Here is a 142889-nt window from a genome sequence, read left to right on the forward strand (position 1 = left end):
ACATGCTGTTCTTCAATGGTCACAAAAGCTCCTTAGAACAGGCAGCCCTACTATCAGGAAAAACCACACAACCAATTCAGATTACAAAGTTGGGGTCCTTGAAAGGGCAACAAGTTATTACTTATCTATCATTTTGTTGATATAGCTGTGCTGCCTGGAATGGGAAGAAGTGCTTATGGGATTTTCTGCTTTATATGCTAAAAATAATTTTCAATGAAAACACAAGCTCATGTCACAAACTCAGTCCAAATCCCAAACTCAGTCTGGGAAATGTGTACAAGTACATTTCAATTAATGGAATATGTAGATATATTCTTGAACTTTACTTCTTTAACTGGAACCTTAGTACCAGAGGTAGAAATAATACTTAAAAAATAAAAATAGATTCCCGCACCACAAAAAATGTCTGTTCAACATATTTCTTTATTTTCTCATAGATCAAAGGAATCCATACAATTTGTAAAGCCAACACAGCCAAAGGTTTGTAGTTTGGTGAGGCATTGACACTTTTTGGCACATAACACTAAGGGCCTTATGAAGGTACAACTCCTATGATTCCATACTATTGAGCCATGGCAATTAAAGGGATACCAAACTGCATTAACTCTACATTGTAGATGCACCCTAGTAAGATACACTTCCATAACTGATAGCAAACACACTACAGGAAAATTCTGAAAACTTGACAGCCACCCATTAATTTCTCTTTTTCTAACACTTGATCCAAAATGGTTTTAACATGTCAAGTCCTACTCCTGTATTACTATGCCACTGCTTGGTCCTTGCCTAGCTTTCTTGTGCAGGCATGTTTGTGCATTAGAGTTTATCTGGAGTTGTGTGAGTATATTAGAGTTAATATATCCATGATATTACCAAGTTTCTGTTTTGGGATCTGGCAAACCAAAATGGTGAATATTTTGAAGATTATATTGGCGTGACACTGGAACAGAGGATGTTAGTGGTCATACTTTTATGAGTCCAGGTTGGAGGGGGGCGGGGAAGTGGGATAGTTCTTTGGAAATATTTAGATTTCCTCAAGGTCTTCTCAAGATCCGTCTGCGCAGCTCCGAGCGTAACAGGTTGCGTTCTTTCCTGATCCCTTGCAGGACACTCTGGTTCTCCTGAGCACGGCGGATCAGATATGGGATCACCTCTTCCACCGATCCATAAGGGATGGATTTGTAGATGGCATAGCCTGCCTGACCTAGGTGTGCACAAAGGAGTGATTAAAGGGGAAAGAGAATAAAAAGAAAGGATGTGAGCATACTGTAAGAAGAATGAAAAAGGGAAATTGGTAGAGGGGAGGAATAACACTCACCAAGTGCCAAGGACACCTGGTCACACATGCCCAGAAGCTGTCCAAAGCTAACGGGTCCAGCAGCTTTGTCGATACCCATCTCTGCCATCCTTAAAACAAGCACAGGCTGCTAATGGGTATGGATGAAGTGCAGAAGTAAAAAGCATAAGCTTGAAGGCATGGGGTAACATTTCAGCTCAGCCATTAATTCATTTGGACAAGCCACTTTCCACTCCAGCTCAGAGTTTCAATTACTTGCATTAATACTATGCAGATAAAAATACTGGCCTATACAACAGTCTCTGATATTAGACAGAGGGGCAGCAGCTGTCTCAATTAGCAAATCAGGGGGAATTTTGTATTACTTATTTATTTAATTTGTTCTTATTGGAAAATAACTGCACCCAATCTCTGGGCACATATTCTTTTGGCAAATGTGAATCTCCATGAATATGTGAGACCACCTTTTCAAAATCGCTAGTCAAGAAAAGCATGGCCTTGTTAGAAGTCAACTCTTTGAACAAGTGATATTCATATTAATGTAACGGCACACAGGTAGCTCAGCTGTTATACTAAAAAACCATATCTTTGAACTGCCAAGGCCAAAGACATGGCACTATAAAAATATATTTGGCTAGCAGAGGATGGTTGTTTCTTGAAATTGAAATGTTGAAATTGCAGTTGTAATTGCCCAAAACATATACACTCTCTTGAAACCCCTTAGTTTAAAATATGCCCTCAGAGATTAAAAAAAGGCTTCTTTGAAAAATAACATATCTTGTTTACTCATGAATACAGTAGAGTCTCACTTATCCAACACTCACTTATCCAACATTCTGGATAATCCAACGCATTTTTGTAGTCAATGTTTTCAATACGTCGTGATATTTTGGTGCTAAATTTGTAAATACAGTAATTACTACATAGCATTATTGCGTATTGAACTGCTTTTTCTGTCAAATTTATTGTATAACATTATGTTTTGGTGCTTAATTTATAATTTGATGTTTAATAGGTTTTTCCACAATCCCTCCTCATTATCCAACATATTCGCTTATCCAATGTTCTGCCGGCCCGTTTATGTTGCATAAGTGAGACTCTACTGTATCTTGTATTAATCCACCATACAGGCACATTTCTTATTTAAGTTCAGTTATAGATAGGATATAGCTTCTCTGAGTACACAGGGTATCATTCTTAATCAATAGTCATGTGCATTCAGGACTTACCTTGTTCTGTTTCAGGTCCCAGCTTTCGTCAAGGCCCTGATCCATTTTCGTCTGACCTCCCAAAATCAGGAGGTCAGATATTTTTTTTTGTTTTGTTTTGGGGGGGGGGGGGGGAGGCACCGGCCAAGGCCACAGCATCAGCCAAGGCCACTCAAATGCTTAGTAAGGAGTGGGGCAAAGGGGGGAGGGGAGTCACAGGATGACCCAGCCACCTCCAATTCCCCCCCCCCCCCCAGGTGATCCTTACTCAGCAATCAGCTATAGGCCCTGCGAGGCCTGGGTGCGTAGGCCCAAAGCCTGCATCCATAGGCCCAGGAGCTTTGGGTCTGAGTGCAGGCTTTGGGCCTACACACCCAGGCCTCACAGGGCCTACAACTGATCGATCCAAAAGGCAGGCTTGGAGCCGATATAGCTCCCGCCTGCCTTTCGTTTCGAGTCAGTTTTTGTTTCGTTGGGGGTCTTTCTGGTTCGTTCCATCCGAATGGACCATACGAAATGGAAACATGAATGAAACAAATAGGACAAATACCGTGCACATCTCTATTAATCAATAGTCATTAGTTTTTAAGTATACAGTAGAGTCTCACTTATCCAACACTCGCTTACCCAATGTTCTGGATTATCCAATGCATTTTTGTAGTCAATGTTTTCAATACATCGTGATATTTTGGTGCTAAATTCGTAAATACAGTAATTACTGCGTATTGAACTACTTTTTCTGTCAAATTTGTTGTATAATATGATGTTTTGGTGCTTAATTTGTACAATCATAACCTAATTTGATGTTTAATAGGCTTTTCCTTAATCCCTCCTTATTATCCAACATATTCACTTAACCAACGTTCTGCCAGCCTATTTATGTTGGATAAGTGAGACTCTACTGATTTCAGTGAAATCCATAAGCATACTTCTATATTGAAGTTCAAACAGCAACATACATACATCCACCTCCACTGAGGTCTGATGCAAAAGACAATACAAAATGGAGTCCTGAGTCTGAACATGCTCAGTACTATCATATGTCTATAGTCCCTTCCACACCAAAGATTTAAAGTCAATTTGGCAAATCAACATACACATAGAATACAGATTAGCAAATATATACATTAACAAAGAAATAGTGAGAGGCTTGGGAAGTAGCTATTTTCAACAGTTCTTACTATATTTTTACTTCTAAAGTTGTGGAGAAGGACTTATTTTTCCATCTTATGTGCCGAATAACCCAAGTGGTTTTGTGCATCTTTGTGGGCAGGGGGGATTTCTATATGTTGATCTGTGTTAGACAACCAAATTATTTCAACTCACTCTGATCTGCTGGAAAGAAAAAAAACAGTGCAAGTTCAAAGAACTAGTAAGAACTATGTGCTCACCTCTATTCATCAGTGATGGCTGTGAGCATGTAGGTGTAAGTGGTACACATGGGTTTTTTTTTTAAATAATATGATCCTCGAGATTCATGGGTCATGTCAAAATCCACAATCTCGGCCGCAAGATCTGTCCTCAACTTGTCCATAAGATTGACTTATAAGTGAGTATATATGGTAGACAGGCAGCTCCCTTCTCTGCCTCCTTTTCATACCTCTGGACAGCATGCATCACTGAGGCTTCGTTATGCGTTGCCACAATCAGCTCAAAGCTCCCCCTGGCTTTAGACACTTGATCCAAACTGAAATCCAAACAGCGTTGGTAACTGTATCACAAGGAAAAAAGGAAACAGGCATCAAAAAGGGAAGAAAGACTCCCAACAGGAAGTTCAGAAAGAAAATGTCATCCATTCCAGATTCTCCACTGGAACCACATCTGTTTTCTTTCCCCAGAGATTCCCACTGAATCTCAATTTGTGAACCTCAATATTACATAATCTTTTCCTCTGTTTGAACACCTATCAGCATTGGAACCTTCTCCGCCTTCTCCTTGTTTAGCTGCTTCAATTTATTACCCCTTTCCCTCTGTTTTTTCTTTGCCCTACGAATAAATTTGTTCACATTTCATGCCATCGAGTTATCATTGGGCTGTTTTGGAGCTTCACTCCTCTTGCCATATCTATTTTTCTTGAGAGCTTTCATACCCCTGAAAAACTCAGTTGTTTTGTATTTCCTCTCTATTGTGTGGCTGTGGTTTAGTCTTGGCTCCGTAAGCACATGCGTGTGAAGACTGAATCAGCATGAGGAAGATGAAACTTTCCATTCCTCACAGTCAATGACTATATAGTTGAGGAGCAGGTCTATGGGCAAAGTCCTTACCTATCATTGGTAGCCTCCCAGTTGGGTTGCACAGGGTCAGGGTACCCCGTTTCCTTTGCCAATTTCCGCTCCTTCTCCAGATATGCACCCCGTACCAGCTTCACTCCAAAACAGACACCCAGGTGTTCAGTGAGAGACGCATCTTGAGTCAACCGATCTAGTGTGTCCTGAATAAAGATAGAACTGGTCAAAAGCAAAATGGTCATGTACAACAGAGAAAAGCAGAGTCTATTATTTCACTCGGGTGGCAGAGTTGCAGTGGGTTATTTTTTTATGCTTCTATGATGTGCTGGGGTAGAAGGAAAAATGGGCACCTGAGTAAAGAGGATTATGGGGACCCACCTTGAGATATGCCTGATATGTGTTCCAGATCCATGAATGCTGTGTGTTCCAGGTAGCCATCATTGCCAATGTAACAAGTGTCACGGCAGGGTTCACATAGGTATATTCTGCATCCACCAGAACACGCACTCCTTTTTCCACAGCATACTAGAGCAGGAGATATGATTGCAATGAAATAGTCAGCCTTCCACATTTGTGGGTTTAATCTTGTGAATTTGATTGTTTGTGGATTTAATTAATATGCTATATCTAGTAATTGTCAGAAATATTAAAAATTAACTACGTATTTTTCATTGCAAAAATGTGAGTAAATCACTGAAAGGGTTGGATGGATGCAATGGCTCAGCAAAAGTTGCAGTTCAGTATAAGCAGGTGTGCCTGCAGCTTAGTCAGCCTCAGTGTGAGGGAGCCCTCAGTGTGAGAAGCTTTGATGAGAGAAGCCGCAGGTTGAAGGCCTCATGTATGAAGCTCCAGTGTGAAGGCTGCTGTGTGTAAAGCTACTGTGTGAAGCTTCTGTGTAAGTTTGGTGAGATGAGGCTCTGTGAGAGCGAAGCTGTTTATCTGCATGAGAAAGAAGCCCAGCGAGGAAGCAAAGAAGGAAATATAAAGAACTTTATTTGTGTTATGGAAACCTTGTTTTTGTAAATAGTTCAGCCATATTATTTTGCTACAAAGAAAACCTCCAAAGGAAGAGATAACATTGGTCTGTGTGTTTTTGTTCTTTTTATCACTTTTGGCTACTGGTGCTGGGTCACGCTGCTACTAATAAGTTTCTCCACTGTGCATTTATGGGGAGGGTCTTTTTTGTTAATAAGATCACTCACCCCACATGTATCATTAGCTCATCCAGTGCAACACTATGATCAACTTCCACTGGAAGGCAACTGTAGGTACTCCAGCATGATTTTATGATCAATTTTTGGCAGAAGTTGACTATAGGGTCATAGTGGAGGAGCTAGAGATTCCTAGAGATATTATAATAGTAGCATTTTTCTAATTTTTGAACAGGGCAGTTGGAAAAAGTATTTTTGGTTTGCATTGGGTCGAGAGTAGTCAACTACCTAAGGTTATCTCTAGTTACCTCTCTTCCTCAGAAAATTACTTCTGAATTTGTTTCATGTATTTATTTTCCAACCTTTTAATTGCTTACAGTATTTGTGTTCTTAACAGTATCTTAGGGCCCTTCCACACAGCCCTATATCCCAGAATATCAAGGCAGAAATTCCCACAATATCTGCTTTGAACTGGGTTATCTGTGTCCACACTGCCATGTATTCCAGTTCAAAACAGAAAATGTGGGATTTTATTCAGCTGTATTGAAGGGACCTTAGACTTCAGAAACCAGTAAGTGGAACTGTTCACTGTACAAATCCTATTTACCTGCTGTAAGAAGCCTATGTCAATTTGAATTCTAGAACAGCTGAACATCTACTCAAAGTAAAGTTCCATGTAATTTAATCTGACTTGCTCTCAAGTATAAATTGGACATCAGATCTAAATGCAAAATCTTCTTCCCAGCTTAGCCATGTCTATCACGACCCAGCAAGATGTAAACCTCAGATGTCAATCTGTTATTTTCCTAATACCCGTGCTACAGAATTGAGTCGATGCAAAGATCTTTGGAAATGCTGGTTCTCTTCTTGGGTCAGGCAGTCAAAATTGAGGTCCTGGAGGTAAAAGGGGGGAAAAGACATATTTTAAATTATATTTAATTATCCAATTATAAAAGAAATCTTGGAAGTCAAGACAAATGAAGGAATAGGAGAGCAGAGGGGGAAAAGAGACTCACTTCTCCTTTCATGGCAGACACCACTCTCTCTAAGCTCAGATCTGACTTTCCACTTTGTTCTTGTAGATGTAAAGTAATGGTTTTCTGCAGAGAGAAAAAAATAAAAGTGAAGGCAAACCATTTTACCACGCCATTGTATATAATGGGACTTGAGCATCTATGGGCTTTGGTATCCATGGGATCCTTTAACTAAACCCTATCAGATACCAAGAGTCAATTACAGTAGAGTCTCACTTATCCAAGTTAAACGGGCCGGCAGAACCTTGGATAAGTGAATATCTTGGATAATGAGGGATTAAGGAAAAGCCTATTAAACGTCAAGTTAGGTTATGATTTTACAAATTAAGCACCAAAACATCATGTTATACAACAAATTTTACAGAAAAAGTAGTTCAATACGCAGTAATGTTATGTTGTAATTACTGTATTTACGAATTTAGCACCAAAATATCATGATGTATTGAAAACATTGACTAGAAAAATGCCTTGGATAATCCAGAACCTTGGATAAGCGAGGCTTGGATAAGTGAGACTCTACTGCATAGCTATTTTCTGATTTTCAATCCTGCATATGTTGTCAATTTTTATTGTTCCTTATGTTTTAAAACTTGGCAATACTGTGTCCCATTCCTACTTATCGTTCAACATTTCCTCTCTCCAGCCATACAATTTCAGTGGTCCTTCTCCCTTCTGTCAAAAATACTTACACACAGCTCAGCCGCCATCAATGCTGTCACCCTGAGCTGCATCATGGGATTTGTAGTACCCCCCACCGACAGATCCAGGCAGGTCAGCATGGCGTGGGTATTCTTCTCATACCACTCTTCTCTGGTTAAGACATAGCAAGAGAGTTTCCATCACTCTGTAGTCTCTCCCAAGCACTCAGCAGGAACCATACATGGACAGCAATGTCTTCCAACTTTTCTGATGTTCAGCAGGCATCAAAATCTGATTTTATATTCCACCTACACCTTTTACTAACCCTAGCCAGGCACTAGCAATGAGAGAAGTTTCTCCTGTCAAGGTTCATCAAAGGTGACTTCCATTGGAGGTTAATCTCCCTAGGATTTTAATTTTAAGGAGCTTCCCAAGAACTTACGTATTTGCAGTTTGATTTATCCATGTTCAACTGGTATTTTTGGTCTCAAAATCCTTCATTTCAATAGGTTTCACTATTATCCACAGTTTTTTGTGTCCATGCAAAATCTGGAAATGCATTTTCCACAGATATGTACACAGTGCTTGATTCATGCATAAATCATAGACTTCTTCATATGGTATTTCTTCTCTTCTAAGGTGACATTGATCATAAGATGCACACTAATTTCAGTACTATCACTACCACCCCAAAAATATATAAGACACACCCATGATTTTAAGGCGTACCGTATTATTAGAGATGTCTATATCAGGGGGTGAGGAGAGTGCAATCTTAGAATGAAAAAAAATACTATATAAGAAAGTAAAACAAAACAAATTATTTTAGAACAATGGACTTATTCCAATAATGCTATTGGGTCCCAACTTTGACATAGTCTCATCATGTCTAATAGTAGCTCTGCATATGAACCTGAATGTAAAGTGCTTTCAAATAAGTCCATGTTTCATGCTGCAATCATAACTGGTTTCCAACACACTGCTTGAGAGTGTGAAAAATCACCCTTAATACTTGATGATTATCTGGATCACCCCTTCCTGAGAGCAAAACCTCAGATGAGAAGGCAGCTTTGTGCAGATTATAGGGAACTACCAGCAGAAGTGTATAAATCACATTTCCTCTGTTAACACGCACATTTCTCTTCCACATACCACATCTCCTAGAATACCATAAATATGTAGCCTGGCTATTGAAAACCTCTGTTATCATTATACAATCTCTAGACCACTAGCTGCTCTTGTCAACCAATAAATAAAGTCCAGTATACAGTACTCACAACTAGTAAGAGGGGAAACCACACAAATAAGTGCATCAGTGATTGTGGAGAGGGAGATAAAATCTGGAAGCTGACTCCCTTTAAACCCATGGTATGCTGATTTATCAAGACTAGAACTCCCATCATCCCCATCTGGCATGCTTGCAGGATGATGGCATTGTAAGATCTCTTCTCAAATGAGCCTGCTTGAAATCCAAGCTCTTCATTAGAGACCCTGCTGCGTGTCCCATCATCCTGTGAGCCTACATTGATGGTGGGTGCATGTAACAGAGCTTTCTCCATAGAAGGAACCCAATGGGGAACTTTCTTTTGAAGGAGGTCAGCGTGGCTCCACATCTTCAAGATTTCAATGAAGTCTGTGCTTTTTTAGTTGGACTCTTGCTCTTAAAATTAGGGGTATTTGCTTTGGTTGTTTTGAGATTTAGACATTTATCTTTTAAAGCAGGGGTCCTCAAATCTTTTGAGCATAGGGCTGGTCCACAATCTTTCAAACTGTTGAGGGGCCGAATTATCATTTGAAGAAAAAGATGAACAAATTCCTATGCACACTGCACATGTCTTATTTGTAGTGCAAAAACAACAACAACAGCAGCAACAACAATGAAAGAACAATACAATATTTAAAAATGAAAACAATTTTAACCAACATAAACCTATCTGGATTTCAAAGGGAAGTGTGGGCCTGCTTCTGGCCAATGAGATAATCAAGTTAATTAATATTGTCATTGTTGTTGTGTGCCTTCAAGTCATTTCAGACTTTGGTTGTGCCTAAGTCTAAAACTGAGGGCGGGGGCCAGGTCAATGACCTTGGAGGGATGCATCTGGCCCTGTTTTCAATGGTTATTCCCTCTCCCCCTTCCCATTTCATAAACAATAGTTGTTTCCATGATGGGGACATGGGTGGAGGGAATAACAGGAAAACGGGGAAATGCTTTATCTCCTTCAACTCAACCCCTGCTAAAATGGGCTATACTTCTTTGTCTAGAGCCCCCCTATGGCCTCCGTCCAGATAATTCAGTAGTTCCCAACCTTTTTTGTGACCAGGGGCCACTTGACCAGGGACCACTCTCCAACATTAGTACCAAAGGGGCTACGAATCAGTTTTTGGTCAACTTTAGATTCAGTTTGGTTATTTGGGGTGCTGATTTAGAAAAATGCATTGGACAGACCACATCAGCTCTAGTTTCTGACACAGAACATATGCCATCCAGTAGTCGCCATCTGCTCACCCACAGAAAACCATATTTAATAATCTAGAGCGGGTGTGGTCTATCCAATGCAATTTTCTGAATCAGCACCCCAAATAACCTTAGGGACAGGGCTAAAAACAAGGAGACCATAGTGCCCCCACTTCCAGGCTTCACATGGAACAGCTCCGCTCAAGGGCAGGAAGGAGGAGGAGAAGCAGCAATCAGGAGGCTCATTTTTGCGCCTTTCATGGTCAGCCTCTCCCCTCCTGATATCCCCGTCGCCACAGCACTATAAGAGGGTTTTGTGAGACCAGCTGCTCTCATTACAAAGATAGAGTAACGGTGAGGCTTTATACCATATTTTAGTTCTTAGGGACCACTGGTGGTCCACGGATCACAGGTTGGAACAGTACCCAACATTTTAAGGAACCCCGGTGGTGAAGTGTGTTAAAACACTGAGCTGCTGAACTTGCAGACCGAAAGGTCCCAGGTTCAAATTCCGGGAGCGGAGTGAGCGCCCGCTGTTGCTCCAGCTTCTGCCAACCTAGCAGTTTGAAAACATGCCAATGTGAGTAAATCCTCCGACGGGAAGGTAGCGGCGCTCCATACAGTCATGCCAGCCACATGACCTTGGAGGTGTCTATGGACAACGCTGGCTCTTCAGCTTAGAAATAGAGATGAGCACCAACCCCAAGAGTCAGACATGACTCAGAGTCAGGGGAAACCTTTACCGTTACCTACCCAACATTTTATACTAATTTTAGGTATTTGTTTAATATTTTTCTGTTACTTACTATGAAACCAGTGCTGTGGTTTCGTTTGCCTGTATCTGACAAAATATGCCCTTGCTAGGAATTTTCAAGATCCTCCAGGCAATTTTATGGAATGCTTCCACCAGAGGTTACCGTAAGTGTCCACTAGAGGGCTTAGAACATTCCTAGAGAGGATACTAAGAATTTTCTATCTCCTCCAGAATGAATCCATGGTAACCTTCACAAAAGTTGCTCATCTCTATACAGTTTCTTATTATCTACAGTTTTCTGTTAGCACCATAAATTCGGGAAAGTATCCCCGGCAGATACAAAGATCATAATCAAATAATCCAAGACAGATTGACTTGGTTTGGATAAAGGTACACTAGTCACATCTACTAATTCATCCCAAATTAACCAATTATTTTCCCGTTGTTGTTGTTGTTGTTGTTGTTGTTGTTGTTGTTGTTGTTGTTGTTGTTGTTGTTGCTGCTGCTGCTGCTGCTGCTGCTGCTGCTGTTGTTGTTTGCATTCAAACTGATTCCAATTTATGGCTGTCCTAAAGTGAAGCTACCATATGGGTTCACTCAATACTCACCCATCCCTTGTCTGCCCCACATCTTCCTCTATAGGGACTGCAAGGAGAGGGCGGACCCCCAAACCCTGGAGCCATTGCAATGTTTCCTTGATCTCTCCGTGAGTCTCGCCAGCTACAAACTGTCCATACAGTGTGAGACGAAGGAATGAGCTCCATAGCCGTTGGCCCAGAATCCGTCGGGAGATGGAAAGAAGCTTGGAGGGGCAGAGAGAAATACACAGTGAGAAGAAGAAAATCCTAGAACCGTATCCGTGTTCATCCATTATGAAGTCAGAGGGAGAAATCCTATTTTAGACTATAACTTCCAGAACCCACGAGGCAACGTGACCACTGCTCAAGGTGGTTGGAGGATTCAAGAAGCTGTAGCATGAAAAACGCAATGGCAAAGATTGTATATAATTAGGCATATGATATATACCAGGCATGGGCATGAACTTCCACAATTTCTAACGGTTGGTAGGCTGTTAGGAATTGTGGTGTTGAAGTCCAAAATACTTGCAGGGTCAAAGTTTGCCCACACCTGAGATATATGCTTGCATAAGTTGATCTCATGTATAAGTCGAGCGTAGGATTTTGGTATTCCTATCATTTTCAAGGCTGAACAGACTAAGTCTAGCATGACCGTTCAGACTGGAAAGATCAAGTCTGACATCTGCCAATTGTGACACTCATAATCAATTGATGCAAAAACAACTAGCCCACAAAATGCCTCAATACCCATCTTTCTGTAATATTTGCACTTGATAAATTACAGGTATCCTTTATTACAGGTAAATTACAGGTATCCTTTGAAAAATTTTCTGTTGCTGGTTTGAAAGTGTTATTTCCTGTTTAATTGTGCGGTACTCACTTTGAATGTAGTTATTATACATTTGTTTTTGTGGCTGCCACAAACTATGTTGAATTGATCGAGACTCTATGAAATATTCATCAAAAACTATAGAAAAATGTGCTGAAGAATGTCCTGCAAAAACAAAGTTTTTACAGTTTCATTTTAAAAAATCCATGTTTTTACGATAGAACCAATTAGGAAATGACATTTATAACCCAGGAATAAAACTCATGTTACATAGTGTGAAAGCTCCATGTCAGTGTGTTCCTTCCAGTTGCCTGTGGACTTACAGCCACCCCATGAAATCCACAAAGCATTCTTAGGCAAAGAATAGAGGTGGTTTTACCAGATCCTATATCTTAAATATAATCTACATTATCTGACATTCATTGGAAGTCTCTTATCTTCCAATATCAGATGGGATCTGGTGGCATTAGAGTATGTAAAATCAATGACAGTGTTTATTTAACACACTTTCGATTGCCAATTCATGAGCAGGTTCAAATACATAGAGCCTTGATTTGGCCAGATCATTGGGTGGGCAGGGGATCTAGTCTCAGGGGAGCTTGAATATCTCTGTTCATATTACCATCTATGGAAGGCTGCTCCATAACGAAGAATCTAACATTGTCTAAGAACACAATCCAGTCTGCCCCAAAAGATAGCTATGGAGCACCTTAGGCTACAGGGGATGATGAAGAATTGTGTGGATGGGATATGGGTCAGATTTCAAAGTCTCCGTCTCTCACCATGGGTGCTTTCTGAACCAGCCTTGGAGAAGAGCAGAGCAGAAACACCAGCAATCCACGGGCCAGTTCCCAATTGCTTTTGAGGCGGAAAACCTTCCCATCATCCAAATTTAGCGATAGATATGGAGGCGTGGGGGTCTTTGTAACAGCTTTGGGGGCCGTCCTGAGAAGTGAAGATTTCCAGGCAGCAGGTTGAGGAGTCCCAAGGGCTATTGCCCAACGGTGCAAGAAGCAGGGGGCCCATTTCAGCATACCGCCAGCTCTGTCTGAAGGGCAGAGTGACACGTCTGAAAATGCCACATCTGGTGCCTATCCCATAGTGTTTGGCGTGGAGGGGGGAGCATCCAATGAAAACCAGGAGGGCAAAGGGATGAGTACATTACCAGTCCAACTAGGTGCCGCTTCAGCAGGTTTGGGAGCCAGGAATCGGCTTGGTACAGGAGGGAACTTGCTGAGATGTCACTTATTAACAACAGGACTCCAGGTTGTTTCATCTTCTCGCTCTATCCCATCAATTTCCTTCGAAGAGAGCTCTTTATGCTTTTGATATCTATATGTTCCATATTCTTGGTTCTCTCTGCAGTGCGTCAACTTCCAGACATACCCTGGATTCTTCAATCAATCAATTTATTAATGCTCCGACCAATGGTCATATGCATTTACAGAAACAACATCAAACTAACATCTATACAAAACACTGTAAAATCCAACAGTTAAAAGTAGGATGCAAGCAGGATAAAACAGAGCATGCAAAATATACATTGTGAGGTGCAGCAGCACAAGTGCAACATGTGCTGGGAACTGCACAATTACTGGTAAAATGCCAATATATAAGATCAGTCATACCCTGGATTCTTTTGATTCTCACTTGTCCACTTTGCACTATTAATGGGCACTTCCAGATTTATAGAAAAGATGACAAAGTCCCAAAATTTGTTTCTGTTCTTCCAATTTTTATTCTAGAGTTCCATACACATCTTCTTTATTTCACAATATTATTTAGATGACATATTCGTGTGAAATCTTGCTTAGACCTTTTTGCAATACATAATCAGGATTAATCCCATTTTCTCTTCCGAGACACATCTACATCCTTCATGACTATCCTTGGATTTTGGTGAGGTAATTAGAATTTTCTGAGAACAATGGTGCTTTTGTTTGAGCCACAGTTCTGAGATTACAAAGGACCTCAACAGATGTTATGATAAAAGTTTCAGACTGTTGTATGTGAGTTCAGGGACCATGCACACTACAGAATTATAGTTTGACACTGCTATAACTGCCATAGATCCATCCTATTGAATCCTGTGATTTGTAGCTCGTCATAGCTCTGACAGAGCTTATAAAACTACACATTCCAGAATGCCACAGCAATTAATGTGGTGCCAAACTGCTATAATTCCACACTGTGATGTAGCCAGTGTCTATCTCTTCCTCCTTAACTCTGTCAAACTTGACCTAAACAATTTCCTATGAAAACAGAATAAGAAGTCTGAAATGTCTCACCTAAGAGCTCTCTTTCTTTCCCTATAATGTTTTTGCTGCATGAGTAGATATGTGAAGTTAATAAATCAGCTCTATTTAAATAGTGCTTGGCTGTCTCTCTTGTGGTAAAGACTTAAGAACCAAGGAGTTTGCCCTCAGAACTAAAGTCCTCTGGTGATACTCAATGAAGTGCTAAATCTGATTGTGTCCTTCCCTCTATGTGACGCTGTCTGGTCTAATGCTTACATTTTAATTTATTTTTAAAATTGTGCCAATGCACCCAATCTTGCTTCATACATTAGCCTGCCCCAGCTGTGAGTAGAAGCTTTCACTTCCTAAGGACAACAACAGTGAAGAGGTAATATTATGCAGGTCCTTTTCCTAGTCATTCACTTCTGGCCAATACTGACGCCTAATATCTACATTCTCTTGTTGTGGCAACGTTGTCAGGGCTGCCTCAAAATGTTTTGCAGCTTGAGATTAAAAAAGAAATAAATCATGTAGCTTTCCCCATGCTATATGACCTACACAACCTGTGGCTAGGGCAGGCATGGGCAAACTTTGGCTGTCTAGATGTTTTGGACTTCAACTTCCACAATTACTAACAGGGATTTCTGAGAGTTGAAGTCCAAAACACATTGAGGACCAAAGTTTGCCCATGCTTGGGCTAGGGCTTCTGGAAGTTGGGAGTCCCAAACACCTGGAGAGCCACAGGTAGTGCAGTATGTATAAAAGTAGTTGAACTTTTTTTAACGACAGGTGATGGGAGACACAACCGCCTCATGAAAGGCACAGACTAGCTTGTAGGAATGGACACAGGGCAGGCTGTGCCCAACAAAACCTTGCTGTCCCTCTTCCCCAGCTTCTGCTTCATGAGATCTATGCAACAGTTGCTGGGCCCTGGTGTCTGCTTCTTAAGAGATTGAACAAGAACCTTCATTTAGTATCTCCATCTTTATGAGTGGGAGATCTTCCAGCCTCCACATGTTTCAGGATGACTACTCTTATCAAACCACAACAGTGATCAAACTGGATGGGAATCTGAATATCTGTGGCATTTAAAATACCACAATTTCCCTAATGCCCTTTCATCTTGAGGTATATTCCCTCTCCCTTTTCAAAGCTAATGGCAAAAAGCTGATGACTACAGATTCAATAAGCCCACTTAGGTCTGCAAATCTTTCCCTGATAGATTCAGTGCTCTTTCCTAAGCCTCTCCTTGGAACTCCCAAGAATACGACACTGTGTCTCCTTTCAAACCAATACTTTATTTGATGTGTTTTAAACATGGAAATTGGAATACAATATTTGGAATTTCTTTTGTAGGGGGGAGAGGGCCTATCAGTAGTTACTTTGTCGTTCTTGCTGCCGATAGCCTCCACGCCGCATGTAGCCTCCTTCATTTTTACGGTAGCCATCCTTTTGATCTGTGAGAGACAGAAATTTATGAGGAACATGGCCAGCAAAATACACCAGAAATGCATTTTGTTAGGTAGATTATGGGTGAAATTGGATAGGGACACAGAAAGCAATTGAATGCTGATGCTTTTGCTATAGCAGTTGATAATTTTTGCAGCGAAAGCCACTCATCAGACATCACAAAAATTGGGGACAGGAGAAGAGATTATCTAATGCTAGGTCATATGGAGGGAGAAATGTTTGAACTAAAGAAGATTTTAATCCGGTAAATGAAATGATGAAAGCAGTTTCAACTTCCTGACAGCTAGAAGCATCATCTGATTAAAGGAAATTGCTGAGAAGATTTTCAGATTGTGTTCCAGTCATGAAAAGCACTTTCCCCATTTTAACAGAAATGTAAACTTATGGATTTATTTCTCAAGCAGCAGCCATACCTGCTTCTCTCCAAGTCTGCCTATCTATATATATATAAATAAATGTTATGTTCATTTCATTTTGGAGTAAACAACAAAGCCACTGAACCCAATCACACCAAATTTGGACACAAAAGACATAATCATCCAAAATATGTCTTTCCATCAAAAAAAACCATAAAAATATAAACAGGAAATAATTTAAAATCCCCAAAAACCAAAATGACACTACAGCTTGCTCTGTATATTTCCTCTTTCAGCCTCCTTTGCGTCTCTATCCAGGCGATGAGGAAAGGCCAGCACTTCAGGTCATCTCTCTCTTCCCGAGGCATGGACCCAGCCACCCCGAAACCCAGGGGAAGGAGGTGGAGCGGCGGCGGCTCTTCCTCATTAAAGGTCCCCGGCCTCTGGTTTGCGGGAGGGAGAACCAGGGTGCATCTACAACAGGTATGGGCAAACTTGGGCCCTCCAGGTGTTTTGGACTTCACCTCCCACAATTCCTAACAGTCTCAGGCCCAGGGGGGAAAGGCAGGGGCGTGAGGCTGGTAGGAACTGTGGGAGTTGAAGTCCAAAACACCTAGAGGACCCAAAATGGGAATTACAGACAAGAAACAATCAGAGCCAGCTAACATCTCCCAATAAAGGATTCCTCCAGGTAGTAAGTAGCCAGACCTCGAAGCTGCAAGGGTATTCAATGCTAATCAAGGAGATCGATTTCAACATTCACATCTGCCTCAAGCACACAAGAGTTCTTTCCCCCACACTGGACATTCCACAGATATATAAACCCCTTTGTTGCCAGCTTGATTAATACCGAAAGCCTTGCAGATTCAAAGCCAGGCTGCTTCCTATGCCACAGCAACGCTGCTTAGAACTGGATTATCTTGAGTTCACACTGCCATATAATCCAGTTCAGTGTGGATTTTATACAGCTGTGTAGAAGGGGCCTCATAGAATCCAGATCTAAGCAGATAATATAAGATTATAAATATAATATATAATAATTACTGTGGTATACTAATACAGAATATAATCTCTAAAATCAGGATAGGAAATAAAGAGCAACACTCTGAAAACAGGGAATTCCAGAAAGGAAACAACCAGGGCCAGCTAACATCTCCCAACAAAGGATTACCCCAGCCAGGAAGCAGCCAGGCTTTGAAACTGCAAGGCCATTAAATGCTAATCAAGGTGACTAATTGCAGCATTTATACTTGCCACACCAAGACTATACATTACTATTCAACCTGGCCAACCAAGAATTCCACAAGGTAGAAAGCAGCCAGGCTTGCAAGCAGCAAGGCTATTCAGTGCTGTTCATGATTCCCATAAGCCACAGCAATGCGTGGCTGGGCACAGCTAGTATATTCTAAATGACAGAATGAAGGGTGCAAGTGAGCAAGGAACTAATATCTGGAGTGGCCTCTCACCTCGGAAATAGCCTCCATAGGTGCCTTGTTTCTGGTCAAAGACCCTCTCATTGTTCTCCACAAGACTGCCCAGCTTCTCAGCCAACTGCAATGCCAGGTTCTGGAGGGACGTAGGCTCAGTCCGATGCATCACAACGGTCTGAGTTGGCTGGTCTAAGGAGGCCTGGGGAAGAGAGATTGAGAAGATCTGATAAACCCTGCAAGGAAGACTCGGCTATGCATGTTCCAACCACCCAGAATGGGCCAGCACAATATGCAGCCCTCAGATGTTTGGGACTCCACCTCCCAGAAGCCCTAGCCAGATTGTCCCCTTGTCAGAAATTCTGGGAACTGAAGTCCAAAACACCTGGGAGGCCACAGGTTGTGCAGGTCTGACCTAGAAGAACAAAATCCCTTTTTTTATTCATGCCAAAACGTCTCTGAACTTTTTCTTAAAATGTTTAATCAAACTCAAGTCTCCCTAACCTTTCCACTGACCATTTGTTCTGAAGTTTCAAAAACATAATAGTGATGATCATATTTATTTTTTCATTAGTCTGTGCAAGAACAGACCCATTTTCTCTTATCATTCCACCTCCCGTCCCTAGAAACCCATGTCCACATATCTATACCTTCATTACCCAGCACCACATCTTGCACAAAAGGGCCTCTTACCATCAGCTCTTCATTGATGATCATCTTGCTAATGATACTATGCACTGTGGGTAGATCCAGCTCAAACATATCAGACAGAATCTCCATGCTAGGAAGAGAGAGAGATTTTTAGGGGAGGAGAGAATAGGGAACAGAGAAGGTGTAAACCAGGCATCATTGTAGTACAAGAAGACTCTGCATTAAACACAGCAAATGAATTTGCTGAATAAAACATTCCTGCCAGATGGTTGTTGAGAGGATAAAACAACCAATGGCTCACCCACTCTTAGGGACTTGCAGCCATTTATACTTTGTCCATAAAGTAACCTGCACCTCATACTTTAAATAGAAGGCCAGACTAATTAAAGAGACACCAGAATTAAGAGACCAGTCCACTCATCCACCTCTTAGCATATTACCTGATGGAGTCGTAGACACTACTGTAAGTGAAGAGATAGGTTCGGAGAGACTCCTCCTGGATTTTTCTGTTGGGAGAAAACAAGGGATAGATTTAGAGCCCAAAGGGCCACAAGAGTCAGGTACACGGCCCAGATTAGTCCTTCTATTCTCCCACAATTCAAACTCTGTGACAACCAATTGCACACAGTCATGTTTGTCACATTCACTCCTCAACTCTTCCAGAACAGAGAATTCTGAGCTAGATTAGCCAATAATCTGATTCAACAGAAGGAAGATTCCCATTTTCACAGGAACTGTTCATTTTTTCTTTCTCTATACATCCATTTTCGACCATTCAGCTCCAGCTCCCTGCTTTAAAAGAACTCCTGGTTCTATTGCCCAACTCTCCCCTAGTTTCCCTTGTCACTGACCGGACGAGCATGCTGCGCACTTTATCCGCCTCAGGGAAGAGGTCCCAAACTTTCCCATTCATTTTCTCATTGACAATGAAACGATGACAGGTCTTCCAGTCGCCCATCTTCATAGCCTTGGAAGCTGCTACTACATGCTCCCTCATAGATTCTGGGGGGCCTGAGGCGAGGGGAATATGGGGAGAAGATATAAAATAGGAGAAGACATTCTCAATCTTACTGAAAGAAAAGATAGGTGAACTGAACAGCCCTTAAAAGTTCCCTCACACGGGCAGAAAAAAGCCAGAGAACTGAATCTTCATAGAATCATAGAGTTGGAAGAGATCACAAGGGACATCCACATTCACCATCTCTAAGTGTGTTAATAATTAATAATACAAGTTAACAAGCATTTTTCATCAGATATAATTTTAGGTCCTTCTTATAGAGTTTTCTGCACTAATTCAGATCTGTGTTTATTTTTTCTCTATTTCGTGTAGTTTTGCGATGAGGCTAATTGAATAATTAATGCACTTACGCACTGATATCAATTAGATTCTATTGAGTTCAGTGCATAAATGCATTCATTATTCAATTAGCCTCATTGCAGAAACTACACATGATAGAGAAAAAATAAACACAGATCTGAATTCAGCAGAAAAAAAACCTATAGGAATGACCTATCTGATGAAAAAGACTTGTTGGCTTGTGAATAATTAGATTCTATTGATATCAGTACATAAATGCATTCATTATTCAATTAGCCCCATCACTAAAACTACACATGATAAAGAAAAAATAATCACAGATCCAAATTCAGCATATTGTAGATCCAGAAGAATGACCTACATCTGTTAAAAAAATAAATTGTTGGCTTGTGTTACACAAATATAGTGTGAAATGTGCAGACTTTACAGTATGTTGTAATGTACCATTTGTCATATTTTTAAAAGTTGAGATGATGGGGAAAAATAAAGACATATTTGAATTAGCATAAAATTGATTTGAATTGTGCTACTCTTATTTCTGATGATTACAAAAAGTTTGACTTCGTTGGCTTGTGTAAGTAACAAGGAAAGGGCACACACTACCACAATGAACCCAACAAACATATCCGTTTATCCAAAAATGAGAATATGAAATCAAGGAAGGGACTTTGCAATCAAAAGGGCAAAGTAAGTAATAGGAGTCTTAGGGTTGTGAGGCCAACCTGGACAGGGTTTCAGTCACACACACATATTACAGAACTGGGCTACTCTGTCTGCACAAGTGCACACTGCCTTGGAGATGCCTTGAAAAGACTGATATCTGCATCCAAAGGACACAAGGATTCTTGAAACTAAACCTATGGCCACCTTCAGACTATGGCTCTTGATATAAAGTCAGCCAGCCTATTATGTCACAATAGGAATATGGCACACAGCAGCCTTCCCTAACATGGCATTTTCCAGCCAAGTTAAGCTGCAACCCCATCACCCCCAGCCAGCATGTGTCCTGGTTGGGAAAGAATGGCCAAAAATGGAAATCATGAATAAAAAAACAGGCTCATTCCAGGTCTGCTCACCAAGCAGAGGCTGGCGCTCGCCCACACGTAGCTGGTGGTGGAACTGCTTGCTGATCATGCGTCGTCGGGCATCAAACTCATGGGCAGCCATGTAGGGGATCTCAAGTAGCATGGCTGATACCAGGTAGACACACTCCAGGAGCTCCAGGTTGATGTGCATGTGGAAGGGGACCTGGCGGCGCTTCTCAATCTTCTCCTGCTCCTGGTTGCGCTCCTGCATGCTACGCATCAGCAGGCCCTGCCCCAGCAGCTCCTTAGCTCGTCCACTCGACTGGATGTCCAACAGTGCATTGTGAGCATCCTTGATCATGCCCTGGCGGAAAGCACAGATCCCCAGCTGCACCATCGTCCGGTTATACAAGATCTGCAAAGAAGTCACATGTTTTGTTAATGGAGGTGGGACTTAGTGTCACTACCTCCACCGATAGATAACCTACAATCTAAAATGGGAATTTCCTTGCTATTCCATATACAGAAAGGAATGGCCCTTGTTATTTGTCAAGTCAGCTTTGATTTATGACAGTCCTCTGAACCTCCAAGACACCCTATCATTAACAGTCCTGTTCTTATCTTTCAAATTCATGGTCACAGCTTCCTTAATCGAGTCTCCCCATCTACAATGTGATCTGGAACTAGACTAGCAGTTGGATTCTGAAGCCAGATGATAGGACAGAAAAAAACATTTAAAATGGTAAAGCAGCAACAACAATTCAGCAGATGAGAAGCTTCTAGTATCAGCAATCAAGCAACTGATATTAAGCAATTCAGGAGCAGAGCCAGGCTTTAAAAATTTATAGAATAATTTGTTCAAAGAATTACATTACTAAATAGGAAAGTAAAACAGGGCCTAGCTATCTAATTAGCTAACTCACAGGAGACATCTTGTCTCTCTCCATGTTCATTGGAGAACAACCAAAATGTAGGACATGCCATTTGCTCAAAAAGAGGTGTGCCCCGAAAGGTAGCAGTCTAACAAGAAAAGTAATATGAAGACAATGACAGGAAGACAGATCGGCCAATGGGGGAAGGACTTTTGTCTGCCAACTAATTCTTCCTCTTTATTCCTAATGGGGTGGGAAGAACTCCAATAAACTCTTTAGTCTTAAACCATTCATTCCGTTAAAACTGTCAGGCAAGCTTTAATTTCCGCTTAGAAGGTAGCGGCTGTGAGCAGCAGTGAATGTGTCGCCAGGAAGAACAGAACACAGCATGAAACTACAAAAGCCCCATTATCAACCACATAGAATCGGCATCACTGGCTGTGCACATTCTCTCAATGGAGGACTGCAAGATCTATGTCCCATTCCAGATTATAGACCATCCCATTCCAGATTATAGACCATCAATTTCCACTAAGACAGCTCAGGATTTCCTGATTCTAAGGAGTCAACTTGGAACCAGGCACTCACTGCTCTGAGGATTTGTTTTGTTCTACTGTGCCTGAACATCCCTGAATCTTCTTTCTATTCCAGTTCTTGCTTTCTAACCTGCACTGGTGGGTCAGCATGCTGGATGTTGTCCTGGAGGTGACTCATGAGCATCAAGTCCCGGGCCTGGTACCAGCGGTCATGCAAGGCATGGTGATAAATGTGACAGAGAATGGCGCAAGTACGGATTCGGTCCGTCCGGTCCTTGGCATAGATAAATTTGCAGAGGCGTTGCATTTGCACAGCTGAGTCTTCAGCTTCGTTCTCAGCCTGGTCTTGTTCAGACTGCAAGAAAACAAGGAATACAATGTAAAAAACTAAGAGACATAAAACACAAAACAGAATGTACGTGTAGCCTGCAGTATAGTCTTGAGTCACAAAATAGCAGAGTTCCATAATCTCCTTTGAAACAAAAGCTGCAGCCAGACCTGAGATAGTCATTTATTCAAAGAGCCTAAGAATAACAATAAGCACGTACTGGACTGGATGGATGGATATCAAGTACAATGCAGATTCCTACATGGTCTACAGTTTAGGATGAAACAATATTTACTCTCCACAAAGTCCACAGCGGTACATTACAAAGTGAAACTGCTCTGGAAATTTACTCCTGCCAAGGATAAAGAAGGAACTTCACTGTCTCAGAAGCTGCTCTACCTTGCTATCTCCTGCTGGACCTTGCTGCCGTTGGTGAGCCTTGTAGTCAAATTTGTAGTAGGTGTGGAGAATGCAGCGCAGGTAGATGCGGCATATCTCTTCTGTGGTCCCCTTGTCCTGAAGGTACGTCTGGACACGTTGTATGATCTTACAGACTCGGGCCTCATCCTTTAGATGGTCCACATATTCTGGTGGAAATGTAACATACATTTATAGACATCTGTACAAGCAGGGATGGTGGTTTTCCCTGACAGACACAATTCTGAGAAAAATCTGTATCTGCTTGAATATTGGTGGCGATGATAGGGGACCAGAAAGTAGTCTTACGCATCCAAAAGTAAAGTATGAAAATATGCAGTCAACCCTATGTCAAGTCCCTTAGCAGATTCAGCCTTCAACCAATCTCAACATTCTTCACTCCAAGACCTCCTTTCCTGTGATGTGTTCATACTCACCTTGGGAATGAGGGTCTGTGTTCTGCATGATCTTGGTGAATTCCTCATCCATTCGCTCCACCAAGGTCAGAATGCAGCCTCGCACACGATAAGGCTGCCCATGTGAACATATAAATGTAAAAATCATTAGTCATATACTAGTTTCACTCAACCTGCTGCCATCTACGACTCTAGAATATTTCCATCACTTATACTGGCTGAAAATGATGGGAACTGATCTGAGAAGTACCAGAAAGAAAAACAGCAGCACAGGTGCACTCATCTCTCCCCTTGTTTCTTCCTGACCCCACAGACTTCCCTGCCCTGGGTCTAGAAGGCCTGAAGATGGGAAGCAGGTACAGGTGTCTCGCCAGCAACACTCACCTGTTCACTGTTGGACAGGTTCTCTGAGTCTTCTGCAATATTCTCCCCAATGAAAATGTTGGGATTAGCAAATAGGATGTCTAGAAGCTCATCAATACAATCCAGGCATTTCTTCCACATCTCCGGCTATATGGAAGGGCAGAGGAATAGCAAAAAGAAAATCATTATCTTTCCAAGGGGTTATGGGAAGAAACCTACCAGTAACCCAAGGTCACAAGTCATATGGGAGCGGTTGGAGATCTTTAGTCCTCTAGATGATTTGACCTCCTATTCCCAAAATTCCTAACTAGCATGGTGAATGGCAATGAATTATATCAATTGCAATTGTAAAAAAATAAATAAATCCTGAGAATCCGTTTTCCCATCCCTGCCCTACAACCAACACAAGAAAAAGCGCCATGTGCTATTTTGAAGGGCACCCCCCATACACTGCCCCTCACATATTTACATCCACAAGAAATCTTTCTTCCCTCCTAGCTCCTTACCTTCATATATGTAGCCAAGTTGGGGTTGTAATCATACAATGAGGCAACAATGTTGAACTTGATCTTTACATCAATAGCAATGCCCAGGTTATTTTCTGCTGCGATTCCAACCAGGAGATGAAAGAGATCGATCTGTGCTGCCCTGTAAAGAAAAGGATGAAAGAGAGCTTTAATAATGTACTGGGGGAAATCAGAGATACTTTGACAGATTTCTTAGTGGATTGCGCAACTGCCTTGTGCTTAGATTTCTTAATCCATGTGGAAATTCCTTCATTTTCATTTCACCTGGAAATAGCCAAAAATAGAAATACATAAAAGCCTGAATGAGGCACCATGAGATGCTCTAAAGACCTACATGACAGCAACCTTTAGGGTAAGTGCCAGATCTCAGATCTCCTTGGCATGCCAAAGGGTTGGAGTTCAATCGCCTGGTATTAGCACAGCAGTTTTAAAACACAGGTGATGGGAATAGACTTTCCACAATACTTTATGGACTGGATACATAAAATGCAGCTTTCTGCCTTGTCAGAGTATTTATGTTTCACACTGCCAAATCCAAGCAAGAATTACCTAACTACCCTTGTTTATGGCTCTGATGGGAGGTCAAGCAGGATACAAGATTATTTAAATAAAACCTACTTACACTCATTACTTTGTGACCATAGTTTCTTTGCTTTTGCTTGTGGTATCTGTGTAGTACCCACAGTATGACAAAGGAGGGCAGCATCAATCTTAAATCCATAAGAATCCAAATAGTTTGATAATAACTATGGGTTGTTTAAGCAAACCAGTTTCATTAATAATAATAACAACAATACTACTTTATTTATAGCCTGCTCTAGCTCCCCGGGGGGACTCAGGGCAGTTACCAAACAAAAAGTGGCAAACATTCAGTGCCATAATTAAAAAACAAACAGACAGACAAACCAAATCAAAACAAGAAGTAAAACAAAATCCATATAAACTTATAACTATCTGAAAAATAAGTACTTAAACAAACATAATAAATATCATCATTTCAAACTGGGTTGTTTAAAACAGTTTAACCACATTTTTGTAGCTTAGACAATAGGGAAAAGCTGTGAGTGATCTAAAGCAAAAGCAAAATCATTCACAAGGAAGATAAGAAGTGCATGCATGAACTTGGGAGGTCATTGAGGTTGGTTTTATTACATTAGACTCAGAGTCAGCATGATTTAGCCATGGAAGGCCTGCACATTGTAGTCCTCACTTTAAAATGAAGCTCACTGGGTGACCCTGAATTAGTCACTCTGCCTTGTCTACCTTATTTGATTGTTATGAGGATAAACTGGAGAGAGTAGAACTTAAGTTGATTAAGGTGAAAGTAAGATATAAATGTAACCAATATGTAAATGTCCACATGAGGGAAAAAAGTTACCAGGAGACTTTTTTTGGGAGGGGGAAAGGGTGAAACACATGTATCTAACTTAATTACTGCCTCATCCCAACCAAAGAAAAAGGAAAAAAAAAAAGACCGGGAAAGATTTAGTACAATATTTTGTGATTACGTATGCTCTATCATTTGATGATGACACCAACAAAGAATGCCTGTAAATTATTTTCTGTGGCACCTTCTGAGAAGGCAGTAACAACACAAAGGAGTCAACAAGCAAAATGGAATTCTGTGAAGGGTAATGATTCATGTCTACCCATCCTTCTTGTACTAAATCACCGCTTGCTGGCTTACCTATCAGTGCCCTTCTTCCCACGGGCCTGGAGGATCTCATTGAGCTTCTTCACAACTACAGCATGATTGATCTCTGTGCCTTTAGCAAACATTTTTGGCTTTTCCTGTCGAAGGAGAAACTAAATAAGCTCAAGGTATACATGGGCAAAGAAGGGCAGAAAAAATGTGCTGAAAATCTTCCTGTTCATTCCACTTTGGTTGCCAGGGTAGAGAGTAAGAACCAGCCTCACCTTGACCAATGGAACGCCTCCCTTGACTTTCTCCCACTCGCCACCCTCGTTGTCATCCTCATCATCTTCATATTTCTTGGATTTGCGGTCCTGCTTTTTCTTGGCTTTCTCTTCCCTTTTCTTCTCCAAACCTTTCTTGTCCTCCTCAGTGCCAGTTCTGTTTAAGAAAGAAAATACATATGAGAAGAAAGGAAGACACCATTCCACCAGGCTTAGCCCTGTAAGAAGATGAAAGCCTTCCTCCTGCCATCTCAACTGCCCAGGCCCTAGAGGGAGAAAAAGCAACAGTACTTGTTGGATTTAATCTCCTTTAACATTGCCCTACCAGCCCAAGAAATGATAATAAATCATACAGAGATAAGAAATATTGCATCAACACAAGCACTTCCCACCTTGTCAACAGAGGCTGTTCCCTGTATTTCCCAGCTTACTTTTTAAGAAATTTGGAAGCCAGGGAGGTGTATTTGCTCTCATCTTCATCTGACTCAGAGTCTGTTTCTGAATCTGATGAGCCCCATTCTTCATCATCATCAGAGTCCTCCTCATCCTCATCCTCATCCTGTCAGGGACAAAGAAAACATACACAATAGCAAGCTACATGACAAGAAAGTTCATTTATTGATCAGCTTTTCATAGGAAATCTGTCCTTGAAGACAAAGGTTGTTCAATTCCAATTCTCAGTCTTAGTTTTAATGCCTCTCTGAACTCAAATGAACCCATGAAGTGCCCAACACTCATATCCTTCTAGACAACACATAAAAGAAGAGCCAAAAGTTCAAGACACTCTTCTTCCCAGAATTCTCACCTCTATCTTTTTGAGGAACTTGCCACGGCCCTCACCAGCTCCTTCCTTTTTCTTCAGGAAAGCTGCTGCGCTCATTCCCTCATCATCATCATCACCATCTGAAGAGGAAGATCCTGAAACCAAGGTGGATTGAGGAAAAAGTAATACAGAGAATAGATTTTACACACCAAAATAACAAGAGGGTTTAGCTAGAATGGAAAGTCTTCATTGCCACTCACCCTCTGAATCGTCACTTTTCTTATCCTCATCTTCATCAGCTGACTGCTCAGGGTTCTGAAGAAGGAAGAAAGCAAAGACAGATGTTTCAATTCTTTCATAAGCTTGACATCTTTATGCCTCTCTTTGGTTCTGATCTTCAGTTTTAACACAAAGAGAAAATCCACACAACTTCTTAATGACTCCCAAGAACTTGATCACATTCCCAGGTGCAAAAGAATTCTTAACTGCCTCCCCGAATGTCCTCTATGCCATAATATGTCAATACCTGGCGGTAGGATGTGATCTGTGTCTCATAATCCCGGTTGTACTTTCGGATCTTCTGGCGGAGAGTGCTCAGTGCTTTAGCATTGTTCTTGTTCATTTTTTTCTTACCTTCTTTGTCCTCCCATAACTGTAACAAGGAGGGGGGGGGGATAAGGGAAACAGGATTATAGACAATACATGGCTATTTGTCCCTTAAACCGAAAGCACATGAGGTGAGATGAGGAAAGTGTGGCCTGGAGACCTCCAAGCCTGTTACTCCCCAATGATTCCTGGAACTGAAGAGATCCCAGATCTACCCAGTCATTTTCTGAGATGAAAATTTCCCTTGAACATTGCCAGGATTAGTATTATGTCTCAAATTCCAGAAATCATCCAAAGGAACTGAAATGACTTGATGCCACCTCTGGCATCCAAATTGTTTCTCATCTCTTCTGCAGTTGCTCAGCCATGTGACACAGAATGGCCACTTCGTTCCCTGGCTTACCTATTAGGACCCAAAAACCCCTGACTGCCACCTCCACTAGCAAATACCTCATTGAGGTAATCTTCCAGGTCTGCCAGGATGCGAATGTAGAAGTGGGGCACCCCCTCCTTGTCAACAATGCTCTTGGCTTTCCCATAAGCCTTGCCCAGCAATTCAAATTCCTCTAGGCATTTGGTGACATCCCGGATCTTCATTGCATTCCGAATTGTTTTGATCAAGTTGGTAAGCTCCTCAAATCTGGCACAAAGAAAAGGAAGAATGTTAAACCATGGAATAGAAGAAATACAACTGGGATGGCCAAAAGCAAAGGAAGAGACAAGCCAAAGGAAAGAAGCTGCTCAAAGGCTATTCTACAAGATGGGATATTTTTCCAAATATCCCAAATACTTTCCCCAGACCTCTGGTAATCAGGAAGCTAACTAAGCAAGCCTCACCTTTTGTCCTTTGCACTGCGCACAACTCTCTTTGTATCTTCCTCATCTTCACTCAACAGCAGAGGCCTACAAGGAAAGCAAAACAGATTGAGAAATTCTATAGCTTTCTTTTGCTGATTCTCTTCCTTGGATACTCTGATCTTTCCTTTCCCCTCTAATCCTCCCCCAAATACTTACTGTTTCCCAAAGTTGCCTCCAACAGGCTTTGCTACTAGTTCATCCCCAGAGAGTGATGATTCTGACTCACTGTCTGAGCCAGTTGTAAAGAAACGTGACATGGTTGCGGTTATTTATATGCACTCTTGAACCTGGATGACAAGGGAAAAATAAGTTTTTCAGTAAACTTAATGACAATTTCACATATTTGAAAACGCATGTTTTCACACCAGTGGTTATGTATGCTCTGTCATCAACCCTTTATTGTCATCCTGCTTCAAAACTAAACAAATTCAATGGTATTAATTTTTTCTCAACCATCAAGTTTTCAACATATACTTTTCCATACATCTTATTTGTATGGGTGGAATCTGCAGCTCTCACATGTTATGTGGCGACAGCTACCACCATTCCTGAACACACAATGTTAGCAAAGCCAATGAGAACTGAAGTCTAACAGCATCTAGAAAGTCACTGATTCCACACTTTTGCTCTACTGCATCCTATATGCTGATTTTCTGATTTTACTTCCCTCACTTCTGGGCTGCCTTTTTGTTATTTATCTACACATTTATCAAACCAACCCCCAGAGTCAGGGGGAAACCTTTACCTTTACCTAGAGACCTTCATAGGACTACAATCCAGATCTCTCTAATCCTTGTCAATAATGTACCTCTGCCTTCCCCAATCCACTGCTGTTCAGGTGTCCCAGACTACAATAGCTATAATCTTTACATAGAGAATAGAATTTATAATCCGACATAGCTGGAGGGCATCCGATTGGAAAAGGTTGTTCTAACTTCAATGGTTTTCAACATATACTTCTCTCTGTATCTTATGCCCTCCTGTAACTTAAGTTTCTAAGCAAAAGGATGTACACATGCCCCTATTTGCATTATATAGTGCCCTAATTGCACATGTCACTTCACAAGTAAAATCAATAATAGCTACTGAAAAGCACATAGTGCAATCCACATGGAAAGGAGCCTCATTCCCACATGTTTATTCATGGTCTGTATTTTATTCTTTCAAAAGCTCTGGTAACTATTCTATTCTGTCAAAAGCCCAACACATTTTGACATATATATTGAACTGAATGGCTTTCTTCAGTTGCTACACAAATGTCATAGTGTAAAAACACTATAGATAAATATACTGTATATATATCCAAATATTGTTGGCAAAAAATATGAAATAAAGATTCAGCAGTATGCTGATCTGTTTTAGTGAGTCTGACTAATTCCATTTTGAAAAGGTGACTTGGTATTCCCATATCACCAAAAATAATAATAACAACAACAACAACAATCTATATATATAAAAGGGTAATGAAATTTCGGCCTAGGACAAAACAACAAAACTACACATCCCAGAAACACTAAACTTGGCAGCAAAACCCCTCATCCATGCCTCTACGTTCATACAATAAAAAGAAAAGAAAAATAAAGTCCTAATTAGAGGGAGAGGAATAATTGTTTTTATTCAATTGCTGCCAGTTAGAAGGCTAAGCTCCGCCCACTTGGTCTCCTAGCAACCACTCAGCCCAGGAGACAGGCAGAGTTAGGCCTCACTTAGGCCTCTTACACACTGCCTATAAAATACAGATTATCTGATTTTAACTGGGTTATATGGCAGTGTAGACTCAAGGCCCTTCCACACAGCTATATAACCCATTTATAATGGACTTAATGTCAGGGGAAAACCTTTACCCTTTACCTTAACTACCACCAATTCCTCAATACTTTATTTCCCATACCACCATACTTCGCCACAGCAACGCGTGGCCAGGCACAGCTAGTCCTGTATTTATATATGTCCTCGAGAGGACTCAGGGCACTTTCCAGCATGTACAAAACAGTCAGTTGTCAAAACAACATACAACGGCATGAACAAATAAACATAATAAAACAATATCATAAAACAGCAGTAAAAACAGTTACATCTAAAATGAACACAGCTACAATATCAATCAACATGAAGGAGTTCAGTACAGTAATCAGGGCTGTGAGGTAGACATAATCAATTAAAAGCTAGGGAAAGACGTGTAACAATCATAACAAATTGCAACAATTTATTATGAGCCACACAGTCAAAGGCTTTAGAAGAGTCAATAAAACAGAAATAGTTGTTTTTCTAAAACTCCAGCAGATACTGGCAATTGGGTCACTCGTTTCTCTACCTTTTCTAAACCCAGATTGTACATCTGGCAACTTTCCCTCCATGTATTGCCGGAGCCTACCTTGCAGGATCTTGAGCATTACCTTAATGGCACATGAAAAAAGTGCCACTGTACAAAAGTTTGAGCACTATTTGCATGAAGTATACAGACAACCATTCAAGCTATCAACAAGAAAAATGTCTGAAGGTGGCAAACAAGCTCTCCTCATAAACTGGGCTGTTCAAGCCGCTTAAGCGGCTGAGGGGGGAAAGGAAAGGGCCTGAGGCTGTTAGGAATGTGGGAGTAGAAGCCCAAAACACCTGGAGGGCCCAAGTTTGCCTAGGCCTGGCTTAGAAGGAAGGAAGGAAGGAAGGGAATGTCTGATGCAACCTGGCTGAAACAAGTCTGGCCATTGAAGAGTTTCAAGTCCAAAGTAAGCAACAAATCCTCCAAATCCCCCGTGTGTTGTGACCACAACCCCTTTGTCTCCTCTTCCCCCCAAATCCCCCCATTAACCGTACCTCTTCCACGCGCTCAACCCGGCTGGGCCTACAAAACAAGACGGGGGTAAAAAAAATTCCCACTGCGCACGCGCATAGCTTTTCACGACTCACGAGCCTGCCGCCCCAATGGCCGGCACTCTTTCCTGATGATTACATCCGGGTCTCTCCCATTTTTAAACCAATGGTAGAGCGATAGAGATAGTCTTTCTTTCTTCAAAACCGGAAATCTTTCTCGCGCCTGTGTGTGACGTCACAACTGGCTCTTGAGGGCGTGGGCGCCATTTTTTTTAACCTGCTTGCTTTGAGGTTTCGTCATTCCCTTTTATTTTCTGCACTGCAGTACTTCCACCTTTGGAACCCCAGGATATATACTAGAGAAGAATCAGTCGGGGCCAGCTAACACCTCCCAACAAAGGATTACCTCAGGCAGGAAGCAACCAGGCTTTGAAGTGCAAGACCATTCAGTTCCAATCAAGCTGGCCAATTGCAACATTCACACTTCCCTCAAACAAACAAGAGTTCTTTCTCCCAACCTGGACATTCCACAGATATATAAAACTCCACTTGCCTAGTTTCCAACAGACCTCACAACCTCTGAGGATGCCAGCCATACATGTGGATGAAATGTCAAGAGAGAACGCTTCTAGAACATGACCATACAGGCCAGAAAACTCACATAAACCCAGTAGTTATAATACGTAAAACTGTTAGGTTTATCTTTATTGGTATTAATTTGTTTTTGATTACGTTTCTATAGGATGTTATTGCGTGTGGCTACTTTGTGCTTGCATAGTGTTTCCTAAATGTTAATGTTCGATGTAAGGTGACGCCGAGATATTTTGGGTGGAAGCAATGTTCAAGCTCTTGGCCTTCTCAGGTGATGTTCTGTTTCTTGTTGGCTTCATGATTACGTAGATGGAAAACACACACTTATGTCTTGGCAGGGTTAGGATTCAGGTGGCAATCTTTAGCATATCTGGAGAGATCTTGTTGTGCAATAAGCTGGGGTTTAATAACAGTGCCCAGTCAATGTAATAGCATCCTCTCAATTTTGTGGATGAACATGTTTCCATGTTTGGTCCGGATGTATCTTTAATGGGACTCACATGGCTTTCTGGACGTGGGTAGGTTACATCTCCCATTATCCTCTATCTCCCTCAACCCCAATCCTTCAATTGTTTTAGACTGGCCATGATGGGTGTACAAGGCTTGGTACAGATCCATTGTTGTTGAGATTCACATGCTCTCTGAATGTACATAAATTTCAATTCCCATCATCCTCTATCCCCCCCCCCCCCAAAACAAAAAAACCAAAACACAATTGTTTTAAATTGGATCATGATTAGTACGTGTGCCACGATTGGTCCAGATCCATCAAACCATGTGGCAAACATAGGTACATATAAATAAACATTGACTTTTATATATAGGCAGTCCCCAAGTTACAAACCTCCAACTTACAAACGACTAATAGTTGAGAAGGAGGCCGAGACAACAGGAACTGAGAGAAATCTATTCCTCGAAAGGTTGAACGTAATGCCTGTGATGGACCTCAAGAATTACAGGCTCTAGGCAAGACCCGGAAGGCTGAAGTTTGTCCATCCCACAATTCCAATAATACTATTCTTATCATATTTTATTTTAAAGTTTCCCTGTTTAGCAAGACACAAAACTGTAGTCTTGAAAGGGATCCAAGAGGACATCTAGTCTAACCCTCTGCTCAGTACAGGAATTGATCAACCAACATCATTTTTTGGCCATGAAACCTCTCAAGACATATTAGCAAACAAAAACGATCACCTGCATCAGTTTGCTTCACTACTGAACAGCACTTACTCGTGAGGCTCCTTCTGCACTGCCAGTTAATCCAGGTTATCAAAGCAGAAAATTCGCATTATTTGATTTGAACTGGATTATCTGTCTACACTGCCATATAATCCAGTTCAAAGCAGATAATGTGGATTTTATAGGGCAGTGTAAGAAGGGACCTGCGATACTGTTGCTAGTGTTAAAGCTGAAATTAGCTTTCTTGCAATTGCTAATAATTAACCCAAAGTCTCTTGTTTGTGACTCAATGCTTAAAACCAGCAAAACAGGCTTCCAAAGAAAAGCTTACCAGTTTATGTCATACTTGGCTTCTTTGACACAGGACAATAATTTGAAGAGAGGCAGACCTCTTTTGAAAAGCTAGTTTATTGATTGTGTTTAAGACAGAAATTGATCACAGTGTAAAACTACCATTTTTTCCTTCTTGAAATAGATACCTGTTGGACCCAAGCTCTTTTTCATGATTCCTGTTAAAAAGTCACCTATGAATATTGACTGTTTTTCCTCTTCTACAAAATCCAGTTATGTGAATAAACAGTAAGTACTATTATTTTTTGCACCTCTCTCAAAATTAAGAGAGTGCTCTGTGGTTTATAAGCGCAACATTAAAACATTTATCCTTCAAAAACCATGTAGCACAAACATCCATCCAGCTGGGGTCCTGCATGCTGTAATGAAGCTACTGACCCTTCAGAAAAAAATAATGGACAGTTATCTCCCCAAATCCCTATTACTCTTGAAGTTGTAGTCCAATTTCCTTGCAAAACTGTGCTCCCCAACATTAAAAGATGATTCTTGCTAAACACTTATCCAGAGTGGCCTGCAGCCTTGGGAATTGGTGGGAAGCTGTAGTTACTGGAGCTTTCCTGCATAAAATATTATTTCTTTCCCATTATTTTTGTATGAATTTCCACTATTAGCCACAACGTTCTAGACTCACTGCAAAATGTGTGGCTTTTTGGCCCCAAGAATCCATCTCCATTGTCTTAGTTCTGGAATTGTGTGTGGTTCCACAGATAATGTTTGGAATGAATGTTTTCAACTTATATTTGTTCCATCCTTACACTTCTGATTACCAGACCAATCAACTATTTCCCTTTCCCCCATCCTTTCTTTCAGTTGCTAGCCTGCTGGTCTTTCTTTCTATTCTTTATTTCAGACTTAAGATGCTAAAGTGGCAGCAACTTTTAGAAGTAGAACTGTAACATTCTTTTAATGTGCTAACACCAGCAGCAGCACACTGGGGTCCAAATCCCATTATATTGAGAGCAGAAGTGGAGGCATGAGCAGAAACGAGCTTTACAAAGTATGGCATTCTGAAACAGAAACCCCTGACATTTACCAGCACTGTTGGGCAGTCTGGAGGAGCCCTGAATTAAAACAAAATCCCTGATAATCAATTTGACCAAGAGTATAAACACTGAGGGCTGTACCCCACACAACCTCCTTTCCACTCCCTGTTCAGCCAGAGGAGGGCTATACAAAAAGTCTCATTTTTCCCCTTTTCAGTACTGGCTGATATACCACTCCGGAATGAAGCTCTTGTACATTGAGGCATCTGCTGGTCCCACTGGAAAGAAATCTTCAGGCGAGACGGCAGAAATAGTCATGGACCGGGATGGCAATGGCACCCGAAAGTGAGATACCCAATGTGTCTGCTACACAAGCCACTCCCATGGCAAACTCTCGATGTTCTGGCTGACTCTGCATTTAGAAGGGAAAGAGAGACCATATTACAGTCGCCCCTCCACATTTGCAGGTTGAACTTTTGCAATTTGATTATTCAAGGGTTTGATTACTACATGTTCTTTCTAGTAATCTCTAGGTGCTAGTCTATAATCAATATCTGCTGGAAGCTGACTTTAGAATTGTACTAGAAGACCTAAATATTCCTAGAGAGAACACCTCTCTAGGAATCTCTATGTCTTCCAGCACGCCTTTATGATCAACGTCCAAAGGAATTCCTAGAGATGTACTGTATTCTTCAAAGTAAAAAAAGGAAGTGTATTTTTATATGCTGTTTCTCACTTTCGGAGAGGGTCCTGTGCTTTAATTCTAGCAAGTAATTCTTTGCTGCAATAGTGACATTTCCTGACACCTCAGAGCAGTATGCAAATCATTGCATGGTTTTTGGTCCATAACACCGTGCTGACATCTCTATTGAGGGCTGCTCTCTTGCCAATGTCATGTCACTGGAAAAAAGTGCCAACTGACTGGAGCTTACTGTTAAGTCCCAAAATTCTATTGCTCACCTCATATTTCTTTCCTTTCAAGCAATGCATTAGAATTTTGGGGCTTCCCAGTAAGATCCACTCTACCTACTCAAATATTTGATTGAAGCCTGACCCTCACCAAAATTATGTTCATTCCATTACTTTTCTAGCTTTCCCCTATGGTCTTACCTCTGCACTGACAGAATGGAAGGTGTTCACATAACTAGCTCCTCCCAGCAATCCTTCATAGATGATTAGAACGAAAACCAAATAGATGCTTGGTAAAAACATATAGTTTACAGCAATCACAAGGAAGACCATGTTCAGGCACTGGGATGAAAAATAAAAGAGAGTTAGGATGATAAGACAGTAGCAGCTACATAGTGGTTTTAATAGTGGAAAAGGTGTGTGTGAGGGGGAGGACGAAGGTAGATGTAATACAAAGGTAAGAGGCCTCCAAGATGTCAACGTGAGCATTTTATTTATGTCCTGCCTTTCTCCCAGAATGGGATCAAAGACAGTTCACAACACAGATTAAAATATGTCTCAAAATCCTAAGAAAGACTGTTAAAACAATCAGTTATCTTATTAAAACACCACAAAAACAGTCTAAAAGTGCTTAAACCTATACCAATGAAAGTTGACCATAGAATCCTGATGGATGCCTGGAAAGAACATTTTTCTAGGCATCTTTAAATGCTTCTGAACCGTTCTATGGTATGCAAAGGTCTTTGCATATAACTGAAATCATGTTCAAAACTTATGGGTATGATGATGAGGTGACAAATTCTGTTTTAATTATGGTTGTTGAGGGAAGGATGTTGCTGAAAGCAAAGGTGGGTTGTAAAACTAAATAACGCTCTGGCCTCATGAGGAATCTCTTGGCAAACTGATCACATTTCCCTTCTGGTGCCCAGCCAGCATCACATTACATTCCATCAAATCCCTCCAAGATTTATATTGTTATCTGTTTACCTTAGCTGTGGGCAACATCTTTCCTCATATCCTTCAATGGCCTTCATTGTCACCTCATCACTATACCTACAAGTTTTACGTTTCTATTGCTATTCATGCGTACAGGCTGCTCACTCTTAGCTATAAAAGTCTGTTCCTAAGCACTTCACTCCATTAACCTGATGAAGTACATTTAAGTCTATGAAGATTTATGCTACCAACTTCTTTCACTCAGTTGGTCTCTGTTAGTCTCTGAAGGCATCATCAGCTGATACTGTTTAACTCCACAATCTATGGCTATTTGAGTTTCAAGCTGTTCTTAGTGGCACAAGAGCATGCTAGGACAAGTACCAGATCTATCCAGAAAGATAAACCACATTAAGTGTCTGATTATTGCTCATTTGTTTCATGAAGGCCAGACTATTTTTCCTTCAGTGCTCTTCCCTCTTAGGGTAATAATAATAAAATACTTTATTTATATTCTTCTCTGTCTCCCAGGGGGTACTCAGAGTGGATTACAGAAACATACATGGCAAACGTTCATTGCAGTTACACAATTAATAACAAGACAGTACCGAAACATGTAGGGAACATGTGACCTGCTATATAGATTACAACTCTTATCATTCTTCATTACTGCCTCTGCTGATCATAGGTGGTAAGAGCTGCAGTCCATCAAAAACAGGAAGGACACAAGTTCTCCATCCCTGAACTGTTGTTTAGAAACTAACACCTGGAAGCATAGGCATACCTTGAAAAGGGGAGCATAATTCAGTTATACAGTAGATGCTGAACCCAGATGCAAATACAAGCTGTAAAAGTAACAAAGCTCTCTGGGAGATTCTGGGTGTTGTAGTCCAAAAAAGGAACATTTCTAAATTCTGCCTCAAAATGGGAATGGAGGGCAATGTGACTGAAGCAGGCAAGAAAGAACCATTAACTGATTGTGCATCAGGGAGGGGAGGTTATACCTGCAGTGCTGCAAGGAGCCATATCTGTCGAATCCGTATACAGGCAGCCGAGGAACGTGAGATAAAGACTCCAGCCTGGTAGAGCATCTGGTACCTAATAGAGTTCAAGAAACCCAGGAGTTTTTTGGTTGACTTTCTGTTCTAGTCTGCAAACTAAGAGTGAATCAGAGGACACATCTACACTGTAGAATTAATGAAATTTGATGCTGTAATTCATGGCTCAATGCCATGAAACCCTGGGATTCGTAGTTTGGTGAAGCAACAGCACTCTCTGTCAGAGAAAAATTAAGACCTTGTGAAGATGCAGCTCCCAGGATTCCCTAACATTGAGCCATGACAGTTAAAGTTGTCAAAATGCATTAATTCTACAGTGTAAATGGATCCCAAGAAATCTACTTTATATGATTCCCCCATAACCCAAACTTACCAGCGATATTGTTGCGAGTGACTAAAAGGTGCTTTTCGGAAATACAGCAGTTCAAACTATGGAAGGGAAAGAAGGAAAGAGTTAAGAAGGGAAAGGTGAAATAAATGACTTTTATCCTGTCCTAAAAAAGTCCACCTTCATATTCTCCATGACCCTCTCACACTCACCAAGCCCTGGTTGATGAAGTATTCTGCAAAATACACAACAGCCAAAGGGATGAGGTATTTCAAGATACCCTGGAGGAGAGTAAATACTTGTCAGTGCATCCTGTAAAGGCCACATGCTTTCACATAAGCATAAGGCAATACAAAGAAAGGAATGAGCATTCACCCAATGCAATGCAATCTTTCTAAACAACACTGTTTATGACTATTTAACAAACAGCTTGTCTAAGAGATACTGGTTTTGGACATTTTACATCACAATGAGTGTTTGCTCCCATTCACCACCCTTTCTTCCCAAAGCTTTCAAACAGATGATGGATTTGTCTTGGGTCCCCAATATCCACAAACTCTAGGCGGAGCGGAAGCATTTTTGTTATTTTTTCCAGGGCCCTGAAAGTTCCTCAGACCCAGGAGAGGCTTTTAAAAAAAAAACAAAAAAAAAAACAGGAAATGATTTATTTTCCCTCCCTGCTTCAGTACACAAATAAAGTCAGACCTTCGCAATCATAAGGGTTGGGGCACAGGACTCCCGTGAAAGTGAAACACTGAATTTTAAAAAATGTTGTTTTGTTTTACTGGAGAGAATACCTTGCTGGGAATGTTTAGATTCTCAGCATGACTCTGGTCAACTCCCACTGAAAGCTACAGAACTGCACTGGAGGACCTAGCAATCCATATAACATTTTTATTGAATCCATGAATGATCAAATCCACAAAGTCACACCTGCAAATGTGGAGAACTGACTGTTCTACAAAGAAAGGAAGGATTTTCTCATGCAAAGCTATCAAGTACCGTATTTACTCAAGTCTAATGCACCATCAAATCTAATGTGCACCTTCATTTTCAAACCCCTAAAACAAAACAAAAGTATTTGCTGCCAAATGTAATGCGCAGTGGCAAAAAGTATACTTTGCTTTTGAGCAAAACGGCTCTTTCGAAAAATTGCGTTCTTGGATGCATCTGCATGGTATAATTAATGCAGTTCATCATCACCTGGACTGGAATAGCTCAATGCTACAGAATCCTAGGGCATTTCTTCTTTAAAAAGAAAAGTGTTAGAGCAACCAAGCTGCTAGTGACAGAAAAGAAAACCTTGGGCTGCATCTCTGCTGTAGAATGAATCCAATTTAATTGCCTTGGTTCGATGCTATGGAATTATGGAGACTGTAGTTTTACAAGGTCTTGAGCCTTCTCTGGCAAATAATGCTAATGCCTCACTAACCTACAAATCCCAGGATCCCAAAACATTGAGCTGTGACCATTACATTAGAGAAATAGGAGCTCCAGGTGATCCTGAAGCATCTTTCCCTTTCGCTTTGGCTCAGCACTAAGATTACTGTACTACATGAATCTAATTTTGCCAAGGTAATTTAGGTAAAAAAAGCTGAGCATTAGATACGAGTAAATAGGGTATTTATGCTAGAATCCTTTTTTTTTTTTACTGTAAAAGCACAAAACTCTGGCATGTGCATAGTACATTCGTCACTGAAAACTGCAGTCAGGTGTCTTCTTTTTGTGAGGAATGGAAAAACCTTTCAGATCAAACTTTCTGATATTTATTATTTTCTAGGTATTTAGAGACTGCATCTTGTGTTACACAACACTAAGAGCTGAAAAACTTCTAAAAAGTTGGCACATCTGAGAACAAGCTTTTGTCTCTGCGTCCTTTTCTAATAAGTGGTGTCCAATCTTGAATTCCTAGAATCCATTTGAAAGAATGATCAGTGGCTGTGTTAACTGGAAGCTCTGGGAACTGTAACCCAAAAGGTAATTATTCCAAGTTCTGGTCTCAACCACTGTTTCCTGCATTTAATTCACTCTAGTAGTTCTTGCACATTTTTTCTTAAAAATAATCCATTCAGCATAGGCTTCTACATATTTTGATATAGTCTACAATTTGAAGAATTTAAAATGTACATACCCCAATAAAATCTGTATTCTTTTCTCATGAAAATATACACGTATCCATTTTAATTAGAAGCCTTACCTTGACCACTTGCCCTTTTTCCTGCAAAGTGAGCTGAGGGGTTTGCGTTTCTGGAGCTGGAAAAAAAATTGACATGAGACAGAGCTAAAGAAACAAACTGATGAGAGCTGTGGAGAGTTTGCACACTGAGAAGCGCTCATAAATTTATATAAGGATTTACAATGCTGAGTAACTCCTCCTCTTGCTGGTATGAGCAGCAGCATTAGGAAAAACAAACAATGCAAAGACCATACCTTCTCAGGGATTGACATCTTAAAGATATGTATTTAATACATTTACTTGTATTTTAATCCTTCCACTATGTATTTTGTGGTGGTGTGTTTTAATGTATGTATTTTATGATAATGTATTTTAACTGTGTTGTGTCCCACCTCAACATGTGAAGAGAGGCGGGTAACAAATACAATTATTTATAGTTATTGTTGCTTTTGTAGAAGAGGTGCAAAAATGATCATGTTGGTCCATTTCAGCAAATGGGTTATTGTAGAAGCATTGTCCCATTTGCTTAGGATCGCTTACTGTTTTGGGGTGTATTGTTGCCCCCCAGAAGTGGTTGGTGGGTCACAGAAGACGACCGCAGGGATTTCTGTATAGAAGGACCCCAGCCGCAGCGGGGGGCCTGAGGAGGTGGAGCCAACAGGAAACAATAGCTATGGAGGAGAAATAAAAGGAGATTGTCAAGGATCCTAGATCCATTGTGGAATAATGTAACCTTCTATACTGCCCCTCAAATGGAAGTTGGCTTCTGCTTATCAAGGATGAGTTTTCTGTTGTTGCGATGAGACTTCAAATAATTTTATGATTTACGGTGAGGCAGGGCATTTTCTTGGGTAGATTTTCCCAGAAGGATTTGTTTTTGCCTTTCTCTGAGGCTGAGAGATTGTGACTTGCCCAAAGTGAGTTTTCGTGACTGAGCAGAAATTTGAACCCTGGTCTCCAGAATCATAGTCCAATGCTCAAATCACTAAACAGTGTTCCCTCACTTATTGCTGGGGTTAGGTTCCAGGACCACCCGCAATAAGTGAAAATCCGTGAAATAGGGGCACTGAGCTGCTGAACTTGCAGACCGAAAGGTCGCAGGTTTAAATCCTGGGAGTGAAGTGAGCGCCCGCTGTTAGCTCCAGCTTCTGCCAAACTAGCAGTTCGAAAACATGCCAATGTGAGTAGATCAATAGGGACCGCTCCGGCGGGAAGGAAACAGCACTCCATGCAGTCATGCCGGCCACATGACCTTGGAGGTGTCTATGGACATCGCCGGCTCTTCGGCTTAGAAATGGAGATGAGCACCAACCCCCAGACATGACTGGACTTAACGTCAGGGGAAACCTTTACTTTATTATTTTAGTAGTTATACACGATTTTAAGTCTTTATCAACCAATTGTGTATTGATAAATCGCCTCCTTCTCCTCCTGTTGCCACTTGGGCACATTTTATCTCCCTTTGGCTTCTCCTTCCTCCCTTCCTTAGGCTGTAAATTGTAATTTTTTATGATTTAGAATAGTATTTTAGAGTTTATTGAAAAACCGCGAAACAGCGAATCCGCAAAAAGTGAACCGCGAAGTAGTGAGGGAACACTGTACCATACTGGTGCTCCAAAGACAGGGGACTAGGGTTATTTCTGGCAGATCTGCTGCTATGAGGTAGTGAATTTGCTTGAGAATTCTTAATATCTCATAAACTACAAACTCCAGGATGCCATAGAATGCAGCCATGGCAGTTAAAGTGAAATCAAAATGCTGTAATTGTACACAGTGAAAGAGATCACAGTCAACTAGGACTCTCAGCTAAGGAGAAGGAAATACATCGTCCCCCAATTAAGTAGCCTCTTGGACAGGCATGAGCAAACTTTGGCTCTCCAGATGTTTTGGACTTCAACTCCCACAATTCCTAACAGCCTACTGGCTGTTAGGAATTGTGAGAGCTGAAGTCCAAAACACCTGGAGGGTCAAAGTTTGCCCATGCCTGCTCTTGGCTTTCCAGTTTGTTGGGGCGCTTCATGTTTTCCCAGCAGTTTATTTCCCTAGTAATTTCCACTTCCAATAGACTTTTCCCACATTTTCTGCTTCCCAACCTCACCTGGCCTGCATGATGACAGGAATAACTGTCATGACCAGGAGGGTGTGTTGAGGGCTCAGCCCTGCCTGTGTCAAGCCAAGGTAGGAAAGGGCACCTATCAAGCCAGCCCCGCCAGTTCCGGAGGACCAAGCAGAAACCACAGAACTAAAATTGGGAAGAAAGGAAACAAATGTGAATTATGATACTTTTCAATAGAAATTTCAATGTGATCACTTACAAGTTTGTCATAATTACATCTACAAACTTACACTACTTCAAATTTTGCAATAGTGAGGTACCTTATAAATATTTCAAGTAAGGCATCAGTTCTCAATCCCACCTTTCTCCTCAGATACCAGGCTAGCTAGGCACCTTTGGCTGTCACTTGAAATATGACATGTTTATATACAATATCAATTCTTCAAATGCAAATCAAATAGACAAATGAATTATATTGGATTCATATTTTGTCAAATCTAGAACAGACTTATCGAAATTAATGGGCCTAACTTCAGCCTCATTATTTTCAATAGTCATGTCAAAGTATGATTAAACTGAGAGCCAATCCCACATCTTTTTGAAAAGTTTTTTTAAAGTTGTGCAACTGACTTATGAATAGGACAGGGTGTTATGTTGGTGACAACATAGATACTACCCAATAGGAAGTGTTCATAACTACCTTATTCCAGAGTCAAACCAACTAAGCAGGAAACTATTGCAGAAATCATCTTTGGGAATGAAATGCCCAGCAAGGCTGCATAGAAGTAAACCCAATATCATTCTGTACAAGATTAAGGCCCCTTCCACACAACTGAATAAAATTCAACATTATCTGCTTTGAAATGGATTATATGGTGATGTGGACTCAGATAACCCAGTTCAAAGCAGGTATTGTGGGATTTTTGCCTTGATATTCTGGGACATATGGCTGTGTGGAAGGCCCTATGTCTGCCTTCTTCAAAATAAGGCACCCAAACTATGACAAATGTCATATGTCTTCAGTTAAGCATAAGGGCATGCAATAATAAGTTAAACTGACGAATCTTAAGAAAAAAGTTACTCAAATCTTAGGCACCTTCCACATAGCTGTATAAAATCCCACATTATCTGCTTTGAACTGGGTTATATGGCAGTGTGGACTCAGATAACCCAGTTCAAAGCAGATATTGTGGATTATCTGCCTTGATATTCTGTGTTATATGGCCAAGTGGAAGGGCCTTTAATTTTAGGCCCCATCAACACTGCCCTATAATGCAGTTTCACGATGCAGTTAAACTGCATTTTGAATCTGCAGTATATGGCAGTGTTGATGGGGCCTTGATCTTAATACCAAGATCTGCAACTACTCCACCCTTTTGTTACCTGTTGAAAAAAGATGTCAATGCCAAGAATGTTATTTCTCCCAAGCCAGATGAAATACTGGCCAGCACAACACCTGCAAAAAAAAAACAAAAAAAAAAAACAAAACAAAAAAACAGAGAAGCCATCACTAAGTGCAATTTGCGCACAGGTTACTGAGCTTTACCTGAACTAGGAATGCTGAGCCTTATGAATGCTGAGCCACTTAGGCTGGATCTACACTGCCATATAATCCAGATGATCAAAGCAGATAATCCACATTATCTGCTTTGAATTGTATTATATGAGTCTACACTGTCATTTAATCCAGTTCAAAGCAGATAACCTGGATTTTATATGGCAGTGCAGAAGGGGCCATAGTTTGGGTTCAACCCCAGATATATTTGAATCATGAGATGGGCAAGTATTGGAGCTTTTTCATAAAATCCACATTCCTCTACTTCCATTCAACCAAATTATTTCAGCCCTCCAGCTTCCAAGGAAATAAGGGGACAAAAGGATCCTATCCTGCCCTAACTGGAGGATTATCAGTTCCTTTTGAAGATTGTTTTTACCTGTCATGCTTTGTGCTGTGGTTCTTGAGAAGGCCACCAGTATGAAACTGCTCCAGGCTGTGATAACGCAGATTGCAACACGCAGCCTGTAAATTGAAAGCAAGCATTTAAATGAGAAACTGGACAGCATTAGAGCTGACCAGAAATCATCTTGCCTGCAGACCACATATAAAAATAACTCTCTTAGGACAGTTAATTCCCTTCCATTTCCTTCCTAACTTGCCTCTTAACAACCACCCCTGTAAATGTGGAATATAATTAAATGAGTGCAGCTCATCTTCCTTAAAGTTATGGAAACACAAACCAAGTTCTGTTATAGCCTTCCATAAAGTCAGGTAATACTAAAAAAATTTTAAAATATAAGAACAGTGTACAGCTGTTAACATACACAATATGGATTCACAGCTTGTGCCTTTCCTTTCAACTGTTGAAAAAGGAAACTATAACACCAAGGGCATGGACTTTCTTGCTTTGATTGATCAGTAAACTGCTTTATATAAAAATATTTCAAGAAATAACGAGGAAATGTTTTATGTTAACAAAAAGTCAATGTGTTTGTAGTGTAAGCTTAACTTTAGTTCTCTTCTCTATGGATTGTTGCATTTTTTTTGCCCAATTACAAATTCACTGCATATGTAAATAAAATCCTTTTGGTTACTTTCTTACATCTCCAGGGAGTACAGTCTCAACCCCTAGTATTTCGTATGAACTTTGCCAACTTACCCATATGGAAACAAGTGGATACAAAAAGGTGCACTGAATTTAATGAGAAGAGTTGGCAGAATATCAGCTAACAGCACAGCCTGTAGGGAGCGCCAAAGAGATGGGAGTGAATAATAATAGTTGGTGCCAAACTCTCAATCCCATCACCCCGCACCTTTTCTCCCATACACGTACCCCTGTCGAAACAGCATTACAGTCATACCGGGAATCATTAGCACTAGGAGGAGTCTGTGGAAAGAAGTGGACACAAGAACAAAATTTAGATAGAGGAGAAGAAATTCCAGTCTCTTACTACCAGCTACTTTTGAAATGATTTCCTTCACTCTGATCATACCCTCCAACATGTTACATAGGTAGTCAAGATGGACAAAATTATTAATGAGGAATGCACTGGTAGGGTGTTCTATAATAATTTGCTTTTGCCTGAACCAACTGAGATGTCCCATATGTTGGAAGTCAACCTCACACTGCCCAAGTTTGCAGTCCTCAATGAGGAACAATTCGTTAGCTTTACAATAGGCTGTGGGAATCCCTTCCCCCCAGGCTCCCAGTTGGAATGTATCTACAGTATTTGTTCTCTCTGGACTCTTCCAGACAGGCCCTATATCCCAGGATCTGATCCCAGGTTTTCTGCTTTAAACTGGATTATATGAGTCTGCACTGCCAGATAATCTGGCATAAAGAGAAAACCTGGAATCAGATCCTGGGATATAGGGCCTGTCTGGAAGGGCCCCCTTTCTCTCTTTCTGTTTCCATCCTGAGTGGTGGTGTAGAATGGATACTCTTCAGGTTGCATACCTGTGTTTAAGGGCCCTTCCACACAGCCATATAACCCAGTATATCAAGGCTGAAAATCCCACAATATCTGCTTTGAATTGAGTTATCTGAGTCCATACTGCCATATATTCCAGTTCAAAGTAGATAATGTGGGATTTTATTCAGCTGTGTGGAAGTGGCCCAAGACTTCTGCTGTTCATCTTTGCACTCAGACTCTCTCTACTCTGTATGTTTGAAGAGATGTAGTGTTTGGAGGTTTTTCTCTTGCTTTGGAACTTAGAAATTATGGAGTTATACAGAAGCTTATACCCAATTCTTTCCTATCAGGGAAGGTAGTTCTTATTTGTAAATATATATTTTTGGTAACTTTAAAGATTGAACTCTGCATCTTTGCCTGCTAAGCTCAAAATACTTTTGCAGCCACACAATACTTCACCTTTCCACTTGCTGTGAACTGACTGCCCAATTAAGTATCTTGTTTGTATTTTTTGGATGCTCTATTATTTTGGGATAATTCCCTAACACCATATTCCTCCCTTTCTTTTTTAAGTGCAAACTATCTTTGCATTTAGAGTTCAGTTTGCAGCAGTTGAATAAGTTGAAGACAAAGGGGTAAAAGAGTAAGGAGGAAAGAGATCAACTGTCAAACTGCTCTCAAGAAGGGTCTCCTAATGTTAAAATGAAATGTATGGGTTATTCTCACTACCAGGGTATCAAATAAACACAATTTATCCAATTAAGATATTGCTGGATTCTTTGGCACAAACACATACACCTTCTTGCCTCATTAATGTTCATATTTCAACTGTTGTGATTTAGCATTTGCCTTCTGAATGCACTCTGTGCTCCCATTCCCTACATACCATATTCCCCGTTCCTTTTCATTCACCTTCTTTCACATACTTCTGTATGGATTTTGCTTTCATTATTACTTTCTATTGCAGGATTAGTTGAGACAAGTTAATCCATGCTGGCTGGGGGATTTTGCAAGTAACATTCCAAAAGGCAGGTTTTCCAAGCTCTATAGCACTTACTTTATGTATACGATACAGGTACTTTATGTATACTTTATGTATAGCAGGTACTTTATGTATACTTTTATGTCCTTGGGTGTATCTACACTAATTAATACAGTTTAAGTGCTATGGCTCAATGGTAAGGAATCATGGGAGTTGTGGTTTCACAAGGTCTTTCACCTTCTCTGCCGAAGAGGGCTGGTTCCTCACCAAATCTCATTATCCCATAGCATCAAGCCACTGCAATAATTCTAAAGACTTTATATAACTACAACTCCCATGATTCCATAGCATTGAGCCATGGCAGTTAAAGTGGCATCAAACTGCATTATTTCTAGAGTATAGAATTGTTTCTTGCCCTGGCTTCCAGCTGACAAAGGACTCTTGTCACACCCTGGACTCTCCACAGATATATATTTACCTTCCTTGCCTAGTTTATCCATGCCTCACAACCTCTGAGGATGCCTGCCATAGATGTGGGAGAAACATCAGGAGAGAATACTTCTGGAACATGGCCACACAGCCCGAAAGACATACAACAACCCTGTGATCCTGGCCATGAAAGCCTTCGACAACACATTGTTTCTTGCCCTATTTTACGAACATAAAAACAGACACATATGTTCATCTACTCTGTATACTCACCGGTTTAGTCCCATTGCCGGCTGGAACCTTCTGATGGCTGAGAATATCATGGGCAGCACTCAGCATGACCACATAAGCAAAATTGTTGCAAAGTCCCAGTAACCTGTGAGATGAAGACAGGCTAGTTACAACAGTCGGAGGGGCATCTCAAGCGTCAAAGTGATCAGTATCATCATGGTGTCATTATTTACATTCACATACCTTATTTTTCTATAATAGAGCCCAAATGGGTACATGTGTGATTTTCAGTTCCTAAACAGTTTCCCATTGACTTTACTCAATCTATCAAGAACAGAAGTGGGAGTCACAAAGCACTTCAAAGTAAAAGGTAAAGGTTTCCCCTGATGTTAAGTCCAGTTGTGTCCAACTCTGGGGGTTGGTGCTCATCTCCATTTCTAAGCCGAAGAGCCGGCGTTGTCCTTAGACACCTCCAAGGTCATGTGGCCGGCATGACTGTATGGAGCACCGTTACCTTCCCGCTGGAGCAGTACCTATTGATCACATTGGCATGTTTTTGAACTGCTAGGTTGACAGAAGCTGGAGCTAACAGCGGGCGCTCACTCCGCTCCCTGGATTCGAACCTGTGACCTTTCGGTCTGCAAGTTCAGCAGCTCAACGCTTTAACACACTGCACCACCCATCAGCCCTAGCCAATTCTCATCAGCATTGTCAATAGTGAGGAATGCAGAGAGTTGGTGTCCAACGGCACATGGACACTTCCTCTCCCTGATCAAGAATATTTGGACTGAAGTTGGAAAACATCTGGCTCTTCAAATATTCTTGAACTGCTTTTGGAATTGTATCATGAATATCCAAAGGTTATTATTAAACTCTAACTTCTGTCAGCCATGGCTGACATGATGAAAGCTAGAGTCTAACAATACAGAAGGGCAGAGATTTCCACATTTTTCTGTATTAGATCTCCACAAGATGCCACATTCCCAATGCCATTTTCCCCTACATGGCAAGGGGTTGTACTGGATGGCCCTTGTGAACTCGCCCAACTCTTATGATTTTGTGAAACATAATATAATAATAATATTAAGCAGAATGTACAAGCTATGATTAGCAACAGGAGAGAAGGTATTCTCAGGCTAACAGGCTACATGCAGTATAAAGCAAATATTGGAGAAATGATGCCCCAGAGTACAAAAAGGGCAAACATGAGAAGATCAAGTTGTCATTTTTTCAGGAAACATTCCATTCCAATCAAATAACAAAAAATCCAGCACAGGTTGAGTATCCCTTTTTCAAAATGCATGAAAGAGTAGTGTTCTGTATATTGAGATTTTTGAGGAAGGTGTGATTTTGGAATACTTGCAAAAAAAAATCATGATTTTAGAAATGGAACCCCAAGTCTAATTGTGAAAATTCATTTATGTTTCATATACACCTTATACACAAAGCCTGATAGTAATTTTATACACACTATTTTAAACATGATCTCCAACAACTAGCTCGACCCTCAAAATTAGTAGGACTGGAAATAAACTTGAACAAAACGAAATGGATGAAAAATGAGCAGTGTGACCAGGGACACATCATTATAAATGGAGATGAAATTGAGGAAGTGACTGAATATGTATATCTTGGACAGCAAGTACAGTTGAATAATTGGCCAAATGGCAAAGGGACAAGAAGACACAATTTTAATTTAAACTGGATAGTGCTAACAGATGATAAGCTGCCAATAAAGGTCAGGGCAGATATCTTCAACACGACAGTTTTACCGGCAATGGTGGAGCAATGGGTTAGACCCTTGTGCCGGCTGGACTGCTGATTTGAAGGTTGAGTTGCTGACCTGAAGGTTACTGGTTTGAATCCATGAGATGGGATGAGCTCTCGTCTGTCAGCTCTAGCTTGTGATGACATGGGAGAAGCCTCCCAGCAGGATGGTAACACATCCGAGTGTCCCCTGGGCAACATCTCTGTAGACGGCCAATTCTCTCACAGCAGAAGTGACTTGCAATATGCTCTCAAGCTGCTTCAACACAATTTTTACAAACGGCAATGGTATACGCATCTGAAACGTGGGCAACAACAAAGTTAGAGGAGGAAAAACTGGTGGTGACTCAAAAAGCAATGGAAAGAAGGATGTGGTGTGACAATATAAAGTCAGCAATAAAGAGCTGTGTCAAAGAACCAGGGTTCACAACGTGGTCAATGAAATCTAGGAGGCAAAAAGAAGATGGACAGGGCATACAGGATGAACAAAAGACAATCGATGGACATGTCGACTAATGAACCGGATACCAAGAGACCACAAGCGGCCCTTGGGCAGACCTCGTATTCAGTCGGAGAAACCAATAGTTAAGCTATTCGGCCAGAAATGGAAAAGGAAAGCACAGGACTGTATATTTTGGCAGATGGTAGATCTACATGAAGCCAAAGGAGTGGATTGATGACAAATTGGATAGAATTTTAAATAATGTACGTGAATCGAAGTGTGTGTACAATGTTCCGCTAGAAAGCAAAGGTGTCACTATTTCAGCCAACCATATGGATAACTTTGAACAACCATAATGGATGTTCAACCTGTATCGTGTAACAATAATAATAATAAAAAAGCCTGGAATAGAAGTGGAAATCAAAGGAAAAGGATCTCACCAGAAGCCCAGGTTGTTCCTCCTCTGGCTGCAGACGTCTTGGGGGTCCCCAGGCTCCTCTGCAGGGGGCACATCTTCATCTTCCTCTGGATGATTTTGGGAAGAGCAAAGATAGAGTCAAATGATGCATCTACACTGCAGAATTAATGCAATTTGACACCAGTTTAACTGCCATGGCTCAATGCTATGGAATTATGGAAGTTGTAGTTTTACAAGGTATTTAGCTTTCTCTGCCGAAGAGGGTTGGTGCCCTACCAACTACAATTTTCTTGATTCCAGAGCATTGAGCTGTGGAATTGAAGTGGTTTCAAACTGCATTGATCCTACTGTGCAGATGCACTCAAAGTCAGAAGGGGATTTGGAAATAGTAGCAAAAGACTTACCATCAGAATCAGCAGAAATGCCTTGCCATCCAGCCCCAGGAGGCCCCATGGTAGACAGGAGCTGCCGATGGGGTGCCAGGTTGCCCACCTAGGTTTCCTGATTTATTTAATAAGAACGAGGATGAAAAGAAAAGAAAATCTCAGAGGCTTCACAGACACCTCTCTATATTCTTTACCTCCTCCCACTCCCCCAAGGGCTCTGTGCCTTTAAGAAGCAGCCCATCGCCAGCCAAGCAGGCAGCAACAAATGCAAAACACTTCCGCATTGAAAATGCAGATGCCATTCTGAGCCTACTTCCGGGTTGGACGCCACTTCCGGTTGCCAGTGCCCTCACTTGTGTGCCTCTGCAATCACACTCCTCCCAGAAACACAGAGCTGGAAAGGAGGGAAGGAAGGACAGATATGCTCAGAGAAATGCTGCATTGACACAGGCATGACATAGGTTGCTATGGCCCCTTATGTTACTCTCAGTTGACATGGTTACATTGAAAGATATTGAATCTCAGCAAACCTCGGAAATATTGGGTTACTGTGAGTTTCTTGGATTGTATGGCCATGTTCCAGAAGGATTCTCTCCTGCCGTTCCCCCACATCTATGGCAGGCATCCTCAGAGGGTGTGAGGTCTGTTGGAAACTAGGCAAGTGGGGTTTATATATCTGTGGAATGTCACTGAGGATGCCTGTCAGGGGGAAATGTCAGGTTTCGCCCAATGGCGAAGTGTGTTAAAGCACCAAGCTGCTGAACTTGCAGACTGAAAGGTCCCAGGTTCAAACCCCGGAAGCAGCATGAGCGGCTGCTGTTAGCTCTAGCTCTTGCCAACCTAGCAGTTCGAAAACATGCCAAGGTGAGTAGATCAATAGGTACCGCTCCGGCGGGAAGGTAACGGCGCTCCATGCAGTCATGCTGGCCACATAACCTTGGAGGTGTCTACGGACAACGCCGGCTCTTCGGTTTAGAAGTGGAGATGAGCCCAACCCCCAGAGTCAGAAATGATTGGACTTAACGTCAGAAAAACCTTTACCTACTTAAGTCTAGTCGTATCTGACTGGGGGTTGGTGCTCATCTCAATTTCTAAGCCGCAGAGCCCTTCCCACCAGAGCTGTACCTATTAATCTACTCACATTTGCATGTGTTTGTACTTCTAGGTTGACAGAAGCTGGGGCTAACAGTGGGAGCTCACCCCGCTCCCCGTATTCTAACCGCTGACCTTTCAGTCAGCAAGTTCAGCTGCTCAGCGGTTTAATCCACCGCGCCACCAGGGGCTCCATGCCTGTCATAGATGTGGGCAAAACATCAGAAGAGAATGCTTCCAGAAATGGCTATACAGCCCAGGAAACTCACAGCAACCCACTGTTTTTAAATTATTATTATTATTATTATTATTATTATTATTATTATTATTTTATTATTATGACACAGCAAACAAGATAGATATGCTGGATTTCATATCACAAAATCACAAGTCAAACACTTCCCAAGTGTCTAGGACTGTGTGATGTATTTTCGGATGATGCGCGCAGATTATTATTATTATTATTATATTTATACCCCGCTTTATCTCCATAAGGAGACTCAAAGCAGCTTAACATAAAAGCATTAGTATACAATTTAAAATATAAAAATACACAAACAATAAACCAGAATTAAATATAAACAGTATTAAAAATTCACAGTTAAAAAAGATTCAACCTATTATTCAATGTATATTCAAATGCCCCAGTCTCCCTCTATGTGCAGACTACAGTTGGTCCTGTATCCACAGACAACAAGTTAAATATGAGCCAATAATGTAATGCAGTAGTTCAAAAAAGCCAATGGGATTTTGGCCTGCATAAATAGGAGTATAGTGCCTAGATCCAGGAAAGTCATGCTGCCCCTCTATTCTGCCTTGGTCAGACCACCCCTGGAATCACACTGTGTCCAATTCTGGGCACTGCAATTGAAGGGAGATGTTGACAAACTGGAATGTGTCCAGAGAAAGGCAACTAAAATGATCAAGGGTCTGGAGAACAAGCCCCATGAGAAGCGGCTTAAAGAGCTGGGCATATTTAGCCTGCAAAAGAGAAGACTGAGAGGAGATATGATGAGGGTCATGTATAAATATGTGAGGGGAAGTCATAAGGAGGAGGGAGCAAGCTTGTTTTCTGCTGCCCTGCAGACTAGGACGCAGAACAATGGCTTCAAACTACAGGAAAGGAGATTCCACCTGAACATTAGGAAGAACTTCCTCACAGTGCGAGCTGTTCAGCAGTGGAACTCTCTGCCCTGGAGTGTGGTGGAAGCTCTTTCTTTGAAGACTTTTAAACAGAGTCTGGATGGCCATCTGTCAGTGGTGCTTTGAATGTGATTTTCCTGGTTCTTGGCAGAGGGTTGGACTGGACGGCACACGAGGTTTCTTCCAACTCAATGATTCTGTACTTATGGGCTCAACCATCCACTGTTTGGAAATATTTTTTAAAAAATATTTTGCCATGGTTTAAACAAGCCAAACTTTGTAAGCCGGCAACAGCAAACCATGATTATAGTTTGTGACTGGTCAAACCATGGCTTGTTCGAAGTGGATTTGTAAATCATAGCTTGCCAGATTTTTAACAAGATGTTGCATGGATTGTCATGACATGTGAACATGGGCTCAGCATTTATGGGGTGAGTCTTTCTGGCTCCAGACAATACAAACAAACACAGAATTTGGATTATTACCAGTGGAATTATGGCACATAATGATTCTTGAAACATACCTGTTCTCTTGTTTCATTACAAGAAGATAAGGCTAATATTTTCCTTTCATAATCACTGGATACTTTACAAAAACACAGAAATTATTGAATGGCGTGAAAGGTAATTTGGCATTACATATGATTATGTCTGCAGCTCTTAGCTTTTCTGAGGCAGGACATTTTAATAAATATTATTAATAAATGTATGCAAAACTACCTAATACAGTTACCTGTAAACCATATTTTATTTCTCTACTGTGTCAAGCCTGACACATCAGTCTACATCAGAATTTTCCAAACTGTGTATTGTGACACATTAATGTGCTGGCTGCAATGTGTACATGTGTCATGTGATGCAATGAGAAATGTATTTTTTTTTACAGTATTTATACCCCACTCAGAGTGGCTTACAAAACACATATACGGCAAACATTCAATGCCGATTATATAATTAACAAGGACAGACAAAACAGGCAGAGGTAAAGGCAGTTTTCCTCATCTTATTTCCAGCATCTTGGAGGCTGTGCTCAACTCCAGCCACCGTGTGTGTGTGTGTGTGTGTGTGTGTGTGTGTGTGTGTGTGATATTGCTCCATCTTCCATGCCGGGGAGCTTCCTCTTGATTGATTTCCTTAAGGACACCTTTATAACCTCCCTGCTAAAAGTGGTACCTATTTATCTACTCGCATTTCTACTTTTGACCTGCTAGGAGGGCAGGTGAGCTGGGGCTAACAGTGGGTGCTTACCTTGACCCGGGCTCGAACTTCCAACCTATTGATCGGCAGAATTTGTTTTCTGCAGCACAGTGGTTTAGCCTGCTGTGCTAAGCCCAGCCCGTTTAAATATAAATGATATATGTATGTAGTTTCATCATACATGTCATTATTACAATTCAAGTACATGTCTATGTCTCTTATAAGGGGTTGGTTTAACCTCTGGTTTTCTAGTAAAACTGAATTACTGTGTCCTGAAATGAGGAATGTCTAAAAAGGTGTGCCACCAACATGAAATGTTTGGAAAGCTCTGGTACAGGTCCTTCTGCTGAACCGGATGAGATCAGTTAAAACTTAGCACAGGTTAGCATAGGGTTGTGGGTGCTTGGTTTCTCTGAAAGAAAGACATTACATAAAACAGGTTTGGAGAGACTGCGGGGCAAGGGATTGATAGGATTTTGATATCTGCAAAAAAGAGGAACACAACCTTTCCCCCCCTCTCCAAAACGGTTTTGCACTCCCCTGGTTTGAAGCTGGTTTAGTCCATCGTTGATGCTGATGCATTGTCCGACCACATCTTGTTTCCGTCAAACTTTGTGGTGTCTTGCTGTTGATATGGCTCTTGTCATTGTGTAAAGCCAGAATGAACGCTGGCAATGACTGTGAGGTGGATGTGGTCAAAAACATTGACGACGTTACTTCCCTCCCCAGGGAGAAAAGGGGAAGCTGTTTGGTGTCTTTTCTGCTTGACCCAGATGCCCAATGGAGTATCTTCAACGGCTGCTGGGGACCCTGCAACAGGCTGTGGTTAGCAACACCCCCCACCCCATCAATCAGGATTGAGTGCCATCCATGGTTCATCCTGAGAGGGTCTGGTGTGCTAGTTCCCACAACTATTAACTATTTCTGTTTCTCTACCCTGTCCTCAGAATTTTGTTTCCTCCTTTACTTCATACCTCCTTGGAGATGAAGCTCACCCAGGAGCCGGAGAGACAGAAAATACAAGGGAGACAAGCTGCCACCAGAACTGTGAAGTTAAGACAACACACTATGGGTAAAGAAAGGATCTTATGCCAGGGAGTTATTTATAATGGGATTCTTTCTTCTCACTCTAAGGGGGTGGGGAACATCTGGAGTGGAATAATCTCTGCCTATGGTCTGAGTCACCTTTTCCTCTCTTCCATCTCCTATCTGTAGAGATGTTCTTCCAGGAGGATATCTGGAAGCCGTAGAAAGACCACTCACCACAGAGGTAGGCATTGGAGGGTTGAAGGTAAGAAAGACCCATCTATGCTCCAGCTTTTTTTCCACTAAGAATTGTCTTTTTCAGGTGTCCTCACCCCATCATGAGATCCAGGAAAGGGAAGAAGCTCAAACAACAGTGGTTGTTTCTGGACTGTCAGAACAACGCTGCAAATATGAGAAAGAGTCTCAGCAGGAGCTCTCAGGTGATGGGAAGTTCTAGAATGCATCACAGTCATATTGTGGGGAGTGATGGATAATTCCATGGGGTTTGAGTTCCTAGCTAGTTTGTTTCAAAACAGACCCCCCTGTTATTATGTATTTATTTCTTTAAATATTTGTATTCTACTCTTTATTGTGGTGTTTTCGGGAAGGATATGAATTGCAATATAAGCATTTTAAAACAATTCCAGATTAGAACAATCAAATAAGTTACCGTATATACGCGAGTATAAGCCGACCCGAATATAAGCCGAGGCATCTAATTTTACCACAAAAAAACTGGGAAAACATTTACTCCAGTATAAGCCAAGGGTGGTAAATTTCAGAAATAAAAATAGATACCAATAAAATTACATGGAGGCATCAGTTGGTTAAATGTTTTTGAATATTTACTTAAAGCTCAAATTTAAGATAAGACTGTCCCACTCTAATCAAATCATTATTCTCATCTTCTTCAATGTAAATGTGCTTATGTATCCTTTGAATAATAATAGAGTAAAATAATACATGTAATAATAATAATAATAAATACAGGAAAATAATACAAGTAATAATAAATAGAGTAAAATAATAAATGCAATAATAATAATTAGATCAGAGTGAAATAATAAATGTAATAATAATAATAAAAATAAAATAAAATAAATGTAATAGTAGCAACAATAATAGAGATAAATAATAAATGTAATAATACCAATAATGATAGAGAAAAATAATAAATGTACCAAATATTCTCGAGTATAAGCTGACCCAAATATAAGCCAACCAGGACCCTCACCCGAGTATAAGCGGAGGGGGGCTTTTTCAGTCTTAAAAAAAGGGCTGAAAAACTAGGCTTATGCTCGAGTATATACAGTAAAAAGTATAAACACATATATCAAAGCCAACTCTGAATATTCCTTGTCTAAGAAAACCCTATGAAATTCATTTGGTCATCTTAAGACGACTGGTGACTTATAGGCACACAAACATGATAACAAGTTCATAGAGCTTAAAAGATTACAACAGTGTAAAACTATGTGTTTGTAATTAAAAAGTATATCACCCCAAAAATTGTTTTGATTTGGTGGTGCCAGAAATAAATTAACATTGGTGTTGTCTATCCACTGAGAGGAAGGCATTCTGTAGTTAGGCTGACCGTGGCTAAGAAAGTTCTTTTTCTTGTCATGCCGCACTGAATTGTCGCACACAAGTATAGTGTGTATAGGGAAAGGCGCTCTTTATCAGCTAGGCTCCCTTCCTGATTTTTTGAAGGAAAACCCAAGTATGAATGAAGCTAAATAAATACAGGACACTTCGGACATAAGTCTCTGTGGAACCAGGGACTGTGGTATCCATAGGCCTAAGGAGCTGAATTTAGTTTGCAGTCCAATCATGAATTTAGTTTGCAGTCCAAATGTTCCCCTTCCGTGAGCAATCTCCGGTTCTGAAGTGTGTGTAAAGTTGCTGTGCTTGTTCAGCTGTGAGTATAGGTTACTCCACAGTGCCGTCTTTGTTATTCACATATTCTGAGATTAATTCCTGCCATGTGAATAAGATTTTGGGGCTGACACTTGATGATGCATGACTCAGTTTAAGTTCTGCAGAACCATGGTTCATGTTGAAGGAAAATGTATATATATTCACACAGTACAGGGTGCGGGTGTGCTTGTTTGTGTGATTGTTGACTTTTCTGTGCTGCTGCTTTTAATGATAATCTGCAAACTTTAGATAGTTTTGTGTGGTTTCAGTCTTTCTAGTTCTGTTATGATTTTTATCTCTTTACTAGTTCTGTTCTGTTATTTTTATCTGTAAACTTGTTAACATTTTGTTTCAGTTTGATAGCTACCTTGATCTTTTAAGGAAAGGAGAGATATAAATGTTTTAAAATAAGTAAATACCTACATTTACTTGAGTATAATGCACTATCGAATCTAATGCACACCTCAATTTTCAAAACCCTGCTGAATGTAATGTGCTCTGGCAAAAAGTGCCTTTTTTTTCATTTAGAACACCAAAGCTTCCACCAGAGAAAAAGAAAACCTTGGGATGTATCTATGATGTAGTAAAATGGACCCACTTTAATTGCCTTGATTCGATGCTATGGAGTCATGGGAGCTATAATTTTACAATAACTTGAGCCTTCTCTGCCAAACAATGCTGATGCCGCACCAAACTACAAATCCCAGAATTTCATAGCATTAAATCATAGTAATTAAATTAGAGGCGATAGCCCTCAAATAGGAGCCCCAAGTGCTCTTGAAACAGCTTTCCCTTTTGCTTTAGCTCAGCACTAAGGTTACTGTATTACACAACTCTAATGAGCACCTTAATTTTGGCAAGATAATTTAGTCCAAAAAAGTGAACATTAGATTCAAGTAAATAGGGACATTTGTTTCATAAAGAGGAAAGAAAGCTGTTTTGTGAGGAGGTGAGGAGAGTTATATCATTATGACTTGGATGGTGGTGTCACAAGGAAGCTGCAAACCACACCAGGTGACACTATCATATAGGGTGACACTAAAATTATTGTATATGTTTGTGCAGTATTTTGGCAGGAGTTTATTAACTTTTATATAAATATATCCCTGTGGTTAGACTATTTTTCATAAGCTCAGTCTACATGTATTGTATTAATATACCTGCAAGACTGAAACTCTGGGCTGATTTACTTTTTGGATCTTCTAATGCACATTCACGCTGGTCAGAGATGTCATCATTAGTGTATTCCAATTATGTTTTGAATCATGTAGTTTTGTCTACCACAAGCATACATTGTTGTTTTTGTTGTTGCTGGGGTTTTTTAAATAGTCATTGATTTTGTGAGAAATATTGGTAATTTAGCTGCAAGAGGAGGTCCATGAGGATGACACCAACACTAGCGATGCTGCAATGCTCAAATGAAAAGAGTGTGGTGGTGGGGGAGAGATCTATTATATTTGTCCCTCTGTTTCTCTTACAGACTTCTGTCAGCTCCAAGCTGGTGCCACTCAGGAAAACCTCACAGCAATTGTGACTGGGGTTAAGCAGAAGAAAGACCTGGAGGGACTCCTTGAATGGGAGTCAAAAAGAACCAGCTTAGAGGAGGCATCTCAACAAGAGGTGCAAGAAAAGGTGATAGATAACAAATGGGAACCAATCTGGCCACTGGATGGAAGCAAAGAGCATGAAGAAAGTGAGACAGGAGGGATCAAGGTGGTTCAGGACAAGCAGCTGCCGAAAGCTTCATGGACCCAGGAGGAACCTCAGGAAGGAGTGTCCAATGGGGCACAGTTTTTAGGGGAGCAGCAAAGAGGACTAGAACAGATAGCATGGGCTGAAGGATTTCAGCATGGAGAGTGGAAGGACACAACCAAGGTGACAAATGAGCAGCAGTTGGAAGCTGAGAAACTGGAAGAAATAGAAGCTAAAGAGAACCAAAAAGAGGAAACAAAAAAGGTAGCAGTGGAAGAAGAAATTTTGGGATCAACACTCAGTGAGGCAGAGAATGAGAAAAGCCAAGAGGAGGTGCTAGAAGAAGAAGAGGGAGGAAAAAGTTATCAGAGGGAATTAGAAGAGATAGGAGGAATTATAGCAGGTTTGGAAAGGGAGTTGGAAGAAACTTTATGGAATGAAGAGTTTCAGCAAGGAGCACCAGACCGGACTCAGCTAGAGGAGGTAACAATATTTCAACAAGGGGCACTGGAGGAAGTGAACCAAATAGCAGAGTACCACCAGCAACTGAAATCTGCAAAGGAAGAAGCAGAGGCAGATGAGGATCAGAACTGGGAGCCAGATAGCATGGCAGTGGAAGAAGGAATCCAGGAAGCAAATGTGGATGAGTCAGAGAGTGAGAGAAACCAGGAAGAAGTGCTAGAAAAGGAAGGAAATATGGGGAAAAGCCATCAGTGGGAGCCAAAAGGGGAAGTAGAAGAGGAAAGAGAAATGAACAAGAGGCAAGAAAGGGATGGGGGAGAGACTTTGTGGAACAAAGTAGTTGTACAAGGGGCACCAGATTTGGAACAGTTTTTGGAGGAACAGCAGGTAGTGCTAGGGAGTACAACATCATTTGTGGAATGTCAGCATTGGAAGTTGGAAGAGGCAGACAAAATGGCAGAGAGTCAGTGCTTGAAAGGTGAAAAGAAACATGGAAAAGTAGAAGCGGAAAAGGAGGTTGAGGAAAAGGAGAATGTGGTCGAAAGGAAAGAAGGAGGTCATGAAGGACCAAGTGGAGAAGAGACTGGAGAAGGCCAGCAGAAGGTGCTAGAAGAAGAGAGAAGTCATCAGTGGGAGTCAAAAGAGGAAGCACAAGAAACAATAGTGGTTCTGGAGAAAGAGCTAGAGGGCATTTGGAGGAACAAAGAGGTTCAGCAGGGAACACTAGATTGGAACCTGCTTGTTACAAAACAGCAAAGTGAGCTGGTTCAGACGATGGGATGCTTTGGAGGGTTGCAACATGCAATGGAGGAAGAAGTGGATAAAATTATTGAAAGCCAGCAGTTAGGACTTGCAAAAATAGAGGAAGGAGAAGTAAAAGGAGAGGAAAATGAGCAACGGGAGCCCAATAGCATGGCAGTAGAAGAAGTAATTATGGAATGTATGCTGGATAAGTCAGAGGCAGTGAGTGGCCAAGAGGAGATGCTTGAAGAGAAAGAAGAGAAGGGAAGAAACCATCAGTGGGAACCAAAAGGGGAAGTAGGAGAGGATAGAGGGACAAATGAAACGAAGCAGGAAAGTGAGCTGGAGCAGACTTTGTGTAACAAGGAGGTTCTGCAAAGGTCACCAGGCTGGGATCAGTTTGTAGAGGAACAGTGGACAAGGCTAGAGGGGACAGCAGCATCTGTGGAATTTCAGACTGGGGAATTGGAAGAGGCAGACAAAATGGCAGAGAGTCAGTGCTTGGAAGGTGAATTACATGGAGAAGCAGAAGTGGAAAAAGATGTTGAGGAAAAGAAGCTTGTGACAGATACAGTAGAAGGGAAAGAAGAAGTTCACAAAGGAATGCCAAGTTGGGAAGAGACTGGAGGAGACCCGCAGAAGCTGATAGAAGAAGTAGAGAGACGCTCTCAGTGGGAGTCAAAGGAAGAAGCAGAAGATTCAGGAGAAACGACAGTGGCTCTGGAAAGGGAGCCGGTAGAGAGTTTGTTTAACAACAAGGTTCCACAAATATCACTGGACTCGGAACAACTTGTAGAGGAACAGCGGGTAGGACTAGAGAGGACAGCACCATCTGTGGCATCACAGTGTGGGAAGCTAGAAGAGACAGAAAAAACTGTAGAGAAACAGTGTTTGGAAGTGGAGAGGGATCATGTAAAAGAAGTAGAAGTGGCTGAAGAATGGAAAGGAATGGTAGATATAGTAGCAGGAAAAGAAGAAGAAATTCAGAAAGCAATACCAAGTGGGGAAGAGATTGAAGTTGACCAGCAGGCGGACATAGAAATGGAAGAAGAGATGGAGAGAAGTTGTCAGTGGGAATCAAAAGAAGAAGTAGAAGAGGTAGAAAAAAACTCAGAGGATCAGGAGAGGGAGCTAGAAGGAACTTGGAGAAGCAAGGAGACTCAGCAAGATGCACCAGAGAGAACCCAATATGTTATAGAAGAGAAGGAGCTGGCAAAAATGCTAGTATGGACTGGAGGACTTCAGCATGGGCTGATGGATCTCGTGGCAGAGGTTGAGCAGTTGGAGGTTGAGCAGGAAGAGGTAAAGGCAGGTAAATGCAGCCAGCAGGATTTGTCCACAGTGAAAGAAATTCAAGAAGGAGTGCTAGATGAGGCAAAGACCGGGAAAGATCATGAAGAGGACTCAAAAGGAAATCAAGATGTGAGAACTGATCAGTGGGAACTTAGGGAAACTGCTATGAATTTCCAAGAACGGTATGGGGAGACAAAGGAAATATCAGATAACAGCAAAGATCAGCAGGGAAAACTGCCAGAGGCAGAAGAGAATGAAGGGGACCAGCAGAAAGAACCTGTGAAAAATGAGGCACATGCTACTGGGGAAGAACATGAGGAGCACATAGGAAGAGTACTGGAGAAAGACAAAGAGGAAGAGTCAATGAAGCTGGCAGAAACTTGGTGTCTTGACAAAGAAGTACCAGCCAAGATTACAGGGGACCAATGGAGACAGCTAGAAGAAAAGCAGAAGAGCTTGCAGCAGCAGGGATCCTTGTTACCTAGTGTCTCCGCTGAAAGAGCTCCACTCCCTGAGCCCCAATCCTTCCAGGCTGAGGTAAGCATAATAATAAAAAAGAAAGTGGAATATATGTGGAGACAGAACATGGCCATTATCCAACTTACTTCTGTTCTGTAGGTCACACCTCTGGACACAAGTGCCCAGAAGGAACGAGTGCTCCTACGTCGGAAGAGCTCAATTCGACGGGCACCCAGCTTGAAAAGACCAAGGCCATCAATGGAGAACTTACCACAGGAGACAGATGTAACCAGTTCCGTGAACACTCCACATCAGACAGATGTACCCAGTCCTATAAACATTCCACCCCAACCACAACCACCACCCAGACCTCCCAGACCAACCACGAGGCACGCTGGGTATGAATGTCCCACCACCTTTACCACTATTAGGAATTCAGAAGTAATAGGTAGTAGATGGGATCCATGATGTCTTATTACTTTTGTCTCACTATGGCTATTCTTTCTGCCTCCCAGGTTTGGACCTATGCATCCCAACATGATGGCTGAACTACAGATGCGTCTGCGCAAACCCCAGTGACAGCTCCTCCCCTCGATTCAGAAGGCTGTGTGAAGTAATTCACATAAACTCTGCTCCATCCTGGATCAAGCCACAGTGATCAAAACATCTAGAAGCCAATGTGAGAACAAACAGGTCATAAAAGTACATACATTATGTAATTTATGGTGCATGGGTTCTTTGATGGCTTCAACATGAACACCAATGTTGGGGGGCTTTCCACATCTGCCCCAGCTACTGTTTTGCTTTCTACCAGCATCATCACTTTAAAAAGCATATGTGATGCTGGGAATTCTTCATTTGCTTCACAATATCATTTTTTTTTACTCACTGAAGCATACTGGTCCCTTATTTGCCTATCTATTGCTTCATAGTCTGAGGCTTGTGTGACCAACTTCTTGTTGATAAACAGTCGGATTGTACAAATGTATATATCTTATGTGTTTGCATGGGATTGTCACCCCATCAGCTGACCTCTGTAGCAGTGCATTAACAATGTCTTAAAATGTAGACATTACTGTACATTTATATTAATTTTCACAGTGCAGAAAGAGGTGTGTCCTCATTTCTATATCTCAAATTACTGCTGAAAGTCCCAAGTGTTAACCAATAGCCAAGCCATCTTTTGGCTGGTCAGTTGACATCTTAGTTTTGTAATATAGTAACAATTGTTCCAACTTGTCTTCCTCAATTCATTACAATCTGCACTTAAGCTCTGGATCAACCATCAACTTCAAATGAAAATAAGATGGTGAACAAAACAAAGGTCTTTTCAGCGATGGTGGTTACCCAAATGTTAATGCCGTTCTCAGAAACACTGGGCTCATGCCAGCTTGGCTTCCTTTTTGGAACTTGATGAAGCCAACCTTATTCTCCCAGACTTTTGATTCGTAATTTTATTTCAGTATTCTCTGTTTTGTTTGTGTCTATTTAACTTCTTTTTAAAAAAATGGCTTCTTTTTCTGATGTGGGCTATGAATTTTCAAGGGCATTCAGATCTTAAATAGTCAGCTTTTCAAAACCATTGCACTTTGTCCTCCTTTTTTGTAAAGTTTTGGCTGAAAACTTTTAAATAAATGGATAAAAAACCAAAGAATGTTTGTCTAGTTGTGTTACTGGAAGCAATGGTAGTGGGTGGCTGACGTGTTAAATGGGACAATGAGTCAATTTTAGTCTGAATTTTAAACTAGCATAATTATACAAAGTACTGAATCTGTTTGAGGAATATGCATAGTTTATTTAAAGTTTGCACTAAAATCTGGAATGGATTCACTGCCTAGCTCAAAGATGCTTTGAGTCTCCCTTGAAAGACAAGAAGTGGGATATAAATACTACTACTACTACTACTACTACTACTAATAATAATAATAATAATAATAATAATAATAGACATGGAAGCCACCAGTTCCTATTGCCTGGAAGCTTATCAGGAATTATTCATGACATGCAACCATCTTGCCATAAATTTTTCCACTACTATTGATCTTTCATCAATTTGTGCAGTTAGGAGAGAATGTTTACCTGGGGAAAGTCTGTGAGCATTAAACTTTCTTTGCCCCAAATGATACCTAGGTTGAGGAATCCTTTTTATTATCTCTAACAAGTGTGAAATTCCTGCATAGAGAGACAATGTCAGTGAAAGTTGCTTGTTATAGTGTTACACAACCATAAAGAGCAAAGCAGTTTCAACATGAAAAGGTGGGAATCTTATAAAAATCATTACACAAAACGCTGCAGTGGTTTGAGTACTGAACTAGATGATCAGGATTCAAATCTCCATTCGATCATAGAAACCCATGGGGTGACTTTGGCCAAGTGATACCCTCTTAGCCTCAGAGGAAAGCAAGGCAAACAAATCTTGCCAAAAAAAAAATCCTGTGATAAGTTTGTCTTATCAGTTGGAAACAATTTGAAGGTTTATAAAAACATTCTGTACTTTAACTGCTTTAGAACACATACACACATTATTGTCTATTTACCTATCTGCCTGTCATTTAAAGATGAGCAGCTTCTCAGAGAAATAAAGTTACTCAATACTAAAATGGTGTCAATATTTAAGAGTGAGAATAAGCAAGATGTTCAAATCTGTCAGTTTGGAGTTAACCTACATCCAGATTTTTCCTCTAAAAATATTTTTCTTAGTCTGAAAATTTAAAAAATGCAATTTGGTTAAATTATTATAAAAATGAAGTTTTAAAAAAGTTATCCTATGTAAATAGAGATGATAGAGGCTGAACCTATGATTGTCTGCTTATTAAGCATTTGTTCTGCCACTTTTTTTGAATTGACTGTCTGCAAGGATGTTGCCCAGGGGACGCCCGGATGTTTTGATGTTTTACCATCCTTGTGGGAAGCTTCTCTCATGTCCCCGCATGGGAAGCTGAAGCTGACAGAGGGAGCTCACCCACTTTCCCCCGATTTGAACCGCCACCTGTTGGTCAGCAGTCTTACCAGCACAAGGGTTTAACCCATTACGTCACTGAAGGCTCCTGTTCTGCCACTGAACTGTGGCAACCCCTTCAGAATTGTTTTCCAAACACTATCATCACTTCCACTGATTTAAGTCCAAGGTTCCCAAACCAGAATCAGTTCTCTAGAGCAGCAAGCTTGATAAGCATTTTCTGAAAACATAACAAAGATTCCCGGAAAGCACATCACCTTTCTCTTTGCTTTCCCTTTCTCTTTTACACACACAAGTTACATTCAGTCATTAAAACTGAAAGAACAATTATTAAGGACATGAAAACAGTGATGGTGTTTTTCTGCTCCATTTTATTTACAAAATAAATTAAAAATACATATTTAGGTAGAAAAAATAAATACATATAAATTAGATATTCCAGATAAGCAATATAACATTCATAAATAAACACTGTTCTTAAATTAGTAGACAAGAAGCTTTAGCAGCCTGCATGCCAGCATGCTAACATTCTCTACAACAGGACGTTAAGATGAGATCGAATGGGAACTGGGAGTTCGGGGACCTCTGGAAAGGAAAGTTCCCTTCACCAGTCTAGCTCTGAGCATCACAAAATCTCTTGTGACACGACACAGGAAATTCTCCAGATATCGCAGGACGAGGTACACTTCTTGCCGGTTGCTCCACTGATTCTGATGCTGAAGGATCTGAGGAGGCTGGAGAGCTGGCTCAAGGTGGTTTTCAAATGGCAGCTCCCAACGTGAAATCTATGGAGAGAAATGGACATAGGTGACATGCTGCTAGAAGCAATGGATACCTCTTGTCCCATCTCTGATCTCAAGGGCAGGTAGACGCACCTGATAGCTTACGTGATGACTTAAGTCTCGGAGATTACAGCGGAGATCTTCAAGCTGGGAAAGAAGTCTGAAATCTTCTTTGGTGGCTTCATGATCCCTGAGCTGCTGTACCAAAGTCTGATAGAAGGAGAGCCCCTCAGCCATGTGGGACAAGCGCTTGGCATCCTGGAAAAATAAATCTCAGGGCTAGAAACCAAACCTACCCAGAATATCCTCCATATCTTGCCTTCTTTCACGTTCATGGAAATAGAAATAAAACAGACCCAGACAGCTGCATATGACCCATGGGCCATGTTTCTCCATTCCTGTTGAAATGGACCAGGATTTCTGAAAGACCACCAACTCTCACATGCACCTATTCAAATCTGATGCTCTATATTAGAGGTCAAATCCTGGTTTATGCAACCGGTTATTAAATCAAATGGCCTTTTACATGGTGACATATTTGTATAAGGTAAAGATAAAGGTTTCCCCTGACATTAGGTCCAGTCATGTCTGACTCTGGGGGGTTGGTGCTCATCTCCATTTCTAAGCCGAAGAGCCGGCGTTGTCCGTAGACACCTCCAAGGTCATGTGGCTGGCATGACTGCATGGAGCGCCGTTACCTTCCCGCCGGAGCGGTACCTATTGATCTACTCACATTTGCATGTTTTCGAACTGCTAGGTTGGCAGAAGCTGGAGCTAACAGCAGGCGCTTAAGCCGCTCCCGGGATTTGAACCTGCGACCTTTCGGTCTGCAAGTTCAGCAGCTCAGTGCTTTAACGCACTTCGCCACCGGGGCTCCGACATATTTGTATAGAGATCCAAATAATTTATCAGCTTGCCTAGCTTGATAACTTAGAATATTTTTTCCAACATCAGGAGCTAGTTTCCTACTACTGTCCTTTGGTTTTTAATAGCATTTAAAAGTTTTGCCAGTGACTTTTAGCTCATGATCTGATTGGTGGTGCTTTTCATAGGCTTGACTTTGGGTATCATTTCTTCCCAGTATTTTTGCTTCCTTAATGAAAGGGTAGTTGTAATAGTTTCAAATAAAGGAATCAATATTCTTACCGGAAGAGCTAGCCACGTAGACAGATTAAGGTTGGGTGAGGGAAGCCGCCGAGAGTGAGGTATAAGAAAGAGGTGGGCTCCAGGCAGACGTTCGGATTGCTGAAAGAAGAGAAAGTAATGTGACTTCAAGAAGAGTTGCCATTTTTTCCACCAACAGTTATAACTGTGCTTTAGGAAGAGTGACAAGAACTACTGTATAGACTCATGTATGAATCCATGTATAAGTTGAGGGCAGGTTTAGGGGCAAAAATTATGGATTTTGATCTGCAGAGAAGTTGAGGGTCATTTCATAGATAGGGTGCCACAGAGGGGCACCTTGGCTGCTAACTCTACCATTTCCCAGCCCAGAAGTGGCACCATAGCAGAGGGAGTAGAAGGAATGGTGCTTCTTTTAGGTTCTTCTGTTGCTCTTAACTGTTGCTCTTGACTTTCACCATTCTACTCAGAGAAGGGAATGGTTAAGGTAGGGTAAGCAACAGTATTCACACTGAGCAGCGAATAAGTTTGCACAAATTTTTGGGTTTCATAGAATCATAGAGACCACAAGGGTTATGTGTTATAATGTATTATAATATTAGTATAGTATAATATTATATATTATATATTATATATCATTATATCATTGTTGTTGTTGTTATGTGCCTAAATCTAAAATTATTTATTTATTTACTACATGTATTTACTACATTTATATCCCACCCTTCTCACCCCGAAGGGGACTCAAAGCAGCTGTATGTACATACAATACATTATATTATTAGCATAGCACAATATTAGCATTATACATTACTATATTGAACTATACCACTATACTGTAATACTATATGTAATATATAACCTATAATTAATAGTATTATATGGTATTATTATTATTATTATTATTATTATTATTTTATATAACATTATAATATTTTTATCAATATTATATGTATATACAATATATTATCTTATTAAAACTGATATAAAAACATATTATAAAACTGAGGTTGCGGGCCAGGTAAATGACCTTGAAGGGCCGCATCCGGCTCCCGGGCCTTAGTTTGGGGACCCCTGGTCTAAGCTTTTCAGAGAAAGGAATGAGATTCTTCCTTCCAACAGACCTCACAACCTCTGAGGATGCCTGCCATAGAGGTGGGCAAAACGTCAGGAGAGAATGATTCTGGAACATGGCCAGACAGCCCGGAAAACATACAACCACCCTGTGATCCCGGCCATGAAAGCCTTCGACAACATATTCTTGCTTGTTTTGCTGCTTCCCCATTCCGGCACATTCTGTACTGGGTTTTCTGAATTAGTCTCCTGTTTTAATATTGTATGCTTCATGTCGATTTTATCGATTGTTTTACTGATAATTGAGGTTTTATTGGTATAATTGTTTTATTGTTGTATCATTGATATTTGATTGTTTTATCAGGCTAGGCCCCATGTAAGCCGCCCTGAGTCCCTTCGGGGAGATGGGGCGGGGTATAAAAATAAAGTTATTATTATTATTATTATTATTATTATTATTATTATTATTATTATCCAGACCAACCATCTACTATGCAGAAAAACATAATTGAATTTTTGACTAAAATGTATAGATTTAAATATGAGCATATAGGATATATGTTTTAGCTTATTAATGATTATCTAAACCAGTGGTTCCCAACCTTTTTGTTGACCAGGGACCACTTGACCAGGGACCACTCTCCAACATTAGTAGCAGGTTCAGAAAATTACAACACAGCCAAGTTCAATTTTCACATTCTAATCAATCCAGAATTTTCCAAACGCAAACACAAGATTTTCTTTTTATCTTTTATGTGGCAAAAGCTTCCCATGTTCCTCGCCTCCCCTTTTTATTAACTCGGTCTTTGGTTAGAGAACTAATAAATTTATAAAAAGCTGTCATTTATTTATTCTTTTCCTTTCAGAAATCAGTTCATTGCTATCCCAAAGACCAGTTTCACTGTGTATGGAGTACATTTAAAAAATCAACTTACATAGAGATGTTTAAGGTTTCTTGTTTTACAGAGAAGTTGCCTTGAGAGCTTTAAGCTGCTGCCCAATTCTTTCTGAAGGTTTGCTCTCCATTCTGAGCTGCTCTTGAGCCCTGACGCCTTCTCCCCACGGAGCCCAACCGGGACAGCTGCCACAAGGAGGTCAACACTGAAGAGAATCTGAAGGAGGAAGGCTGCACCTAGAAAGAGATCCAGATAGTCATGAGAAGGGAGAAACTTTATTGTCATTTGACAAAAGCCTCAAAGCTGTCAAGTTACCTGTTGAGCTGGCACAAGTATACTGAGCTAGGAAGGGCCCAGCTGGCATGAGGATGTTCTACTATTAAAGGAGGACTTTGGGACATGCATCTAGGACCTGAGGCAGCCAAATGGTCCCTCAAATAGTATAGATTTCCAATGCAATCATCTGTAGAGCCTGGCTTCCCATATTCTGAAATAAGTGGGTATCAATACACACCATCTAGCCCCAGTAGCACAACTAAAGCCCATAACCTCCAAATGTCCCAGTTTGGCAGAGGTGGTCTCATTTAATTCTCCACTATTCCAATTTGTCAACTGCTTTTAAAATGTTCTCTTTCTCTATCAATTTTCCCCTTCAGCTGCTGTAAACTAGATTCAAAGTGCACAAATCATTTGTACTCAACTCAGCAAGGACAGGGAGGGGAAAAACACGATTACTGTAAACGGGATTCAAAGTGCACTTTTGCACTCAATTAACCTGGAGATGGTGGGGGAATATTAGGGTGGGATTTTTTTTCCTACTCTGTAGGCTGAAGCAAAAGCAAACTGCTGCAGCCCCTCCTAGCTTGTGTGTTCTTCTTTATCAAAATCACTTGCTGAGAACATACTGATGTTGCTTGGCTATATGCGCCCGGTTTTCACCTTTGAAATAGTGGAAGCTATGTAAGTCAAGAATAAAAAATTATACAACTGTCTCAATGTGAGAGAAAGGGAGCACAGAGTTCCTTAGTAGAATACAAGGTTTCCTAGTTTTGACATGCAGACCAGCACACAATTGTCCGAGTCCCCACGAGGAGATGGGACGGGTTATAAATAAAGTTGACTTGACTCAACACATTTCCCCCAATCTGTAATGGGGAAACCCACTTGAGGGGACTTTTGTTGAGATAATAATACCATGCAAAGGCATTTTAATTTTTTTCTGGAGTTTTGCTTTACAGTGAAAGAAAACTGCATTTGGGATATAAAAAGGCCAGGGTTTCATCATCTCCAAAGCAGAGTAATATTGCCATGAAAACAACATACACAAAGACAACCTACAAGCCAGAGATCTGAGAGGTGAGAACTATGAAGTGGCCAGAGTGATGGAGACAGTTTTGGAACGAATGGGTTCGTAACATTTCTTCTGCCATGAAGTTCAGCAATTGCTCATGGACTAGTTATTCACTAATAATAATAATAATAATAATAATAATAATAATAATAATAATAATAATAATACGCTTTATATATATTCAGCCCTTCTCCCTTAGAGGACTCAGAGTGGATTACAGCATTTACATACATAGGCAAACATTCAATGCCTTTGCAGTCATATACAATGAAGACACACAAACACAAACAAAGGCAAAGGCTTCGCCTTTCATTTCTGGCTTCTGGAGGCGGTGCTCATTTCTGGTTCTGGGGAGGTGCTTTTCTCCATTTGCAACCCAAGGAGCCTGCATTGTCACCTCCTGGTTGTATAGCCGGCAAGATTGCTTGGAGCATCTCTTTGCTTTTTCCCGCCATAGCGGTGCCTATTTATCTACTCACATTTACATGTTTTTGAACTGCTAGGTTGGCAGGAGCTAGAGCTGACAGACGAGTGCTCACACTGTCTGGCGGATTCGAATTACCAACCTTTAGATCAGCAATTCAGCCAACCTTCATGTCAGCAGTTCAGCAGCACAAGGGGTTAACCCATGGCACCACCGCACCCCTTGTGCCACGAGAGAATGGTTCTCAGCATAAACATAACATTGTTGTGTATTTCTCACAGCTTGGATGGGCAAAGTGCAGCATAAAATTTGTCCATGGAAGGGTTGTAATGAGTTATTGAATACCATCAAGTCAACTTCGACTTATGGTAGTCCTATAAATGAAAGACCTCCAAGTCCCCCTTATTTCATCAACTCTTTTCAGGTCTAGCAGACTCAAGGCAGCCATGGCTTTCTTGACTTGTCTATCCTCCTGTAATGCAGTCTTTACCTTTTCTTACTGCCTTCTACTTTACCAAGCATTATTGCTTTTCCAGGGAATCATGTCTTCTGATGTTATGGCCAAAGTTCACAGTCACAGCTTAGATATTTTGACTTTTAGTGAAAGTTCAAATCCGATTTGCTCTTGGACCCATTCATTTATCTTTTTGGCAGTGCACAATATCTATACAACTCTTCTTCAGTATCACTTTTCGAATAAGTTTAATTTTCTCCTGTCAGTTTTCTTTACTTAAGCTTTTATAACCATCCAAAACTGGAAATGCAATGGCATTGATAATCCCAATTTGAATATTCATTGTGTTGCTATGAATTTTCTGGGTCGTATGGCCATGTTTCAGAAGCATTCTCTCCTGATGTTTCGCCCACATCTATGGCAGGCATCCTCAGAGGTTGTGAGGTCTGTTGGAAACTAGTCAAGTGAGGTTTATATATCTGTAGAAGATCACCCTTCACTTTGCTCTACATTCACTTTGAAAACAGAATTCTAGACATGAAACAATCAGGGCCAACTAATACCTCCCAACAAAGGATTCCCCCAGGCAGGAAGCAGCCAGTCTTTGAAGCTGCAAGGCTTTTCAATGTTAATCAAGGTGATTAATTGCAACATTCACACTTGCCTCCAACAGACAAGTTCTTTCTCCCACCCTGGACCTTCGACACATATATAAACCTCACTTGATTAGTTTCCAATATACCTCACAACCTTTGAGGTTGCCTGCCATAGATGTGGGAGAAACATCAAGAGAGAATTCTTCTGGAACATGGCCATACAGTCTGGAAAACTCACAGCAACCCAGTGATTCCGGCCACAAAAGCCTTCGACAACACATGGAAAACATCTTTACACTTCAGGATTGTATTTAGTTCCTTAGCAGCTTCATTCCAGTTTCTTGACTTTTATCTCCATTCTGATTAATGACTAATCCAAGGTATGAACAAACTTTTACTATTTCAGTCTTCCATCATTTACTTAATGTTATTATTTTTGTTTTATTAATGCTTAACTTTGTACTTTCTTCCACAATTGTTCCAAGTCTTTGCTATTATCTGCTAATAGAATGCTTCCATTAGCATTATCTCCAATAGCTGATGTTCCCTGTTCCCAGCTCCAGTTTTCAAGCCTACTACCTACAAGTCAAATAATGCTTTGTATATGATATGTCCAGCATACAAAATTAAATGCAGACTTGCCAGATCCTTTGTCAGTCAGAAACCATTTCATATATCTATTCTCTGTCCTTACAGTAACGTCTTGTCCTGAATACAGGTTATGCAGCATCAGGACACACAAAAGTTGGGGCACACTCATTTCTTGAGAAGCAATCCATAGTTCATGACCTGCACAATCTAAAGCTTTGTTATAATCTATAAAACATAGGCTGATTTTTTTTCTGAAACTTTTTGATTGCATTGACCCTGGTAGGCTGTTAGGAATTGTGGGAGTTGAAGGCCAAAACACGTGGAGGGCCAAAGTTTGCCCATGCCTGCTCTAGGGTGTCCCTTGTATTTACTTAGATAACATCCTCTTTTCCTTCCAGCCATTATGATGCCAGGGCTCACCCTCCACTCTGCTCTACATCTACCTCCAGATCACCACTAATGTTTCCAAGCACTAAATAATAAACATTCTATAACTTGCTTTAATTTTTATTAATTATACCCCACCTAGTCATCACTGAAACTCCAAATGATATAGAAAGACACTTGCCTTCTTCCCAGAGCCAGTTTTTGTGCATGGCTCCATTCAATAGACCTAGCCAGGGGCATTAATCCAAATGCAATGATGCCTGCTTACCGCATTTTGAAGGAATAATAAATTTATAATAATAAATTTATTCTTATATCCCGCCCCATCTCCCCGAGGGGACTCAGGGCGGTTCACAACAATAATAAAAACAGTGACAAATTACACATTGTAAAATCAAACATGAAAAGCAGTCATACAATCAATACATACATCACATGTTAAAAACAAGGAGATAAAACAGTTCTAGGCTGAAATAGAGGGCTTCTGTAGCTTCGTGGCAGAAGTACTCAGCAAGGTATCAATAATCATGGCAGAACACTCTCTAATTAAATTAAATGGGCAGACAAATCAACCCCCAAAAATTAGTCGTCGAAGGCCCTCTGGAAAAGCCAGGTTTTAAGGCTTTTTCGAAAGGCAAGGAGGGTGGGGGCCTGTCTAATCTCCCTCGGGAGTGAGTTCCAGAGGCGGGGGGCCACAGCGGAGAAGGCCCTCTCTCTCGTCCCCACCAGCCGCAACTGCGAAGGCGGTGGGAGCGAGAGGAGGGCCTCCCCCGAAGAGCGAAGAGATCGTGCAGGTTCATAGGGGGAGATGCGGTCTCTAAGGTAGGTGGGTCCCAAACCGTTTAGGGCTTTGTAGGTAATAACCTGCACCTTGAATTGACCCCGGAAAACAAACGGCAGCCAATGGAGCTCCTTAAACAAAGGCGTAGAACGCGCCCTGTAGTTTGCTCCTGTTAGAAGCCTGGCTGCCGAGCACTGAACTAATTGCAATTTCCGGGCCGTCTTCAAAGGCAGCCCCACGTAGAGCGCATTGCAATAATCCAGTCTAGAGGTAACTAAGGCGTGGACCACCGTAGTCAGATCAGACTTCTCGAGGTATGGTCGCAGCTGGTGCACAAGTTTTAATTTTGCAAAGGCCCTCCCGGCCACGGCCGACACCTGGGCCTCAAGCGTCAGCCCCGAATTCAGGAGGACCCCCAAGCTGCGGACCTGCGCCTTCAGGGGGAGTGCAACCCCGTCAAGCACAGGTCGTCACCCAATACCCCGATCAGACATACGACTGACTTGGAGGACCTCTGTCTTGTCAGGATTAAGTCTCAGCTTGTTCACCCTCATCCAGGCCAACACAGCGGCCAGGCACTGGTCCAGAATCCGAGGGGCTTCCTTGGATTTAGGTGGAAAAGAGTAGTAAAGTTGGGTGTCATCCGCGTAGAGATGGCACCTCACTCCAAAACTCCGGATGAAGTGAAAAAAATAATACAGTAGAGTCTCACTTATCCAAGCTAAACGGGCCGGCAGAAGCTTGGATAAGCGAATATCTTGGATAATAAGGAGGGATTAAGGAAAAGCCTATTAAACATCAAATCTGGTTATGATTTTACAAATTAAGCACCAAAACATCATGTTATACAACAAATTTGTCAGAAAAAGTAGTTCAATACACAGTAATGTTATGTTGTAATTACTGTATTTACTAATTTAACACCAAAATATTGTGATATATTGAAAACATTGACTACAAAAATGGCTTGGATAATCCAGAGGCTTGGATAAGCAAGGCTTGGATAAGTGAGACTCTACTGTATTATCAACTAAAGAGCCTTGCGTACCGCCAGCATTTCACAAATGAAAAACTGGACTTGCAAGCTGAACAACATCAGACTATAGTCAAGGTGCTTGTTTATAAAGCAATTGTCCTCCCAACCCTGTTATACGCCTGTGAAACGTGGACTGTCTACAGACGTCACACCAAACTCCTGGAACGATTCCATCAGCTTTGCATCCGAAAAATCCTGCAAATCTCTTGGGAAGACAGGCAGACAAATGTCAGTGTGCTCGAAGAAGCAAAGACCACCAGCAGTGAAGTGATGCTCCAGTGCCATCAACTCTGCTGGACTGGCCACATTGTCCGAATACCCGATCACCATCTCCCAAAGCAGTTACTATACTCCCAACTCAAGAACGGAAAATGGAAGGTTGGTGGACAGGAAAAGAGATTTAAAGATGGGCTTAAAGCTAACCTTAAAAACTGTGGCATAGATACCGAGAGAGAACTGGGAAGCCCTGGCCCTTGAGCACTCTAACTGGAGGTCAGCTGTGACCAACAGTGCTGTGGAATTTGAAGAGGCACAAATGGAGGGCAAAAGGGAAACACATGCCAAGAGGAAGGCACATCAAGCCAACCCTGACTGGGACCGGCTTCCACCTGGAAACCGAATCCCTCACTGCGGAAGAACATGCGGGTCAAGAATAGGGCCCAACAGTCACCTATGTATACACCGCCATGACACCACACAAGGCCATCATACTTGGACAACGAGGGATTGCCTAAGTAAATAAGTAAGTAGATTCAAGATGGCAAAGCAAGAGGCTGTGGCATCTTGAGACAGCTGATAAGGCCAAACTTTGCCCCTCCTTTTCACTCCCTCCTTTTCTCTCCCCTCTTTTAGTTGATTTAATGCAAACTACTTTTGCACTTTGAACTTGGCTTGCATCGACTGAAGCAAAGTAAGGTAAGGGGGAAAGTGGGAGGAGGAGAAAGAAACTAGGACATGTTGAAAACAAATCCAGTATGAATCCAGATTGACCCTGCCAAGTTGGACAGTTGGAGTGTATGGTTTGCCTTCCTCATAAGACCATTCATTAGTTACCTCAATGAAGCCAGCAGACTAAGCGTGTTTAGCTTTCTCAAAGTGATGCAGTCATTCACAAGGCATAATATTAAGGCTGTCCTTTTGTGGTTATTGCATGCCTTCAAGTCCTCTCTGGCCTCTATCAACCCTATCACAGAGTTTTCCTGGCAATATTTGTTCAGAAGAGGTTTGCCATTGTCTTCCTTTGAGGCTGAGAAAGTGTGACCTGCCCAAGGTCACCAGTGAGATTCATGGCAGAGTGGGAGATACAAACCCTCATCTCCAGAGTTGTATCTACTGGGCAAATCACAACACCATGATGTCCTTCAATAATACCATAAAATGTGACCCTTCATATACAATGCCTAAATTTGGCATCTTTTTTGTTGTTGAATCCATAGTGTCCGAACAAACACTCCAAAAAACGGGGAACCCTAGAATGATAAAGATGGTAAATATTAGCTCTTTTCTTACCACACAGACGCATGTTCTTGAGGATCTCTGATTAGTGAGGTTTCCGTTTGCCTGTCCAAAAAGAATGTCTCTGGCTTCATGGTCCATTTTGATGGTCCTTTTATATGGAGCGGGTTTCATTTTCAGAAAATCCAAAATCTTCCACATTAATGCAATTCTAACTTCATTTATCGGTTTGAAACAACTTAGTTTCTGGGGCAAAACCCTCTCTCCCTGGTGATATTTACTACTCAGTTTCAGGGCAGAAGCAAAGCATCCAATTGGCCCGTACGTCTTCCCCTTTTTCACTGAGAAAAAAGGAAACCACATTGATATTGGTAAATAAGCTTCTCTTGGACTGATCACGAGATGGGATGCCCCCACACCGCAGTCCTTTTTTCTGTCTGGGCTTTTCCAAAACCCACACATTTCAGTTGTGGTATAATCTATTTTCACCCCTCTTCATTTTCCCCTCTGTTGGGTTCTTTCAAAAGCAAGAATATAAGTTGAGTATCCTTTATCCAAAATGCTTGGGAACAGAACTGTTTAAGATTTTGCGATATCTGTATCTGCATACATAATGACACATCTTGGAGAGGAGACTCAAGTCTAACTACAAAATTAATGGATGTGCCATAAACGCCTTACACACATTTCCTGAAGATGTGTTTATGCACAATATAGTTGTCCCTTCACATTTGTGGTTTGGACTTTTGTGCATTTGGTTATTTGCTGATTTGATTTAAAATATTCTCTCTAGCAATCTCTAGGACCTCCAGACCACAAAACAACAGACTGGTTCAAGATGGGGAAAGGCATACGGCAGGGCTGTATCCTCTCCCCCTACCTATTCCACTTGTATGCAGAACCCATCATACAATGTGCGGGACTTGATGAATCCAAGGCTGGAGTTGAAATTGCTAGAAGAAACATTAAAAACCTTAGATATGCAGATGATACCACTGATGGCTGAAAGCAAGGAGGAGCTGAGGAGCCTTATAACCAAGGTGAAAAAGCAAGTGCAAAAGCTGGGTTGCAGTTAAACATCAAGAAAACCAAGATTATGATAACCAAACTGATCGATCACTGACAAATAGAGGGAGAAATAGAGGGAGAAGACTGTGTTTCTAGGTGTACAGATTACTGCAGATGCAGACTACAGCTAGGAAATCAGAAGACGTCTACTTCTTGGGAGGAGAGCAATGACCAATCTTGATAAAATAGTGAAGAGTAAAGACATCACACTGGCAACGAAGGTCCGCATAATCAAAGCCATGGTATTCCCCATAGTACTCTATGGATGTGAAAGCTGGACCATAAGGAAGGCTGAGTGAAAGAAGATAGATGCTTTTGAACTCTGATGCTGGAGGAAAATCCTGAGCGTGCCTTGGACCGCAAGAAGATCCAACCAGTCCATCCTCCAGGAAATAATGCCCGGCTGCTCACTGGAGGGAAGGATATTAGAGACAAAGATGAAGTACTTTAGCAACATGATGAGAAGACAGGAAAGCTTGGAGAAGATCATGATGCTGGGGAAAATGGAAGGAAAAAGGAAGAGAGGCCGACCAAGGGCAAGATGGATGGATGGTATCCTTGAAGTGACTGGCGTGAACTTGAAGAAGTTGGGGGTGGCCACGGCTAACAGGGAGCTCTAGTGTGGGCTGGTCCATGAAGTCATTAAGAGTCGGAAGCATCTGAACAAATAAACAACAACAACAAATGCTGGAGGACCCAGTGATTTCTAGAGAGAACACCTCTATAGGAATCTCTATATCCAGCAATACAACAACAACAACTCTTTATTGATTAGTCAATTTTGACCATATCAAAACATGTGAAACATACAAAATGTACACACTTACCCATACATACAGTAAAACCATGTAAAACCATGTATATAAAGCATCCCGGCCTACTAGCCTACCAACCCACTCCTAGGTAGTTGTGCAAATACAGAATAAAAAGATTAAATTTAAAATTAATTATTTCCTTAAAGTAAGGTTTAAGCGGGGGCAAGGGTAAGTAAAACTAGTGGCTTGTCCACAGTAAATTTTAAATTTGGATTTTGTTATTGGCATTAATATCACAGCTGTCCGCTTCCATCTTCTCACGGATGGCCAGCGCTTTTTGCATAAAAAGGGTCAGTTTTAAAATAGAGTTTTTATTTGAACCCTGTAGAAGGATGTGCAATTTCTCCTTATTCTCTAAATGAGTATGGTTCTCCAGCAGAGGCTCTAAATAGAATATATCCAGCAATACAATCCTATGGCCAGCTTCCAGAGGATTTCAACTATATCGCCATGCTAGAATACCTAGAAATTCCAAGAAAGGCACCCTCTTAAGTATAAAAAAAAATCCTTCCCTATTTGGAAGTTTTTGTTTTCATGGGAGAACTGTACTCCTAAACTCAGTGAATATCAGAGAGCTGACTATTTTTCTAATAATTTTGTGTATGAAACAAAGTTTGTGATATTGAAGTATCAGAAAGCAAATGTGCCAATACCTCAGCAATTTAGGAATTCAGGATAAGGCATACCTGACCAATAAGATAATCCAAATTCATTGTAATATTTGAGGAAAATGAATAAATATTGCTCAATAGGAACTCTCCATATCATGATGAATACATGCTGCTTTGTTTTGTCTCTGATATTTTGTGGTCATCTCTATTTGAGACAAGAACTTGCCTTAAATTTCATCATCCATCCACTTGCCCAATGCAGGAATCTACAATATCTCCAGTGTTTGGAGGTCTAGCCTTTGTAGAAAGATACATTCTGCAAAGGAGGAATAATAATTGCACGATCATAGTCCAACTTGCTGCCACGATGATTTTCTTTTCTTACATAGGACAGGGCTTTCAACATTTCATCTTTCAGGATGATACAACTAGAATTGGGATAGTACTCCTAAATACATAGCAATACCACTTGAGACAAAAAAATTACTACAATCTTGCACCATTCTATTGCAGATACACCACTAGCAGGGGAATGCGTCAAAATAGTTACCTCATACTGAATGTTGTTTATTACAGTCACAGACCAAGGGTGTATCTGTGCTTAAAAGTGAATGCAGATTGACACCACTTTAATTGCCATGGTTTAATGCTATGGAATCCTGGGAATTGTAGTTTGATGAGTACCTGCACTCTTCGGCAGAGATGGCTAAAGGCCTTGTTAAAAATACAACTCCCAAGTTTCCATAGCATTGAGCCATGGAAGTTACAAGTGGGACCAAAGTGCATTCATTCTACAGTGTAGATGCACCCCAATAAATATACTGTTAACTCTCCAACTATCTTGATTTCTCAGGAACTATCCTAATTACTCCTCTGACTTCCCACTTTTCATCTGCTTTTAAGATATCCTAGTTTCTCTCCCTTCTTCCAGTTGTCAAAAACCAGAACCCCAAAACAGACCCCAAAACCCACGATTCCAAGGTAACGGTAAAGCTTTTCCCCTGAGATTAAGTCTAGTCGTATCTGACTGAGGATTGGTGCTCATTTCAATTTCTAAGCCAAAGACCTGGTGTTGTTCGTTGACACCTCCAAGGTCATGTGGCCAGCATAACTGCATGAAACACCATTACCTTCATGCTGGCAGAAGCTGGGGCTAACAGCAGGAGCTCACCTGCTCCCTGGATTCAAACCACCAACCTTTCAGTCAGCAAGTTCAGCCGTTCAGCTGTTTAACCTACTGTGCCACCAGGGGCTCCACGATTCCAAAAGCACCCAGAAATGGAGTCCCCTGGTTTCTGGCAACTTCCGAATGAACTTGGCAAAGTTTGCACAAGCACCACAGGCAGACTCTTCTGACACCCACTTTGGCCAAGGTGACCCTTACGTCCATCGTGGACTCCTGTGATTGGTCGGGGAGCTGTGGCCATGTTTGGCTGTGCTGCGCTTCCAATCAAGTTCGGTTGCATTAAAAAAAATTTTTTTAAATATTTTAAAAAATTATTTCAGGGCCAAAAATTTCTGAAAAAATTTAAGAGACATAACAAGAATAGGGCAACAATGCTTAGAATTACAAAGCTTGATAGCACGTGATAGCCTGCATCGGATACCGCTTCAAAAAGCTGGATACATCCGATTTTAATCCGATATAAGAATCATTTCAATATTTTGACCATGCCTAGTGAATAAATGTCTCTGTTCTTTGCCTTCAACCCATTCATGTCATATTTGGTCCTTTGCATGCCGGGCCTTCGAATCTGTTGTTCTTGCAGAACTAAATCACATAACCTTCCCACTTTTCCCCTTTGTCTTCATTTCACTTCAGTTGCTGCAAACTAAATTCAAAATGCAAGAGTAGTTTGCATTCAGTTAATGCAGTGAGGAGAGGAGAGGAGATGCCCTTCCCAGCTGTCTTATGTAAAAGCAAATTGCTGCAGCTTCTCCTATCTTATCTCTTCTTTTCATTAATATTCAATGTTGCTAGGCTATATGTATCCTGGTTTTCATTTGTGAACAATTGGAGGGTAAGATAAGGGGGTTCAATCACACTACAGTTCAAAAAGAAGAGACACAAAGTTATGCAGTTGCATGTTTAATAAAACAATGAAATGTTTCTGCTGTTAGAATGATCTCAAACTAACAAACACAATTTGTTGGATGGTTGGTACAACAGATCTGATTTCAAACTAACAAACATTCAGAAATGATGGGGGATGAATATTTAAGAAAGCAGGAAACCACAATAGAATTTGCAGATAAAGTGGTTAACAGAGGTGAAACAAACTGTTCTCTACAATCTTTATCTGGCACAGAAGACCTGATTTGCATGATTTCCACTCCACTTAGACATTTTTGCTGAAATTAGATGACTACCTTGCTTTGGTATTGTCTGCAATGACAGGTAGCAATTCTGAATAGGCTTAAACAGAGTTCACCCCCCTCCCTTTCCTATTTTCTATTTCGGGATTAGGGAAAGTGCAGTTCATGGGGCTGTATGCACCTATGGACTAGTTCTGAGCTTTCTAGGGCTCTGCTATTTGGGCAAAATATAGCCACCAAATGCACAAACTATTACAAAAAATGGCAAAGCATACCCTCCACCAGCATTGGGTTTTTCACCAAAGATGTTTTGCAAAATGCATTTCCTGAAAAGACAGAGGTGTCGCAAATGCAGAACTCCAAAAGACATGCTCAAGGTTTGATGTGTTTACGTGGGCGTTCTGTGACCGTAGGGGAAAGGAAGAGAAGTCCCGGAGCCAAAGAGGTTCTCTGTCGAGAATCCACAGTAATTGACTTGTCTCTTTCAAAAACGTCCAAGCCACAAGGTAAACGATAAAGTACAGGAGATAGTACAGTATTACATAAATCTTTGTGTGTGAACCTTTTTTGAACTTCGCAACTTTTGTGACACTAAAGGCTCTTGGACATTACATAATGATAGAACTATCATTCCACTTTAACTACTTTGGTTCCATGATATGGAATCTTTGTACTGGAATTTGCAGTTTGGGGAGAGGTATTTAGAATCTGTACCATGCTGCGCTCCAGCACCTCTCCAGACTACAAATCCCAGGATCCAAGAGATGTAGCTGTGATAATTAGAGTGAAATCATAGATCTATAATTGTGTAATATGAAAGGTTTCTAACAGTATTATCCCATGAATTTTTACACTATTATATTGGGCCTTTGAGCTGCTGAACTTGCTGAACGGAAGGTTGGCGGTTTATATCTGCAGGATGGGGTGAGCTCCTGCTGTGAACCCCAGCTTCTGCCAACTTAGCATGCAAAGGTGAGTAGATCAATAGGTACCGCTCCAGCAGGAAGATAACGGCGCTCCATGCAGTCATGCCGGCCACATGACCTAGGAGGTGTCTACAGACAACGCAGGCTCTTCGGCTTAGAAATGAAGATGAGCTCCACCCCTTAGAGCCAAAAGTGGAAACCTTTACTTTTATCTGTGTTATGGGTGTTTCTAGGCATTGAATGTTTGCCTTTGTGTTTTTGTATGCTGGAATCTGCCCTGATTCTCCTTGGTGAGATAGAGGGGAATATAAATAAAATTATATATATATATTGCTGAGGTTTGGTTCTTAGATAACACTGATGCTCAAGTCCCGTTAAATACAATGGAATAGTAAATTTACATCCCTTATATAAATCGGTAAGAGCAAGAACAAGAGTAAGATACATTTTTTTGGAGGGGGATATTTTTAAGCCATTCATGTTGGAATTCGTGGATGCAGAATCCATTAATACTGAGAGCTGACTGCACTCAAGGAACAGACTGAATGATGAAGATATCAATATCAGTGTCCCTTTGACACAATACAAAATTATAGCACTATGATTCCACTTTAACTACCCTTGTTCCATCCTGTGTAATCGTGAGAGAAGTAAAAGAATACATTCTTAATATTTTTATTGGAATGATTCCCAACCGTACAAGTGATGTCTGTCACCAGCAAAAGATTCCTGCTCTTTGAGATCAATGTAGAACTGTCTTCTGTCTTTCTTTCTAACTACAAAAGCTCATAACATTTTTTCAAGCCTTCGTGGAGTCCCTATGCTATGTGATTTCAGCTTCCGCAAGAACTGTGGGTTCAGAACCCCGGCGTGTCAAGCTTCCCAGAAGACCAAATGAGACACAGGCGAGTTGAAGGCAAAGTCAGAGGCCTTATTCCCAATGGTCAGATAGGATGTCAGCAGAGACAGCACTCCAAAGAACGGATATATCTCAATTGCGAACATACATTTTATTGACAGTTATTCGAAGCTACCACGCTGGCTCCTGATTGGTCAAAAAAGTGTCTGCCTAGGATCCGCTCCCTGATTGGTCCAGGGCTTCATCGAACCTCATGAAGCTGGTTGGTTCCCGCTACGGTGGATTATTTGTCATTGGATTATTTTGAAGATTTTGTCCATGTACTGATCCAACTTTGAAAGGGGTGTGACAAGAAATGAGTGTGGTGGGTCAAGAGATGATAGGCTGAAATGGATCTTGATATCTTAGCTCCGGTCAATACAATGGGTGCTAGTTCAGAGACACCAAAGGGTGCTTGAGGGTGTTAGCCAATTCAATGGGAACTCCATGGAGAAGTCTGGTTTGGTAACAGGGACGAGGAAGCATTCCTAGGAATAACTTGAATCAAAACAAGGAGAAATAGGGGAAGACCCAAAGCAGTGATTTTCAACCTGTGGGTCCCCAGATGTTTTGCCCTTCAACTCCCAGAAATCCTAACAGCTGGTAAACTACCTGGGATTTCAGGGAGTTGTAGACCAAAACACCTGGGGACCCACAGGTTGAGAACCTCCTACCTAGAGGCACTCACACAAACCCATTATGTTTTTCCTGGGTCTTCCTGGAGCATTGTGAGGTGATTATGATAATTATGAGATTATATTTGTAGGTCCGAGGTGTGGCGGGGTCACACTCAAGTGGATATTCATAAAAGATTTCTATAGGACAAATGTCCCATCAGAGCCACGGATCATAATTCATAATTTTGGGGTCTAATTTTCGGTAACATGAGGACATCATGATCTTTGAGGTAGTTAAGATGGGTTAAGAACTCCTGTGATACATATACACTGTAGAATTAATGTAGTGTGAGAACATTTCAACTGCCGTGGCTGAATGCTATGGAATCCTGGAAAGCTGTAGTTTTGTGAGACACTAGCACGCTTTGGCAGAAAAGGCTGAATATCTTCTAAAACTACAGCTCTGATAATTCCACTACATTGAGCCATGGCAGTTACAATGGTATCAAACTGCTCAAAGTTATATAATTTGGGATTTATAGTTTTAGAAGGTATATCTCGCTGTCTCTCCCTCACCATATTACAACTTCCATGATTCCATAACATTGAGCCATGGCAGTTCAAGTGGTGCCAAACTGCATTTATTCTATAGTGTAGATGCACCTCTGGGTTAGTGTGATTGGGCTTCTGTGGTCACAGGCTTTGAATGACTGCCTCTCTGCTTATGTCAGCAATTCTCAGTGAGGGATTTGTGACAATCCAAAGTGATACTGGATCTCTCTCCTCTCTGTGTATGTATGTATGTATTATGGTTCCTTCTGCGGAGTGGCGGCTAAGCTCTCTCATTCTGGCCTGTGGGAAACCCAGCTTTCAGTTCTTGCTCTAAGCTGAGTCACAGCTCGACATGAATGCCTTTGTGCTGAGTCAAATGATGCACCACTGCAATTGTCACTGGGGTTTTGCTGACATCACTAAGCGAGTTCTTTTAATAGCAACCGTTTCTTGGATCGAGGAACTGAATCAACCCCCATGTAAGGAAAGGTTGCAGGTTTTGCAGCCCTTTAACATATGGAGGGGAAAACCCAAGCTTAGTACTAGGGAGAAAATTGCAAAAGCCTGGCTCTTTTGCTGATAATAATACCAATAATAATACACTTTATTTATATTCTGCTCTATCTCTCTGAAGGGACTCAGAGCAGATTACAGAATGCATATGAGGCAAAAATTCAATGCCTTTTACACAATGACATACAATAACACAGACATAAAGGTCTTCTCCCTTTTTCATCTCCAGCATCTGGGTTTCTGGTGGCTGGCTAGGCATACTGTGTAATCATTGGTTTTAAAAACTTTTTCATCTGGGTTGCTGTGAGTTTTCTAGTCTGTATGGCTATGTTCCAGAAGCATTCTCTCCTGACGTTTCGCCCACATCTATGGCAGGCATCCTCAGAGGTTGTGAGGTTGTTGGAAACTAGGCAAATGGTGTTTATATATCTGTGGAATAATGTCCAGGGTGGGAGAAAGAACTCTGGTCTGTTTGAGGTAAGTGTGAATGTTCAAGCTGGCCACCTTGATTAGCATTGAAGAGCATCAAACCTTGCAGCTTCAAAGCCTGGGTGCTTCCTGCCTGGGGGAATTCTTGGTTGGGAGGCTTTTCATCTGCTTTTAAAAAAAATGTTTTAAATCTAAATTTTCTTCTATAAGAATTATTCTACAAATGCTATGAATGCATTGATTCTGGAAAAAGTGGATCAGGAGAAGAACTATCTCTTCCCATAATAGCAGAGCTTGCAGCATAGAGTGAATGCCTGAAAAGACAGAATAACTAAAAGGAAGTGTCTCTTTAGATGATATCAAGTTAAACAGTGGAACTCCCTGCCACAAGATATATTGATAGGTACAAGTTTGGACGCCTGTAAAAAGGTTTTGGAAAAAGGACCAAAGAATAAGGTATCACCAGGGTTTGGAATGTTAGGTCCAGAAATTAATTGAATTAAGTTACCTTATATTTTAAAAATTGGGGAAACCATTATCACCAATGTGTTGTTGAAGGCTTTCATGGTTGGAATCACAGTGTGGTTGTGTGTTTTCCAGGCTGTATGGCCATGTTCTAAACATGGAACATGGCCAAACATGGCCATACAGCCTGGAAAACACACAACAACCCCATTATCACCAACCTTAATTGCTGAGATAGATTCACTAATTTAATTACAATATGTAACACCATTTTTGTTCCTGGGCTATAAATGTCATTTCTTAATTGGTTCTATCAGAAAAACATGGAAAAGGTTTATTAAACTGCAAAAATCTTCGTTTTTGTGGGACACAGTTTTTGGCAGCCACAGAAATATAGTTTCTGGAGTATAACAACGACTTTTAAAGTAAGCACTGCACAATTAAACGGGAAATAACACTTTCAAACCAGGAACAGATTTTTTTTCAAATTTTCTTGCATAGTTGCATAATTTTGTTGGGCCCGGGCTGTGGCGCAGGCGGGAGAGCAAGCCAGTGCAATTAACTGCAATGAATCACTCTGACCAGGAGGTCATGAGTTCGAGCCCCGCTCGGAGCCATGTTTGTTTGTCTTTGTTCTATGTTAAAAGGCATTGAATGTTTGCCTATCTGTGTAATGTGATCCGCCCTGAGTCCCCTTCGGGGTGAGAAGGGCGGAATATAAATGCTGTAAATAAATAAATAAATAAATAAATAAATAAATAAATAAATAGTATTATCATAATTAATTCATTAATTAAAAGTATTGGGGAAGAATTGTGAGACATATAGGATGTAGTGTTGAGGAATAGGGGTTCACATTAACTTCCATTTTATTTTACCCATCTCCAAAAGTACTTTTGGTATTACTTTAAATTTGACTTTTCCCAATTTGGATTTAGTTTCTTCAACTGACTACAAGTCCCATTATACAGATATTGCCAGTTGGGCAATTTCCTTTGGCAGCAGACATTGTGGGGCAACACCTATTCCTTTTGACAACTGATTGTATGTCTATATACACATGTTTTATGCACCACAATTCGCAGATTTCTCTGGTCAGCATAACCACTGACCACTGAATATGGGTTTATTATTACTAACTGTAGAGAGTCAGATCCAGCTGTTATGGATGGGCTGGTTCTTATGCAGAGCTTGAAAAAATAATTTAAATTATTTTTGCACTCATTCAATTTGGAGTTGTAGCATTTAAAAAGCAAGATTCTCTCATTCTGAATTATTTATTTAGCAGCAACAGATTTACTGCCTTGCACCAAAAGAGAAGCAAACATTTAAGCTTTCACAGAGCACCAGCCAGCTGGAATCCTGGGAGCTGTACACAGTAAAAATTATTTGTAATTCTAAGCCATCAAGACTCATTAGGTTTACAAAATACCTGTTCACTCTAAAGGTAAACAACTTGCAGAAGTTTTATGTTAACAGGGTTTTTATATTAGTATTTGAATTTTGGGTCTTGACATTATTAAGGGCATGTCTACACTGTAGATTTAATGCGGTCTGACTCCACTTTAACTGCCACAATGCAATGCTATAAAATTGTGGTACAGTAGAGTCTCACTTATCCAACATAAACGGGCCGGCAGAACATTGGATAAGCAAATATGTTGGATAATAAGGAGGGATTAAGGAAAAGCCTATTAAACATCAAATTAGGTTATGATTTTACAAATTGAACCCAAAACATCATGCTTAATAACAAATTTGGCAGAAAAAGTAGTTCAATACACAGTAATTCTACGTAGTAATTACTGTATTTATGAATTTAGTACCAAAATATCACAAAGTATTGAAAACATTGACTACAAAAACACTGACTACTAAAAGGCAGACTGCGTTGGATAATCCGGAATGTTGGATAAGCAAATGTTGGATAAGTGAGACTCTACTGTAGCTGCAGTTTTACAAGGTCGGTTGCCTTCTCTGCCAAAGTGTGATGGTACTCACTAGAATCCAAATCTCAGGATACCATAGCATTGAGCCATAGCACTGAAAGTGGTGTCAAATTGCATTGATTCTACAGTGCCGATTCCTCCTTAGAAGAAATAGTAAAAAAGAAAAAAATTAAACACTTAAGACACACATTAAAGCACATCATAAATGATACTAGTGCAGAATAGATTCAGGGATGTGCTGCATTTAGTGGGAAATATATATTGACAGCAATATGTAAGCAAAAGGAAAGGCAGAAAAGGGGGTTTTGGCTAAGTAATGCCAATGGAAAATCCCAGGGACCAATGCCAGAAACCTGGGGGTGGCTATTTTTGTGCTTCAGATGCAGCTGAGTCATGGAAAGACAGTTAAGCTCCTTCCGTGGAAGGAGCGAGTGAAGTCCCTTATACCTGGAAGGTAGGAAGGGCTCCTTGCCCAGCTCCCCTTTTAACACTGAGAAAGTTCCCTTCTGTTTTATTTTCTTTCTCCAAATTCCTACATAAAAGAGGATAAGAAAAGCCCTGATGAAGGAGATCCAAGCCAAAGCTTGGGGGAAACAACTCCTAGAACTGACCAGTTGTAATCCGAATAAGTCCTATAGGCAATCATTCATGGCCAAGTATGGTTGTCTTCCAAGGGTAGAGTCTTATCGGAGGGTCCTTAAGATTTATTCTGGATCCACACATGGTCTGTCTCAATGAGAACATCATTTTCCAGGAAGAAGGCAATGACAATGAGGGTTTACTTTGACACGCCTTCTTCTCGGCACATTTTTACTCTTTTGCCCTCTGTTCATGCCTTTTCAAAATCCATGGCACCATTGGTGCCACTGACTGCCAGTTAGAACGCTTCAGTGCAAGGGCTTCCAGTTCCCAGTGTTTATACCATATTTTAAAGGTTAGATTTAAGCCCATCTTTAAACCTCTTTTGTTGTCCACAGACATTCCATTTTCTGTTTTTAAGCTGAAAGTAAGGTCACTGCTTTGGGAGATAGTGAACGGGCATTCGGATAACACAGCATGTTCAGTGAAGTTCAGGGTGGAGGATCATCGCTCCAATGCTGGTGGTCTTTGATTCTTTAAGAACACTGATGTTTATCTGCCGTCTTTTCCCCAAAAGATTAGCAGGATTTTTTTGAAGGCAACACTGATGAAATCTTTCCAGAAGTCAAAAGTGACTTGTCCCAAGATGTGACTAGCCCAACATGTTGTTAACGAAGTGGCCAGGTTGTAGGAAACTCATGAACAGGATATGAGAATAACAGCATTCTTCAACTCATACTTTACAGCAAGTGAGCAATACTATAGAACACTTCATGGAGGTAATTTGTAATGGATTTGTTTCATTTTATGCCTCCGTCTAATTTTTATAACCCTCTAATGTATGTTCATATTATTCACTTCTTTTTCTTTTTCTATTCTGAGAACCCAAATATTTGAACCTCACTTCACAGTTGTTATGCCATGGTTTTGTTCAATTTTGTGGCTTTGTCAAGTTTTTATAGTCCTCTAATCTGTGATATTATTCATGTCTTTCTTTTTCGATACCAATGAGCCCCGGACTCTTCAAATTTAAGAGGTGCAGCAAAGGAATTTCTGCTGTTGCTAGAGAAATACTCTTGGTGCTCTAGGATCAATGAATTTTATACCCACAGTGTGTTATATAAATTTCAGATTCCACAAGAACTGTGGATTCAGAGCCTGTCATGTCTAGCTTCCCAGAGTGCCAGATGAGACAGAGACAGATTGATGGCAAAATCAGAGGCTTTGTTCTCAATGGCCAAAGAGGATGTCAGTGGAGACAACACTCCAAAGAACTGACATACTTCAATTATGAATAAATAACATATTTATTGTATTTTGACAGCTATTCAAATTTACCATGCTGGTTCCTGATTGGTTCAGAAAATGTCCAGCTAGGATCCACTCTCTCATTGGTTCAGGAATCTGTCCATTCGACATCATTGCTGGTTGGTCTTTGCAAGTGTGTCTGTTTATTGATTCTCCCATGAGAGGAGTGTGATTGAAAAGGAATGTATTGGGTCAAGTGATAATGGGCTGTAATGAGTTTATATATTCCAGTTCTGGTTAACACAATGCTCCCAGTCTAGAAGAACAAAGGGTGCTTGAGTTGTTGGTCATTTCAGTGGGTGCTTCGGGGATGGGTCTGGTTTGGGGATGTGAATGAGGAAGTGTTCCCAAGGATAAATCAGATCATATCAAGGAAAAATAGGAAAAGACCCAGGAGTTCTTGTGCAAACCCATTGCATATTCCCAGAGCCTTTCCAATGTATTGTGAAGGGAGTGTGATAATGATGGCATTGTTTTCTGAAGTCTGAGGTGTTTTGGGCAATATTCCAGGGCAATTCATGAAGAGGCTACTACAGGACAAATGGAAAAGGCAAGACAGACTCGCTTCACGTTCCAATGAGCTGCTTCCCAAAATTAATAATTTCGGGATCTAGTTTCCGATAACAAGTGTGCATACATACACACACACATTCCAAAAAGAAAACTTTGATTTCGCCACCTTATAGACAGGACACCATTTTATTATGCCATTGTATGTAATGGGACTTCTTATATATAACATTAACAGATTTCGGTATCTATGAGGGGCGTAGATGGTGTATAGACTGTATAGTGGTGGTTCTGGAACTAAATTATATATAATGAGATTCTGTGTTTGTGTGTGTATGGGGACTTATTGTATATAATGGGACTTGAGCATCCATACATTTGGTATCAACAGTGAGTTCTCAAACCAAATCCAGCAGATACCAAAGTCCAACTGTACAGTAAAAACCTCGCATGAGGAATACATTCCCAAACTTTGTAAAGTATGCAGAATCATGGACAATAGTTAACCTATAAAAATTAAGGATGTTTGGCCCAAGGATACTATAGAGCAGCAGTTCTCAAACTGTATTTTGCAGAACCCTAGAATTCTGCAAAAACGTCATAGGGGTTTTATAAAAAATCTTATCAAATTTAAAATAGATTTTTAAATAAAATCAGACAAGGCCAACTATTTGATTTATAGTCTTCATAACAGCTGTTGTCCATTATATAGTTACCTTCTACACATTCCCATATTTTATAACAAGAGTAATTCATATGTAGATATTTTTTTGCATTGATTCCACATTTTTAAAAAATCTTTTTGTACAGTTTTTGAGAAAAAAGATATTTGCAATATTTTTATATTATTCATAAAATATAAAGACTAAAATTTACTTAAAGAACTAGACATTATGTAGGAAATTTGGAGACGCATTTGAATTGGGGCTTTAATTGGGTATTCCTACATGGCTGAATGAGGTTGAACTGGATGGCCTTTGGGGGTACCCTTCAGCTCTATAATTCTATGATTCTATGATATTTTGATTAAACAAATCAGGGATAGATTTGGGTTCTGCAGAAAAAAAATGTCTTCTGGAGGATTCCATGACCAAAAAGTTTTGAAACCGCTAATATAGAGTCACACTGGAGGACCTAGGAAATGCTTACAAATGTCATACTTTTTTGGAAGTTCATAAATGAAACCCTGGGTAGGGCTCTCACTATATACTGTATACTAACTAATCAGCAACAGGAGACAGACGCCACCCAGTAAGCAAATGTCTCTCTGTCTGTGTAAGGATTAAATTGAAGGATTAGTCTCGTTGCAATCCTGTTCTTTTAAGACACTCAGGACCCAGCTTTCGCAGGACATAAATTGATTTTGAAAAATAAAGAATTCTTCATCCAGAAATTAGATAAGAATAAAATTACTAAGGACTGGGGGGAAATCATAAAATACATGTTAGTTGCCGCTCAAGCAACAGTTGCCTTGGGTTGGAAAGAACAAACAAAATGGGAAGTTAAAAAATGGTATGAATACCTAGCTGATTTTATGCTTCAAGATTATATCCTTGAAAGGAGAACTAAATATATATCAGGCCGAATCAAAAAGAATTGGGATCTGAAATGGGGAAGATTGATAGATAGAGTCAAAGGACAAAGAAAATATAAAGAATTGAATCATTCTCTACTTACGATTGATCAATTAAAATAATATCTGAATGGAAGAAAGTACTGTTCCCAGAGGGAGGGGGAGGGGGGAGGGGTGAAAAACTACTGGACATAAGTGGGAGATAAAAGTGGAACTAACAAGTGTAATGTTACCGAGAATATGTAATTGGTGTGTATGTTGATGGATTTTGTTGTTGTTTCGCTGATATCTACAATAAAAACATTTTTTTTTTTAAAAAAGGACCCAGCTTTCACATTTTTTAAAAAAGCAGAGAAACAGAAAATGAAATCCTCTGTGGTCAAACTCATTTCCTTGACCAGATGTTGTTTCTGAGCAGGATAGCAAAGAGTCCCTTGCATTTCTGCTGCAAAGTTTACCATCAGCTTGAGTGGGAAATTGCACCGAAAGGTCAGCAGTTCAAATGTGGGGAGTGGGGTGAGCTCCCCCTGTTAGCTCCAGCTTCTGCCAACCTAGCAGTTTGAAAACATGCAAATGTGAATAGCTCAATAGGTACTGCTCTGGAGGGAAGGTAACGGCACTCCATGCAGTCATGCTAGCCACATGACCTTGGAGGTGTCTATGGACAATGCTGACTCCTTGGCTTAGAAATGGAGATGAGCACCAACTCCCAGAGTCGGGCACAACTAGACTCAATGTCAGGGGAAAACCTTTTCCTTTTACCAGCCATTCAGAGTAGCAATAACACTTTTGTCTTTGTTCATGTGGATAGGCAGACCGAAAAAGCCTGTTCAACATTTGCTGAAGCACTGCCAACAGATGTGTCTTCTCTACTTAACACAGAACAAAGACTCTTATGAAACCTTTGTAAACTCCAATCCATGGCCATCTCTGCTGATGTCAATAAAAGGAGAGGTGGAGACACATCCTTTCCTTTTGTCCTTATTTCCTTATTTAGACAACTCATGTCAGGAGCACAGAATGAGAGACGGAAGAAAAGCAGGGAGATAACTGTCCCTTCCAACTTTGGAAGTTCATAGCTTCCATGTCAGTGGTGGGATGATTCTGTTCCTGGTTTTCATATGAACTTTAAAGAAACTATCCAAGGTTCTGAACCCAAATCCTAACGTTTGGACTAAAACCTGGAACAAATTCACAAATCTATGGCATTTGCTTTTCTGGTGGCCTTTTTTTTTTTTTTTTGAGTGGGGGGATATTTTAGTCATGAATGGTTGAATGTACAGATACAGAGGGCTGGCTGAGCTTAACATTCCACAACCTAGGGATTAGTTGCCATCAGAGAAAATAGGAAAATCCTAACAGTTATGAAGTTCCTATAAAATCAAGCCCTTATACTTCTTAAGACTGAGATACACTGCATTTCAGAATTAAACCTGAGCAGATTAATTCTAGAGTTTCTGCAGAACAGTGTGCTCCAGAAACGCATCCAGATGGGGACAGCAACTTGAACAGAAATACAATAAGATGCATCTTAGGTCCAGATCAGTTAGTCACTGGAAGTCGAGTCTTAGCATATTTGTTTCAAGGTAGGTATTGAACTGGGGGTCTTATTTAAAGCACTCCAACGTGGCATCATGGTTTCAGTTTAGGATTAGACTCGGGCATTAGGATTCAAATACTTGTTCAGCCATGAAACCCATTCTCAGTTTCAGAGAAAGTCAGTGGCAAACCTTGCGACTGGTTCACCCTGGGATTGCCGTAGATTGGAAATGACTTGAAGGTACAAAACAAAACCCCTGTTGTTCAGAGGCAAACAATTCTCTAGATAGCTTGCAAAAATCAGCAATACGCAGGCTTACAGTTTTTAGAAAAGGACACAAGAGGACTGGAAGAGAGGGAGGAAAGCCAGGCACTAGTCCTTAGTTCTCAGATTTTACAATGACCAGATGCTATAGAAGCAATTTGTCAAAAGTTGCCAAAAGCTACCCCTTTCAGCTGGGTCAATGAAATGGTGTTGTCTCTTCCCCCCCCCCCCCCCCCCCCCAGGGCAGTTGGACAGAAAAGCTGTTTGCTAAGGGAGAGCTTGAATCTAATAAAGCTGCATCCATTTCAGAGCTGATGGGAATGTTTTTTCTGCATCTTTGATGCAGTCAGAAGTGCTTTCTTCACTTCTCAGTAAGATGGTTTAGGACTAGGGTTGCTAAAACTAGGAGTGTATCGACACTACAGAACTATTGTGTTTTAGTATTGCATAAAATGTGTTTTGTGAGATACCTGGAATTCTAAGCTCAAAAATTATAATGCTGCCATTTGGGAGAGTTCCCATTTTTATGTGCCTTGAAGTAGTTTCTAAATTATAGTAACCCTATCACAGTGTGGTTTTTTTTTTTTGGGGGGGGGGTGAAGTATATTACTTGCTCAGTCACCCAGTAGCATTTCATAGTTAAGAAGAGACTTCTTGTATGCTTTCAGGTCAACTCTGCCTTATGCAATGTTCCAACATAGAGTTCTTGGCAAGTCGTATTCAGAGATTTGCTCTTGCCTTTCTTGACTGAGTATGGCTTGCCAAAATGACTCAGTGTATTCCCATGACTGTGCAGGGATTCCAAATTTTGTCTCCTCGAGTGCTACTCCAACACTCAAATCACTATATTGTATTGGCTTTCCTTACAACAACCAAGAACATCATAAACATGGGATAGTAGAGCTGAAAGATGGTGGGTGAGCATTACTAAAGGAAACAGAATGTGCTGGTAGCAAGCTACCTATTACTCGTGGTTCTCAAAATTGGGATTCAAGGCAGTGTGCCAAAATGTTACTTTTAAAATTAAAAAAAAATTCATAGGCAAATTCAATCCACCCAGTCCACAAATCCAAACCCACATTTTGAGGTACAGCATGAGCTCTATTTTGCAGAGACTTCTTGGACATCAAGGGGATACCCAACACTACAGACAATAGCAAATCCAATTGAAATGATGGACTCTTGATCAAAGAACATCAGAGTCCTTTGTTCTTTGGTGAAGAGGACTTCATTTCAACTGGATTTGCTATTGCCCATAGTCACAAGGTGCTGCAGTGGCACAATGAGTTGCCAACTGAACTGCTCACCTGAAGGCTGCCAGTTCAAATCCGCAACATGGGGTGAGCTCCCATCTGTCAACTCTAGCTTGCGGGGACATGAGAGAAGCCTCCTAGCAGGATGGTAACACATTCAGGTGTGCCCTGGGCAGCGTCTCTGTAGACAGCCAATTCTTTCACACCAGAAGCTACTTGCAGTATGTTCTCAAGTCACTTCTGACACGGACACGATAAAAAAAAACGCCAAAAAACAGTTGCACTGCAGAAACTACAAAATATTTTTTTCGATGTTGGTGAAACTGCAGATACTGGTCCCACTGATATGGAGGTCATGCCATATAGTGCAAGCATTACACATAACTTGCACAAGCATTACACACAATTGGAATTTACTGCAGTACTGTGAAAATGCTCAAAATAGTGTAACTAAAAAGGTTACTTACTTTTTAACACATTACTTCTAGGTTGTAGGAAAGAGCAGTAAATAAAAAGCAGAGAACGATATGTTCTGGGAGTTTCTGTTTAAAGTATATAGACTTTACACAAATTCCATATCTTGTGTTGTGGAAAAACTCTTACTGTATTGTGTGAGATTTCCAGGCTGTATGGCCACGTTCCAGAAGCATTTTCTCTGATGTTCCGCCCACATCTATGGCAGGCATCCTCAGAAGTTGTGAGGTCTGTTGGAAACTAGGCAAGTGGGGTTTATATATCTGTGGAACGTCCAGGATGGGAGGAAGAACTCTTGTCTGTTTGAGGCAAGCAGAGCCGGCCCTAGGTATTTTTCAAGTGTAGGCAAACAGAATTCCCCCCCCCCCCCCCCAAACCAATCACTGAAAAATAAAAGTGTTGGATAAGCAAAAATGTTTGATAATAAGGAGGGATTAAGGAAAAGCCTATTAAACATCAAATTATAATAAGATTTTACAAAATAAGCACTAAAACATCATGTTTTACAACAAATCAACAGAAAAAGCAGTTCAATGCCTTGCGGAGGCAGGCCGCAGGAGACAGGAGTTGCCTCGATGGCGCCCCCAACAAGATGGCGCCACAGGCAACTGCCTAGTTGGCCTGGTGGTTGAACCGCCTCTGGAGGCAAGTGTGAATGTTACAGTTGATGAGCTTGATTAACATTATATAGCCTTTTAGCTTCAAAGCCTGGATACTTTGAACCTCTGAGGATGCCTGCCATAGATGTGGGTGAAACATCAGGAGAGAATGCATCTGAAACATGGCCATACAGCCTGGAAAACACACAACAATCCAATGATTCTGTCCATGAAAGCCTTTGACAACACTCTTACTGTAGTTAGAGAAAGGATGAAATATATTGGGCAATTAATATTTGATGATCTTTGGTTCCAGGATCCCCTGTGGGTACCACGATCTAAGAATGCTCAAGTTCCATTATATACAACAGCATAGTAATTGGCATTCCTTATATAAAATGGCAAAATCAAGTTTGGTTTTTTTGGAATTTGGAGGGGAATATTTTCGAGCCATGATTGGTTGAATCCGTTGATGCAGTATCCATGGATAAGACAGACTCAAATTAAGTGCAACAATCCTCTCCTGTGCCAAGTAAGAAATCACGGAAAAGCCCAACTTCAAGTTTCTTTATTGTTTTACTTTAAAAAAAAAGTTTTCAGTGTTTTTCTTTTATTAAAAAAAATACTGTCCAGATCCTTAGAACTGCAGCCGCGGGCCTCATTATTTCCACACATCTCCTTATTTCAGTCCCAAAGGGTCACTGGGTGAAATGCGTGCGAGTGCCCCTCCCAAATGGGGGGAAAATATCTGCCCCGCTCCCCAAACTGAGATATGGGGGCAATGGAGGGGGAGAATGTATGGAATTTAATTTTTTTCCCAAGCAGCACACTTTTCAACTATTTATACAGTGCTGTTTAAAAGCTTAAGAGGGATCAGAAACCAAGCTCAAGACATTTTAGCCCCACAGGGAAGAAAAACGAGGGATACTTTACTGCCTATAATGGAGCCAGTTTAGTGGCATATTTTAACTCCGCCATACGACACAGGGAGAAGCCGAAGGGAAAAGGCATGGATTTCCATGATCCTGGAAGATGAAATCTGAAGTAATGGAGGAATGTTTTCACATGTTCTGTAAAAAGACTAGTTCCAATTCCCCGCAGTGGAGGCCAAACTATATTCCTAAGTGAAACGTTTCCTTTTCCCCACCCTATGTTTAAACATTCCTGACCTTACTTCCCCTCCCAACCCAACCAAAATATGATTCCAACGAATATTAATATTAATGTTATTAATAGCCCATGCATCCCTGCCTCTGCAGGATGTAAAGGAGAGACATCCCCCCAACACCCCTGAAAAGTCCCTCGCATTCCCCCTTTTTATGACCACTTGACATGCGGTGGGGGACACCTATTAATCCATTATCAGTAAGAAGTAAACGGCAGTTTCGGGGAGGGGGTCCCCATGTTGATAGAAGCTGGGGTAAGTCTGGAATCTATTTGGACCAGTAGGACGGAAAGGAACTCCTCTTCCCATCCCAAGTTGGCAGAGGAAGAAAGCGAGTGAGTGTGTGAGAGAGAAATAGAGCAGTCCCACAAAGATAGGTCCAAGTTTCAGGGAAGAAAGGGCACTGCACCTGCGGACCAAAGAGACACAAAAAAAGAAGGTGAGCGGTAAACATTTCTTCCACCCTGGACATTCCACAGATATATAAACCTCACTTGCCTAGTTTCCAATAGACCTAACAACCTCTGAGGATGCCTGCCATAGATGTGGGCAAAACGTCAGGAGAGAATGCTTCTGGAACATAGCCATACAGCCTGGAAATCTCACAGCAACCCAATGATTCCGGCCATGAAAGCCAACAACAACAACAACAACTACTACTACTACTACTGCTAATAATAATAATAATAATAATAATAATAATACGAGGATTTAAAAATCGAACTGCAAAGACTGGCACAAGCCAGTAAAGGTGGTCCCAGTGGTGATCGGCACACTGGGTGCAGTGGCTAAAGACCTTGGCCTGCACTTAAAAACAAAAACCGCTGACAAAACTACCATCTGTCAGCTGCAAAAGGCCACCATACTCAGATCTGCACTTGGGAAGTGTCCGACGTGTGATCCAATATAGAAGCCAGCATAGTGATCTTTTTTTGCTGTGTACTAATCTTGTTCTGTATCAAATAATAATCTAACTTTATGTCTCCTTTTTTCATTCTTTTCTTTGTAATCATACTTTAAAACTTAATTAAAATTTTAAACACAGAGGAAAGAGATAATCAAGAAGCGAGGAAACATTCTTTTATCATTTGACCAATTGGTAGTTTAGCTCTACAATTGGCTCTTCACATTTGTGAGATATGCTTTTGCGGATTTGATTAATATGTTTCCTGTAGTAAACTTTAGCACTTGTACAGGAGAACATTTCTCTAGGCATTAGTAGGACCTCCAATGTGACTCTTTGGTCAGCTTCCATCACACATTGACAATAACGGACCTAAAGATTCCTAGGTGAAATCTGCTCTCAGGTTTTCCATTTTTCATGGGGGTCCGGGAGCATTAACCCCTATGAAAGTGGAAGATTTACTGTCTTTCTTAAATTCATTGTCAAAAAAAGGAGGAAACAAAAGAGGGGAAATGTCTGCAATACATGGATTCCTGCAGCTACAGTTTCAAACCTTTGCTCATCACTAGAACCATACATGGAACCTTGTGCAAACATAATTCCTAGCCCAGTAAACAGAACCAGATACACAAAACATTCAGACTCTGGACATACTGGCTCCAAATGCTTTCTCTTCCTTTCCCCACACAGGACATGGCATCGATGAATGACGTCTGTGCTCTTCCATGAACAATGATCCCCCTCTAGAACAAGGTGTGGAGTACATCCCTACCCCAATTAATTCTGGCATAACATCTCTTCCTCCCCCATGCAGAAGTAGTTGGTTTCACATTGAGGAGATGGCACAGATTCCTGGAACTTGCTCACTCCTACTTTACAGAAACAGCTATACGGGAAAATGATACAGTTACTCCAGATTTCATCTGATCTGGGAAACTAGGCAAGGTCAGATCTGGTTAGTACTTGGGTGGGAAACCACCAAAGAATACCTGGGGCTGTACGCCATGTTTCAGAGCAAGGAACTGGCAAAACCACCTCTGGCGATTCCTAAAAAAGCCCTATGGGATTCATGGAGTTGCCATATGCTCGCTCACACGCATGGGCTTCTTCCTGAGCTATATGACCTGGTTTAGTAGAGTCATGGAGGGAAGCAAGGGGCACAATCCAGTCCTTAGAGAGCTGTAGAAGAGATGGGTGGAATCCAAAATGTATTTCCATCACTGTGCAGGATTCTGTGTTTAATTTCTAAGTTTTAATTCCTTCCTCTTCATTCCTGAATCTGCAAAACAGCAGTGATGAAGAAGATGGAAAGCAGGGGCTACCATATGTAAGCCCCAAGCCGTCTCCTTATGTTTTGACAATGTGTAAGGCAAGTGGCGGGGCTTGTGATGTGTTCGAATTTTATCTGAAGGCACATCATCTTGTGAGCATGCCCTGCCCCATGCTTCATACGATTTGTTTCATGATTTCCACTGACTAAATTTGTCTACTAAGAAACCTTTACGAAAACCTGATGCCCTCCAGATGTTTTAGTATTTCAACTCCGAACAACCACAACCAGTAAGACCACAGATCAGGATTACTGGGATCTGCAATCTAAAACATGTGGGGAACATCAGAATGGGGAAGACTGTTTGGAATAAGGGTATCAAACAACAGCAGTATCAAACTAATAAGATGCCTTTCTAAGATTGAAGGGCAGGGTTTCTACAATTTCCCAGCTTCACTGACTGCCAGTATGCATCTGGGGAGAATTTGTATCTCTTCTTCTGTTCTTGTGATAATTGGATTTTGAAAAAAGATTGGTGCTAAAGCTTCAGTGGAGTCACCTTTCCCCCATGATAACACTTTCAAAAATAAATTTCTCTTCCAAGGACTAAATTTTGCTCACTTCCTGTTGTCTCAGCCCCATGAATCATTTGTAAGTCAGATATTTGTAACTCGGGACTGCCTGCATATGTTTTTAAAATTATTAAATATTTTCAATCTTAATGTAGGCTTTTGGTATGCTCTGATTTCTAATCTTTTAAATGCATAAATCGCCCTGAATCCTAGCCTTGGGGAAAAGGCAGAATATAAAATAAAATAACAGCAATGGTAAGAGGTTCAGATAAAAATAGAAAACTGTGGCTAATTATAGTAGGCCCTCCACATTTGCAGGGGTGAGGAGCACAGGACTGGCACCAAACTGTGAATTTAATAAAAAGCCCACATTTCTTTTATCTGTAGGTCCTCCAGCATGACTCTGTGACCACCTTCTACCAGAGGCTGTCCATAGCAATATTCTGGAAGGTTTACAGCAGTGGTTTTCAACCTGGCATCCCCAGATGTTTTGGCCTTCAACTCCCAGAAATCCAAACAGCTGGTAAAATGGCTGGGATTTCTGGAAGTTGTAGGCCAAAGCACTGGGGACCCACAAGGTTGAGAACCACTGGTCTAGAGATTCCTAGAGAGAACATAATCAAAAAAGTAAAACCCACAAACATGAATGGCCAATTGCACCAAAGAGGTTTTCTAATTTGTCTCCTAAGCCCTGGTGGGAGAGGAAAGGGGGTTTGAGTGGATGGGTAAGATATAAGCCTTCTGGTTTGCTCCAAAGCCCTCTCTCCCATAGCTATATGCTCCTTCCCCAGTTTCCCCAGTTACCTTGTCACTTCTTGGCCCAGGCAGAAGGAAGTGCTCACTCGTCCCCAGCAGTCATTCCTCTCACGGTGCCCTTCTGGCGTATCTGCAAAGAAAAGCACAGCCCTCCTTCATGCTGAACCATTTGTCATTCCAAACTCCATTCATTTTGGTATGGCTTTGCTGCTCATCAGCTAAACATACACTTCAAAACATTCAGGCTATACCAAGCATTTTGATAATCCCTTTCTACAGGGGATATGTTCTTGGCTGGAATGTGTTTATTAGAAACAGCAGATACGACCAAATGCCCTTAGATTATTTCCAGTCCCAGCAGATCAGAGGAATCTGCTGCGTCCTCCAAATGAAATTCTACAATAACTTCCAGGGAAAGCATACCAAAGGATTGCATGGAGCACCTAGCAAATTCCTAGAGAGACTACTTTTCAATGGTGTGGGTAAGTGAAATTGCAGAGTTGGGTTCTGCAGTTACAAGGACCTTACTGGACAAAATATTTTTGGGACCTTCTATCTACCATACCTATCTACCTGAATGCTGGGGTCAACTGAAGTCCTTTCAGATTTTTTCCATCACATTAAGTGGAGTTGGTGGCAAACATAGTAGGACTCTTCAGTAGTGGAATTCTGAATTCCCTTTCCCTCAACACACATAGAAAGATATGTGTGCCCTGAGTTCCCTCGAGGAGTTAGGTACAGGATATAAAGTTTTATTATTTTATATTATTATTATATTCTTGGAATTATGTTATGACATCCAGGTTTAATATTCTAATTATAATATCGCACTGGCTCTTGAGGGTCACAAACACTGTCAAAAGACAGACCCTGTTACTTCTCACTATCACTCTTGTGCAATGCAGTTGAACTGGGTTGTCCTCCTCAGGTGATCTGTGCATGAAGCCTTGGGATGGTCCTTATCTGAGATCAGTGTAATACAAGGTTTTTTGCACCACAAGGAGGGGTAACTACTCCCCCCTTAAAAAATTGCTAACTTCAATTTCAAAAACCAGATTATCTTGCAGAATATTTGAAACCACTGAATTTATTGAAGCAATAAATTGTAACGCTATCTACCTGTAAGCAACATCTGTTGCCAATTAAGAGATTAGTCTAAAAAGATCATTAAATTTCAAAAATAAAAATACATAGCCCTAAAAAAACCCTATTATTTCATAAGAATTTGTAATTAATTATATTCCATAGCACTGCTATAGTATTTAATTAATTACACACACAGAGTACATAGTTGTATTTTTACAAAGGTTAGGGAACCTAATCTGTTAAACTGTGGCCCCATCTAACCCTGCCATATAATGCAGTTTGAAACTACGATATATGATCAGTATAGACCAGGCATGGGCAAACTTTAGTTCTCCAGGTGTTTTGGATTTCTACAATTCTTAACAGCCTACCAGGTCCATACCAGGTTTGCCCATGCCTGGTATAGACTCACATAATCCAGTCCAATGCAGTTAAAGGTCAATCCTGAACCCTCAGTATTTGGCCCAATGCTAACACCATCAGTGTCTAAGATGAAGAAACAGGGAAAACTGAACTTTCATTTCCATTCAGTTTTCAAAAGGTAAGAAGGCCTAAATGCACACAGAGGCACCATCCCATTGCCAACCAGACCCCTCCAGCTCAGAATACCTCATCCAGCTCCCTCTGTGTCTCCTCCTCCATCCGCCGGATGTCAGCCATGCTTAAATCCACCCATTTATCCAACCAACAAAACAGCTGCCTGTGGAAGTTGGTAAAGAGGCGTCTTTCTTGCTGTAAGAGGAGGAGAAAGAAACCAGGATTCTGAGAAGACAAGAAGAAAGGGAACCCAAGCCCAGAAGGAAACAATCTCTTGGGTCTCATTCTGCAAAGCTTCCAGGACAGGCTAAGCTTGGGCTTCTGCCATCACCCTCATGAACAAAGCCCCAGACCTACCTTCTGGATAAATTTTTCCACTCGACCTTGAAGGCCCCACCAGCGGAACTTCACTGTCACAAGTTTGTAGGCACACATGTGGGGACAATCTTCATTATTAGCTAATTCCCGCTAAAAAGGGAGAGGAAAGGATAGACTGGATGAAGTCATGAAGTCAGTTATTGTTGCTGAAGTTCACATCGAAAATGTGGAGATCCTTCTTAGGCTGGATTGACATTCCCATATAAAATCCAGATTATCTGCTTTGAACTGGATTATATGGCAGTGTAGACTCATATAATACAGTTCAAAGCAGATAATGTGGATTATCTGGTTTGATAATCTGGATTATACAGCAGTGTAGATCCAGTCTTAGTTGAAGAGGTTCTAGGACAAGCATAGGAAGATGAATCAAGATTCCACAAACCTCCCTCATATAGGTTTTGGAAACTCTGATCCTTGCTTTTTCTCATTCCCACAGAACATATGTTTACATCATACAATTTCATCTAACTTCAATACTTTTTAACTGATTTTTTTAAAAATTCAACCTGAAAATCTCTTTAAGAGTAAATTACTGAGGCACATTAAAGTCGCTTAATGAATGAGTCCAGAAGCAGGAATTGAACTTTTAAAAATATGAACATTCATTAATTCCGTTTATGCTTTGCTTCCTTCCTTCACAGAATCCTACCCTTTACCCCCAATATGACATAGTGGTGAACATGGGCTTTCAAAGTCTATCCCAGTAGATTGCAAGATCTGATAGGTGTTATCAAATTTCAGGAATGATCCAAACAGCAAACTATGTGTCTTCCATCCAAGAAAAACCTGGCTAAAACTTTTTTGTTCAGACAGGCTTTTAAAGATGAAGGTTTTTAGAATCAAGTCAGGGTTTTTTTTTAAACTTGAATATGTTTTAATGGGTTTTAACTGTGAATTTTTAAATACTGTTTATATGTAATTATGTTTTAGTGTTTGCATATTTGAATATTTTAAATTGTATGCTAATGCTTTTATGTAAGCTGCTCTGAGTTTCTGTTGTGAGAGATAATATAATAATCTAATAATAATAATAATAATAATAATAATAATAATAATAGATAAGCTCCTCACCAGAAGGCTGATCCCTCTTGATCAGTGGTTCTCAATCTGTGGGTCCCCAGGTGTTTTGGCCTTCAACTCCCATAATTCTTAACAGCTGGTAAACTGGCTGGGATTTCTCAGAGTTGTAGGCCAAAACACCTGAGAACCCACAGGTTGAGAACCATTGCATTTGATGAACTAGCCACAACAAGGTTGAACACAATGACAATGCAGAAGAGGTACAGTGTGCCTCAGCAGAGGGACAAACTATTGATTTTTAAGGTGTATCTTGTTTGTTTGGCCAAGTAGGCAAGTCAATATTTGAAAACTCTTGGACACACTGCCATGAATAGATCATCCCCAGAGAATCTTTCCAAGAACTTCTGGAGACTTAGAATGTGGCATGAACAGGAAATGGAAAACACACACCTGAGGGCTAATTTTCAAATTGTATTGGATAAACATACCTTCCAGTCAGGACCAAGGGGACCTCTGCCTGTCTTCTGTGATTTGAAGAGAGCTGGGTCTTCATCTGGCTTGTAATCCTGGGTGAGGGAAAAGAGACAGAGGGAGAAGAGATGACAAAGCTGTAACAATGGACAAAGCAATAAATAAAAATAGGAATCAAAGGATTCTTATCACAACAACTTTTTTGGGGGGGGGGGAGGAGGAGGGTTCAACAGCAATTGACGAAGCAATCAGAAAAGACTTAACTTGTCTTGACCTAAAAGTCTGAGAAGGACTCCCTTTCCAGAAATAAATTGCTATGTTTCCTTTTTAAATTATTTTTATTTAAATAAATTGCTGTTTCCTAATGCACTTTGAACAGCCAGCTATTCTTCTAAATTACAGGAATGAAAGGGTGAATCTAAAATAGGAAAATATACCCTGCAGCCCATAGGGTCCTCCTGTCCTTCTGTTTTTTGGGGTTGATTGGTTGTGTAGGATAGGATGGAGAATTATTGCCCCTACAGGCCTCTGGGAGCAGCAATTTTCCTTCTGAAAGGTGTATGTTTTTCTGCATGAATTTTTGAAACTAAACCTTTTTAGAAAACTGGAAGTGAACTTCATGCGACTTCTAGTTTGTTTGTTCCTTCCTCTTCCAATCTCATGCAAAAAAAAAAAAAAAAAAAAAACTGGGGTTGGTATAATCTCTTGGCCCACTGAGCTCACCTACTCCTGGTCTAAAACATAAGTATCACTTGGAAAGGAGGAGTATATTTTGGTTCCAACTACCACTTACACAACTTAAACAAGATTACAGTGTAATCTTGGGTTAAGGGTTTTAGCCAGGCATGGGCAAACTTCGGCCCTCCAGGTGTTTTGGACTTCAACTCCCACAATTCCTAACAGCCAGTTGAAATTGTAGGAGTTCCAGTAGGCTGTTAGGAATTGTGGGTGCTAACCTCCAAGGCATCTGGAGGACCAAAATTTGCCCATGCTGATTTAAGCTATTACTGGGATTATTCTGATTGTAAAGGAAGAAGAAAAGGCCTTTCAACTCTGCTTTGAATCAACAACAACTCTATTTATCCCATCAGAATACTACTGACTTCCCTATTTAGCTAACACTTTTTTCCAACTTCTTCCTTGACTAGTGATCGAGAACCAAGGTTGTCCCTTACATCATCTGACACTTGTGTCCGGTCGCCGATGTCTATATGAACAACCTCAACATCTTTCCAGGTCTCAGCATCAAGCCCATGGACCTGTGGTAGAAAAAAAAAAAGAGAGAGAGAACGGCTGTATTTGGGACATGCCTCAAAAATCTTGGGTATCAAATGGAAGACATTTGGGACAAGAACTTCAAGATTGATGCATTCCTAATAGTCTTGGACTTTAGCTCACAGTCTTTATGTTTTACTGACAATAAATAAGATAAACATCTCAAAGTCATCCCGCTCTGGAACGAAGCCACCCATCTCTTAAGACTATTTTAGACAATCTGAGCTTTTACTATAAGTGGTTTGGAACAATGATTAAAACTAGGTTGTTGTTAAAAACACACAGCAAGTTTAACCCATTTGTCAAATTTGATGTATACATGCTGGTAGCTGATTAAGTTTTTTATGAAATTGGAATTTTTGCACATTTCTACATACTTTCCTCAGTACATTTTTAAAATTCTGGTCCCATCCTTCTCTTACAAAGAACATAAATCATGATGTCTAATATAATGCCAACAGAGAAAATTATAAATTAAAACAACAAAAAACAAGAAAAATGAAACAACTTAAAGTTAGTGGGTTGCTGTGAATTTTCCGGGCTGTATGGCAATGTTCCAGAAGCATTCTCTCCTGACGTTTCGCCCACATCTATGAGGTTTCACACCATAGATGTGGGCAAACCATCAGGAGATAATGCTTCTGGAACATGGCCATATAGCCTGGAAAACTCACAGCATCCCAGTGATTCCGGCCATTAAAGCCTTCGACAACTTAATGTTAGTTTTTTAACAGATGAAGGGATGGCTCCAATGTTTTTTTTTTCTGCTAGCAAACAGACAAAAAAGGTGTAGCTTGTCCTCCCTTGGCATGCACAACTTACATTGTCTTGGTCACCTAAATCTGGTTTGTGCCATGTTTCAATTTTAACGAAGAAATCTTCCTTCATGTATTCATTCTGTGCAACGAGAAGGAAAATTGGTTACCCAAAATCCTAAGAAGACCAACAAACTGCAAAGCCAGAAATGACTCCTAATAATTATATTACCCTGAATGTTCTGGGTAAATTCTTGTTGGTGACACATAATAAGTGAACTTCTCAGGGTGATTGTAAGTTGAGTGGAGATAAACAAGGACACAATTATATCCACAATGTCAGAGAAATTTGGGATGATCAGAAAAGCTAAGAAGCATTGATACTCCAACCCACTGTTGCCCATTTCCCCAAGCAACTCACCGTAATAACTGCAGCAGATGGGACCAAAACAAGAGAAAGAAAGAGATCATGTTAGGGCAGCATTATGACAATGAACATCATTCTTTCTTCACCAAATTAATACAAATTTTCCTAGCACAGAGAGTTCCCAATCATTGCATATATATAGTCAGCCCTCCGCATCCATAGATTCTGCACCCACAGATTCAACCATCCATAGGTTTTAAACATTCAAAAGCTAGCCTCCATCCTGCTAAGAGGCTCCATTTCTCTCTAACCTCATTCAGTATTTAAAATGCTATGCTAGAAAGGCCAACTAATCCCCTGAAACTTGTAAGAACAAGCCCTAAATTCCCTTAGTTTGAGAATGTTGGATATGTTCTAGGTCAGAGCTTGTACTTTTCTGAACTACAACTCACATAATTCCTCCAGGTTTTTCTGTTGATGGGAATTGGGGATTGTAGTTCAATTCCCCAAACTGTGCTGTATGTTAATCTCAAGGGAAGACAATAGCAAATGGAAAGCAGAATAGTCCACAACCCTCTGCCACAAAGTCCATAAGTGTGTAGCATTGGGACTCTGTGGCTGAAAAGCAGAAGCTTCTTGGCTGAGTGCGAGAGGTTTTCTCGAATAGCTTGAAAACCAGCACGCTATGCATCTATTCCACTGGTTTAAATGTGCCCAATGAGTCCCCAAATCAGGTCCCCCCCTGCACCGTTTTCCCCATCTTCCTCCAGGACTCACCTGTTCGACAATAAGGATAGGCATTCCAGGCTCTTTCATGAACAACTAGGGACCCCTCAGGGGCAAACATCTTAATGAACCCAGGAACTTTACTGTAAGAGAGAGAGAAGGAAGAGGACAGCATTATACAGTGGCCCGAAGCGTTGGCCTCCTGCACCCAGGACAATTCTTACCTCTGGAGATGGTAGATCTTGTGGGTGTACTGCCCCCGTTCCCCTTCTCGCTCGTAGGGTTCATTTGTGAGCACCTCAATGCCTTCACCGCCGCCAGTGTTGTTCTTGCTGGCTTCGGCCACAGAGAACAGCTGCCCCACTTGGTACTGAGAAAACCAGAAGAGAAGTGTGATTGAAGAAGGTAAAAGAGAAGCGTGATTCTGCCTCCCCCTCCAAGTAAGATACGCCTTAGAACAATGGCACGCTACAAAAACCATCCCCATTTGTGATAGAAGTGAAGTGCAAAAGAATCTGGGAAACAGCTTAGAAAGGTGACTTGTTTTGGAGTATGGCTCCCAGAATTCCCCGAGAAGCATGACAAGGCAGTGGCCTTGTTGCTTGGTCTGAAAAAGTAATTATTCCAAGCTCTGGATTCTGGAATCATTTCTACCTTTGTGCTGATTTATGTCAATCCATGCTATTCAAAATCCTTCACCAAAGGGGCCAACAAAACAGTATGTATTAAGGTACTTACCTCCTCTACGGAGCAAGGCAACACCACCCGGCTAGTTTTCAAGGGGAAAGAACAGAGGAAAAAGAGAAAGAGGGAATAAGCAAGTTAGACCAAGGGATCCACAAAGATCAACTCTCCCATTTTCATGGACTAGATAAAAAGCAAATGTTTTAATGTTCATCTCAACCAATATCTCTCTTATAAACCACTACTCTACTATGTGAACTAAATATTTATGTTAACCAAATCAGGCCGCTACCAAGTTCAGAATACAATGATTACCAAAGATTCCGGGAAGCAATTATCTGCAAAGCATACAACTGTATTGCATTTTGTGACTTAAAAATATTTTTTTTCCCAAGACTGTATTCTGGATTATTGTTGTTCCATACCGTCAAGTCATTTCTGACCTGCAGGGTTTTCTTGGAAAGATTTGTTCAGAAAAGATTTACCAAAGCCTTTCTCTGAGGCTGAGTGTATGACTTGTTTAGTGGGTTTCATGGCTAAACAGGGATTCAAACCCTGATTTCTAGAGTTTTAATCCAACACTCGGAGCCCCTGGTGGCGCAGCGGATTAAACCACTGAGCTGCTGAACTTGCTGACTGAAAGATTGGCGGTTCGAATCCAGAGAGAGGGTGAGCTCCTGCTGTTAGCCCCAGCTTCTGCCAACCTAGCAGTTCGAAAACATGCAAATGTGAATAGATCAATAGGTACCGCTCCAGCGGGAAAGTAATGGCACTTCATTCAGTCATGCTGGCCACATGACCTAGGAGGTGTCTATGGACAATCCCAGCACTTTGGCTTAGAAATGGAGATGAGCACCAACTCCCAGAGTTGGACACGACTAGACTTAATGTCAAGGGAAAACCTTTATCTAATCCTACACTCAAACCACTATGCCCCATTGGTTCTTATGATATTAACACATTTTTTACAATACTAATACCACATTCTTGTATTAAATAATTAAAGCAGAGCCTTCCTCATCTCCTGCACCTCACAAAAGACCACCTGGATGACACAAAATTGGGAAATTGGAAGGGGCTCCATAGTCCAACTTCCTACTTCAGTGCAGGAACTCTAGCTAGAATATCCTCAGCATGTAGGTGTCCATCCTTTTATTGAAGGATTCCAGAGAAGAAGATCTCACTATCTCCCTAGGCAATTGGATCTATTTCTGAACATCTTTCCCACAAATATTCCATTTAAACCTACTCTCCAGTAAGTTAAAAGTATTAGTCCTGGTACTATCCTCTAGGGTTGCAAATAAATAATAATAATAATAATAATAATAATAATTATTATTATTATTATTATTATTATTTTATTTATATTCCACTATTCCACCCTTCTCCCTTAGGGGACTCAGAGTGGATTACAGCATTTACAGCAGACATAGGCAAACATTCAATGCCTTTACAATCACATACAATGAGACACACAAACAAAGGCAGAGGCTTCTCCTTTCATTTTCAGCTTCTGAAGGCCGATAACAAACCAATACTTTCCTGACCACAGAACTATGCTGGAGGACCTACAAACGTCAAGAGAAATGCACTCTGTAAGCATTTCCAGGGCTTACAGTACAATTCTCTAGTCAACTTCTGGTCAAAGTTGACCATACAGTCATGCTAAAGGACCAAGAGATTTCTAAAGAGAACATATTAATTGAAGTTGTGAATAATCTAATCCACAAATGCAGGAGGGCTCACTGTATATTGACATGTTAGAGAGCCATATATGTGGCACAACTTTCAAGTTATCTAAAATATGTTAACTGACCACTTCAAAGATTTCATAACCCAAGCTGGAATACAGCTACTTCTCTTCTCAAAGGGAGTTGCTATTATGCAATCTGATGTGGAAAAGGTGTTTCAAGAAAGCAAACAATTTCTCACTCAGGTTGGTTTGTCAGGCAGGAAAATACCTGTGAACTAGAAACTAATGCAGATATAAAGTTGGCACAAACATTTTATTCTGAATAACTAACAAGTACTGCCATATATGTGAACTATATTCTTCTGTTTGAAACAGTACTCAACTGATAAATTCATGGTGCATCTAAACTGTAGAATTAATGTAGTTTGACGCCACTTTAACTGCCATGGCTCAATGCTGTGGAATCATAGGAAGTGTAGTTTTACACAGTCTTTCACCTTCTCTGCCAAAGAGTGCTGATGATGCCTCATCTAAGTACAATTCTCAGGATTTCATAGCTTTGAGCCATGGCAGTTCCAAGTGGTATCAAACTGCATTAATTGTACAGTGTAGATGCACCCTCAGATTATGTAAAGTATGATTAACAGGTTGAAAACTTGCTGTAAGCTGATCTGAAGCAAAGTACTTGAAAAGAATACAAAACTATCCCGTATCAGTTATACCATATCTACTACACTTTCCAGCGGGGTTCCTATATCACAGTGGTTCTCAACCTGTGGGTGCCCAGGTGTTTTGGCCTACAATTACTGGAAATCCCAGCCAGTTTATCAGCTGTTACGGTTTCTGGGAGTTGAAGAACAAAACATCTGGGGAACCACAGGTTGAGAGTTACTGTTATATCGCATTTCTCTGCATCCACTAACAAAAACATATGGCAGGCTTGCTCTGTATGGGATCAATGAGACCCATTTAACAGGAACATAACTAATTAGAAAATAGCTCTGGAGAACTTCAAGGTGATATTAGATTCCCATTGGAGCTAACAAACATACACCAACAGCTGGGGATAAGCAGCAATCTCAACATCTGGGAGGTTGCAAATTCCCCAGATCTGGTAGAACATAGTCCTGCATTGACAACACTGACTTTAACGTCATCTTGAATGTGAAGCTAAGTTGAATGGGACTTTTTTTCTTCCCAGGGTGATAGACAGCCCATATTAATTGCTTAATTTCTGCCAAATGAAATAGGAAGTCAAGTTGTCATTTCCAACTCTGCCTTCACCACAACGCTGTTACTTCGTAGGATTCTTTCCTATCACGTGTCTTGACTTGCTTTGGGAAGATAAGTCTGTTACAAACTTCCCGTAGATCACTGCCAGAGCATGATTTGTGGTAATGCCTTGGCACCACATACAGCCCTGTTAACTCAGAAGGAAGTTTCACCTAAGTTCCTCCAGCCTTGTTGCTAAAGTCAACATCTGGCAAATCGAAAGGAAAAGGTAGGAATATGGATCTAGGGTCTGATCAGGAACAAAATTGAATAATAGTAATTCATTTGTAGTATTTTACTTTGTCTAAGAACAATTGGAACAGTAAGAAACAAAGAACTTTAGATAGCAATCCCCTTGCCTTATACTGTGAAAATATGCAGAGCTTGGGAAAAATACAATTTGGAGTTATAACTTTCAATATCCCCAGCAAGCCTTTTCACTCTCTGTTTCTGACAGGATACACCTGGGGTGCATCTAGACCAGTGGTTCTCAACTTGTGGGGTCCCCAGGTGTTTTGGCCTACAGCTCACAGAAATCCCAGCCGTTAACCAGCTATTAGGATTTCTGGGAGTTGAAAGCCAAAACATCTGGAGACACACAGGTTGGGAACTACTGATCTAGACTGTAGACTTAATGGAGTCTGACACCACTTTAACTGCCATGGCATAATGCTATGGAGTTATGGGAGTTGTAGTTTGCTGAGACACCAGGACTCTTTGGCAGAGCTGGCTAAAGCCCTTGTCAAACTACAACTCCTATAATTCAATAGCATTGAGGCATGGTGGTTAAAGTGGTGTCAAACTGCATTAATTCTACAATGTGGCTGTTCTCCTTTTTCAAAAACAAACAAAGTGGTGCTTTGAGTTATAAAAGCAAACTCCTTTCGTAAAATGTTAAGAGATTAATATACAGGTTGAACATCCCTTATCTGGAATTCCAAAATCTGAAATACTCCTAAAAGTATGTATTTTTATTATTACATAAAATATTATTTATTTATTATTAATTACACCCCACTTTTTTCTCTTAAAAGAGACTCAAAGTGGCTAACAATGTTAAAAGATAAAAGTAAATAAAGATGTACAACTTATGGTTCAAATGGCTGGCTGAGACAGTGACACCTTTGTTTTCTGATGGTCCAAAGTACACAAAATCTGCTTCATGCACTCAAATATTATAAAATTTTTGCATGAATAGAAATGTAGTATAAATAAAAAAAATATTTTATAATATTGTGTATTGTATAAAATGACTCTCAGGTTGTGTGTGTATGTGTTTGTATACAGGGGGTGGGTGTGGGTGGGAGAGGTCTCTCTGTTAACCAAACAACCAGAATTTTCAAGCAACCAGCAAAAAAACTAACCAAAGTTCAGAACGCACCCACTAAGCTGTTTTTATAAGACAGGAAAACTGTCACATTGAGTTTGTCTTTAATTTAATTTGCCTTTAATGACTGTACTCCAATATCAAGTCAATACAGAGTTTATAGTATGGCACTGTATTACTTAGGCCTAGTGTCTGCGAGTTAGGGTTACTTTTACCAACAGGCCTAATAGTATACCTCATATTACACTTAACTTATACTATACAATGCCATAAATTCTATTCTGACTTCATATTTGTATTGAAACACAGTCATTAGAAGCAAATTAAGACAAATAAAAAAACAAACTTAAACTTACATTTCTGCTGATTTTCTTAAAATTTTTAAAATATTGTTTTCTTTAACCTTTTTGCCGGATATTTAAGAGCCGTGGTTAACTGAGGGCCCTTCCACACAGCCATATACCATAACCCAGAATATCAAGGCACAAAATCCAAATGAGGCCTCTTCCACACAGTTGTATAAAATCTACATTGAACTGGATTTATATGATAGACTCAGATAATCCAGTTCAAAGCAGATACTGTGAATTATCTGCCTTGATATTCTGGGTTATATGGCCGTGTGGAAGGGCCCTGAACTCACACTCCCATATAATCCAGTTCAATGTGGATTTTAAACAGCTGTTTGGAAGGTCCTTCCACAGAGCCATATAACCCAGAATACCAAGGCAGAATAATCCACAATATCTACTTTGAACTTGGTTATAAGAGTCCACACTGCCATATATCCCAGTTCAAAGCAGATAATGTGGGATTTTATTCAGCTGTGTGGAAGGGGCCTGAGTCCATAGTGCCATATAATCCAGTTCAATGTGGATTTTATACAGCTGTGTGGAAGGGGCCTAAGAGTGTAATATATTGTATAAAAACTGTTCTACAGGAAATGTGTATATGTATATATATACATATATACACACCAATGAATATATATACATTATATTATGTATAAACCTTGGAAGTGTGTATGGACAACGCCGGCTCTTCAGCTTACGAATGGAGATCAGCACCAACCCCTTGAGTCTGACACGACTAGACTTATTGTCAGGGGAAAACCTTTACCTTTTATATAAATTATATTATATATAAACATCGATGAACATATATAAAGTATATTCATTATATTAGATATAAATCAATGGGACCCATTATATATATATATATATATCAATAAATATATATAAATGTTTGATTTTGTTTGTTTTTTAATAACATTATAACTGTGCCCTGACATGATACATAAATATATATATATAAATTGTATTATAGTAGAGTCTCACTTATCCAACATAAACGGACCGGCAGAATGTTGGATAAGTGAATATGTTGGATAATAAGGAGGGATTAAGGAAAAGCCTATTAAACATCAAATTAGGTTATGATTTTACAAATTAAGCACCAAAACATGTCATACAACAAATTTGACAGAAAAAGTAGTTCAAGAAGCAGTAATGCTATGTAGTAATTATTGTATTTACGATACAATAATTACTACAATAATTACTAATTATTATTTACGAATTTAGCACCAAAATATCACGATGTATTGAAAACATTGACTACAAAAATGCGTTGGATAATCCAGAACGTTGGATAAGCGAGACTCTACTGTATATGTAAACATCAATAAACATAATCAAATTATAGTATATGTAAGCATCAATGAAAATAGATAAATTATACACATATATAAACATCAATGAACATAGATACATTATATAAATTATATTATATATAAACACTAATGAATATAGATGAATTACATACAATATATCATATATAAACACCAATACATATAGATAAATTATATACATTTTATCATATATAATAACCAATGCATATAGGTAAATTATATGCATTATATTACTGTATATGTAAACACCAATGAATATAGCAAATTATATATATTATATATAAACATCATTACATATAGACAAATAACATACATTATATTATATATAAACATAAATGAATATATATCACTTATGTTAAGTTAATTATATAATTATATTATCTACACCCGTCATTGAATATGTATTAATTATAATATATTTATTATTATATTATATTGTAATCATTAATGAATGTCATGGGACTGGGGTCCCATCTCTAAAAGATGTCTTTATCTATATGCAACTATAATAATACAAACGAATGGAAATACCAGGGACTATTTCACTGGGGATCAGGGATATTATCCAACCTGTCCACAGAGTCTCCCTCTCTAAAAACAGGAAGGGAAAGACAGGCAGAGCTGGGGGCAGCCATATGCAGCAGGCAGGCTCCCTCCCTGGTGGCCCTCCCCTCCCCATGAAAGGCCCCTTCCCTCCCCAGGCCCCTTTAGCCCTTCCCCTCCATCCCCCCCTTCCCAGGACTCACAACTCTTTGATCAGGACCATCCTCCCGTTCCTCCAGCGCCCCGCACGCCAAGAACACCAACCCTTCCTTTCCTCCCCTGCCCTCCCCCTCCAGCCCGGCCATTGACGCCACTTCCGCCCTCACCCCAGCGCCCGCTCGCTTGAGCCTCCCCGCCGCGACGCCACTTCCGCCCAAACTCGGGCTTCTCCTTCCCCTCCGACGTTGAGCGAAGGCCGTCGGGCGATCTTTGATTGACAGCGCCACCCAGGCAGCGCAAGAGCGCAAAGAGGCAAAGGGGCGCTAGGTGGCGCGCTGATCCAACGGCCTGTTTCGCCCTGGGCGCATAGCTAACGCACGCCATCTAGTGGTGAAAAATATTTTTTGAAATGCAGCGCTTTATCAGGGAGCCTCATCTACACCACCATATAATAATACGCTTATCCAACGTTCTGGATTATCCAACCCATTTTTGTAGTCCATGTTTTCAATACATCGTGATATTTTGGTGCTAAATTCGTAAGTAAAAAGGTAAAGATTTTCCCCTGACGCTAAGTCCAGTCGTGACTGACTCTGCGGGGTTGGTGCTCATCTCCATTTCTAAGCCGAAGAGCCGGCGTTGTCCGTAGACACCTCCAAGGTCATGTGGCCAGCATGACTGCATGGAGCGCCGTTATCTTCCCACCGGGGCGGTACCTATTTATCTACTCACATTTGCATGTTTTCGAACTGCTAGGTTGGCATGAGCTGGGGCTAACAGCGGGCGTTCATTCTGCTCCCAGGATTTGAACCTGGGACCTTTCGGTCTGCAAATTCAGCAGCTCACCACTTTAACACACTTCGCGATCACCAGGGCCCCCCAAAAATGCAGTATTTACTACACAGCATTACTGCGTATTGAACTACTTTTTCTGTCAAATTTGTTGTATAACATGATGTTCTGGTGCGTAATTTTTAAAATCATAACCTAATTTGATGTTTAATAGTCTTTTCCTTAATCCCTTCTTATTATCCAACATTTTCGCTTATCCAACATTCTGCCGGCACGTTTATGTTGGATAAGTGAAACTCTACTGTAACACTAATACCGCAGAGTCTCACTTATCCAACATAAAAGGGACGGCAGAACGTTGGATAAGCGAAAATGTTGGATAATAAGGAGGAATTAAGAAAAAGCCTATTAAAGGCCAAATTGCATTATGATTTTACAAATTAAGCACCAAAACATCATGTTTTTACAACAAATTGTCAGAAAAAGCAGTTCATAACGTTATGTAGTAATTACTGTATTTACAAATGCAGCACCAAAACATTGCAAAGTATTGAAAACATTGACTACAAAAACAGTGACTACTAAAAGGCAGACTACGTTGGATAATCCAGAATGTTGGATAAGCGAAGGTTGGATAAGCAAGACTCTACTGTAATATACATATTACAATATACTACTAATAATACAATATAATAATATATAATAATGTGTTGTCAAAGGCTTTCATGGCTGGAATCACTGGGTTGTTGTGAGTTTTCTGGGCTGTATGGCCATGTTCCAGAAGCATTTTCTCCTGATGTTTCGCCCACATCTATGGCAGGTATCCTCAGAGTTTGTGAGATAATAATATTGTAATATAATACTGGCTGTTAGGAATTGTGGGAGTTGAAGTCCAAAACACCAGAAGGCCCAAAGTTTGCCCATGTCTGGTCTATACTGTCCATATACTGCAGTTTAACTGCATCGAGCTCATTATAGTCGTCTACATTGACCATATAGTTCGGTTTTAACTGCATTGAGCTGCATCATATGCATCCCCACTGACCACATAGTGTAGTTTGACTGCATTGAGCTGCATTATATTCATCTACACTGATCATATAGTCCAGTTTAATTGCATTGAATTCCATTGTATTCACCAACCATATAGTATATTCTTGAACTCATGCTCCCGTCAGTTTGAATAAAAAATATGAATTACGATCCAGTATCTGGAGGAGTACAAGCTGCCCATCCCTGACCTAGCATGTCAATACGAGGACTTCTGGATTCTTCCTTTAAGCTTGACTTAGGATGCATCTACACTGTAGAATTGATGTAGTTTGATCCCACTTTAACAGCAATGGCTCAATACTATGGAATCCTGGGAGCAGTACAAGCATTCCCTGCCAAAGAGTGCTGTTGCCACACCAAACTACAATTCCTAGGTTCCCAATCATGCCACTTCTAGTGGTGCCAACTTAAGGTCATTCAAACTATCTATCCCATTCCCTATCATTGCTGCCCACTGTGAGGTATCCTTAACTCTTTGCTGTTAAGCCTTCTTGCATTTCCAACAGCCGGGATGGGTAAGACAAGAAATTGGTTCCATGCTTTAGTCTGAACCCAATGTTGTACTAGGAATAGGGTTAAGCACCATGGGTAGCTCTTTTAAAATTCAGACTAAAACACGGAGCAGATTCATTGCCCTTTGATAGCAGTAACAAGTGGCCACTGCCAAGCTCTGTTAAATTCCCACTCGAACTTGCAAAAGTACACTCTGTATTACTCAGAAACCCTCTTGTTGTTTTGTTATAATCCCTATTGCTGTTTCACAACTTTCCAATGTTGAGCCAAGACTGGGCTTGACTGCTGGCAAGCTGTTTCCTTTCCTTTTTGGAAGTCTCCCAGTTCCGTTAGGCAAGAAAAAAATGTAATAGTTTAGTGACGAACTAATCAACAGGTTTCGGAGGAGCATTTCTTGGGGAAAAAACTAGGACGTTAAGGGCGAAGAAAAAATTGCAACTTCTTTAAGGTGACATTTTGATATTGCAATGAGTGACAGATAAGAATGTAAATATGGGAGTATTTCTTTGGCTTAGCTTTTATTTCCCTTCTCTTCACTCCAGTTGACAGATAAAGTGTAGGCTGGGGAAAGGACAGAAGCAAAGGCGTGTCCTGATATTGAACTTTCCTACATGAAGCAATTGAGGTTAATGCTGTCCTCCAGCTTACATAAGGGACAGAGAAACGGGCCAAAAGGATATGTGAAGCAACAGAAAAAAGAACAAAGAAAACGGTAGCTCCGGAAAAATAATCTCAGGCGTGACTTCAGAAGGACTTTGAGAAAGATCACAACCAAAACCTTCTGAGCTCAGCTTTGAAGGGACACCATGGATAGCCAAGCCGAGGACTACACTGAAAGCATGTACAATCATAAGGAGGTCTTCTATAGGTATCCCTTGAGGCTGGTCCATGGAATCCCCCTGATGGAACCCATCGCTCAACAATGGGATCCTATTGAAAACTTCCAGGCACGGCCGGATGATCTCCTCATCTCCACATATCCCAAAGCAGGTGAGATACAAAAATGGGAAATTTAGTGCTGGGGTGTGGGGAAGAAGAGCAGTACAGACAAGTAGACTCAAAGAAGGAAGGAAGGAGTAAAGGAATGAGGTTGCTTCTTAAACTGTGGGTCCAAATCCCTTTACTCAAGGTTGAGGTCATGAAAAATTTGGCAACAGGAAAAGTTTTTTGAATGCCACCTAGACATTTACACAAATCTGTTAGCAACAACATGCAGTGTTTATGGTAGACTTTGTGGAAAATACTTCAGCTGTACTCCAAAAAATGGAAAATCAGTCTGTTTAGCAAGCCTTGCAAATGTTGATTTATTGTAAGTACAGTAGAGTCGCACTTATCCAAGCTAAACGGGCCGGCAGAAACTTGGATAAGCGAATATGTTGGATAATAAGGAGGGATTAAGGAAAAGCCTATTAAACATCAAATTAGGTTATGATTTTACAAATTAAGCACCAAAACTTCATGTTATACAACAAATTTGACAGAAAAAGTAGTTCAATACCTGCGTATTGTTATGTTATGTTGTAATTACTGTATTTACGAATTTAGCACCAAAATATCATGATACAGTAGAGTCTCACTTATCCAACATAAACGGGCTGGCAGAATGTTGGATAAGCAAATATGTTGGATAATAAGGAAGCATTAAGGAAAGGCCTATTAAACATCAAATTAGGTTATGATTTTACAAATGAAACACCAAAACATCATGTTAGACAACAAATTTGGTAGAAAAAGTAGTTCAATACACAGTAATGCTATGTAGTAATTACTGTATTTATGAATTTAGCACCAAAATATCACGATATATTGAAAACATTGACTACAAAAATGGCTTGGATTATCCAGAGGTTTGGATAATTGAGGCTTGGATAAGTGAGACTCTACTGTATTAATTTTTGGAGCCTTCGGTGGCTCAATGTGTTAAAGCGCTGAGCTGCTGAACTTGCAGACCGAAAGGTCCCAGGTTCAAATCCCGGGAGCGGCTTGAGCGCCCACTGTTAGCTCCAGCTCCTGTCAACCTACCAGTTCGAAAACATGCCAATGTGAGTAGATCAATAGGTACCGCTCCGACGGGAAGGTAACGGCGCTCCATGCAGTCATGCCGGCCACATGACCTTGGAGGTGTCTACGAACAACGCCGGCTCTTCGGCTTAGAAATGGAGATGAGCACCAACCCCCAGAGTCAGACATGACTGGACTTAACGTCAGGGGAAACCTTTACCTTACCTTTTACTCATTAATTTTTTGTAACTCATTTATATACTTGTGTAAAAATGTTACTGTTAGAAAGGGGTCACAAGTGGAAAAAGTTTAAGAAGCCCCGGATCAGATGAACCCTTGTGATCCCTTTCAACTGTAAGAGACTGTGAAAACTCAGAAGCAATTTTAAGTTGTCTTTAGATTTCTGAAGGCTACCTCCTCTCTTTTTTTAAGGGAGGTTTTGCTGTAGGATTGCTCACTTGATTGGTAAAGAGACAGCAATGTGAGTGTTTCAAGATAAAAAAGGAAGGAAACGTAGTATATACTCATGTGTAAGTCTGGAAATTTTCATCGAAAGAACAACCCAAAAAACTAGGTGAACTAACTTTCTGCTTAAAAGTTTGAGAACCGCTGGCCTAGATGGACAGGACAGCTGGGTTCCATCAGAGTTGGCACTGATGTTTTCCCCTCTCGGTGGAATTACCCTCAACTTAGCCATGGCTCACATCATAATCCATAATTTTGACCCCATATCCTGCCCTTGACTTATACATAAGATTGACATCTACATGGGTATATATAAGTAATTCTTGTAGCACCTTGTATCCCAGCATAAACTTTTATGGGCTACACTTTTCATGTAGATACCCCATAGGAAGCATGGAGTGGTCTGTGATTCACAAAAGACAGTATGCTGAAATAAATTTGTTAGACTAGAAGATACCACAAGACTGCTTTTTCCAAGGCATGGTTCGTAGTTCTTTTCATAAACATTTCTGGAACAGTACAAAATGTACCATGGGTTGACTATAATGAGAACCCACAACAGGGCAATAGTAGACCTTTATTAAGAATGAACATAATGTCATAAATCCTCCAGAGCTCAACCTCAGATTACATACTGCAAGTAAACAAATTTAAAGTATGGGAAGGAAAAAAGAACAGAACAAAATATGACAACAAAACCTAAAATAATAATCCTTTTTTTGGGGTGGGGGGACGGGACTTTTTCAGTTACATGTTTTACACAGAACAAGTGATCAAATAGCAAGGAAATTAATTGTTTTAAAACAGAAGACTGCTAATTTTTCATTTTGTAATTTTTAAAAAAATAAAATAAAATAAAAACATTACTTTTATTGGGTTCGACAACACATTACTTTTATTATTGTGTTCAAGGTGATTTTGCTTTTTAGGTCCCTTCCACACTGCCATATTAAAATCCACATGGCAGTGCAGACTCAGATAACCAAGTTCAAAGTGGATATTGTGGACTATCTGCCTTGATATTCTGGGTTACATGGCTGTGTGTTTCCGCTGGCATTGAGTAACTATGCTTGCATAAGATTAGGGCTCATAAATATTACACTATGTAACACAATTTGAAAAAAAAAATCTGTTCCTGTTTTGAACTTGTTATTTCCTGTTTAATTGTGTGGTACTTACTTTGAAAGTAGTTGCTATAATCCAGAAACTTAGTTTTTTTGGCTGCCACAAATAATGTTACATTGGTTGACACTCTATGAGATATTCATTGAAAAACTATAGCAATATGTGCTGCAGGATGTCCCGCAAACACAAAGTATTTGCAGTTCAATAAACTTTTCCCATGTTTTTATGACAGAACCAATTAGGAAATGACATATATAACCCAGGAACGAAAAGTTTGTTACACAGTGTTATCTACTACTTAAGAGTCAAAGTATCACTTTATCAACTCTGTTTAAGACTGGAAGAAAGAGGCTGATTTCTATCTCAGCGAACCTGTTGTGGGTGTTAATTTGAACTTGAAAGAGAGTATCCAAGTAAATGATCTGAATTTCCTAATAGGTTCAGAAACATCTAGAACTCATTTAAAGATCAGATTAAAACATACAGTGGATTCACCACCCTAGTAACTTGGGAGTCACCAGTTGGATCTGAGAAGAGGATGGTTGAATCAAATCAAATATCTGCCTCCACCTACCTGCAAAAAATCTAGAAGAAGCATAAGGACAATTGCTTTTTTTGGACTTGTCTCTCAGGCCCCTTCCACACAACTGTATAAAATCCCACATTATCTACTTTGAACTGGTTTATATGGCAGTGTGGACTCAGAAAACGCAGGTCAAAGTAGATATTATGTATTGTTTGCCTTGATTGTCTAGGTTATATGGCTGTGTGGAAGGGCCCTCGGATATTCAAAGCCTTTATTCCTGAACTTACCTGGCCACCTTTATAACATGTAGTAATAGCTTTTGATTGCAATTGGGATAATAAACACGGTCAGATACTATCCTAAATTCGCTATGCAGAAAGGCTTACTTGTTGCTTGTGGTTTCTCTTTCTCTGGACCTCCAGGTACCACATGGATGCAAGAAATTGTTGACTTGATCCTTGCCAGGGGTGATGTGGAAAAGGCCCGTCGAGCCCCCACATATATCCGGATCCCGTTCCTAGAGATCTGCTCCCCACCCCCTGTGCCTTCAGGTGAGCCCAGAAATCCCAAGGGCAAGTAACTCAAGAAAGACCCAGCCTAACCTTTTCACCCTGGACTTGAGAAAGGATATATAGTTGGACAAAACCTTCCAGAATCTGAGAGCTCTAGTCCAAAACAAACTAACTTTCCCCAGATCTGCTCTAATTCCACAAGTGCTGGACTAACTCTCCTCTAGTTCTTCTTTAGGCGTCAGTTACCTGGTGAATGCCCCATCTCCTCGTGTGATCAAAACCCACCTCCCCTTCCAACTTGTTCCTAAAAGTTTTTGGGAAAACAATTGTAAAGTAAGTGGTGATCCTATTATTTTCCACACTTCTCCCTCAGTATTTGCCTTCAGTTCTGGTCTATTGGTTCATATGTGATTTATCTTCTGTTGGTTCCTTACAGGTGATCTACGTGGCTCGTAATGCCAAGGACAATGTGGTTTCCTATTTCTTCTTTGACCAGATGAATGTGACACAGCCAGAACCGGGGCCATGGGAGGGCTACATTAAGAAATTCATGGAAGGAAAAGGTTAGGTCACCTTGGCTGGGCAATGCAGACACACATAGAGCAGAGCTGGGAAAAGTTACTTTTTGAGACCACAACTGATGGTCTCACATTCCAAAGCATGATTTCTCTTTCATTTATTTTTTTAAAAAGCAGAGCAAAAAGTGCCCATTTAATCTGAGAGTTGAGTTTGATCATTTTATTTATATTAATTATTTTATTAAATGTTTATATCCCATTCTATACTGTGAGATTTCAAAAAAAAAATGACAACTTAAAGAAATTGAGATTTAACAAAATAATTTAAAATAACAAAAGCACATTGAAACAGTTGAATAAGTTGAAACAGTTTAAAAAATTAAAACAATGTAAAATCCCCCCCCCCCCCGTCTCTATTATGGGGAAAATAAGTTCAAAAAAATCCAAAAACTGCTTTATGCTTTTTGTTTAAACCAGGTTTTTGTATTAATGTTTTAATGAAAAAAGAATTCTGATTATAGTAAGAGTGTGAAACATTGTTTTAAGTATTAAAAAGTTTGATTGGCCATGTTTTAATGCTTAAAAGTGGGCACCTGGTTAAAACCACCCAAACCACCCCAAATAACCCCAGGAACAGGCCTCAAAATGAAGACACCCAGGTGCCCCTGCTTCCAAGCATCACATAGGATGGCTTCGCTCAGGGGGAGGGAGGAGGAGGAGAAGCAGCAGTCAGGAGGCTTGTTGTCATGGGTAGTCAGTCTCTCCCCTCCCGGCATCCCTTTTTGCCTCGGCACTATAAGAGGGTTTCACGAGACCAGTCGCTCTCATTGCAACGGTGTAGTAACCATGAGGCCGTGGACCATATTTTAGTTCTTGGGGATCACTGGTGGTCCACGAACCACAGGTTGGGAACCATAGATAGATAGATAGATAGATAGATAGATAGATAGATAGATGATACACACACACAAGGAAACATTTTTGATTCCAGAGGCTTTAATAAAAAGTCAGGTATTTACTTGATATCAGTGAAACCAGCTGGATATCTAAAAAAAAAAGAGCATACAGCGAACAAGGGCTCCACTGCAGATACATTTATAGTCAGATAGTGCACATAGGATTTCTCCATTTGATTGATTGAGTTGTTTAATTGCTTTCTTCGCCACTCAGTTGCCTGGGGCTCATGGTATGATCATGTCCGACGTTACTGGGATGAGAAAGAAAAACATAAAATCCTGTATGTCTTCTATGAAGATATGAAAGAGGTGAGTTGTTCAGGGAAGAGAGGGGATATGAAATGTTTTGGGGCTGTAGTGCTTTGGATATGTCCAAAAATATGTCCTGTGTCCCTTTCCGCATGCCCAGAGGACTTTCCATAGGCGCCTGGTTGGCCACAGGATTCTTCTTATTGGTATACAGAAGTATTCTTCCATTCAGGTTTCCCTGGCAGTATGTGTCCCACTGTAAACTGCAAACCTTAGAATTCTGTAGGATGTTGCCAGGGCAGTTAAAGCGGAATCATTGTAGATACAGAATGGGGACACCTGGCTCGATAGCAGTACATGTGAAAAAGATCTAGGAGTCCTTGTGGACAACAAGTTAAATATGAGCCAACAATGTGATGCGGCAGCTTAAAAAACCAATGGAATTTTGGCCTGCATAAATAGGAGTCTAGTGTCTAGATACAGGGAAGTCTTGCTACCACTCTATTCTGCCTTGGTCAGGCCACACCTGGAATACTGTGTCCAATTCTGGGCACTGCACTTGAAGGGAGAAGGCAGACCTCACCGCCTCTGAGGATGTTTGCCACAGATGCGGGTGAAATGTCAGGAGAGAATGCTTCTGGAACATAGCCATACAGCCCAGAAAACTCACAGCAACCCAGTGATTCTGGCCATGAAAGCCTTCGACAACGTAGTGTAATCTGTAGCTGGGACAAAACAAAGAAGGCAGAGCAAGGAGAAGGATACTATGGGAGGAATACAAGGGTGGTCCCAGTCATATCTATATAGACATCACATCTAGTATGTTCTGTTCTTTTTCTCATTAAGATTCCTCTGTATGTTTCTATCAGGATTTGGCCCAGGAGGTTCGTCGCGTGATGAATTTCCTTGAAGTTGACCTGCCTGAAGAAATCGTTCAAAAGATCGTCCATCACACTTCATTCCAGGTCATGAAGGACAACCCAATGGCAAATTACAGCTCTGTCCCTGACTGTATCTTTGACAAGGCAAAAGGCAAATTTATGAGGAAAGGTGAATATTATTGTTATTCTCAAAGCATGATTTCTAGCAGTGGAAATTCATCCATCTACACTAAAATTGGGTGGAGGGGGGAAAAATGGGAACCAAAGTGCAATTTAGCTCCTTATTTGTTCTATATTACAAAATAGAGCTGCCAATACTGGCAGCCAAAAGATATTGTCCTGATGCTCAATCCTTACTTCCTTAAAGAATATTGTATATAGCAGGCATGGGCAAACTTGGGCCCTCCAGGTGTTTTGGACTTCAACTCCCACAATTCCTAACTGCCTACCAGCTGTTAGGAATTGTGGGAGTTGAAGTCCAAAATACCTGGAGGGCCCAAGTTTGCCCATGCCTGCTATATAGGAATATGGAAGGATTGGAAGGAAAAGGCTAGTTCCAAAAAGAAAGACTTTGAGGCTCTGTGCTCAGGTATGTCCCAGATATTATACACAAAACCAAAACATATTTATATAATGGAGCCAGTTCTGACGTATATAGCCTGTCAATTTTGCTTGCACAAAATACATTGTTTCCTGCATGAAATATTGTTTGGTTTCTTCATGAAACCTGGGAGAGTATATAAACCTCTCTTTTGCAAAAAAACAACTAAATCCCATGGCAATTGGCCATTTTTTTAACAGATGCCTCATCAGAATAAGAAATTATGCAAGTATTCTTTACTTCCTTGATGTTCACTCATAAATGGCTGGTTTGTGTATTCGTGTGCCCATGTTCATGCAGTTGCTTTGCCTCAAAGACATAATTTTGCAGTCTGTTGTCCATTGTTATTATGGACAACTTCAAGGCCCTGCCCTCTCTTCCCTTCAGAGCTAAACTGGACAACTCGTGCTAGGTTATGTGTGGCTCTCCATATCCTGCTGCTTTACTTAGCATAGCCATTGAGGAGAGATGATGGAAAACACAGTGCATCTACACCAGTGGTTCCCAACCTTTCGTTGACTAGGAACCACTCTCTAATATTAGTACCTAAAGGGTTATTAATCAGTTTTTAGTCAACTTTAGATTTGGTTTGGTTATTTGAGGTGCTGATTCAGAAAATTGCATTGGATATATCACATCAGCTCTAGTTTCAGATACAGAACTACCAGTATTTACCATATGATCACCCACAGAAAACCATATTTAATAATCTCTAGCCAATGTGGTCTATCCAATGCAATTTTCTGAATCAGCACCCTAAATAATCCCAGGAACAGGCTTAAAAACGAAGACACCAAGGCGCCCCCGCTTCCAGGCACCACATGGAATGGCTCTGCTCAGGGGGAGGGAGGAGGAGGGGAAGCAGCAGTCAGGAGGCTTGTTGTGCCTTTCATAGGTAGTCAGCCTCTCCCCTCCTAACATCCCTGTTGCCTCAGCACTATAAGAAGGTTTCACGAGACCAGTCACTCTCATTGCAACGGTGTAGTAACTGTGAGGCTAAAGACCAAATTTTGGTTCTTACGGACCACTGGTGGTCCATGGACCACAGGTTGGGAACCACTGATCTGCACTGTAGAAGTAATGCAGTTTGACATCACTTACTATGGCTCCGTGCTATAGAATCCTGGGATTTGTAGTTTGGTGCGGCTGCAGCGGTCTTTGGTGGAGAAGGCTAAAAATGTTAAGCTACAACTCTTATTTATTATTTATTTACAGTATTTATATTCCGCCCTTCTCACCCCGAAGGGGACTCAGGGCGGATCACATTATGTACATATAGGGCAAACATTCAATGCCCATAAACACATCGAACCGAGACAGAGACAACAGACAGACACAGAGGCAATTTCACCTTCTCCTGAGGGGATGTTCGATTCTGGCCACGGGGGGAGCAGCAGCTTCATCATCCACTCTGATGGCACTTCCTCACTTCCTCATTCCAATGTTGTAAATTAGTTAAACTTGCCTCCCCACTTTTATGAGTGGTACTTTATTTCTTACTCGATGGATGCAACTATCTTTCGGGTTGCTAGGTCAGCAACGAGCAGGGGCTATATTTTATTTTTAATTGACGGGTGCTCATCCTCCACGGGCTGGCCTAGAACTCATGACCTCATGGTCAGAGTGATTTATTGCAGCAGCTGTTTACCAGGAAGTGGTGTCAAATTGCATTATTCTACTGTGTAGCTAGGAGCCCCTGGTGGCTCAGCAGCTTAAATTGCTGAGCTGTTGAACTTGCTGACTGAAAGATCGGTAGTTCGAATATGGGGAGATGGGTGAGCTCCCACTGTTAGCCCCAGCTTCTGCCAACCTAGCAGTTCGAAAACATGCAAATGTGAGTAGATCAATAGGTACCGCTCCGGCAGGAAGGTAACGGTGCCCCATGCAGTCATGTTGGCCACATGATCTTGGAGGCATCTATGGATAACGCTCTTTGGCTTAGAAATGGAGATGAGCACCAACCCCCAGAGTCGGACCCGACTAGACTTAATGTCAGGGGAAAACCTTTACTACAGTGTTGTTATACCCTAACAACAGTATAACAGATGGGGAGGCATATGTTTCTCAACTTCAAAATAAGGTATACCTTTGGTTAGAGAACTAATCCTTGTTATCCATTCCTATTAAAAAAGTTTATGTTGTATAAAATATAGGCTAAAGCCATGCTGTATTTTCATCTAAAGTGGATATGTTTTCACTTGCATTTTGCAGCCTCTTACCGTATAATCCTTTTTCTCCTTCCTCTTCTGCATCAGGTGAAGTTGGAGACTGGAAGAATTATTTCACAGTGGCTCAAAAGGAGGCATTTGATGCAGATTACAAGCTCAAGATGAAAGGAACAACTTTACATTTCCGGGATGAATTAAGCAGTGGTCTCAGGCCGTGAAGCCAGCTTTCACTTAAGGCAACCCCATGAATGAGAGACCTGCAACAGATCCTATTATTAACAGCCTTGCTCAGATCTTTAAACTCAGAGCTCTGCCTTCTTTTATTGAGTCAATTCATTTCTAGTAGCCTGAGGGTACCTGAGTTGTAAATAATACCACAGTAATGAACATTACGATGACCTCCATCAAATGTAAAGCTTTAACAAAAGAACAGGAAATGTAGTTTGGCACAAAGACCCATACTACAGATCATAAAACATCTGGCTTCAAGGAAGAAATGGTTTTGTCATTATTTATGAACAGTGATAAATATCAGGGCTGGTCATTCATTACAGGACTGGGAAACTGTAAAGGAAGGACAATTTATTTCTAATGTCTGCAAAGGATATATTTTCTGGATTATTATCCTGCTTTGCAGATAGTTCTTGTTTTCTAATGAAATCCACAGCAACGAGAGAGAGTGAGAAATAACAACAACAACAACAATAACAATAATATTACACTTTATTTATATTCCGCCCTTCTCCCCTAGGGGACGGATTACAGCATTTACAGAGACAAACACTCAATGCCTTGTAGCGGATTACAGCATTTACTTACATAGACAAACATTCAATGCCTTTACAGTCATACACAATGAGACACACAAACACAAACAAAGGCAGAGGCTTCTCCTTTCATTTCCGGCTTCTGGAGGCGGTGCTCATCTCTGGCCCCGGGAGGTGCTTTTTCTTCCATTTTCAAGCTGAGGAGCCTGTGTTGTCGCCTCTTGATTGTGTGGCTGGCAAGATTGCTTGGAGCGTCTCTTGCCTTTCCCCACCAAAGCAGTACCTATTTACATACTCACATTTGCATGTTTTCAAACTGCTAGGTTGGCAGGAACTGGAGCTGACACACAAGAGCTCACCCCGTTTTGCGGATTCAAACTGCCAGCCTTCAGATCAGTAGTTCAGCCAACCTTCAGGCCAGCAGTTCAGCAGTTTAACCCATTGCGCCACCGTGGTTCTCTTAAAGATTTATGGGCTGAAAAAACAAGAACTTCAAGGAAAGGAATGGTAGGAAAAGGCAGAAGAGAGAGACTAGTCCCTCAAGACTGACCCAAAAGTCAGGTCCCAAACACTCAGCTAGGTATAAGGATTTTGTAAAACAACACTGAACATGTCAAATGTTGGTGACTGTTTTATCTAGATCTCAGCACGGCATGCATTTAGTTCCTCTCTGACTAAAAGTTTCCAATTCTTGTGAGTCGTCTCCAGGAAGGAGATGAAGGTAAAAATTAACAAGACTTTTGAACATAGTTTAAACATCTACAGCTGGTCTTTGTTTCATACAAAAAGCAACAAAAACCGAACAGCACAATAGAATCCACAGGGAAGAAATTACTTCTATTGAAGTGTTCAATGGATGGCTTATTCTGCATAAAGCCCAATGCATTTCAGTCTATGTATATATTTAAATGGCCATCTAAAAGCATAAAATATAGAAGTAAAGGGGCAACACATCATATTAAAAGATATGCATATTATTCCAATAAATGTACACAGCTTAAAGCTTGCATATTTTGTTTTCCCTATCAGGAGCGATTAGAGAAACTGCAAGTTGCTTCTGGTGTGGGAGAATTGTCCGTCTGCAAGGATGTTGCCCGGGGATGCCTGGATATTTGATGTTTTACTATCCTGTGGGAGGCTTCTCTCATGTCCCTGCATGGGGAGCTGGAGCTGACAGAGGGAGTTCACCCACTCTCCCTGGATTGGAACTGCTGACCAGGTCAGCAGTCCTGCCAGTGCAAGGGTTTAACCCATTGCGCCACCGGGGGCTCCTAAGTTGTATATACCAAAGTGGAATATAACTGCAGAAATTTCTGAAACTGAAAATCTAATTCCATTTCCTGAACCATTACACTGGCCAAGACACATTTTGGTGCCTCAAATGTTAGCACTGTTTCTGTGTACGTTTGATCTGCTGATTCCAAAAACAGCAGCACTTGTCCCCTAACAGGTCTAGTTTTTGAGATACAACATATGCCATCTCCAGGGCCGTAGCCAGAGGGAGGGCAGGGGGGCGGGGGTTAAAAGTTTAAAAAATCCCTGAAATGTGTCAGGTAAAAAAAACCCTGGTTTACTTATAAATTGGTTAACCAGTTAAAATTCATGAGTAAGCCAGGTTTGGGGGAGGGGGGCTTAGAACCCTTAACCCCCCCCCCCTCCGGCTAGAGCCCTGGCCATCTCCCAGTCGTCAGCTGCCCGCTCAGAGAAAACCATTATAACCATATCTAAGGAACTAGAGTTGCTGCAGTCTATCTAATACAATTTTCTGAATCGGTGCTTCAAATAACCCCAGGAACAGGCCTACAAACCAAGACACCAATATATATATTTTTAGTTGGGTTGTGTAATGTTGACTGCTTTCCAACATAAACTACCTTGAGCCTAGTTAACCTGATTATTTTCTGTCCAACAAATGGAAATAAAAAACTTTGGAACCAAAAAAGAAAAGTTAACTTCAAAGTGACATTTAAAAACAGTGATTACTTAAAGGGCCCTTCCACATAGCCATATAACCCAGAATAGCAAGGAAGAAAATCCCAAATCTGCTTTGGACTGGGTTATCTGAGCCCACGCTGGCATATATTCCAGTTCAAAGCAGATATTGTGGGATTTCCTGCCTTGATATTCTGGGTTATATGGCTGTGTGGAAGGGCCATAAGTTTACTAAAGGAAATGATCAGGACTGAGCATGCTACTGTTACATAGACATCATCCCAAGTTTATTTTTGAACCCCTGGCCTTGGTGAACAGATCAGCACCTTTATGGGATAGAGAGCATGCCATGGCTACATTTCCAGAAGCATATCTGGCTTACCAATCCTCAGGAGTGGATACATTCCCAAAGATAAGTGGGAGAAAGGCAAAGGTAAACATTAACAACGTGGAAGTCACCTATTACAAAACAGACTCCTCTGGCAACTAATGAGTGGAAGCAGCACAATACCTACATCTGACATTCATTCATTCTCTTTCATCCAAGTACTAACTGGACCTGCTTAGATCCCAGGAGTAGACGGAATCTGGTGCAGGGGTCCTCAAACATTTAAAGCAGAGGGCCGGTCCACAATCCTTCAGACTGTTGAGGGGCCAAATTATCATTTGAAAAAAAAAACAAACAAATTCCTATGCACACTGCACATGTCTTATTTGTAGTGCAAAACAACAACAACAATGAAAGAAAAATACAACATTTAAAAATGAAAACAATTTTAACCAACATAAATCTATCAGGATTTCAATGGAAAGTGTGGACCTGCTTCTGGCCAATGAGATGGTCAAGTTAATCAGGATTGTTGTTGTTGTTGTTGTTGTGTGCCTTCAAGTCATGTCAGACTTTGGGCGAGCCTGAGTCTAAAATTATTCATTTATTTATTTACTACATTTATTTACTACATTTATATCCCACCCTTCTCACCCCGAAGGGGACTCAGAGCAGCTGTATGTACATACAATATATTATATTATTAGCATAGCAAAATATTAGTATTATATATTACTATACAATGAACTATACCACTGTACTGTAATATTATATGTAATATATAACATATAATTTAATATTATATGGTATTATTATTAGTATCATGTTGTATAACATAATATTTTTATCAATATTATATGTATATATAATATATTATATTATTAAAATTTATATAAAAATATTATATTATAAAACGGAGGGCGGAGGCCAGGTAAATGACCTTGGAGGGCCGCATCTGGCCCCCGGGCCTTAGTTTGGGGACCCCTGAACAAGACAAATGGAGCAGAACATGAGACATTAACATTAGCAGAAAAACATGAATGGGAGGAAATCTTTAGGTTCTATTCAGGGTTTTTTTTTAAACAGGAAGAATCAGAGATCCAGGCAGAAATGACAGTTTTAGAGGTGGTTAAAAACCTTAAAATAGTAATGGAAAAGAATACACAATGATTATTCCCATTTTAAAATCCATCCAGTAAATGACACACATTAATAGAATCAAAGTAGGGAGCGGGTGCATAAGCCATTGAGTCCAAATCCCTGCTCAATGCAAGAAATCTAGCAAGAGCATCCCCAACAGGTAGGTGTATACTTTCTACTCTTTTTTTTGAAGATATCCAGAGAAACAACCCCCGTCTACATCTCCTAAACACAGGAAGATTTAATGATGTTTTTATTGCACTTGATTTAACAGAGCAGAGATGTGAAGCAGAAACATTACTGTTATCCAAGAATATCAAACTGCATCCCATCAAATAATAACTTGACAAAAGGATACCCAAATTCTCCTAGATCCTCCACAAAGGACGTCCTTTAAAACTGCCTTTCTCAGTTCTGGCTTGAAATGTAAATGTTCACTTATTTCATTATTGCACGCAAGCATGAAAAATATTGAAAGTTGTCTCCTTACAGGGCAGGGTTATGAGAGTTTTTGCAAATTTTTTCAATTATTTCAGGATTTTTGTGTGTGTGTGACATGCTTTTCGATTGTTTCAGGATTTTTGTGAAAATTGTATGAATTATTTGTGTGCAAGACATCAGCACAAAAACGTTTTTGCACAAATCTCAACCATTTAAAATGAATTATATTTTTGCGTGTGCAAAAGCTTTATCCATGACATATTAGCAGAAAAGTACTAAAAGAATAGAAAAATGCATGGTTGATTTTTTTTGTAGTAGTAGTGCCATCAAAAGAGTCTAAAAGTTAGGTATTACATACCTAAAACAAATTATTGGAGAGTGTGGGATAACAAGCTACCCTTCAAAAGCAATTTAATAACAAAGAAGAAGGTTACATTGTGATGTAAATAACAATTTCAAGTTTCAGAGATGTAAACAATAACTTTACTGGTGTTTTCACAATTTTATATTCTTCTATTATCAATCCTGATGGTTTTTTATTTTTAAAAGTAATAAAAATAATGGCAAAAGAATCAGTACAGGAGTTGCAATCTAACACTCTCAAACCACTACACCATGCTCTAACATGATGGATTACCTACATGTTTTTGACACATACTCTTTTTAATCAAGGAAGAGAAAAATCGAGAAAATTTATTCCTATTCATTTGCTGGAGTGCCCCCTGCACGTTTTGGACTACAAATCCCATCACAACCAGCCACTGCACAGTCAATGGCTTTACTTTGTGTTCGGTGCCATCTGTACACTGATGATACCCAACTCTATTACCCATTTCCACCAAAAACCGAAGAAGCAGGCCAGACCCTAAACAGACCTCCTTTCCAAGGAGGTTAAAATAGCCCCTTCCCTCGCATCTTTAACAAAGCAACTAAAGATCTTCCTGTTTGTGCAAGCTTTTGATGAGACACTTAGCTGTAATGACAGGAAGGCTAACTTTTATTGAGTCATGCTAATACTTACCATCTGTCTTGTTGAGTTGTCTGCAATAACTGTACTAGACAAAAGTTTTTAAATATGTTTATTTATTTCTTATTGTAAATTTGTTTTTATAGGTTATTGTTTTATATATGTACATGGTTTTGTATTGTCTTTTATATAATACTAGCTGTGCCCGGCCACGCGTTGCTGTGGCGAAGTATGGTGGTATGGGAAATAAAGTATTGAGGAACTGGTGGTAGTTAAGGTAAAGGGTAAAGGTTTTCTCCTGACATTAAGTCCAGTTGTGTCCGACTGCACACTGAAGTGGATTATATGGCAGTGTGGAGTCAAGATAATTCAGTTCAAAGCAGATAATATAAGATTATAAATGGGTTATATAGCTGTGTGGAAGGGCCTTGAGTCTACACTGCCATATAATCCAGTGCAAATTAGATAATCTGTGGAAGAAGCCTAAGTGAGGCCTAAGTCTGCCTGTCCCCTAACTGAACCCTGGCTGTCCCTTGGCTGAGTTGGTTGCTAGGAGACCAAGTGGGCAGAGATTAGCCCTCTAAACTGGCAGCAATTGGATAAAAACAATTATTGCTCTCCCTCTAATTAAGACTTTATTTGTCTTTTCTTTTTGAGGTATCAACCTAGAGGCGTGGATGATGGGTTGTGTTGTCAAATTTCAAGGTTGGGGGGCCTGTAGTTTTGTTGTTTTGTGGGTTGCCGTGATGCCATCACTCATTTATATATAGATAGATTGCAAGCTGCTTTGGATCCCGTATAGGGAGAAAAGTGGTATATAAAGATTTGTTGTTGTTGTTGTTGTTGTTGTTGTTGTAAGGATGATGGGAATTGAAGCATGTCTGATTCCAGAAGGTTATTTTGTGCATTTAAAGCAAAACTAAAGGTTTCTGATATGAGCAGCTCTTATATAATATATCCCGTCCAATTTAAGCACCAATCCTTCTGTATACTGATTGACTTCAGAGAAAATGGCTGGCAAAATCTCCAGCAGTTACATTGGAGAGATCTCAGCCAATGCTAACAGTGAACATAGACAGCTGATCTAGTGTGTATAAAAACATTTAGCAAGAAAGGTTAAGCAAAAAAAAGAATAAATGTTGATTTCAGTCTCTGGAGGAGACTGAAGTCATTTGCTGGGATTAGAAATTGGCACCAAAAGGAAGGAGGAAGGCATTGGTTGTTTGAAAAAGCCACTGTACTCTTCTACTACTGTGCTTTTTTCTGCTATACTGGGTGATGGGTCTTGAATCTGGGGATCAGGAATTAAGCCCTGAATCCTTCGAACGCTTAGATCCAGTGGAAGTTCATGGGATCCCCTTCCACAAGGGCACAACAAGAAGACGGTGTCTCATATCAGAATTTAAAGCTCGTCCTGATGACCTTGTCATCTGCTCTTATCCTAACTCAGGTGGGTGAGAAATATGTGGCCTTTTGCAAACCTGTGAGGAGGTAGCAATTGGGGAAGGGTTGGTCGAAGGGAACATTGGTTGCATTGTGGCTTTTTTCTTCCTTTGCCATGGACTACTTGGATACAAAAAATTGTGGACATGATCCGGCATGGAGGGGACACCCAGAAATGTGAGAAGGTCCCCATCTACAAACGGATGCCCTTCCTTGAGATGCCTCATCCTGTTGTATCATGTGAGGAAGAGGACGGGGAGCATTAGGGAGGTGATCACTGAACATGGATGAGGAGGGTTTAACTCTGCTGAGTCCTGAACTTTTCCTCTTGGTGGTACAGCCTTGGAAGAACTAGAGGCCATGCCTTCTCCACGAACAATCAAAACCCACTTACCTGTCCAGCTGTTGCCACCTTCCTTTTGGGAACAGAATTGTAAGGTCAGAAATACTTAAGGGAACAATATAAATAGTGGGAGGGCAGAGCTACATGTGAGCCAAGGTTCAATGGAAGAGCATATTGCCATCTTCCACCCTGCAATGTTCCCACCCAGAGCAAACAAGATGATAGTGACTCCGACATAAAGAGAGCAACAGACCGGGTTGCCCTGGCCTTGCAGATCCTTTGGCCTTAGGATACCTGTGTGAAATAGCTCAATCTTGTTTAGGACAATGTAAATAAAAAGCAAGAAAATGCATAGCAACATCAGCAATAAAGTTAGACCTCCAGATTCACTTTCACATGTACATTGCTATATTTTTAACCTGAGAGAACATCTCTCTAGATATCTCTAGGTCAGTGGTTCTCAACCTGTGGATCCCCAGATGTTTTGGCCTTCAACTCCTAAAAACCCCAACAGCTGGTAAACTGGCCAGGATTTCTGGGAGTTGTAGGTCGAAACACCTGGGGACCCACAGGTTGAAAACCACTGTCCTAGTTTCTCCAGCACAATTCTACCAGAAGTTGTCCATAGAATTGTGCTGGAGAACCTAGAGATACCAGAATTACCTCTAGTTTGAATGTTTTGTTTTGTTTTGTTTTTGTCAGGAGCAACCTGAGTTGCTTCTGAAGTGAGAGAATTGGCCATCTGCAAGGACGTTGCCCCGGGGACGCCCGGATGTTTTGATGTTTTTTCCATCCTTGTGGGAAGCTTCTCTCATGTTCCTGAATGGAGCTGGAGCTGATAGAGGGAGCTCATCCGCGCTCTCCCCGGGTGGGATTCGAACCTGGCAGCTTTCAGGTCAGCAACCCAACCTTCAAGTCACGAGGCTTTAGTCCACTACGCCACCAGAGGTTCTAGAGGTTAAAACCACCACTTTTCTTTAATGATAGAACTGTGGAAGCTTTAAGAGCTTTGGCAGACTTTCCATCTTTTCACGAACATCTTGTTCTACAAGGAACACACCTTCCATTGGCTTCTCCAAAGTACTCAGATAGCAATTTAAGCAGATAATTAAGCCCAGTGTCTACAAAGTATACAATGTCATGCATTATGCATCCTAAGCAGGGCCGGCCCGAGATAATTATAATTATTCAGCGGGGGGGGGGGGGGGGAATTGCGCCCCCCTGCATGGCGGGAGGTGTGGCCATGCGCTGCGGGAGGTGGGGCATGGCCAGACCTGGCCCCGCCTCCTACGCCCTGGCCCCGCCTCTCGGGCTGCTCGCCCTGACCCTGCCTCTTGCTCAGCATGGGAGGCAACCCAGGCCAGCTGGCCAGGAAGGGGCGGGAAAGTCCCCCCAGGCTGCGGTGACCGCAGTCTGGAGGGGCTCCCGCTGCAGCCTGGCCAGCTGGGCAAGGCCAGCTGGGCGAGGGTGAGTGGCGTGGGAGGCGGGGCCAATCCTGGCCCCGCCTCCCACGCTGCTCGCCTTGACCCCGCCTCTCGCGCAGCGTGGGAGGTGGGGCCAGGGTGCGTGGCACAGGAGGCGGGGCTCCGCCCAGAGGGGGCCCCGCCTCCCGTCCCACACGCCCTGGCCCAGGTGGCTTTGCCCAGTCGGCCAGGCTGCAGCAGCAGAGCTCACTCGCCCCTGGGGACCGTGCTCCCGAAGCGGCCGCCTCAGTGGCCTCCACTTTGGGCCGGCCCTGATCCTAACCTCCAAAAAATTCAACTAGGCAGTCAAACAGTCTCCTAATTAAATATCTTTCATCATTTAGAGTGACAGGCCTTAAAGCAGGGAGGGGTGAATGTGTGGGAGTCAATTTTTTACCTCCAATGCCTTGCTCAGGGCTGCACAGAAAATTTTGACAAACCAGAAATGATGTAAAACAATATCCTCATGGTAATTTTGGCTGGAATTTTCTTTATTGAAGAGGAAAACTGGAACCTCCATCGGAGGGCAGAAAATAACCCCCTTATTCTATCAATCAACCACACTTTACTGTTATCATTCTTAATTTCTTTTCTTTTCATGCATTTTAATGCCTTTTCCTGAAGAAACCAGTAGTTTCAAAAACTGGCATGATGTATTTTTGTAGTTTTTTAAAAAAACAAAAAACAAACAAACTTTGGAACAATACAGGTATTATTATTTTGTGGATTTTGTTGTATTTTCATGCATTGCCGACACAGATACCCCTGAATAAATCTTTAACTGAATTTGTTAGAAGGGTATGGTGGAAATGTTTTACTTGTGATCTTTTGTGAAATCTTTGCAGCATAATGGGAAGAATTTCTCTTTTGGTGGTTAGACTAGCTATTAAAACTTCGAAGTAATTATGGCCATCTGTAAGGGTACAATCAAAGTACCCCTACAGATGGCCATCCATCCTCTGTTCAAAAGCCTCCAAAGAAGGAGCTTCCACCACACGCCAAGGCAGTGAGCTCCACCGTTGACTGTAGAATAGCACGAGAAGCTGACTGTAGAATTGCATGGGAGGATATAGCAAGGTAGTGTCTTGGATGATAAGTATTATCAGCTCACCTACTGTGTTTATAACTAGATAGTTTTATTATTTGCAGTGTTAATATTTATAGTGCTTGGCAACAAAATTCCAGGGTAAATTCAGGGTCTGCTGATTTTTATGTACACAGAAAACATCATTGTGGAAATTGAGGGGGAAAATTAAGACTAATTGGTAGATGTTTATTTTCCCCACTACATGTATGTGTGTATTTTTCCATCAGCACTAAAAGCTGCAGAGTTTTGAACAAAAAGTTAAAGACACCGGCTGCTTTTATAAACCTAGCTTAGTACAAGATTGTACACTGGACAAAGTCCATGAACTCCATGTCCCAGGTTAAGTGCTCAGGTTGTGTGCCTGCCAGGACCATGTCTGTTGAATATTAAACCATCTTCTAATTTCACAAGACTGTTTCTCTCCCAGTTCTGTAACATAGCAAAACACTTCAGGAACTTTTTTCCCATCCCTGTGCAATAAAGACCTTTTCTGGGATTTCTCCTTACTGTTTTGGTACGTACCAAGCACAGGAAGGGAATGTCTTATGAGAAGTTCTTTCAAATGTTGCTCATATATTTCTGTGCTTTTCTATGACTGTTCATCCTAATTTTTGATATAGAATAATAGAATCATAGAGTTGGAAGAGTTGGATGGCCCTTATGGGCCATCTAGTCCAATCCCCTGCCAAGAAGCAGGAAAATCACATTCAAAGCATCCCCAACAGATGGCCATCCAGCCTCTGCTTTAAAGCTTCCAAAGAAGGAGCCTCCATCACACACTGAGGCAGAGAGTTCCACTGCTGAACAGCTCTCACAGTGAGGAAGTTCTTCCTAATGTTCAGGTGGAATCTCCTTTCCTGTAGTTTAAAGCCATTGTTCTGCATCCTAGTCTCCAGGGCAGCAGAAAACAAGCTTGCTCCCTCCTCCCTATGACTTCCCCTCACATATTGTGACTGTGTCCACCACATAAGACATTTAGGAACACCTTCTTTCCCCCACATAATGTGCTTTAACAAGTTGAGATATGCCTATGGACTCTCCAAACCATGAACATCACAACCAGGAGTCCTTCCCAGCAAAGATTATAACAGTTTGTTCATGTCATGGAAAAGCTGCTTGTCATGGTCACCAACATGTCACTTAGAGTTTTCAGTAGAGCAGTTGAACAGGTTAGATATTTACTGTTTCAAGAGACTGCTAAAACATCCCTCAGCTGAGGGTTTTTTGCAGCCAGGATTTCAACGAATTTATTTCACCATCCCCTTGAGAATGTTGCTCTATGACCTCTTCTCCACTGTGGATGAGAAAGAGGAGGTTATTGTGAAATGGTTTGGGGGTCAGGAGAGACTGGAGCTGAGAGACTCACCCGCTCTTAAACAGAACAGCTAGATTGAGGAGGGAGGTTTTAATATCCTATCTGTGCAATCCAGCACGTTGCACTGTCTTTGTCCCCTTTATTTCCTCTTTCCCTGTTCCTTAAGATTTTTTTTCATAGTGAAATTCTATGCCGGAGCCTGATTCTTGAATTGGAAGGTTGTTTTTCTCTGCAAAGAGCTTTTACTTCTCTGGGAATGATATAAAATTTCCTCCACTGGCCCTGCCTCCTTCCAGAAGAGGAGTTAACTATTTGCTGTAGTTCCTGCCCAACTACAGACACACTTCAAGGTAAGTCCAATTTATTTTGTTTTCCCCCACAAAACCGAGGTGACAAAGACAGAAATAGACCAAAAGAAATAAACACTAGCAGCTACAACAGCAAACCAATAGAAATAACAACCCATTTAGGTATGGCTGTCAATTGTTCTGATCTGAAGCATGCAAAGTAAGAATTCTCTTTATGCAGAAAACTAACACCCAAAGAAAATAAGGTATGAAAAACCTTCTGTAAATACATACAGAATTGACATAAATCAATAATAGCAAGAACATGTTCACACATCATAACCTAGTGATAACCAGATAAACTAGACATGTTTCAAGTGAAGTAAAATGTACTGGATTTCTTTCAAGCAGTCTAATCTTTTTCACCTGGTTGTATGTATATGACATCGTATGTATATTATTATTTTCCCCATGTTACTCTAAACAATACACCTGGTCTTTGGCACTTTTTATTCATGGTAGCAACTGCTTAAATGCTATATGTTGTCTATGATGGATTTTGAGTTTGACTACTGGCAGTGGCACCAGGGTAAGACTTAGCCAACAGTCTAGGGCCTCGTGCAGCAAAATAAACAAAGGTGTCGACAAATGCAACACAGTTGGCTTGTCATATTTTGAAATAAGTGAAATAATGCCAAAGTTTCAAGAAATTATTTGGGGTGTTACAACTCTACGATATGGGGAGATAAGTTTTTAAAAGTAATACATTTCCAGGCTGTGAATTATACATATTACCATCCTAAGAATCTTTCCTTTCTGTCTGGAGGATTCAAATCAGAGCCTAAAACTATTTTTATGGTGGCAGATAATATGCTATATATCTATACTGCAAGCATAGACAGAGGCATTTAGATTCTCATGCCATTAGGAAATTCCTGAAGAAGTTTCTTGGGATATATTAGCTGGCAGAGAGCCTAGTGCTAGCTTGCAAGAAGTTCGTCCAGTAACACGCCCTACCTTACTGTATTAAAAACTACAGACACTTCCAAGGATTTACAGTACTTGGGCAGAGCAGAAACCTCAGAAAGCAAGAGACAGCCAAGGAACAGAAGAAGAAAAAACACAGTCACAAGTCAGGAGAGAAGTAACGCTGACAGGTGGGTAGATTATATTTTACTTGTGTTCTGATGGATCAAAGGTATGTTGAAATCCCAATAACATCTGGAGAATCACTGTTTCCCAGGGAGTGTTTTAGGATCAGGACATTCGCAGGGAAACCAAGATACTTGTTTATAAGGCTATTGTCCTTCCGACTCTATTGTGTATGCCCATGAAAGATGAAACCTCATTCTGGACTTCTGGAAAGATTCCATCAGTGTTGCCTCTGAGAAATCCTGCAAATCTCTTGGAAAGACAGGTGGACAAACATCACCATTCAGGAAGAAGCAAAGACTAACAGCATTGACGCAATGATCCTCCATTATTAACTTCGCTGGCTGGCCACGTTGTCCAAATGCCCGATCACCATCTCCCAAAGCAGTTACTGTACTCTCAACTTAAAAACAAAAATTGGAATTGTTGTGTGTCTTTCGGGCTGTGTGGCCATGTTCCAGAAGCATTCTCTCCTGACGTTTCGCCCACATCTATGGCAGGCATCCTCACAACCTCTGAGGATGCCTGCCATAGATGTGGGCGAAACGTCAGGAGAGAATGCTTCTGGAACATGGCCACACAGCCCGAAAGACACACAACAACCCTGTGATCCTGGCCATGAAAGCCTTCGACAACACAAAAATTGGAATGTCAGTGGACAGCAAAAGAGATGTAAAAATGGGCTTAAAGCAAACCTTAAAAATGTGGAATAAACACAGAGAACTGTGATGCCCTGGCCCTTGAGTGCTCTAACTGGAAGTCAGCTGTTACCAATAGTGCTATGGGTTTTGAAGAGGCACAAATAGTGGACGAAAGGGAGAAATGCACTGAGAGGAAGGTATGTCAAGCAAACCCTTGTTGTGATTGCCTTCCACCTGGAAATCTATTTCCTCACTACAAAAGATCATGCGGATCCAAATAGGTCTGTACAGTCACTTATGGACCCACCTACACTAGGAAGACAAACAAACTGTCATGAGTAATAGCTGATAGATAAATACATATATAGATATACATTTTCTTGCAGATCCCAGTTGTCTCGTGCTATCCCTTTTGCTTCCCTTCCAGATGATGGACCCAAATTTAATGAAACGTGCAACACTGGTGGATGTTGAAGGAGTCTCTACAATTGATGATACAGCAAAGAACTGGGATACTCTTTGGGCGTTCAAAGCCCGGCCCGATGACCTCCTCATTTCCACATATCCCAAAGCAGGTAAATGGGGAGCAGAAAGGACAAAGGAAATGTACTGGTATGGCAGTGGGGAGATAGGAATGGACATGGATGTGTGGTATGAAGCTTGGGAGAATGAGGGTTGCCAAATAGATTATGGAATCTCTCACTTTTCTAATAGGGACCACCTGGATGGAGGAAATTGTAGACATGATTCTGCACAGAGGTGACTCCCAAAAATGTGCTCGGGCCCCTGTCTATGAGAGGTTTCCCTTCATAGACTTGTTTCTTCCACCACCCTTAGTCAATGGTGAGTGAAAAGTGCTGTTTCAGGGACCAGTAAATTTTAACTTGCATTTTACTAATGAATTTTAACCTGCATTTTAACTATGTGTATCCTGTTATATGTATTTCAATAATCTTGTGTCTTATTTCTCTGTTTTACCCTTGTTGTACTCCACCTTGAGCTGTAAGGAGAGGTAGATGATATCATTATGATGATTTCCCTGTTCAGAAAGGGTGGTGTTCTTGTGATGCCACATTGCCTTCTCTCAGTAGAACCTGTTGCTGTGTGAGTCCTGTTGCCTTCAAATGTATGGACTCCATGCTACTAGAAAATATTTGGGTTTTTTATTGTAAGAGAACACAATAAATGAAATGCTGTTTAAAAGGATGAGGAGGCACCCTTTTGTATATAGTACATGGCTTCATATGAGTGCACCTTTTGAAAAAATGCATTCCATTTTTCATACTACATTTTCTTCCAACATTAAAAAAGTATCCCGAAGCAGTGTTTTTCAGATGATATAGGGGACAATATGTGCTGAAATACATAAAGAACATATTTTGCTCTATCCTTACATTGCTAATTGAATGTCCCTCTCTGGTGTTGCAGGCATAGATGCAGCAGAGGTGATGTCTTCTCCGCGTGCAATCAAAACTCACCTCCAAGCTAAGCTTTTGCCGCCTTCCTTCTGGGAGCAGAATTGCAAGGTCAGGAGGACTGCTGGGGGGAAACTGATCATGAGCAGGCAAGGCTTAATTTGAGCCAATGTTTAGTCTCTGGAGCTATTTCGGTTTCCTGGCTCAAGCCTGCAAATTCTGAAACATAAGAAGAGGTTTTCCTTGATCATATCAAGAAGAAAATGCTGACTTGCTGAGGTCAGTTTGGAAATTCTTAGGCAGGGCAGGATACAGAATTTCCTTGAGGACATTGGTGGAAATAGGAGCTAGGAGAAATTCTGAAGGGTTGAACAAACTATTACTGTATATGCATGTATTTGACTAAGTTTTCTGTGGGATCACTACTTGTGTATGTGTGTGTTAAGGCAAAAACACCTGAGCAATTACAACTCATAGATGAGTAATTAGAACAATCAAGGCTAACAAGCTTGAACCACTCCCTGAATGGGGTATAACTTTGGGAAATGTTTGCAATGTCTTTTGGGGACCTGCTGAGAGCCTAATATGAAGATGCATGAGTTTAATGCAAGGAACGTTATGTGAGTTTTGTTAGTGGAAGTTTTATTGTGTTTTATTTACTCTGCTACTTAAGAGTAAATTTTTGATTTTTCTTCCATTTTCCTGGCTTGTTTTCTTTTGCTCATTGTGGATACAACAAAGGGCTGGATAAGTCTGGACAGGACTGCACGCAGTTTGTTTTTCAACAAACCCGTAACACAAACTACAGGCAGTTTCCAAGTTACAAACGAGAAATGTTCTGTAGGTTTGTCTTAAGTTGAATTTGTAAGTCGAATCAGGTACATTTTGCAAGTGTACGTATATACTCGAGTATAAGCCAAGTTTTTCAGCCCATTTTTAGGGCTGAAAAAGCCCCCCTCAGCTTATACTCGAGTGCGGATCCTGGTCGGCTTATATTCGGGCTGGCTTATACTCGACTATATAGGTAATCAGAGTTGGACAGTCTTGTCTTATTAAATGAGCCCCCGGTGGAGCAGTGGGTTGAATCCTTGTGTCCGCAGGACTGCTGACTTGAAGGCTGGGTTGCTGACCTGAAGGTTGCCAGTTCGAATTCAACCAGGGGAGAGCACGGATGAGTTCCCTCTGTCATCTCCAGCTCCATGTGGGGACATGAGAGAAGCCTCCCACAAGGATGGTAAAATATCAAACATCTGGGAGTCCCCTGGGCAACATCCTTGTAGATGGCCAATTCTCTCACACCAAGGGTGACTTGGAATTTCTCGTCACCTGTGACATGAAATTTTTTTATTAATGTCTTATTATTATCTTAAATTACAGTTTTATGTAAATATTCAAAAACATTTAACCTACAGATGCCTCAATTAATGTAATTTTATTGGTATCTATTTTTGTTTTTGAAATTTACCAGCAGCTGCTGCATTTCCCACCCTCATCTTATACTTGAGTCAATAAGTTTTCCCAGTTTTTTTGTGGTAAAATTAGGTGCCTCGGCTTATATTTGGGCTGGCTCATACTCAAATATGTACGGTAACTGCAGTCATATATGGCTGCAGTTACACTTGCAAAATGCACTTGATCTGACTTACAATTTGGCTTGTTGGGGAAACAAGGACTGGTGGTAAAGCTTCAGTGGAGACACCTTTTCCCCATAATAACTCATCCAGGAGTGAATTTCCCTCCCCTTTCTTAACTATGAGCCATCTGCAAATCGGATGCTTATAACTCTGGGATTGCCTGAAAGGACTGAAAGTTTTGGCTTGTGACTCTTGAATTCTCTGCCCTTTCTACAGATGATTTACGTGGCCAGGAATCCTAAGGACTGTGCTGTCTCCTACTTCCACTTTCACCGGATGAACAAGGGGATGCCAGAGCCAGGCACCTGGGAGGAGTTCCTGGAGAATTTCATCACTGGAAAGGGTGAATACAGGCTAGAAAAAAGCTTCATGTCATTTTAGTATAGTAGTATCTTTACTATAAAATCCACAAACAGCTGCATTTCTGTAAAAGTGAACAATTTCACAAATGCTGTAAAAGATAAAGAATCAACAATCTAGCAAACTAGATCATTGTGACAGGATCAAAATTTTCATTTAACCATTTTCTTCTGATAAGGATAAAAATAAAGGTTTCCCCCTGACATTAAGTCTAGTTGTGTCCGACTCTGCAGGGTTGGTGCTCATCTCCATTTCTAAGCTGAAGAGCCGGCATTATCCATAGACGTCTCCAAAGTCATGTGGTTGGCATGACTGCATGGAGAGCCGTTACCTTCCTGCCAGAGCAGTAGCTATTGATCTACTCACATTTGCATGTTTTCGAACTGCTAGGTTGGCAGAAGCTGGGGCTAACAGCGGGAGCTCACCCCGCTCCCCGGATTTGAACCACCAACCTTTTGGTCAGCAAGTTTAGCAGTTTAGCAGTTTAATCCGTTGTGCCACCATAGGCTCCTTTTCTTTTGATATCAATCGCTAAATGGCTCCAAATAAGAAATGTGCAACTATTATAGGATGACCACTTTAACTGCCATGGTGCAATGCAATAGAATCTTGAGATTTGTAGTTTGGTGAGGCACAGCATTCTTTGGCAGAGAAGGCTAAAGACCAGATAAAACTACAACTCCCATGATTCCATAGCATTGAGCCATGGTTTATTCTACAGTGTAGATACACTCATACATAGTGCATGTATCTGTTCAAGTCGCATGTCAACTTATAGTGTCACTATGAATTCCATAGGATTTTTAAGGCTACGAATACTCCAAAGTAGTTTTCCCAGTTCTTTCCTATAACACTTTGTATTTGTTGGAGATCTCCCATCCAAATATTATATCGTAATAAAATTACAGTCTCATTTTTCCATGCAAAATTAGCTTTTTTGTCCTCAATACACTTTAGAGGGGGCAGTAACTATGAATATGCATAAAACCTTCAACCTTTTTTAATACACAGGAAAAATTGGAAAATAGGAGCAACAAGAGACAGAAGAGAGAACACCCCATTTAATCTGGGGAAGGAGGGCTTTTGTGGTCAATCCCTAACCATTTTGGACAACATTTAGCTCAGTTGTCCCTGCCTGGCCAGCCTGCTCACCCTCTAGAAATGTTGCTCTACAACTTCCATTATGTTTGCTAGATTGATAGGAATTATAGTCCACACCTTAAAAGCATTTGGTTAGAGAAAGACACCAAATATGGGACAGATCAACAAAAG

General features: G+C 40.8%; 8 protein-coding genes across 13 annotated transcripts in view; 3 read left to right on the plus strand and 5 right to left on the minus strand.

Annotated features, from left to right (window-relative positions):
• Nucleotides 1-403: 403 nt before the first annotated feature.
• Nucleotides 404-13263, minus strand: prodh2 (proline dehydrogenase 2). 2 transcript variants are annotated; one of them, XM_003225275.4, is made up of 10 exons: nt 12956-13262; nt 11375-11568; nt 7608-7728; nt 6901-6984; nt 6698-6778; nt 5112-5258; nt 4770-4936; nt 4106-4216; nt 1319-1407; nt 404-1204 (listed from the first exon to the last, which is right to left on the minus strand). In XM_003225275.4, the coding sequence occupies exons 1-10, from the start codon at nt 13205-13207 to the stop codon at nt 1035-1037; spliced, it is 1416 nt and encodes a 471-aa protein (XP_003225323.2). In that variant the 5' UTR covers nt 13208-13262; the 3' UTR covers nt 404-1034. The 2 variants fall into 2 exon arrangements, with proteins under 2 accessions (XP_003225323.2, XP_008115725.2); XM_008117518.3 differs by lacking the exon at nt 1319-1407 and having other exon boundaries at nt 12956-13263.
• A 2424-nt stretch (nt 13264-15687) lies between these two features.
• On the minus strand, nt 15688-31221 carry LOC100555291 (eukaryotic translation initiation factor 3 subunit C). Its single transcript, XM_003225276.4, has 21 exons — nt 31075-31221; nt 28417-28547; nt 28240-28305; nt 27853-28042; nt 27323-27448; nt 27057-27111; nt 26839-26951; nt 26465-26592; nt 26034-26190; nt 25804-25907; nt 24096-24237; nt 23611-23736; nt 23248-23341; nt 22793-22980; nt 22196-22420; nt 20709-21072; nt 19166-19325; nt 18755-18820; nt 18357-18444; nt 17703-17865; nt 15688-15867 (listed from the first exon to the last, which is right to left on the minus strand). Exons 2-21 carry the CDS (start codon nt 28515-28517, stop codon nt 15782-15784), a joined length of 2742 nt encoding a protein of 913 aa, XP_003225324.1. The 5' UTR covers nt 28518-28547; nt 31075-31221; the 3' UTR covers nt 15688-15781.
• A 2010-nt stretch (nt 31222-33231) lies between these two features.
• On the minus strand, nt 33232-54520 carry cln3 (CLN3 lysosomal/endosomal transmembrane protein, battenin). Of its 2 annotated transcripts, XM_062957689.1 has the most exons (17): nt 54396-54520; nt 50015-50095; nt 49720-49816; nt 49338-49422; nt 46731-46833; nt 44467-44520; nt 44293-44372; nt 43570-43655; nt 43019-43091; nt 41678-41821; nt 40120-40250; nt 39601-39656; nt 37616-37684; nt 37449-37504; nt 37022-37115; nt 35286-35426; nt 33232-34587 (listed from the first exon to the last, which is right to left on the minus strand). In XM_062957689.1, exons 3-17 carry the CDS (start codon nt 49766-49768, stop codon nt 34468-34470), a joined length of 1341 nt encoding a protein of 446 aa, XP_062813759.1. In that variant the 5' UTR covers nt 49769-49816; nt 50015-50095; nt 54396-54520; the 3' UTR covers nt 33232-34467. The 2 variants fall into 2 exon arrangements, with proteins under 2 accessions (XP_062813759.1, XP_008115726.2); XM_008117519.3 differs by lacking the exons at nt 50015-50095; nt 54396-54520 and having other exon boundaries at nt 49720-49973.
• LOC103280018 (trichohyalin) lies at nt 52783-62376 on the plus strand. 2 transcript variants are annotated; one of them, XM_062957687.1, is made up of 8 exons: nt 52783-52917; nt 53862-53957; nt 54080-54204; nt 54348-54402; nt 54481-54598; nt 57556-60800; nt 60882-61120; nt 61238-62376. In XM_062957687.1, exons 2-8 carry the CDS (start codon nt 53913-53915, stop codon nt 61299-61301), a joined length of 3891 nt encoding a protein of 1296 aa, XP_062813757.1. In that variant the 5' UTR covers nt 52783-52917; nt 53862-53912; the 3' UTR covers nt 61302-62376. The 2 variants fall into 2 exon arrangements, with proteins under 2 accessions (XP_062813757.1, XP_062813758.1); XM_062957688.1 differs by lacking the exon at nt 52783-52917 and adding an exon at nt 53383-53513.
• Nucleotides 62377-63593: 1217 nt separating this feature from the next.
• On the minus strand, nt 63594-77230 carry LOC103280010 (interleukin-27 subunit alpha). Of its 2 annotated transcripts, XM_008117521.3 has the most exons (5): nt 74685-77230; nt 67595-67791; nt 65610-65708; nt 64557-64721; nt 63594-64466 (listed from the first exon to the last, which is right to left on the minus strand). In XM_008117521.3, the coding sequence occupies exons 1-5, from the start codon at nt 74695-74697 to the stop codon at nt 64227-64229; spliced, it is 714 nt and encodes a 237-aa protein (XP_008115728.1). In that variant the 5' UTR covers nt 74698-77230; the 3' UTR covers nt 63594-64226. The 2 variants fall into 2 exon arrangements, with proteins under 2 accessions (XP_008115728.1, XP_008115727.1); XM_008117520.3 differs by lacking the exon at nt 74685-77230 and having other exon boundaries at nt 67595-68973.
• A 17211-nt stretch (nt 77231-94441) lies between these two features.
• Nucleotides 94442-112715, minus strand: LOC100555489 (phosphatidylinositol transfer protein beta isoform). Its single transcript, XM_003225277.4, has 12 exons — nt 112587-112715; nt 105913-105943; nt 105399-105544; nt 105226-105317; nt 104503-104510; nt 104149-104223; nt 103227-103310; nt 102069-102146; nt 100537-100647; nt 100252-100374; nt 98605-98686; nt 94442-95463 (listed from the first exon to the last, which is right to left on the minus strand). Exons 1-11 carry the CDS (start codon nt 112604-112606, stop codon nt 98639-98641), a joined length of 816 nt encoding a protein of 271 aa, XP_003225325.2. The 5' UTR covers nt 112607-112715; the 3' UTR covers nt 94442-95463; nt 98605-98638.
• A 2488-nt stretch (nt 112716-115203) lies between these two features.
• Nucleotides 115204-125399, plus strand: LOC100555684 (sulfotransferase 1B1). 2 transcript variants are annotated; one of them, XM_008117523.3, is made up of 8 exons: nt 115204-115348; nt 115443-115890; nt 119440-119568; nt 119765-119862; nt 119966-120092; nt 121218-121312; nt 122122-122302; nt 124990-125399. In XM_008117523.3, exons 2-8 carry the CDS (start codon nt 115707-115709, stop codon nt 125118-125120), a joined length of 945 nt encoding a protein of 314 aa, XP_008115730.1. In that variant the 5' UTR covers nt 115204-115348; nt 115443-115706; the 3' UTR covers nt 125121-125399. The 2 variants fall into 2 exon arrangements, with proteins under 2 accessions (XP_008115730.1, XP_003225326.1); XM_003225278.4 differs by having other exon boundaries at nt 115210-115890.
• A 10724-nt stretch (nt 125400-136123) lies between these two features.
• LOC100565982 (sulfotransferase 1C1) overlaps nt 136124-142889 on the plus strand; it is a 10881-nt gene continuing 4115 nt past the window's right edge. The window contains exons 1-6 of the mRNA XM_008117524.3: nt 136124-136478; nt 137455-137572; nt 138636-138783; nt 138923-139051; nt 139637-139734; nt 141474-141600. Of these exons, the coding sequence (XP_008115731.2) occupies nt 138636-138783; nt 138923-139051; nt 139637-139734; nt 141474-141600 (502 nt within the window). The 5' untranslated portion in view covers nt 136124-136478; nt 137455-137572. The remainder of the gene's footprint in view (nt 136479-137454; nt 137573-138635; nt 138784-138922; nt 139052-139636; nt 139735-141473; nt 141601-142889) is intronic.

Source organism: Anolis carolinensis, chromosome 6 (assembly GCF_035594765.1).
Source record: "Anolis carolinensis isolate JA03-04 chromosome 6, rAnoCar3.1.pri, whole genome shotgun sequence".
Taxonomy (NCBI): Eukaryota; Metazoa; Chordata; class Lepidosauria; order Squamata; family Dactyloidae; genus Anolis; species Anolis carolinensis.

Excerpts from the sequence above, each read along its gene's own strand:
- prodh2 (XM_008117518.3), bottom strand. The coding sequence starts at position 13,207 with ATGCTGAAATGGGCCCCCTGCTTCTTGCACCGTTGGGCAATAGCCCTT. Across the intron at positions 7,729-11,374 it reads GTGGGGCAGACAAGGGATGG|AGAAGAGTGGTATGAGAAGA; the intron begins GTGAGTATTGAG and ends TGTCTTAACCAG. Across the intron at positions 6,779-6,900 it reads TGTCTGCCATGAAAGGAGAA|GACCTCAATTTTGACTGCCT; the intron begins GTGAGTCTCTTT and ends TTTTACCTCCAG.
- LOC100555291 (XM_003225276.4), bottom strand. The coding sequence starts at position 28,517 with ATGTCACGTTTCTTTACAACTGGCTCAGACAGTGAGTCAGAATCATCA. Across the intron at positions 27,112-27,322 it reads AGATCACATCCTACCGCCAG|AACCCTGAGCAGTCAGCTGA; the intron begins GTATTGACATAT and ends TTCCTTCTTCAG. Across the intron at positions 17,866-18,356 it reads TCATCAATGAAGAGCTGATG|GCCTCCTTAGACCAGCCAAC; the intron begins GTAAGAGGCCCT and ends TCTCTTCCCCAG.
- cln3 (XM_062957689.1), bottom strand. The coding sequence starts at position 49,768 with ATGGGGCCTCCTGGGGCTGGATGGCAAGGCATTTCTGCTGATTCTGAT. Across the intron at positions 43,656-44,292 it reads ATCCACTTGTTTCCATATGG|GCTGCGTGTTGCAATCTGCG; the intron begins GTAAGTTGGCAA and ends TTCAATTTACAG. Across the intron at positions 34,588-35,285 it reads TCCATTCTGTCAGTGCAGAG|AGTCAGCCAGAACATCGAGA; the intron begins GTAAGACCATAG and ends TTCTAAATGCAG.
- LOC103280018 (XM_062957687.1), top strand. The coding sequence starts at position 53,913 with ATGGAGTATCTTCAACGGCTGCTGGGGACCCTGCAACAGGCTGTG. Across the intron at positions 53,958-54,079 it reads GGACCCTGCAACAGGCTGTG|AATTTTGTTTCCTCCTTTAC; the intron begins GTTAGCAACACC and ends CCCTGTCCTCAG. Across the intron at positions 60,801-60,881 it reads CCCAATCCTTCCAGGCTGAG|GTCACACCTCTGGACACAAG; the intron begins GTAAGCATAATA and ends TCTGTTCTGTAG.
- LOC103280010 (XM_008117520.3), bottom strand. The coding sequence starts at position 67,840 with ATGACAATAAAGTTTCTCCCTTCTCATGACTATCTGGATCTCTTTCTA. Across the intron at positions 64,722-65,609 it reads CTACGTGGCTAGCTCTTCCG|GATGCCAAGCGCTTGTCCCA; the intron begins GTAAGAATATTG and ends TTATTTTTCCAG. Across the intron at positions 64,467-64,556 it reads GTCATCACGTAAGCTATCAG|ATTTCACGTTGGGAGCTGCC; the intron begins GTGCGTCTACCT and ends TTCTCTCCATAG.
- LOC100555489 (XM_003225277.4), bottom strand. The coding sequence starts at position 112,606 with ATGGTCCTGATCAAAGAGTT. Across the intron at positions 105,318-105,398 it reads AAGATCTACCATCTCCAGAG|TAAAGTTCCTGGGTTCATTA; the intron begins GTAAGAATTGTC and ends TCTCTCTTACAG. Across the intron at positions 100,648-102,068 it reads CCCTTGGTCCTGACTGGAAG|CGGGAATTAGCTAATAATGA; the intron begins GTATGTTTATCC and ends CTCCCTTTTTAG.
- LOC100555684 (XM_008117523.3), top strand. The coding sequence starts at position 115,707 with ATGGATAGCCAAGCCGAGGACTACACTGAAAGCATGTACAATCATAAG. Across the intron at positions 115,891-119,439 it reads CTCCACATATCCCAAAGCAG|GTACCACATGGATGCAAGAA; the intron begins GTGAGATACAAA and ends CTGGACCTCCAG. Across the intron at positions 119,569-119,764 it reads CCCACCCCCTGTGCCTTCAG|GCGTCAGTTACCTGGTGAAT; the intron begins GTGAGCCCAGAA and ends GTTCTTCTTTAG.